Below are 144,179 nucleotides of genomic sequence, written 5' to 3' on the forward strand. Positions count from 1 at the left end.
AACTCAATACTATCACTCACACACTATCACTAAAAACTCACTAAACACCCAACCCATATTAACAGACCAATTTCCCTAAATTAAAACCCGCTGTGTTTCTGACAAAGTACTATACGACAGTTTAGTTACTGAGCTCAAACTACCGTTCCCCACCTTACTTTACTGCCACAACTCTGTCAATATCCAAACAATTTTGTTAAAATTAAACCCGTTAAATTTAAAGCGTATTTTAATAATTCCAAAAAATTAACGAACTCTACCTCATGTCCGCGTCTTAGTTCCTTATCACAATTTATTATCCCAACAATGTTCTTAAATTGTAGCTATTTCAGATATAGTAAATAAGGTCAATGCAGTTAACGAGTTTCAGCTTTTGTCCTCGGTCCTAGTTCACCCCTGTAAATTCACTGCTATCAGTCCAAATTCCCTGAGATTTAAAACTCCAATACATTTTTGAACCTTGTAAAATAAGTCAGACATTAAACGAGCTCCAGTTCCACCTTAGTTCATCAAACTTAATTATTTCAGATCAAGGCCCTCTCCAGTCTATCATCAAAAGTAAACATATCCTGTCCTTCAATACTCTCTTTTTTCACCCTACTATGTAAATAATTTTCTTATTCTTACTACCCTCTTCATTACACCTTACCTTTCCTACCTTTGCCTTAGCTTTCTTCCTCTAAGATTTTCTTCTCCTCACCTCTCTTCTGCCTTCTCCTTCAGTCATCATTACGGGAGACATCTCCCGTCACGCAGGGTGCAGTCGCACCTCCACAGATCTCCAGTATCATCTATTGATACTGGTAATGGCTCAGAAAGCCCTCCACTTACGGGCTATTCATGCCTGTGCCACCTTTTGGGGGGCTTAATCTTCATCAATCACTCATCACAATCGACTTGAGAATGGTCCAGGACGGACCGAAACGTCTTCGTCATTTCACTTTCTAGTGTGGTCTGGTCAGCTTAAATAATCACAAAAAAGCTAATATTCACATGGTCGCACCCTACCTTCAATACCTTTTGTTTACTCAACTAAGCAATAATCACCCTGTTAAATTACACCTTACCTTTTCCCACCCTTACCTTCTCATCCCCTCCCTTATCTCCCCCAACCCCCCCTTCATCTCGCCCTCACCCCCTATTCCCCCTTTATCTCGCCCATTATCCATGTTATCCAAACCTTCAATAATCGTACTGTATTTGTATATTCTATCCATGTTCTTAAAATAGCCTCCCAAATACTCATTCCTTATTTTTCACCTGTTTCTCCATTTTGTCTAAGTTTTTTTTGTCATATTATCTATGTTCACTGTTTTCTTTGTCATGTTCTGCTCATGTTCTCTGTACAACTTTTACATTCAATATTTATGTTGTCTGTAAGTTTATATTCCCAACGTGTTCATCAGCTTTTCCTACATGTTTTCCATGTTTTTTGTAATGTTCTCAATGTTCTTAGCACATTCTTCATTGGGTCATTGTTCATTCATTGTATATCATATGTTCCTTATGTTTTCATGGTCACTGTAAGTTCATATTCTCCGTATGTACATTACCTTCTCTTACATTTTTTTCTGTGTTCTCTGTCATATTCTATATGTTATTTATCATATTCCCCGCATGTTCACTGTGTTCATCAGCTTTTCTTATGTTTTTTGCGTTCTTTGTCATTCTCATAAAGGTCTTCACAAGCTCATCACCATCTTTTACTTGTTCCTCGTATGTTCACTGTTTTCACTTATGTTCTTTGTTTCTTTTAAACCAATTGTTTATTCCGTTCAGGAACTAGTTCTATTCTCAAATATTTTCAACAGCATTACAGTTCCTCCAACAAATATAGTCAGTCACCCAGTTTTATTTGCAAATCTACGTAAATGTAATTCTCTTTATCAACTTAATATTTCTTACCGACAATGTTCTTAAACAAATCTGCACTTTTATTCAGTATCAAATTTACCAAGGCATTCATTTCTTAAAGTTCCCTATCTAATGTCATTCGACAATCAACTAAAAATTATTCACTTTCTAAGCTAATCTTATTTGCCATTCAACAGAAAATAACGATGTTCATCATGTTTTCTTAACGTTCCTTAACTAAAATCATTCGCCAATCAACTAAAACTAATAAGAATTAACCTCGTTCGATCCTGTTCTTAATTAAAATAGCATTTTTCACTTTGTTATAAATAGTCAAAATATAACTTCTTTCATCACTTTCGTCACTAAACACTCAGAGACACCAAAGTTACTTTTCAAGACATTACTTGAATCGATAATTGCAAATACCATTCTTCATAATCTTGAAAAACATAAATTAATAAATGATTCACAATAAAGATTTACAAATAGCCGTTCATATATAACAAATTTGATATAATTTTATTCCAGCATAATTGAGACAGTTGATAAGTGATAGGTTTGTGATGTTGTATAACTTGACTTCAGCAAAGCTTTATACATGGCCACATGAAAGACTGATTAAAAAGATAGGGGTTCATGTTATTGGGGCTGCTATTTTAAGTTGGATTAGGGCATGGCTATACCAAAGGAAACAAAGAATACGTATAATTAAGGTTAAGTTAGAGTGGGAAAATGTTATAAGTGGTGTGCCTCAAAGCTCTGCCATAGGGCATCTGTTATTCATTATTTATATAAATGATATAAATGATTTAGATTCAGGTTTGAACAGCAATATTTGCAAATTTGCCGATGATACAAAAATCGGGAGGGAACTAAACGGGGGGAAAAAATCTCACTATCACTTAAGGACTATCTAAATAGGGTTGTGAAATGGTGAGAAGATTGGCAGATGTAGTTTAATGCTGACAAGATACGAGCGATTGTTTAGATTGCGAAGTCTCAAACTCAAGTCTAAATCTCAAAACGGTGTTGAGATTGCAAAGTCAGATTCCGAAAGGGATCTGGTGGGTATGATTACTAATAATTTAAAACGAAAAAATAAATGCATTAATGTTCTTAAGACAAATATGACACTGAATTAGTAATCAAAACATTAGTAATAAAACACCTAGTGTTATTCTTCAGTTATATCTTGCACTGGTTAAGCACCATTTTGATAATGCACAAATCGACTTGAGAATGGTCCAGGACGGACCGAAAGGTCGTCGTCCCTTCACTTTCTAGTGTGTGGTCTGGCCAACCTACTTCAGCCACATTATTGTGACTCATCGCCTGCATATTGATTATGGAGTTCAGTTTGGTTCGCCGTACTATGGAATGGATATAAATTCCTTAAAAGCGTCCAGCGTAGGAAGACGAAGTTAATCCCACAAATTAGAAACGTCTCATATTAAGAAAGATTTACATTACGTTCCTAAATTACATTCTCATGAAATCACTGTTACATTCTCACCCATAATTCGCGAAGAATTATGGGTGACATGTTAGAGGTGTTCAAGTGGATGAATAAGCACAAGAAAGGGGATATTAATTGGCTATTAAAAATATCAACCCAAGACAGAACACGAAACAATGGGTTTAAATTGGACAAGATTTAGGAGAGAATACTGGGTAAATACTTGGTTCGGTAACAGGGATGTTGATTTGTGGAACCAACTACCGCGTAACGTAGTGGAGGTGGGGTTCCTTGATTGTTTCAAGCGTGAGCTGGACATGGAGCGGGACTGGGAATTTATAAATAGGAGCTGCCTCGTAAGTTTTACTTTATTCACATGTCTAAAGGAATCGGGTGTTTTCCAGCAGGAATTTATTTGTTTTTAATTTATTTATAAAACAGTTGATTTATTGAATTAATTCTAATTTATTAGTATTCAAATTGGACTAAATTTAAATGTTATCCGGCTATATGTTTACCTGTACACAACTTTGGGTGGTTATGTACGTAGCCAAATAATCAAATAAATCATAATTATAATAACTACTGAATAATTGTGTTTTAGTACTATTGCATCAATGGGTGCAAGTTTATATTGGCCTCAGCTGATTTGGTAGCGTGAGAGCTGGTCCTCCATCATCAGACTTAGGTCAGCCACATGTGGCCCATGCTGGACCTGTATTAATAGCGGTCCAGTTGTCTCGTGTTCGAGCAAGAGTCTGTACAGTCTTTTGTAGGTGTTAAGTTGGCAAGGTCGCTGTGGCAGAAGCATTGTTGGGCAGTTAAAATATCAAATCTTTGAAGTGTCGCGGACCTTCAAGTGTCGAGGTCGAGGAGATTTGTGTTTACTTTCTCTTCGAGCTCCTCTCTCTCGTACGAACCCTGGGGCCAGATTCACGAAGCTGTTACGCAGGTACTAACGAATGTGTACATCTTTCCTAAATCTTTGACGGTTTTGTTTACAATTATTAAACAGTTAATAAGCTCCGAAACACCAGGAGCCTATTTCTAACAAAAACAACAGTGGATTGGGAAGTTTTCATGCTTGTTTAATGTTTATTAAATGTGAAAGATTGAGATTGGACAAGATTAGATTTAGGAGAGACTAATAATACCGTCAAAGATTGAAGATGTAGACGTTCGAAAGTACTTGCGTAACTGCTTCGTGAATCTGGCCCCTAGACGTGTCCAGAGCCCTTGTCTAAATTTCATCATTATTGCCTTATTGCCAGCATTATTGTTATATTAGGTCTAGTTTTTGAATCAATTCTAATACCTAGACTGGTGGTTTTAATGATAATAATAATTAAGCCTGTTGAGGCTTAATGAAAGTTTTTGATGTCAAAGATTTGCCGCTTTCTCTGAACGGTCACGAAACCAATTTTCTTGAAGTGAAATAAGATTCGGAAATTAAACAGAACAGGGAATCGACTTGAGAATGGTCCAGGACGGACCGAAACGTCGTCGTCCCTTCAACTTCTAGTGTGTGGTCAGAACAACAGAACAGGGAATAATGAAGTAGAAGATTTTCTATAATTGACGATTGCTTCCTGAAGCAACGCGTGAAAATATTATTTCAGTGTTAACTAACAGAATGACACAGAAATAGGGAGTGATGTAAAATATACAAAGGAAATCCGCACAATGTTGGTTTAACTAGTTGGTGAATGGAATATGTTGGCATAAAATAACACTTTTTATTATTTTTAAACAAAATAATACATTGGGTAGACAAGTATGCTGTATTCCATGTGGTTAAACCGGCTTAGAAAACTCGGGGTAATTTGGAAATTCAACTCAATGTGTTTGAAGTTATCAATGGAGATCACACAATGACAATAATAAAGCAAAATCAGGTTAATAAATTTATTGTTTTGTACATAAATTGGAAGATAAAAGTACAACATTTAAGGAAGTCAAGAAGGCTGAAGGGTGGAATAAAAGTCCATTATCAAGAAGAGAAGATGCCCAGAGGTCAATGCTGGGGACCAATTCACCGGAAAAATTCAGTGATAGCCGAGCTTTGGGTCTGCTTACTACGACGACATGAGAAGCTCTGGGAGTACGAGGTGCGACATTGTGTTGAACTCTAGGTATTCTGGCTGCGACATGTAGAGCTCTGGGTCTTCTGGCAGCGACATGTAGAGCTCTGTGTCTTCTGGCAGCGACATGTAGAGCTCTGGGTCTTCTGGCAGCGACATATAGAGCTCTGGGTCTTCTGGCAGCGACATGTAGAGCTCTGGGTCTTCTGGCAGCGACATAGTGCTCTGGGTCTTCTGGCAGCGACATAGAGCTCTGGGTCTTCTGGCAGCAACATGTAGAGCTCTGGGTTTTCTGGCAGCAACATGTAGAGCTCTGGGTTTTCTGGCAGCAACATGTAGAGCTCTGGGTCTTCTGGCAGCAACATGTAGAGCTCTGGGTCTTCTGGCAGCAACATGTAGAGCTCTGGGTCTTCTGGCAGCAACATGTAGAGCTCTGGGTCTTCTAGCAGCGACATGTAGAGCTCTGGGTCTAATGGCAGCAACATGTAGAGCTCTGGGTCTTCTAGCAGCGACATGTAGAGCTCTGGGTCTTCTGGCAGCGACATGTAGAGCTCTGGGTGTTCTAGCAGCGACATGTAGAGCTCTGGGTCTTCTGGCAGCGAAATATAGAGCTCTGGGTCTTCTGGCAGTAACATGTAAAGCTCTCCGTCTTCTGACAGTGACATATAGAGCTCTGGGAGTACTAGGTCGTATATCATGTAGAAATCCAGGTCTGCTGGCTGCGCTATGAGTAGCTTTGGGTCTGCTGGCGGCGAGATGTCGAGCTCTGGGTCTGTTGGCTGCGATAACTCAGGACAATTGTTTGAGGACAATTCAACCTCTTTAAGTCTCATGCATGCTGTTCTCAGCATACAAATGACATACATAGCCAGGTAGACAACTACCAAGACTAGGAGTTCGAGACCCATCCTCCTCGCAGCTGCCCGGCTATCATAGTTTCAATAGCTGTCATCCAAGCATATATGCCCTCTGTGCACCTGGTGTTTGGGTGAGGTGGAACCCATTGAGGAATAAATTGAAGGCATGAGAACATAGGAGTACTGGGGGGTGTTCCAACACAGGCCTTACACCCCAGAACCCCTAAGATGCTTTAGATGTCAGAGATTTGGGCATCACAAAGATGGCTGCCAACGCCCAGTGAGGTGCGGAGTCTGCAGCCAGTCCCATGATACAAAAACATGTATTGATAAATTCAAGGCAAACCACCCTGTTCAGGCAAAATGCCCAAATTGTTCCAAGGCAAACCACCCTGTTCAGGCAAAATGCCCAAATTGTTCCAAGGCACATCATGCCTGGAACTTGAAATGCCCTGAAAGGCTCAAAAGGCTTCAAACTAACCCCACCACGCCAACAGCGGAGCCGAAACCCCCACCAAAACGAATACCAGCTCCCATGCCCACTAAAACCGCGTGGGGTCTACCCATTCAGGAAGAGGGGGCACACGGCCCTTCACCATCGGCCATGGTGAAGGGTGAGAAGACAGTACAGGACAAAAAGAAAGATGGAGGACACAAGACTCATGTTCAAAGCAGTCGGCCTCCCATTTCATCCAGCAAGCACACTGGGGCCAATAGGAGTAGCAATTCCAGTGCCAAAGTTACCACCGAGAAGGGTCTAAAAGCCACTAGGCCCTCAACCTGCACAACATTAAATAGTGCTCCCACTGAACTGAACGCTCTCTGGCCAATGCTCAAAACTTTGGTCACTGAGTTAATCGAAAGTCTGCTGTCTTCACATGGAATCAAGCAAACCACAGAGACTCGGAAGACAATTGAGCACAAGCTCAAAAAATTCGAAGATGTAATATCCATACCGTCAAGACAGCAGGGCAAGAGGCACCCCCATAAAAAGCAGATAGAGTCCAGGTCGTCGGAAAGCGACATTGATGAGGCAATTTCAGGACCACTAAGAACCTATACCCCAATTGCAACTTCCATGGCGTGTTCATCAGACTCCATGGATACCACGGAATTATCAGCACATTCCAAGAACCTAGAATTCTAAAGATCCTGCAATGGAATGCGCAAGGACTGCGCACTAAATTGCAACACTTGAAATGCATAGCAGCAACCAAAGGCATAGACATCCTGATACTACAGGAGAGCTTGCTTCGAGCCGGATTAGAACCTAAAATCTCAGGCTATCGAGGCTTCTTCCTTCCATGGATCAATGGGCAATCCAGGGGATGTGCAATCTATGTAAAAAGTGACCTGATCTCCAAATCCATAACCAGCCCACCCAATTGTGGAGCAGGGACAGAGGTAATGGGAGTCACCATTGAGCTAAGACACGACAAACTTGAAGTGTTCAATGTGTACAGGTCTCCACAAGCCGAAATGGATCTCTCTGTGTTATTTGGACACGCGACAACAACAAACACAATCATTTGTGGAGATTTTAATGCCCATCATCGATTGGCACTGGGCTCGAACAAAACAAATGAAGCCGGCATACACATTACACATCTACTGGACCAGCTTCCAGAAATACAAATCCTAAACAAGAATGAACCTACCCACATCCAAGGAGGCAGATTAGACCTAACCTTCGTTTCAGCCTCCCTAAGAGATGCAGCAACATGGTCAGTTGAGCCCACACTCACAAGCGACCACTATGGGGTCCAAATTGATCTTCAGTTAGACCTACCCATCCCACCTCCGCCTCCATCTGAAGCCTGGAACTTTGCTTTAGCAAACTGGGACCGATTTCAAAACCTCATTTCAGAGTGGCAAAGAAACTATGATCTTCCCGAAGACATTAATCAGGCAGAACAAGAATTTGTCAAAGCGATTCAAAGTGCAGCCAACCACTCAATCCCACTGAAAAAACAGTCCACCGGACACCATAAAGATCATTGGTACTATTGCGAACGCGTCAAAGAACTCAACCATAGACTCAATAGAACAAGAAAGCTATACAAAAAGCAGCCAAGTGACCGCAACAGGATCTTACTTTGTGAGGTCAAGGAACATGTACATCGAGAGACCAGACAAATAAAAGAACAAAAGTGGCTAGAATGGTGTTCACACCTGAATGAACACACCTCTCTCGGGGAGATGTGGCAGCAAATTCACCGGGCCAAAGGGAATAAAACACCTAAAGCTCCACACCCCAAAGATCCTCAACAGGAAGCCGAAGTACTGGCAACCAGGTTTGCAGAGAGAGCAGCCAGCAATCAACTTCCACCAGATGTATTAGCAGTACAGACCGGACTAGAGGAAGAAAGGTGGCACAGAATCCTTACAGCATGTGAAGAAGTCTCTGACACTAATGCCCCCTTCACACTGGATGAGCTCAATCGGGCTAAGAAAAACTCCACGGATACATCCCCTGGAGCCGACAAAATAACCTATAAAATGATTAGAAACCTCGGCCCAGAGGGAGACGCTGCATACCTAAGGTTAATTAATTTAGCCAGGACTTCTCAAACTAGACCTTCTGCTTGGAATAGAGCAGACATAGTGCCGATCCCAAAACCCAAAGATCCAGCTAATCCCAGGCCCATCTCTCTCCAAAGCTGTGCAGCCAAGACGGCTGACAGAATGGCACTCAACAGACTGGAGTGGAAAATGCCTAAACTGCACCATGATATGTATGCCTATAGAAGAGGGGTTGGCACAGTGGAATGTATTACAACTCTGTTAGCCCACTTGAATGACAGACCAGGAATGCTGATATTCCTGGACCTCGAAAAAGCCTTTGAACTGGCTAGCGCCCCAGCTATTCTCTGCTGCCTCATTGACAAAGAGGTCAGAGGCAACCTGCTCTCCTGGACCAAAAACTGTCTCATAAACAGAGAAGCAAGAGTAAAACTTCATGGCACAGTCTCTGAGTACAAAAGACATGAAAATGGTACACCGCAAGGAGGTATTCTTAGCCCTCTTTTCTTCAACTGTTTAATGGAAAGAATAATGAGGTTGAAACTCCCACATCACTGCAGGCTGCTAAACTACGCGGACGACTTTGTCATCATCATAAAAGGAAGGGATGCGGCGCGCCTTGCACCCAAATGCTTAGACTGCATCAGTAAAGAGGCAAAACAGATTGGGATCAAACTCAACCCCTCAAAGTCAAAGGCCATGCCCATAAAAATAGCGAAGCCCAACATCCAACTCACAGTACAGGGTCAACCAATAGAATGGGTCGACACCTATCAGTATCTAGGAATCATCCTGGACACACACATGAATTTTAATGCTGAGGTCACATACTTGAGAGAGCGAACTGCGGCCCGGACGGCAATCCTCAGGTCGCTAACCTCCCTTTCTGGAGGAGCCAATCTGCAAGTCCTTCGCACATACTATGTACAGGCAGTCAGATCAGTGATCGATTATGCCGCACCTGCACTCACAAACCTATCACACCAACAGTGGAAAAAGCTTGAAGTTGCCCAAAACAATGCTATGAGAGCTGCACTGGGAGCCCCCATGTGGACCAGGCTTGAAACTCTTAGACTGGAGACGGGTTTGCCCTCTCTACAAGAAAGAATATCACAAAGGACAGCTACAATTATCAGTAAGATAATTATTTCTTCTGATCCAATCCCAGTACGGCAGGCCTTGGTGGTTGGACTAGGCCAAAACAATGGAAACTCTTGGGTTGCAAGAGCAGGAAAAGTCCTAAACAGACTACATTTAAAAAACATGATTCTTGATAGAGAGGGTGATCATCCACACCCAAATTACACTCCTTCCGCGCCGTGGGAAGAGCCTACTTTCAAAATAGTAATAGAAAGTCTCCCAATGAAAAAGGCTGCCTATGATCCGACAATCCTAAGGCGCATAATAGAAGAGCAAATGTATAGCATAGCAGTAGCAGGAGCCACCCACATCTTCACAGACGGATCGGTGGACACAGAAAATGAGAGTGCTGGCGCTGCTCTTTGCACGACCAGCGTTCAGGCATATTGGAGACTGGGAGGACTAGTATCATCAACCCAAACTGAGCTGTTCGCCATACAACAGGCATTCGCATATGTGATTGCACAAAACACTCAAAATGCAATCATACACACAGACTCAAAAGCTGCACTTCAAATACTAGGACAAAAACAGTGGAAAGATAATGTGGAAATAATTACCATCATTTTGTATCAAGGAGCAGTCGCTAAAGGCAAAGGCCTCAACATAACTTTAAACTGGATCCCATCCCATATTGGAATCCCATTAAATGAAAAAGCTGATGAAATTGCTAAATTGGCAACTCGTCATCCAGTGATACATAAAACAATTCAACCCAGCCTAGAGAGCATAAAAAACATCATCACCAAAAAACTCTCACATCTCAACAAAGCCTACCTACACCAGAGAATATCTGAAGGTTCGCCATCTGCAACATGGTATCTTCAGGCAACCAAATTAGAAAGGTTAAATATCCCAAAAGGAATTCACAGGGAAATAGCAGTTAGGCTATATAGACTACGTCTAGGTTACAGATGCAACTGGGAGATTGGTGAACCCCGACAGAGAGAGTGCATCTTCTGCCAAACTGTCACAGAAAAGCCATTACTTCACTATCTTCTGGAATGTGAAGCAACCAATGACCTTAGAAGAGCTTTAAGAGTTCCTGAATCATGCAGTGGCCACCCTGAAGCCATCAACACAGCCACTCTCCTGGTCAACAAAGGTGTCCAGCAGCTGGACACCCTCATAAAGACTGTGAAGCAGTATCCTCCCCCACGATAACAGCTTGATGGTTAAATGCAACCTCAGAACACTGGAAAAAAAAAGAAAAAGAAAAAAATTAATAATTACGGGGGACATCTCCCGTCACGCAGGATGCAGTCGCACCTCCACAAATCTCTAGTATCAGCTCTTGATACTGGTAATGGCTCAAAAGGGCCACCACTTACGGGCTATTCATGCCCGTGCCACCTTTTGGGTGGCTTAATCTTAATCAATCAATCAATCAACATAGGAGTAAAGGAAACTGCAATAGACGTAATAGCACATACGTGGCAGCTCTTATTTCCATAACTCCTATTTATCTCCATAACCACCATTCATTTTTGAATGAATGAATTGAGTTTTATAACCACCATTCAACCACCATTTTTATAACCAACTCATTCATATATATGTCAATTGACGTTTGAAACAATTGAGCGACCCCACCTCCGCCAAGTTACACGGTAATTGGTTCCGCAAATCTACAACCCTGTTACCGAAACAGTATTTACCCATGTATTTTCTAAATCTAAATTTGCCAATTTATTCCCATTGTTTCGTGTTCTGTCTTAAGTTGATACTTTTTTAATACTCTATTATTATCCGCTTTGTTATACCCATTCATCCACTTGTACACTTCTATCATGTCAACCCTAATTCTTCGCCTTTCTATTGAATGTAATTTATTAAGCTTTGTCAAGCTTTATTCTTATGATAGGTTTCTAATTTGGGAGATTAATTTTGTAATCCTACGATGGACATGTTCCAGTGAAATTTTCCATTCTATAATACAACGACCAAAACTGAAATGCATAATCTAAATGGGGTCTAACCAGAGCAAGATATAGCGGAAGAATAACACCAGGCGTCTTATTAGTAATGCTTCCATTAATAAATCTAAGTGTCCTATTTGACGCTGACCTATTAGACCTATTAGACATTAGATACTATTAGAATAGGAGAGTGTCCTATTGTTTGCCAGGATGCTTAAAAAATGCAAAGAGGAGCTTTGCGAGCCACTGTCTACCATATTTAATAAATCATTAGAGTCTGTTACCTAGTAAATCATTACTTGATTGTTGTAATATTATCATAGCAATATGAAAGTTGTATTAAGAACATAAGAACAAAGGTAACTGCAGAAGGCCTATTGGCCCATACGAGGCAGCTCCTATCTATAACCACCCAATCCCTCTCATATACATGTCCAACCTGCGCTTGAAACAATCGAGAGACCCCACCTCCACCACGTTACGTGGAAATTGGTTCCACAAATCAACAACCATGTTACCGAACCAGTATTTACTCAAGTCTTTCCTAAACCTAAACTTATCCAATTTATACCCATTGTTTCGTGTTCTGTCTTGAGTTTATACTTTTAATACCCTATTAATATCCCCTTTGTTATGTCCATTCATCCACTTATAAACTTCTATCATGTCACCACTAACTCTTCGTCTTTCCAGTGAATGCAATTTAAGCTTTATTAATCTTACTTCATATGAAAGACTTCTAATTTGGGGAATTAACTTTGTCATCCTACGCTGGACACGTTCAAGTGAATTTATATCCATTCTATAGTACGGCGACCAAAACAGAACTGCATAATCTAAATGGGGCCTAACCAGAGCAAGATATAGCTGAAGAACCACACCAGGTGTCTTGTTACTAACGCTTCGATTGATAAATCCCAGTGTCCTATTCGCCTTATTACGAACATTCATGCATTGATCCTTTTGTTTTAAATTCCTACTAATCATAACTCCCAGATCCCTTTCGCAATCCGACTTCGCAATCTCAACACCATCTAGCTCGTATCTATGATTGCGTATGATCATAGCTCGTTAATCATTCTTCCAAGAAAGGGAGTGGGAAATGAATGGATGTCGAGGGCATTTGGTGTTAATTGCCGGCTGGAAAGATATTGCAAATCAAATGCAATATTGAACGCTTCTATGGAAGAAATGAAATGTATGCACGTAATGGGGTGCATCTATCGGGGTTGTTGCTGTTGCGAACTCGTTGGAACCAGTGGTTAGAGGTGTTTGTTCGGGTTTAAACTGTTAGTATATAGTGGTATGGGAATTGATTTGGAGGAAGGACGTAATAAAATTATGTGTTCGTGGGACAAAAGAATTGGCAAAATGATCAGGGAAAGAAAAGGGCCTCAAAATAACAATTCACTTAGGATATATTACACTAACAGTAGAAGTCTAAGAAATAAAATTAATGAATTAAATGCTCTTGTCTGCACAGAAAAAATAGATATTATTGCACTTACCGAAACGTGGATGAATGTAGAAAATAGAGAACTATTAGCTGAACATCAGATAAATGGATTTAAACTATTTCACACAGATAGATATATTAGACGAGGAGGGGGAGTAGCCATATATGTTAGGGACAATTTGAAATGTAGTCTCAAACAGGGAATCAAAACTGAGCCACACACAGAAACTATTTGGATACAATTAAACGAAAAAGCAAATAATATTATAATAGGAGTTATATATAGGCCACCAAATTTAGACAGAATGGAAGCAAAGCATCTATGGGATGAAATATCTAGAGCATCTAGATCTAACAGTATTTATGTCATGGGTGACTTTAATTTTAGTGGAATAAACTGGGTGAACAAAACAGGGAATAGTGAAGCAGAAGATTTTCTAGAATTAATTGACGATTGCTTTCTTACGCAACACATTAAGGAACCAACGCGGAAAAATAATATTTTAGATTTAGTGTTAACTAACAGGGAAACACAAATTAATGACATCGAAATAGGGAGTGAGCTAGGGAACAGTGATCACAAAGTAATCAGATTTAGCATAGAATGGAATAGACCTGTAGGAGAAAATTCTGTTAAAGTGCCAGATTTTCGAAAAGCTGATTTTATTAGCCTAAGAAATTTTTTGGGTCAAATAGATTGGAAAGTCTTGGGTATGGGCCGGTCTTAGAGCGAGACATGAACCCAGCGATAGGTGACGTAAATGGGGATTTCGATGTGGATTCAATATATAACTTATTTAAGAATATTCTAAACAAAGCACAGGAACGTAGTATACCATACAAATTGAATAGATCGAATACTAATGACCCAAAGTGGATAACAAAGAATTTGAAGAACCTTATAGGTAAAAAGAGAGCTTGGTACAAAAGGATTAAAAATGGGGAAGTCAGGTTAGAACAGGAATTCGTACAACTGGTTAGAAATGTTAAAAAAGAGATAAGGAAAGCAAAAAGAAACTATGAAGTTCGCATAGCAGGGCAAGCAAAGATAAATCCTAAAGGGTTTGTTCAGTTATATCGTACTAAAACTAGGGAAAGGATAGGTCCATTAAAAACTGAGACAGGTCAAATAACAGATAGTGATGAAGAGATGAGTAGTATTTTTAATAAATATTTTGTATCTGTATTTACTAAAGAGGAACTTAACAATATGCCTTCAGCCGAACAAGTCTATGTGGGTGGGGACGAGGACAGGTTGACGAGTTTTGCAGTTACCAGGGAGGATGTTCTTAAACAAATAGTAAAACTCAAACCAAACAAATCCCCAGGGCCCAATGAAGTGTTTGCCAGGGTGCTTAAAGAATGCAAAGAGGAGCTTTGTGACCCACTGTCAACCATATTTAATAAATCAATAGAGTCAGGCAGAGTGCCAGAGTTTTGGTAAGTTGCTAATGTGATACCAGTTTTTAAGTAAGGAGATAGATCACTTGCATCTAACTATCGGCCAATTAGCCTAACGTCTATTGTGGGAAAGTTACTCGAATCTATAATAGCAAATAAAATTCGTCTTCATCTTGAAAAACATAAATTAATAATTGAGTCGCAACGTGGTTTTATAAATGGCCGTTCATGTTTAACAAATTTGTTATCTTTTTATTCTAGCATAGTTGAGGCAGTTGATAGTGGTAAGGAGTGTGATGTTGTGTACCTTGACTTTAACAAAGCTTTTGATACAGTGACACATGAAAGACTGATTAAAATGATAGAGTCTCATGGTATTGGGGGGTGCTATATTTAGCTGGATTAGGGCATGGCTATACCAAAGGAAACAGAGTTAGTATAAATGGAGTCAAGTCAGAGTGGGAAAATGTTGTAAGTGGAGTGCCTCAAGGCTCTGTCCTGGGACCTCTGTTGTTTATAATATGCTGCTGCATTGTTGGAACACATGCAGCAGCGTAAATTATATTTATATAAAAGAAATAACCAATATGGCAGATTGACTTTGATTCTGTTTCCAAGCAGTAAAAGGATGAGGCAACATAATAGCAGGTGTCGTTTATTTTCCGTCTGAATTTGCATAATACCTGGATTCGTGTACCTGGTAACATTTCATAACACAAGACTTGCCATCAGGTTCCTCTGTTGTATACACAGTTGTAATTGGGTAGCTGACGGACGAGGTATTATTATTAAGATTGTATGTTTGGTTTCTTATAAAATTGATTCGAACTACTTAATCTTATTGCTCGTTCATAAAGCTTCGTATTGCTCTATAGCAACTTTTGACCTGACCATAGCATGTTTATTCCGGCACAATAATCGGGTATAACATTGTTGACCAAACTAAAATATTAAACCAAAATAATAATAAAAAACCAAACCAAAATATTAAAGATGTCAAACAGTGAGCTTTTCGTCATAATGGCAAGTATATTTAGTATTTCATAAGTTACTCCATCCTCCCCAGGGGCGGTAGATTTCCCAACTTTAATCGCCGTTATTAGTTCTTCTCTGGTAATACCTGTGCAAGTGACATCACCACTGTTACGTGCTGTAAGAATAAAATTCTTTCTTAGATCTTTCCAAGAATCTAATGACTCTCTCGTTACCGCGGGTAATGAACTAAGTTTGGCAGCTTCCGCCCACTTATTTACGAGACCATTTGCAATTTCTTGAGGTCAGTATGTGCAACAAAATTATGCTTTTTACCCCATATTTTATTTACTTCTTGCCAGATTTCCTTCAAGTTTCTGTTACTTCCAACTTTCTCTGCATGCTCCTGCCCATACTTGCTCCTAAGTTCCTTTCTCTTCTCCCCACACAACCTAGCAACTGCCAGTAAAGGATTCTTCCCTTCCTCAGTCTTACCATTCCTATTCCAATTCCTGTGAGCTCTCCTCATTGTTAATGTCCACCCTTTAAGCTTCTTGTCCTGTGTATAATTTTCTTTTCTGGGGGGATGCTTTTTAATACTAGAGGTTTTCCGGTTCAATTTGCATTAAATACATCTACCTCTTTAATTAAATTTGCATAAAATGCTTCTGCCGAAACTGACTGATAAGTATTGTATCAAGACTTAATATGACCAACAAGACTCCTTAATTCTCCCTCATTAAACTTTAACCTTTTCCTCTGAAGGCAGGCATGCTTTTTATCTAGTTTAAGCTGTATTCGAAATGCAAAATGATCACTTAGCATTTCATCCACAGTAAGACAATTCCCCCTCTATGCCCTCAGCATTTATCAAACAACCATAATCTAATCTCCCTCCCCTCAGATAAGTAGGAGAGGGCTCGCCCAGCAGTTGAACATCTTCATGTTCCTGCAAAAACTGGTACCATCTGCAACCATTCTTATTTGCTTTACTCCTTGATCCTAAAGCTGGATGTCTGGCATTAAAATCCCCTATCACAAGTGTGTCTTCAGAGAAGAAGGAATCTGGCAAGTATCTTAAATCAAGGGAGGTATCAGAGATGTATAAATTAATGAAATTTAACTCTCAGTCTTGTAATAAGACCGAGAGTTAAATTCATAAACCGCAAGCTAATACTTTCAATACCTCTATATCTCTGAGAGATTCCAGTTATCTCGGCAGGTATGGTACTTTTTACATAACATGAGACTTCCCTAGTTCCTCCATCAGCATATAAGTGAAAACCTCTATAGCCATTTAGCTTCAGAATGCTACCATCCCTATCCCAAGTTTCCTGGAGTGCTACTATGTCAATATTCTTTCTAAGATTATAATAGTGTACATCCACCGCTCTAGTTTTTAATCCATTAACGTTCCAAGATAATATTTTCAATCTACTTTCATCCATGATTAATAATAAAACTACCTTTGCCCTGTCCGTCACATTCCATGAGATACGAGAGTATCTTAGAAACTTCCTTCCAACACCGTAATATTTTTTCTTTCTCCTCACTTTCACAACCACTACTGACATCGAAGGTAATATTATTCATATATATTTTCTTTGTTATTTCTGTATACCGTTTTACTTTAACCTTTGTTTCAACATTTGTCACAACAGGAGGGTGAACACCGCTAACACTACTAGAAAGTATATTCTCCTGACAATCTTCTATCATCGTTACGTCATGCACATCATTACTTTCTTCTACGCACGTTTCACGTCCTGTTTTACTTTCAATTACACGTCCTGTTTCACCACCATCTTCACCCCCGTCTACCCTCCATAGCCCATTTTTCCAATGCCTCAATCCTCTAGTCTAGTTTTTTTTTTTTATATTCCAAAATTTGATGACCAACCTCAGAGTTGACCATATTGTCCTGAACCTTGTCCTCAAAAGGTTTCAGTTTTCCATCTGCATTACCTGCTTCCCCTAGGCTCTCCTTAATTATCTCCGTTCCTTTCTCCCACACATTGTTCAAAGGGGCTGTCGTTGACTTCCAGCTCTTTCCTCCATGCTCCTGTTGCACGATCGTTCCTTCCTTCGAGGATACATCTATCCTGCTTGTAGGACCCGTCCTAGTCTCTCTCAGATGAGGCTTCATGGGACATTGATAAGAACTAGCACTGTGGCTGCCTCGACAGTGGCAACAAAATGGGACGACTTTTTCACTTTTTTTAAAATTGACTCTACACTCTCGCGAGTCCTGTTTCTTACCACAATACCGACACCTGGGGTTAAACTGGCATTTCCATGCCATATGTCCCCAACGTGAACACTTCATGCATAGTATGGGCTCCTCAATGTATTTTGCAACTTTCCTGTAGCCTAGTCCTTGCACAAAAATTCTTTCCGGCGCCTCACCCTTTACCAAGGCAACAAACTGACTTTGTCACCACGAACACTGTGCCTCTTTGCCCATACAACATTATCATTGTTCAGAAGAAGACAGTCAGGATCCATATAAGTTGGAAACTTAAAAACAATGATCTTTGTGTACAACATACCTTCTTCCAGAGTAACCATCACAACATTCTCAAAACCAACCGTCGTGAAGAATTCCACGGCCTTTTCCATCCCAACTGTATGTAGGGTCGGTGAAGACCCTCCTTGAAGAGTGGTTCATAATCCAATCACTCCTTAGCCAGACGTACCGTCCACTCCAGCTTTTGGTGGAAGTTCAGTTGGCAAAGAGCCTAAAGCCTAAATCTGTACTCCCTTGAGCGCAGGCGGGAGAGATATATAATAATTTACACGTGGAAAATATTAGAGACCAGAAGACATGGCAAGATGTGCAGAATACCCCTGTTGAAGAGCAGAGGTGCAACAGGTACTCTGAGAGAGAACTCTATCAACATCAGAGGCCCGAGACTGTTCAACATGCTTCCGCTACACATAAGGGGCATAACTGGCCGACCCCTCACAGTGTTCAAGAGAGAACTGGGTTAACACCTCCAAAGGATACCTGATCAACCAGGCTGTGACTCATACGTCAGGCTGCAAGCAGCCGCGTCCAACAGCCTGGTTGGTCAGTCCAGCAACCAGGAGGCCTGATCGACGACCGTGCCACGGGGATGCTAAGCCCCGGAAGCACCTCAAGGTAAGGTAGGCATGTTGTAGGCAACAACAGCTTCTTTTTTATATTAAATTGCTTTTCTTGCGTCCTGCTGAGAAGGGTTTAATTTTTCAGTCTCTTTGTTATTTCATCTTCACTCTCACTGTCTCTCTGTGAATATTTCGCCGTTTATTTCTGCTCATTACTACTTCAAACGGCCTGTTGTTATCTTGTCTGCCCTCCTCACTATCACTTGGCCATACCGCTTCAGCCATTTCCTTTAAAGGAAATTTCCTTTAAAGGAAAGTGCCTCTTTAACAATGCCTCTTTCAAAGGCGCTGTCAACAATCGAGAACAAATTCATAATATCCAGCTGTAGCACCACGTGCAACAACGAAGAGTGTGGGGGCAATACTCCACCTTCCACCAAGCAGCGGACGCCAAGAGCGCCAACACTGCGACCGCGGTCCGGTCACAACTGAAGTCTACTTTACTGTCACCATAATAACAGGTCAGCTCTTCCCCTCCCTACCCCCTCTTCCCGTTTCCGACCTTACCTCGCACCTTCATCGTTCTTTCATATTTTCTTACAGCTATTTATGATTCTTTTCAGGCATCGCAATGTTAGTTCGCACGAAAACATATCAAACAAATCATTATCTATCTGTATCTGCTTAACACAGATACAGACCAATCTAGACATCTCAATATGTCCCCCAGGTCTTCAACACTTAAGCCGTTAAGTTGCCTCAGGCTACCTGCCCCGAGGCCTTCAATACCTCCTCGCCGTCCTTTAGTCATTGCCAGCGTTCACCGCCATAATAATTTATATATTCAATATGCATTAATAAAACGTATTTATTGTTTATTTTTATATTTATTCATCTTATTTTAGTTTACACAAGTATATTACAGTATTTTAATTGCAGTACTCGCCAAACAATATCGCTAATAATAAAAACAGCCAAAATGCTCGCTCAGGGGGCACACTAACCTTTAATGTGCTCGTTCAGAGGCCCCTCAGACCCATTAAGTCGAATATAAATTTCCCTGAAATATAAACCAATGAATTTCAAATATACAATGATTTAGCACCCAAACTCAATACTATCACTCACTACTCACACACACACACTATCACTAAAAACTCACTAAACACCCAACCCATATTAACAGACCAATTTCCCTAAATTTAAACCCGCTGTGTTTCTGACAAAGTACTATACGACAGTTTAGTTACTGAGCTCAAACTACCGTTCCCCACCTTACTTTACTGCCACAACTCTGTCAATATCCAAAAGATTTTGTTAAAATTAAACCCGTTAAATTTAAAGCGTATTTTAATAATTCCAAAAAATTAACAAACTTTACCTCATGTCCGCGTCTTAGTTCCTTATCACAATTTATTATCCCATCAATGTTCTTAAATTGTAGCTATTTCAGATATAGTAAATAAGGTCAATGCGGTTAACGAGTTTCAGCTTTTGTCCTCGGTCCTAGTTCACTCCTGTAAATTCACTGCTATCAGTCCAAATTCCCTGAGATTTAAAACTCCAATACATTTTTGAACCTTGTAAAATAAGTCAGACATTAAACGAGCTCCAGTTCCACCTTAGTTCATCAAACTTAATTATTTCAGATCAAGGCCCTCTCCAGTCTATCATCAAAAGTAAACATATCCTGTCCTTCAATACTCTCTTTCTTCACCCTGCTATGTAAATAATTTTCTTATTCTTACTACCCTCTTCATTACACCTTACCTTTCCTACCTTTGCCTTAGCTTTCTTCCTCTAAGATTTTCTTCTCCTCACCTCTCTTCTGCCTTCTCCTTCAGTCATCATTACGGGAGACATCTCCCGTCACGCAGGGTGCAGTCGCACCTCCACAGATCTCCAGTATCATCTATTGATACTGGTAATGGCTCAGAAAGCCCTCCACTTACGGGCTATTCATGCCCGTGCCACTTTTTGGGAGGCTTAATCTTCATCAATCACTCATCACAATCGACTTGAGAATGGTCCAGGACGGACCGAAACGTCGTCGTCATTTCACTTTCTAGTGTGTGGTCTGGTCAGCTTAAATAATCACAAAAAAGCTAATATTCACATGGTCGCACCCTACCTTCAATACCTTTTGTTTACTCAACTAAGCAGTAATCACCCTGTTAAATTACACCTTACCTTTTCCCACCCTTACCTTCTCATCCCCTCCCTTATCTCCCCCAACCCCCCCTACATCTCGCCCTCACCCCCTATTCCCCCTTTATCTCGCCCATTATCCATGTTATCCAAACCTTCAATAATCGTACTGTATTTGTATATTCTATCCATGTTCTTAATATAGCCTCCCAAATACTCATTCCTTATTTTTCACCTGTTTCTCCATTTTGTCTAATTTTTTTTTGTCATATTATCTATGTTCACTGTTTTCTTTGTCATGTTCTGCTCATGTTCTCTGTACAACTTTTACATTCAATATTTATGTTGTCTGTAAGTTTATGTTCCCAACGTGTTCATCAGCTTTTCCTACATGTTTTCCATGTTTTTTGTAATGTTCTCAATGTTCTTAGCACATTCTTCATTGGGTCATTGTATACCATATGTTCCTTATGTTTTCATGGTCACTGTAAGTTCATATTCTCCGTATGTACATTACCTTCTCTTACATTTTTTCTGTGTTCTCTGTCATATTCTCCATGTTATTTATCATATTCCCCGCATGTTCACTGTGTTCATCAGCTTTTCTTATGTTTTTTGCGTTCTGTGTCATTCTCATAAAGGTCTTCACAAGCTCATCACCATCTTTTACTTGTTCCTCGTATGTTCACTGTTTTCACTTTTTATGTTCTTTGTTTCTTTTAAACCAATTGTTTATTCCGTTCAGGAACTAGTTCTATTCTCAAATATTATCAACAACATTACAGTTCCTCCAACAAATATAGTCAGTCACCCAGTTTTATTTGCAAAACTACGTAATTGTAATTCTCTTTATCAACTTAATATTTCTTACCGACAATGTTCTTAAACAAATCTGCACTTTTATTCAGTATCAAATTTACCAAGGCATTCATTTCTTAAAGTTCCCTATCTAATGTCATTCGACAATCAACTAAAAATTATTCACTTTCTAAGCTAATCTTATTTGCCATTCAACAGAAAATAACGATGTTCATCATGTTTTCTTAACGTTCCTTAACTAAAATCATTCGCCAATCAACTAAAACTAATAAGAATTAATCTCGTTCGATCCTGTTCTTAATTAAAATAGCATTTTTCACTTTGTAATAAATAGTCAAAATATAACTTCTTTCATCACTTTCGTCACTAAACACTCAGAGACACCAAAGTTACTTTTCAAGACATTACTTGAATCGATAATTGCAAATACCATTCTTCATAATCTTGAAAAACATAAATTAATAAATGATTCACAATAAAGATTTACAAATAGACGTTCATATATAACAAATTTGATATCATTTTATTCCAGCATAATTGAGACAGTTCATAAGTGATAGGTTTGTGATGTTGTATAACTTGACTTCAGCAAAGCTTTATTCAGGCCCACATGAAAGACTGATTAAAAAGATAGGGGTTCATGTTATTGGGGCTGCTATTTTAAGTTGGATTAGGGCATGGCTATACCAAAGGAAACAAAGAATACGTATAATTAAGGTTAAGTTAGAGTGGGAAAATGTTGTAAGTGGAGTGCCTCAAAGCTCTGCCATGGGGCATCTGTTATTCATTATTTATATAAATGATTTAGATTCAGGTTTGAACAGCAATATTTGCAAATTTGCCGATGATACAAAAATCGGGAGGGAACTAAACGGGGGGAAAAAATCTCACTATCACTTAAGGACTATCTAAATAGGGTTGTGAAATGGTGAGAAGATTGGCAGATGTAGTTTAATACAAGATACGAGCGATTGTTTAGATTGCGAAGTCTCAAACTCAAGTCTAAATTTCAAAACGGTGTTGAGATTGCGAAGTCAGATTCCGAAAGGGATCTGGTGGGTATGATTACTAATAATTTAAAACGAAAAAATAAATGCATTAATGTTCTTAAGACAAATATGACACTGATTTATTAATCAAAACATTAGTAATAAAACACCTAGTGTTATTCTTCATTTATATCTTGCACTGGTTAAGCCCCATTTTGATTATGCACAAATCGACTTGAGAATGGTCCAGGACGGACCGAAAGGTCGTCGTCCCTTCACTTTCTAGTGTGTGGTCTGGCCAACCTACTTCAGCCGCATTATTGTGACTCATCGCCTGCATATTAATTATGGAGTTCAGTTTGGTTCGCCGTTCGTTCGAATGGATATAAATTCCTAAAAAGCGTCCAGCGTAGGATGACGAAGTTAATCCCACAAATTAGAAACGTCTCATATTAAGAAAGATTTACATTACGTTCCTAAATTACATTCTCATGAAATCACTTACATTCTCACCCATAATTCGCGAAGAATTATGGGTGACATGTTAGAGGTGTTCAAGTGGATGAATAAGCACAAGAAAGGGGATATTAATTGGCTATTAAAAATATCAACCCAAGACAGAACACGAAACAATGGGTTTAAATTGGACAAGATTTAGGAGAGAATACTGGATAAATACTTGGTTCGGTAACAGGGATGTTGATTTGTGGAACCAACTACCGCGTAACGTAGTGGAGGTGGGGTTCCTTGATTGTTTCAAGCGTGAGCTGGACATGGATCGGGACTGGGAATTTATAAATAGGAGCTGCCTCGTAAGTTTTACTTTATTCACATGTCTAAAGGAATCGGGTGTTTTCCAGCAGGAATTTATTTGTTTTTAATTTATTTATAAAACAGTTGATTTATTGAATTAATTCTAATTTATTAGTATTCAAATTGGACTAAATTTAAATGTTATCCGGCTATATGTTTACCTGTACACAACTTTGGGTGGTTATGTACGTAGCCAAATAATCAAATAAATCATAATTATAATAACTACTGAATAATTGTGTTTTAGTACTATTGCATCAATGGGTGCAAGTTTATATTGGCCTCAGCTGATTTGGTAGCGTGAGAGCTGGTCCTCTATCATCAGACTTAGGTCAGCCACACGTGGCCCATGCTGGACCTGTATTAATAGCGGTCCAGTTGTCTCGTGTTCGAGCAAGAGTCTGTACAGTCTCTTGTAGGTGTTAAGTTGGCAAGGTCGCTGTAGCAGAAGCATTGTTGGGCAGTTAAAATATCAAATCTTTGAAGTGTCGCGGACCTTCAAGTGTCGAGGTCGAGGAGATTTTTGTTTACTTACTCTTCGAGCTCCTCTCTCTCGTACGAACCCTGGGGCCAGATTCACGAAGCTGTTACGCAGGTACTAACGAATGTGTACATCTTTCCTAAATCTTTGACGGTTTTGTTTACAATTATTAAACAGTTAATAAGCTCCGAAACACCAGGAGCCTATTTGGATTGGGAACATCCAGGAACAGTGGATTGGGAAGTTTTCATGCTTGTTCAATGTTTAATAAATGTGAAAGATTGAGATTGGACAAGATTAGATTTAGGAGAGACTAATAATACCGTCAAAGATTGAAGATGTAGACGTTCGAAAGTACTTGCGTAACTGCTTCGTGAATCTGGCCCCTAGACGTATCCAGAGCCCTTGTCTAAATTTCATCATTATTGCCTTATTGCCAGCATTATTGTTATATTAGGTCCAGTTTTTGAATCAATTCTAATACCTAGACTGGTGGTTTTAATGATAATAATAATTAAGCCTGTTGAGGCTTAATGAAAGTTTTTGATGTCAAAGATTTGCCGCTTTCTCTGAACGGTCACGAAACCCATTTTCTTGAAGTGAAATAAGATTCGGAAATTAAACAGAACAGCAATCGTCAATTATAGAAAATCTTCTACTTCATTATTCCCTGTTCTGTTGACCAGACCACACACTAGAAGTTGAAGGGACGACGACGTTTCGGTCCGTCCTGGACCATTCTCAAGTCGATTCCCTGTTCGACTTGAGTCGACTTTTCACGCGTTGCTTCCTGAAGCAACGCGTGAAAATATTATTTCAGTGTTAACTAACAGAATGACACAGAAATAGGGAGTGATGTAAAATATACAAAGGAAATCCGCACAATGTTGGTTTAACTAGTTGGTGAATGGAACATGTTGACATAAAATAACACTTTATTATTTTTAAACAAAATAATACATTGGGTAGACAAGTATGCTGTATTCCATGTGGTTAAACCGGCTTAGAAAACTCAGGGAAATTTGGAAATTCAACTCAATGTGTTTGAAGTTATCAATGGAGATCACACAATGACAATAATAAAGCAAAATCAGGTTAATAAATTTATTGTTTTGTACATAAATTGGAAGATAAAAGTACAACATTTAAGGAAGTCAAGAAGGCTGAAGGGTGGAATAAAAGTCCATTATCAAGAAGAGAAGATGCCCAGAGGTCAATGCTGGGGACCAATTCACCGGAAAAATCCAGTGATAGCAAAGCTTTAGGTCTGCTTACTACGACGACATCAGAAGCTCTGGGAGTACGAGGTGCGACATTGTGTTGAACTCTAGGTATTCTGGCTGCGACATGTAGAGCTCTGGGTCTTCTGGCAGCGACATAGAGCTCTGGGTCTTCTGGCAGCGACATAGAGCTCTGGGTCTTCTGGCAGCAACATGTAGAGCTCTGGGTCTTCTGGCAGCGACATGTAGAGCTCTGGGTCTTCTGGCAGCAACATGTAGAGCTCTGGGTCTTCTGGCAGCAACATGTAGAGCTCTGGGTCTTCTGGCAGCAACATGTAGAGCTCTGGGTCTTCTGGCAGCAACATGTAGAGCTCTGGGTCTTCTGGCAGCAACATGTAGAGCTCTGGGTCTTCTAGCAGCAACATGTAGAGCTCTGGGTCTTCTAGCAGCGACATGTAGAGCTCTGGGTCTAATGGCAGCAACATGTAGAGCTCTGGGTCTTCTAGCAGCGACATGTAGAGCCCTGGGTCTTCTAGCAGCGACATGTAGAGCTCTGGGTCTTCTGGCAGCGACATGTAGAGCTCTGGGTCTTCTGGCAGCGAAATATAGAGCTCTGGGTCTTCTGGCAGTAACATGTAAAGCTCTCCGTCTTCTGACAGTGACATATAGAGTTCTGGGAGTACTAGGTCGTATATCTTGTAGAAATCTAGGTCTGCTGGCTGCGCTATGAGTAGCTTTGGGTCTGCTGGCGGCGAGATGTCGAGCTCTGGGTCTGTTGGCTGCGATAACTCAGGTGTGGGAACCGACCTGTGAGATTTATATTTATTTAATTTATATGAATTTATATTTACGTTAATTTATATACTTCGATAGCAATTTGTATAATGATAAGTGGACTGTATTTCTGCAATAATCTCTTAATCTCACAAATCGATCCTCTACACATTAGGGGGGGTTTATATTACACATATGCAGCCAATCAAATTACAGTAATAGCTACATACATTGATGAGGTTCCTTCTCTTATAGTACAGCAGGTTAGTCCACCAGGTATAACTAGAGTGTAGACACCAAATTATCCTCTTTGAGGTAGCTTCTATCACCCAGTAACTGGTGCACATAATCTTGCATCCTCGTCTTGACCTGTCAAAAGTGCGCTAGCTGTGAAGCCAGAATCCTATATATGACAAGCTATATCAGAGAAAACACTATACAGTACATGGAACATTAAAGACCTGGCTTAATTACCTTTAGTATGAGGCGATTTCGCGTTCTAACCGGCTAACCCTATATCCTGACATTAATGGCCATAAATGAATGATAAACGGGTTTCGGATAGACACTTGACTTGTATTTGTAGACAGCGTGTTGACAATGGTACACCTTTGGGTTCCATAACACTACGTCCAAGTAAATTTAACAGGAGCCGAATTTGCTCCCGTGTGAGCCTCTGGTCTCAATAACAACAATGGCTGCCCTCCTTCCTCCACTCTGACGCCTGGCTTACATTGTCCAGATTTCAGAACGTGATAGAAGGGTCACATTTACTCTACTTTAATATTGATAATTAAGTTAATTTATATAAGATGTTTTTATGATGGTAAAGTCCAAAGACTAATGTATTTAAGAATAATTCCCAGCAGAATAGCTGGTGAATTATAATAGTATGTGGTGATGATATCCCGTTTTCTATAGACGGTAATTCCACTACAAGTTACGTTTTCTATGGGTAACTTGTTGGTAATACAGCTATTATCTGTATGATATATTAAATGGTGTCGGATTTTCCGACATAATTCCCCAGGGGCTGCTCACGGGTCGAAGTCCTAATTAGAACAGACGAACACCGATACTCCTCCATCGAATTATTAGATTAATTTGATGTTAGTAGTTAGTAATCACACATTTGTGCGTCTGTTCGTACAGGACGGATGTCCCGTACTAGAGTTGCAGGGGTTAGAAGTCTAATGCGATTTCATTTCCCTGTCAACTCTTGAAAGGCTAATATTCAAGCCTTATTATTTAACCCAGAAGACTGGATGTGATCAAGTACTACAGTCAAGTATGATTCAGGGACTGCAGTGAGATCAGTGACATTAGATATAACTTGAAGTTTCTTCAGGTAACTGGTCACTGATATATAAACACTGAGGCCCATGGAATACATCTTGATTAAATAATAAATGTATCAAATCAGTCATCAGATTTATTAGGGTTTAATTTAGTTAATTGATTCAGAAGATTGAATAGCTCATCATTAAAGTAAAGTATAGTTCTGAGACTGCAGTGGGTTCAGTGACATTGGTCGCAGTGACTTGTAGCTGTCTTAGGCTACTGTTCACTGATTTGCCACTGAGGCCTCATGAACTCATCTCCAGCTTTAAATGATGATACTAACATCAACCTCTGTTACTATAGTCAGCTGTAATCTCCTTAGTATAATGCTACTGGAGAAATATAATCAGCTGACAAATTTAGATTTCTACTGGTATTGTTTATCTGCAGGCATAGGTCTCCTCAGGCTTGATACTGGGCCTGAGAGTAATTTACCTCCTGCAGAGTTTAACATGGTTATACCCTGATATTTAGTAGGGCTACCGATGAATCGATGACAATAGTCTGTCCCAACAAGGAGACCGAAGTCAGTGAGGTGATCAGACTTAATATTATCTGCCAATTTTATTCCTCTATTTCTCAGGAATTTGGCTGTTGCTCTCAGACCTTGAACTTGTAGGTCTACTGGTATTTTGTCCACCACAATGGCTTGTACTCTACAGACGTACCTGCCTAAACGTACTGATGGTTGTACCACCTGGTAGACTTGAGGTCCTGCATCTGTTACAAACCCTGAGATGTTGAATGACATCTGGGCTACAGGCCTTAATTGTAGTTCATCTGCCAACTTTTTAGTGATATATGTTCTCTGGGATCCTTGGTCAAACAACCCACGGGTATGGACCTTGGCCCTCTTATTCAGGATGGTAATTTGGGCAGTAGGCAAAGTCGTATTACCTTTAGACTTTGCCGATTGGACACTCTTTGTTTGTTGCACCTTGCAGTACTGTACTGTGGTGGGAATGCTATCTTCCACCTTGGGGTTTGGAGACGTTGTTTTGGTGTCTCTGCACAATGCTGCATGGTGCTGACCTTTGTTACACCTATTACAGGTGTGTAATTGGGTATCACAGTCGTTGATGTTATGTTTCCTGAGGCACCTCGTGCAATGTTGCAAATCTTTGAGTCGCTCAACACGGGCGTCACTATCAGGATAATTAGAGCAGTGGTACATTGAATGTTTCTCTTTGCAGAACAAACATGTTCCATAGTTTCCAGTACCCTTTGGTGTGACGTTCTTGGGTGACACAGTAACTATAGGCTTGGAGGGTCCCACTACATATACGCCCACACTGCCACTGTTCCACTTTGGTGTTGAATTATATTGTCTAGATTGATTTGGAGTACCTTTGGTACTCTGTGGTTTACTATTATTGGTTTCTGAGGGTTTACTTGGTGGTTTTAATTTGTCATGTGTTCGTAATTGATGAACTACTGACTTTAAACCTTCAGATATTTCATTCATGGATAAGATGCTTTTATTGTAATGAGCACTTATTTGTCTCAATATGTCCCTAGGTATTTTCTCCTGGACAATTATTTTCAAGACCCACTCAGCCCCGTTTGTATCTGCTGTCAGGCTGAGGGCATTGATCAATGATTCTACCTCCAGCTTGAAGACTTGGAGTGAATCAGCTGAAGCCTCCGGTGGGGGTAAATGCAACAGCTCATGAACTAAATGTGATGTTCTTACTTCTGGATCAGCATAATTATCCTTGAGGAGTTTTACTGCCAGATCATAGCCGTCATTAGTTAATCTCAGATGGGATACTACTGTTTTAGCCTCACCTGATAATTGGCCTTGCAAATAAGAGAATTTACTACTCTTTGGTAAAGATTGTTTTGAGTCTACAAGGTCAACGAATTTGTTCCAAAATTCGTCCCAATCTTCCTCATCTTTTCCTGAGAAAGTGGGTAAATTAATTGGAGGGAGTCGAGCTTCTGCTTGACTCGTATTAGATGCAACTGTTGTTGTTGTTGCTGTTGCCTTGTTCTGGGCAATTAATTTGACATAAGGCTGTAACGTGGCCTGAGTGTGATCTTCATAATTCGCAAGATCAACCATAATGTCGTCTATTTCTGTTTCTGATAAATTAGTGTTGGCAAGTTCAGCCACATATGTTGCTATTTGACATTTGATTTGCTCAAATTTACCTGCAGCTGCTTGATAATAGCTTTCCAGGTCAGCATAATCAACTGTTGATTGTTGTGACAAATCTTCACATTTCTTGATCTGTCTTGTTAAGTGGCCTTTAAGACCTGCAAGGGTTCTTTTCATTCTCCCTGCATTATCCATACTGGCTAGTTGGTGAAGCCTTGTGGGACTTGTACTTGGGCTGCTCATAATACTGAACAAACACTAATGGTAGCCTAGGGTAAATTCTGAACTCACTAGGCAATAATCCTACCTCTACTAGAGGTTAGCACTTAAAATTAATACACATTATATATATACAATCATCCACACTAATAATTTGAGTGATAAACCAGTGTCATTGGAAGTACCTTTAGGTTAGCTCTTCTATATCACCCTAGGATGGAATTGACACTAATTAATCACTCAAAGGTGTAATGATCATAAGTAAATTATTATATACACAACTCAACTCGAGTTGTTAAAAATTACACCCAAAATAGGGTCTGCACCATTCATTAATGGTGTTAGGTTATTCAATATAGTACAACTGACTATTGTAATAATGGGACTAGGATGAGCAATAATAGTTCAACTAGTCATATCCTACCCTGTTGTGGGTTGGCAATTAGTAAATATTATACTGTGATCACTAGTGCAGTATATATTAAATGATTCTCTATTTTGGAGAAATAATATACACAATTATTGACAATAGCCTCTTAATTAGCCTCTATGAAACTTCTAATATTATCTAGAAGTATTAAATATTATTAGTGACCTCGCGAAATAAACTCCACAAAATTCGTAGATAATCTCTCGCGAAATGTAACACCACGAAATCCGTGAACAATCTCGCGAAGACACAGTCACTAATTTGGCTGGATTCTATATTAGCGCTGTCATTTCACGAAATAACACGCCACCAAATATCTGTGGGTGTGCATGAAACCGCTGACGAAGCTGAACTGGGCTGAGGGAGGCTCCTGTGCTCCCTCGAGGCTACGCTGCCGTCTTGACTGCTGGCTTTGTTTAAATAACACTGCACTAGTATATTTAATGAATCCACTGGTTAACTGGTTCATCCGGTACTAAGATGACCAAATGTGGGTTCATAGGACCGAATAATCCGGTTCGAAGGACCAAATAATGTGGGAACCGACCTGTGAGATTTATATTTATTTAATTTATATGAATTTATATTTACGTTAATTTATATACTTCGATAGCAATTTGTATAATGATAAGTGGACTGTATTTCTGCAATAATCTCTTAATCTCACAAATCGATCCTCTACACATTAGGGGGGGTTTATATTACACATATGCAGCCAATCAAATTACAGTAATAGCTACATACATTGATGAGGTTCCTTCTCTTATAGTACAGCAGGTTAGTCCACCAGGTATAACTAGAGTGTAGACACCAAATTATCCTCTTTGAGGTAGCTTCTATCACCCAGTAACTGGTGCACATAATCTTGCATCCTCGTCTTGACCTGTCAAAAGTGCGCTAGCTGTGAAGCCAGAATCCTATATATGACAAGCTATATCAGAGAAAACACTATACAGTACATGGAACATTAAAGACCTGGCTTAATTACCTTTAGTATGAGGCGATTTCGCGTTCTAACCGGCTAACCCTATATCCTGACATTAATGGCCATAAATGAATGATAAACGGGTTTCGGATAGACACTTAACTTGTATTTGTAGACAGCGTGTTGACAATGGTACACCTTTGGGTTCCATAACACTACGTCCAAGTAAATTTAACAGGAGCCGAATTTGCTCCCGTGTGAGCCTCTGGTCTCAATAACAACAATGGCTGCCCTCCTTCCTCCACTCTGACGCCTGGCTTACATTGTCCAGATTTCAGAACGTGATAGAAGGGTCACATTTACTCTACTTTAATATTGATAATTAAGTTAATTTATATAAGATGTTTTTATGATGGTAAAGTCCAAAGACTAATGTATTTAAGAATAATTCCCAGCAGAATAGCTGGTGAATTATAATAGTATGTGGTGATGATATCCCGTTTTCTATAGACGGTAATTCCACTACAAGTTACGTTTTCTATGGGTAACTTGTTGGTAATACAGCTATTATCTGTATGATATATTAAATGGTGTCGGATTTTCCGACATCAGGACAATTGTTTGAGGACAATTCAGCCTCTTTAAGTCTCATGCATGCTGTTCTCAGCATACAAACGACATACATGGCCAGGTAGACAACTACCAAGACTAGGAGTTCGAGACCCATCCTCCTCGTAGCTGCCCGGCTATCATAGTTTCAATAGCTGTCATCCCAGCATATATACCCTCTGTGCACCTGGTGTTTGGGTGAGGTGGAACCCATTGAGGAATAAATTGAAGGCATGAGAACATAGGAGTAAAGGAAACTGCAATAGACGTAATAGCACATACGTGGCAGCTCCTATTTCCATAACTCCTATTTATCTCCATAACCACCATTCATTTTTTAATGAATGAATTGAGTTTTATAACCACCATTCAACCACCATATTTATAAGCAACTCATTTATATATATGTCAATTGACGTTTGAAACAATTGAGCGACCCCACCTCCGCCAAGTTACGCGGTAATTGGTTCCACAAATCTACAACCCTGTTACCGAAACAGTATTTACCCATGTATTTTCTAAATCTAAACTTATCCAATTTATTCCCATTGTTTCGTGTTCTGTCTTAAGTTGATACTTTTTTAATACTCTATTATTATCCGCTTTGTTATACCCATTCATCCACTTGTACACTTCTATCATGTCAACCCTAATTCTTCGCCTTTCTATTGAATGTAATTTATTAGGCTTTGTCAAGCTTTATTCTTATGATAGGTTTCTAATTTGGGAGATTAATTTTTTAATCCTACGGACATGTTCCAGTGAAATTTTCCATTCTATAGTACGACGACCAAAACTGAAATGCATAATCTAAATGGGGTCTAACCAGAGCAAGATATAGCGGAAGAATAACACCAGGCGTCTTATTAGTAATGCTTCCATTAATAAATCTAAGTGTCCTATTAGACGCTGACTTATTAGACATTAGATACTAAGAACATAAGAACATAAGAACAAAGGTAACTGCAGAAGGCCTATTGGCCCATACGAGGCAGCTCCTATTCTATAACCACCCAATCCCACTCATATACTTGTCCAACCCGTGCTTGAAACAATCGAGGGACCCCACCTCCACAATGTTACGCGGCAATTGGTTCCACAAATCAACAACCCTGTTACTGAACCAGTATTTACCCAAGTCTTTCCTAAATCTAAACTTATCCAATTTATATCCATTGTTTCGTGTTCTGTCCTGTGTTGATACTTTTAATACCCTATTAATATCCCCCCGGTTATGTCCATTCATCCACTTGTAAACCTCTATCATGTCACCCCTAACTCTTCGCCTTTCCAGTGAATGCAACTTAAGCTTTGTTAATCTTTCTTCATATGAAAGATTTCTAATTTGGGGAATTAACTTAGTCATCCTACGCTGGACACGTTCAAGTGAATTTATATCCATTCTATAATATGGCGACCAAAACTGAACTGCATAATCTAAATGGGGCCTAACTAGAGCAAGATATAGCTTGAGAACCACACCAGGTGTCTTGTTACTAACGCTGCGATTAATAAATCCAAGTGTCCGATTTGCCTTATTACGAACATTTATGCATTGATCCTTTTGTTTTAAATTCTTACTAATCATAACTCCCAGATCCCTTTCGCAATCCGACTTCGCAATCACAACACCATCTAGCTCGTATCTTGTAACTCTATCATCATTACCTAACATAAGAACATAAGAACAAAGGTAACTGCAGAAGGCCTATTGGCCCATACGAGGCAGCTCCTATTCTATAACCACCCAATCCCACTCATATACTTGTCCAACCCGTGCTTGAAACAATCGAGGGACCCCACCTCCACAATGTTACGCGGCAATTGGTTCCACAAATCAACAACCCTGTTACTGAACCAGTATTTACCCAAGTCTTTCCTAAATATATTGTTATATTATCATAGCAATATGGAAGTTGTAGTGAAGGACCTGGTGACTCTAGTGCGAGCCCTGAGGACAGAGTTGGACTCTCTGCGGGAGGAGGTGCGTCAGCTTAAAAAACAACGAGAAGTAACGAAGGAGGAGACCAGCAGTAAAGGGACCTCGTCTTGGAGAGTTGCGAAAGACAGGGGCCTTAAGAAGACTTTGATAAAGCCGCCTTCAAACGCCATAGCAACTTCAAATTCATTTGACGTTTTGGAGGACGAGTGCTGTGGAGAGACTGTGGATCGCGCAAAAGGGAAAGCAACGAAGAGAAAGGAAGCGCAGGCCCCTCAGAAAGTAAAGGAAGTACCTAAGCAAACATTAGTTGTGGGAGATTCCCAGATAAGGTATTTGGATAGAACGTTTTGTGCTAGAGATAGGGGGAACAGGTTAAGGGTTTGCTATCCCGGAGCTGGCATTGGTGATATTATAAACAACATGAATGATATTATGGCTGGTAATGGGAACAATCCCATTATTTGCATTAGCGTGGGAGGAAATGATGTTGGTCGAGTCAGGAGTGAGGAACTGATTCAGAGGTATAAAACAGCCATAGAGTTAGTTAGGAGCAAGGGAGGAATCCCGGTCATATGTGGCATTCTTCCAAGTAAGGGAGTGGGAAATGAATGGATATCGAGGGCACTTGGTGTCAATTGCCGGCTGGAAAGATATTGCAAACCAAATGCAATATCTTTCATAGACAACTGGGAACACTTCTATGGAAGAAATGAAATGTATGCTCGTGATGGGGTGCATCTATCGAGAGCTGGGGTTGTTGCTGTTGCGAACTCGCTAGAAGAAGTGGTTAGAGGTGTTTGTTTGGGTTTAAACTGTTAGTAGATAGAGGTATGGGAATTGATTTGGAGGAAGGAGGTAATAAAAGTATGTGTTTGTGGGAGAAAGGAATTGGCAAAACGATCAGGGAAAGAGAAGGTCCGCAAAATAACAATTCACTTAGGGTATATTACACTAACAGTAGAAGTCTAAGAAATAAAATTAACGAATTAAATGCTCTTGTCTGCACAGAAAAAATAGATATTATTGCACTTACCGAAACGTGGATGAATGTAGAAAATAGAGAACTATTAGCTGAATATCAAATATATGGATTTAAACTATTTCACACAGATAGATATATTAGACGAGGAGGTGGAGTAGCCATATATGTTAGGGACAATTTGAAATGTAGTCTCAAAGAGGGAATCAAAACAGAGCCACACACAGAAACTATTTGGATTGAATTAAACGAAAAAGCTAATAATATTATAATAGGAGTAATATATAGGCCACCAAATTTAGACAGAATGGAAGCAAAGCATCTATGGGATGAAATATCTAGAGCATCTAGATCTAACAGTATTTATGTCATGGGTGACTTTAATTTTAGCGGAATAAACTGGTTGAACAAAACAGGGAATAGTGAAGCAGAAGATTTTCTAGAATTAATTGACGATTGCTTTCTTACGCAACACATTAAGGAACCAACACGGGAAAATAATATTTTAGATATAGGAGCTGCCTCGAATGGGCCAATAGGCCTTCTGCAGTTACCTTTGTTCTTATGTAACGTAGTGGAGGTGGGGTTCCTTGATTGTTTCAAGCGTGAGCTGGATCGGGACTGGGAATTTATAAATAGGAGCTGCCTCGTAAGTTTTACTTTATTCACATGTCTAAAGGAATCGGGTGTTTTCCAGCAGGAATTTATTTGTTTTTAATTTATTTATAAAACAGTTGATTTATTGAATTAATTCTAATTTATTAGTATTCAAATTGGACTAAATTTAAATGTTATCCGGCTATATGTTTACCTGTACACAACTTTGGGTGGGTTATGTACGTTGCCAAATAATCAAATAAATCATAATTATAATAACTACTGAATAATTGTGTTTTAGTACTATTGTATCAATGGGTGCAAGTTTATATTGGCCTCAGCTGATTTGGTAGCGTGAGAGCTGGTCCTCCATCATCAGACTTAGGTCAGCCACATGTGGCCCATGCTGGACCTGTATTAATAGCGGTCCAGTTGTCTCGTGTTCGAGCAAGAGTCTGTACAGTCTCTTGTAGGTGTTAAGTTGGCAAGGTCGCTGTGGCAGAAGCATTGTTGGACAGTTAAAATATCAAATCTTTGAAGTGTCGCGGACCTTCAAGTGTCGAGGTCGAGGAGATTTTTGTTTACTTTCTCTTCGAGCTCCTCTCTCTCGTACGAACCCTGGGGCCAGATTCACGAAGCTGTTACGCAGGTACTAACGAATGTGTACATCTTTCCTAAATCTTTGACGGTTTTGTTTACAATTATTAAACAGTTAATAAGCTCCGAAACACCAGGAGCCTATTTGGATTGGGAACATCCAGGAACAGTGGATTGGGAAGTTTTCATGCTTGTTTAATGTTTAATAAATGTGAAAGATTGAGATTGGACAAGATTAGATTTAGGAGAGACTAATAATACCGTCAAAGATTGAAGATGTAGACGTTCGAAAGTACTTGCGTAACTGCTTCGTGAATCTGGCCCCTAGATGTGTCCAGAGCCCTTGTCTAAATTTCATCATTATTGCCTTATTGCCAGCATTATTGTTATATTAGGTCCAGTTTTTGAATCAATTCTAATACCTAGACTGGTGGTTTTAATGATAATAATAATTAAGCCTGTTGAGGCTTAATGAAAGTTTTTGATGTCAAATATTTGCCGCTTTCTCTGAACGGTCACGAAACCCACTTTCTTGAAGTGAAATAAGATTCGGAAATTAAACAGAACAGGGAATCGACTTGAGAATGGTCCAGGACGGACCGAAACGTCGTCGTCCCTTCTACTTCTAGTGTGTGGTCTGGTCAACAGAACAGGGAATAATGAAGTAGAAGATTTTCTATAATTGACGATTGCTTCCTGAAGCAACGCGTGAAAATATTATTTCAGTGTTAACTAACAGAATGACACAGAAATAGGGAGTGATGTAAAGTATACAAAGGAAATCCGCACAATGTTGGTTTAACTAGTTGGTGAATGGAACATGTTGACATAAAATAACACTTTTTATTATTTTTAAACAAAATAATACATTGGGTAGACAAGTATGCTGTATTCCATGTGGTTAAACCGGCTTAGAAAACTCGGGGTAATTTGGAAATTCAACTCAATGTGTTTGAAGTTATCAATGGAGATCACACAATGACAATAATAAAGCAAAATCAGGTTAATAAATTTATTGTTTTGTACATAAATTGGAAGATAAAAGTACAACATTTAAGGAAGTCAAGAAGGCTGAAGGGTGGAATAAAAGTCCATTATCAAGAAGAGAAGATGCCCAGAGGTCAATGCTGGGGACCAATTCACCGGAAAAATCCAGTGATAGCCAAGCTTTAGGTCTGCTTACTACGACGACATCAGAAGCTCTGGGAGTACGAGGTGCGACATTGTGTTGAACTCTAGGTATTCTGGCTGCGACATGTAGAGCTCTGGGTCTTCTGGCAGCGACATATAGAGCTCTGGGTCTTCTGGCAGCGACGTATAGAGCTAGTTAGTTTAGTTCATTTATTATGCACCCCATACCCATCTTGTGGGCGGTAGCGGAAAGGGTTACAGAGGCACATAATGGGCTCAGGGACTGAACCCCACAATTCATTTAGCTAAGCAAGTTACAATCTTGATGAGCTAGTTACATATAGAGCTCTGGGTCTTCTGGCAGCAACATGTAGAGCTCTGGGTCTTCTGGCAGCGACATAGAGCTCTGGGTCTTCTGGCAGCGACATAGAGCTCTGGGTCTTCTGGCAGCAACATGTAGAGCTCTGGGTTTTCTGGCAGCAACATGTAGAGCTCTGGGTCTTCTGGCAGCAACATGTAGAGCTCTGGGTCTTCTGGCAGCAACATGTTTCGCTCTGGGTCTTCTGGCAGCAACATGTAGAGCTCTGGGTCTTCTGGCAGCAACATGTAGAGCTCTGGGTCTTCTAGCAGCGACATGTAGAGCTCTGGGTCTAATGGCAGCAACATGTAGAGCTCTGGGTCTTCTAGCAGCGACATGTAGAGCTCTGGGTCTTCTAGCAGCGACATGTAGAGCTCTGGGTCTAATGGCAGCAACATGTAGAGCTCTGGGTCTTCTGGCAGCGAAATATAGAACTCTGGGTCTTCTGGCAGTAACATGTAAAGCTCTCCGTCTTCTGACAGTGACATATAGAGTTCTGGGAGTACTAGGTCGTATATCGTGTAGAAATCTAGGTCTGCTGGCTGCGCTATGAGTAGCTTTGGGTCTGCTGGCGGCGAGATGTCGAGCTCTGGGTCTGTTGGCTGCGATAACTCAGGACAATTGTTTGAGGACAATTCAGCCTCTTTACGTCTCATGCATGCTGTTCTCAGCATACAAATGACATACATGGCCAGGTAGACAACTACCAAGACTAGGAGTTCGAGACCCATCCTCCTCGTAGCTGCCCGGCTATCATAGTTTCAATAGCTGTCATCCCAGCATATATACCCTCGGTGCACCTGGTGTTTGGGTGAGGTGAAACCCATTGAGGAATAAATTGAAGGCATGAGAACATAGGAGTAAAGGAAACTGTAATAGACGTAATAGCCCATACGTGGCAGCTCCTATTTCCATAACTCCTATTTATCTCCATAACCACCATTCATTTTTTAATGAATGAATTGAGTTTTATAACCACCATTTAACCACTATATTTATAAGCAACTCATTCATATATATGTCAATTGACGTTTGAAACAATTGAGCGACCCCACCTCCGCCAAGTTACGCGGTAATTGGTTCCACAAATCTACAACCCTGTTACCGAAACAGTATTTACCCATGTATTTTCTAAATCTAAACTTATCCAATTTATTCCCATTGTTTCGTGTTCTGTCTTAAGTTGATATTTTTTAATACCCTATTATTATCCGCTTTGTTATACCCATTCATCCACTTGTACACTTCTATCATGTCAACCCTAATTCTTCGCCTTTCTATTGAATGTAATTTATTAGGCTTTGTCAAGCTTTATTCTTATGATAGGTTTCTAATTTGGGAGATTAATTTTTTAATCCTACGGACATGTTCCAGTGAAATTTTCCATTCTATAGTACGACGACCAAAACTGAAATGCATAATCTAAATGGGGTCTAACCAGAGCAAGATATAGCGGAAGAATAACACCAGGCGTCTTATTAGTAATGCTTCCATTAATAAATCTAAGTGTCTTATTAGACGCTGACTTATTAGACATTAGATACTATTAGAATAGGACAGTGTCCTATTGTTTGCCAGGATGCTTAAAAAATGCAAAGAGGAGCTTTGCGAGCCACTGTCTACCATATTTAATAAATCATTAGAATCTGTTACCAAGTAAATCATTACTTGATTGTAGTAATATTATCATAGCAATATGAAAGTTGTATTAAGAACATAAGAACTAAGGTAACTGCAGAAGGCCTATTGGCCCATACGAGGCAGCTCCTATCTATAACCACCCAATCCCTCTCATATACATGTCCAACCTGCGCTTGAAACAATCGAGAGACCCCACCTCCACCACGTTACGTGGTAATTGCTTCCACAGATCAACAACCATGTTACCGAACCAGTATTTACCCAAGTCTTTCCTAAACCTAAACTTATCCAATTTATACCCATTGTTTCGTGTTCTGTCTTGAGTTGATACTTTCAATACCCTATTAATATCCCCTTTGTTATGTCCATTCATCCACTTATAAACTTCTATCATGTCAACACTAACTCTTCGTCTTTCCAGTGAATGCAATTAAAGCTTTATTAATCTTACTTCATATGAAAGACTTCTAATTTGGGGAATTAACTTTGTCATCCTACGCTGGACACGTTCAAGTGAATTTATATCCATTCTATAGTACGGCGACCAAAACTGAACTGCATAATCTAAATGGGGCCTAACCAGAGCAAGATATAGCTGAAGAACCACACCAGGTGTCTTGTTACTAACGCTTCGATTAATAAATCCCAGTGTCCTATTCGCCTTATTACGAACATTCATGCATTGATCCTTTTGTTTTAAATTCTTACTAATCATAACTCCCAGATCCCTTTCGCAATCCGACTTCGCAATCTCAACACCATCTAGCTCGTATCTATGATTGCGTATGATCATAGCTCGTTAATCATTCTTCCAAGAAAGGGAGTGGGAAATGAATGGATGTCGAGGGCACTGGGTATCAATTGCCGGCTGGAAAGTTATTGCAAATCAAATGCAATATCTTTCATAGACAACTGGGAACGCTTCTATGGAAGAAATGAAATGTATGCCCGTGATGGGGTGCATCTGTCGAGGGCAGGGGTTGTTGCTGTTGCGAACTCGTTGGAACCAGTGGTTAGAGGTGTTTGTTTGGGTTTAAACTGTTAGTATATAGTGGTATGGGAATTGATTTGGAGGAAGGAGGTAATAAAAGGTGGTGTTCGTGGGACAAAAGAATTGGCAAAATGATCAGGGAAAAAAGGGCCTCAAAATAAGAATTCACTTAGGATATATTACACTAACAGTAGAAGTCTAAGAAATATAATTAATGAATTAAATGCTCTTGTCTGCACAGAAAAAATAGATATTATTGCACTTACCGAAACGTGGATGAATGTAGAAAATAGAGAACTATTAGCTGAATATCAGATAAATGGATTTAAACTATTTCACACAGATAGATATATTAGACGAGGAGGGGGAGTAGCCATATATGTTAGGGACAATTTGAAATGTAGTCTCAAAGAGGGAATCAAAACTGAGCCACACACAGAAACTATTTGGATAGAATTAAACGAAAAAGCAAATAATATTATAATAGGAGTTATATATAGGCCACCAAATTTAGACAGAATGGAAGCAAAGCATCTATGGGATGAAATATCTAGAGCATCTAGATCTAACAGTATTGATGTCATGGGTGACTTTAATTTTAGTGGAATAAACTGGGTGAACAAAACAGGGAATAGTGAAGCAGAAGATTTTCTAGAATTAATTGACGATTGCTTTCTTACGCAACACATTAAGGAACCAACGCGGGAAAATAATATTTTAGATTTAGTGTTAACTAACAGGGAAACACAAATTAATGACATCGAAATAGGGAGTGAGCTAGGGAACAGTGATCACAAAGTAATCAGATTTAGTATAGAATGGAATAGACCTGTAGGAGAAAATTCTGTTAAAGTGCCAGATTTTCGAAAAGCTGATTTTAATAGCCTAAGAAATTTTTTGGGTCAAATAGATTGGAAAGTCTTGGGTATGGGCCGGTCTTAGAGCGAGACATGAACCCAGCGATAGGTGACGTAAATGGGGATTTCGATGTGGATTCAATATATAACTTATTTAAGAATATTCTAAACAAAGCACAGGAACGTAGTATACCATACAAATTGAATAGATCGAATACTAATGACCCAAAGTGGATAACAAAGAATTTTAAGAACCTTATAGGTAAAAAGAGAGCTTGGTACAAAAGGATTAAAAATGGGGAAGTCAGGTTTGAACAGGAATTCGTACAACTGGTTAGAAATGTTAAAAAAGAGATAAGGAAAGCAAAAAGAAACTATGAAGTTCGCATAGCAGGGCAAGCAAAGATAAATCCTAAAGGGTTTGTTCAGTTATATCGTACTAAGACTAGGGAAAGGATAGGTCCATTAAAAACTGAGACAGGTCAAATAACAGATAGTGATGAAGAGATGAGTAGTATTTTTAATAAATATTTTGTATCTGTATTTACTAAAGAGGAACTTAACAATATGCCTTCAGCCGAACAAGTCTATGTGGGTGGGGACGAGGACAGGTTGACGAGTTTTGCAGTTACCAGGGAGGATGTTCTTAAACAAATACTAAAACTCAAACCAAACATATACCCAGGGCCCAATGAAGTGTTTGCCAGGGTGCTTAAAGAATGCAAAGAGGAGCTTTGTGACCCACTGTCAACCATATTTAATAAATCAATAGAGTCAGGCAGAGTGCCAGAGTTTTGGAAAGTTGCTAATGTGATACCAGTTTTTAAGAAAGAAGATAGGTCACTTGCATCTAACTATCGACCAATTAGCCTAACGTCTATTGTGGGAAAGTTACTCGAATCTATAATAGCAAATAAAATTCGTCTTCATCTTGAAAAACATAAATTAATAATTGAGTCGCAACGTGGTTTTATAAATGGCCGTTCATGTTTAACAAATTTGTTATCTTTTTATTCTAGCATAGTTGAGGCAGTTGATAGTGGTAAGGAGTGTGATGTTGTGTACCTTGACTTTAACAAAGCTTTTGATACAGTGACACATGAAAGACTGATTAAAATGATAGTCTCATGGTATTGGGGGGTGCTATATTTAGCTGGATTAGGGCATGGCTATACCAAAGGAAACAGAGTTAGTATAAATGGAGTCAAGTCAGAGTGGGAAAATGTTGTAAGTGGAGTGCCTCAAGGCTCTGTCCTGGAACCTCTGTTGTTTATAATATGCTGCTGCATTGTTGGAACACATGCAGCAGCGTAAATTATATTTATATAAAAGAAATAACCAATATGGCAGATTGACTTTGATTCTGTTTCCAAGCAGTAAAAGGATGAGGCAACATAATAGCAGGTGTCGTTTATTTTTCGTCTGAATTTGCATAATACCTGGATTCGTGTACCTGGTAACATTTCATAACACAAGACTTGCCATCAGGTTCCTCTGTTGTATACACAGTTGGGTAGCTGACGGACGAGGTATTATTATTAAGATTGTATGTTTGGTTTCTTATAAAATTGATTCGAACTACTTAATCTTATTGCTCGTTCATAAAGCTTCGTATTGCTCTATAGCAACTTTTGACCTGACCTTAGCATGTTTATTCCGGCACAATAATCGGGTATAACATTGTTGACCAAACTAAAATATTAAACCAAAATAATAATAAAAAACGAAACCAAAATATTAAAGATGTCAAACAGTGAGCTTTTCGTCATAATGGCAAGTATATTAAGTATTTCATAAGTTACTCCATCCTCCCCAGGGGCGGTAGATTTCCCAACTTTAATCGCCGTTATTAGTTCTTCTCTGGTAATACCTGTGCAAGTGACATCACCACTATTACGTGCTGTAAGTATAAAATTCTTTCTTAGATCTTTCCAAGAATCTAATGACTCTCTCGTTACAGCGGGTAATGAACTAAGTTTGGCAGCTTCCGCCCACTTATTTACGAGACCATTTGCAATTTCTTGAGGGGTCAGGATGTGCAACAAAATTATGCTTTTTACCCCATATTTTATTTACTTCTTGCCAGATTTCCTTCAAGTTTCTGTTACTTCCAACTTTCTCTGCAAGCTCCTGCCCATACTTGCTCCTAATTTCCTTTCTCTTCTCCCCACACAACCTAGCAACTGCCAGTAAAGGATTCTTCTCTTCCTCAGTCTTACCATTCCTATTCCAATTCCTGTGAGCTCTCCTCATTGTTAATGTCCACCCTTTAAGCTTCTTGTCCTGTGTATAATTTTCTTTTCTGGGGGGATGCTTTTTAATACTAGAGGTTTTCCGGTTCAATTTGCATTAAATACATCTACCTCTTTAATTAAATTTGCATAAAATGCTTCTGCCGAAACTGACTGATAAGTATTGTATCAAGACTTAATATGACCAACAAGACTCCTTAATTCTCCCTCATTAAACTTTAACCTTTTCCTCTGAAGGCAGGCATGCTTTTTATCTAGTTTAAGCTGTATTCGAAATGCAAAATGATCACTTAGCATTTCATCCACAGTAAGACAATTCCCCCTCTATGCCCTCAGCATTTATCAAACAACCATAATCTAATCTCCCTCCCCTCAGATAAGTAGGAGAGGGCTCGCCCAGCAGTTGAACATCTTCATGTTCCTGCAAAAACTGGTACCATCTGCAACCATTCTTATTTGCTTTACTCCTTGATCCTAAAGCTGGATGTCTGGCATTAAAATCCCATATCACAAGTGTGTCTTCAGAAAAGAAGGAATCTGGCAAGTATCTTAAATCAAGGGAGGTATCAGAGATGTATAGATTAATGAAATTTAACTCTCAGTCTTGTAATAAGACCGAGAGTTAAATTGATAAACCGCAAGCTAATACTTTCAATACCTCTATATCTCTGAGAGATTCCAGTTATCTCGGCAGGTATGGTACTTTTTACATAACATGAGACCCCTAGTTCCTCCATCAGCATATAAGTGAAAACCTCTATAGCCATTTAGCTTCAGAATGCTACCATCCCTATCCCAAGTTTCCTGGAGTGCTACTATGTCAATATTCTTTCTAAGATTATAATAGTGTACATCCACCGCTCTAGTTTTTAATCCATTAACGTTCCAAGATAATATTCTCAATCTACTTTCATCCATGATTAATAATAAAACTAACTTTGCCCTGTCCGTCACATTCCATGAGATACGAGAGTATCTTAGAAACTTCCAACACCGTAATATTTATTCTTTCTCCTCACTTTCACAACTACTACTAACATCGAAGGTAATATTATTCATATATATTTTCTTTGTTACTTCTGTATACCGTTTTACTTTAACCTTTGTTTCAACATTTGTCACAACAGGAGGGTGAACACCGTCATGCACATCATTACTTTCTTCTACGCACGTTTCACTTTCCATTTCACGTCCTGTTTTACTTTCAATTACACGTCCTGTTTCACCACCATCTTCACCCCCGTCTACCCTCCATAGCCCATTTTTCCAATGCCTCAATCCTCTAGTCTAGTTTTTTTTTTTTTTTTGATATTCCAAAATTTGATGACCAACCTCAGAGTTGACCATATTGTCCTGAACCTTGTCCTCAAAAGGTTTCAGTTTTCCATCTGCATTACCTGCTTCCCCTAGGCTCTCCTTAATTATCTCCGTTCCTTTCTCCCACACATTTTTCAAAGGGGCTGTCGTTGACTTCCAGCTCTTTCCTCCATGCTCCTGTTGCACGATCGTTCCTTCCTTCGAGGATACATCTATCCTGCTTGTAGGACCCGTCCTAGTCTCTCTCAGATGAGGCTTCATGGGACATAGATAAGAACTAGCACTGTGGCTGCCTCGACAGTTGCAACAAAATGGGACGACTTTTTCACTTTTTTTAAAATTGACTCTACACTCTCGCGAGTCCTGTTTCTTACCACAATACCGACACCTGGGGTCAAACTGGCATTTCCATGCCATATGTCCCCAACGTGAACACTTCATGCATAGTATGGGCTCCTCAATGTATTTTGCAACTTTCCTGTAGCCTAGTCCTTGCACAAAAATTCTTTCCGGCGCCTCACCCTTTACCAAGGCAACAACCTGGCTTTGTCACCACGAACACTGTGCCTCTTTGCCCATACAACATTATCATTGTTCAGAAGAAGACAGTCAGGATCCATATAAGTTGGAAACTTAAAAACTATGATCTTTGTGTACAACATACCTTCTTCCGGAGTAACCATCACAACATTCTCAAAACCAACCGTCGTGAAGAATTCCACGGCCTTTTCTGTCCAAACTGTATGTAGGGTCGGTGAAGACCCTCCTTGAAGAGTGGTTCATATTCCAATCACTCCTTAGCCAGACGTACCGTCCACTCCAGCTTTTGGTGGAAGTTCAGTTGGCAAAGAGCCTAAAGCCTAAATCTGTACTCCCTTGAGCGCAGGCGGGAGAGATACATAATAATTTACACGTGGAAAATATTAGAGGAACTGGTCCCAAACCTGCACACAGAAATAACATCACATGAGACCAGAAGACATGGCAGGATGTGCAGAATACCCCTGTTGAAGAGCAGAGGTGCAACAGGTACTCTGAGAGAGAACTCTATCAACATCAGAGGCCCGAGACTGTTCAACATGCTTCCGCTACACATAAGGGGCATAACTGGCCGACCCCTCACAGTGTTCAAGAGAGAACTGGGTAAACACCTCCAAAGGATACCTGATCAACCAGGCTGTGACTCATACGTCAGGCTGCAAGCAGCCGCGTCCAACAGCCTGGTTGGTCAGTCCAGCAACCAGGAGGCCTGATCGACGACCGTGCCACGGGGATGCTAAGCCTCGGAAGCACCTCATGGTAAGGTAGGCATGTTGTAGGCAACAACAGCTTCTTCCTTATATTAAATTGCTTTTCTTGCGTCCTGCTGAGAAGGGTTTAATTTTTCAGTCTCTTTGTTATTTCATCTTCACTCTCACTGTCTCTCTGTGAATATTTCTGCTCATTACTACTTCAAACGGCCTGTTGTTATCTTGTCTGCCCTCTTCACTATCACTTAGCTATACCGCTTCAGCCTTTTCCTTTAAAGGAAAGTGCCTCTTTAACAATGCCTCTTTCAAAGGCGCTGTCAACAATCGAGAACAAATTCATAATATCCAGCTGTAGCACCACGTGCAACAACGAAGAGTGTGGGGGCAATACTCCACCTTCCACCAAGCAGTGGACGCCAAGAGCGCCAACACTGCGACCGCACACGACCGCGGTCCGGTCACAACTGAAGTCTACTTTACTGTCACAATAATAACAGGTCAGCTCTTCCCCTCCCTACCCCCTCTTCCCGTTTCCGACCTTACCTCGCTCCTTCATCGTTCTTTCATATTTTCTTACAGCTATTTATGATTCTTTTCAGGCATCGCAATGTTAGTTCGCACGAAAACATATCAAACAAATCATTAGATCTGCTTAACACAGATACAGACCAATCTAGACATCTCAATATGTCCCCCAGGTCTTCAACACTTAAGCCGTTAAGTTGCCTCAGGCTACCTGCCCCGAGGCCTTCAATACCTCCTCGCCGTCCTTTAGTCATTGCTAGCGTTCCCCGCCATAATAATTTATATATTCAATATGCATTAATAAAACGTATTTATTGTTTATTTTTATATTTATTCATCTTATTTTAGTTTACACAAGTATATTGCAGTATTTTAATTGCAGTACTCGCCAAACAATATCGCTAATAATAAAAACAGCCAAAATGCTCGCTCAGGGGGCACACTAACCTTTAATGTGCTCGTTCAGAGGCCACTCAGACCCATTAAGTCGAATATAAATTTCCCTGAAATATAAACCAATGAATTTCAAATATACAATGATTTAGCACCCAAACTCAATACTATCACTCACACACTATCACTAAAAACTCACTAAACACCCAACCCATATTAACAGACCAATTTCCCTAAATTTAAACCCGCTGTGTTTCTGACAAAGTACTATACGACAGTTTAGTTACTGAGCTCAAACTACCGTTCCCCACCTTACTTTACTGCCACAACTCTGTCAATATCCAAACAATTTTGTTAAAATTAATCCCGTTAAATTTAAAGCGTATTTTAATAATTCCAAAAAATTAACGAACTCTACCTCATGTCCGCGTCTTAGTTCCTTATCACAATTTATTATCCCATCAATGTTCTTAAATTGTAGCTATTTCAGATATAGTAAATAAGGTCAATGCAGTTAACGAGTTTCAGCTTTTGTCCTCGGTCCTAGTTCACTCCTAAAAATTCACTGCTATCAGTCCAAATTCCCTGAGATTTAAAACTCCAATACATTTTTGAACCTTGTAAAATAAGTCAGACATTAAACGAGCTCCAGTTCCACCTTAGTTCATCAAACTTAATTATTTCAGATCAAGGCCCTCTCCAGTCTATCATCAAAAGTAAACATATCCTGTCCTTCAATACTCTCTTTTTTCACCCTGCTATGTAAATAATTTTCTTATTCTTACTACCCTCTTCATTACACCTTACCTTTCCTACCTTTGCCTTAGCTTTCTTCCTCTAAGATTTTCTTCTCCTCACCTCTCTTCTGCCTTCTCCTTCAGTCATCATTACGGGAGACATCTCCCGTCACGCAGGGTGCAGTCGCACCTCCACAGATCTCCAGTATCATCTATTGATACTGGTAATGGCTCAGAAAGCCCTCCACTTACGGGCTATTCATGCCCGTGCCACTTTTTGGGGGGCTTAATCTTCATCAATCACTCATCACAATCGACTTGAGAATGGTCCAGGACGGACCGAAACGTCGTCGTCATTTCACTTTCTAGTGTGTGGTCTGGTCAGGTTAAATAATCACAAAAAAGCTAATATTCACATGGTCGCACCGTACCTTCAATACCTTTTGTTTACTCAACTAAGCAGTAATCACCCTGTTAAATTACACCTTACCTTTTCCCACCCTTACCTTCTCATCCCCTCCCTTATCTCCCCCAACCCCCCCTTCATCTCGCCCTCACCCCTTATTCCCCCTTTATCTCGCCCATTATCCATGTTATCCAAACCTTCAATAATCGTACTGTATTTGTATATTCTATCCAGTTCCTCCAACAAATATAGTCAGTCACCCAGTTTTATTTGCAAAACTACGTAAATGTAATTCTCTTTATCAACTTAATATTTCTTACCGACAATGTTCTTAAACAAATCTGCACTTTTATTCATTATCAAATTTACCAAGGCATTCATTTCTTAAAGTTCCCTATCTAATGTCATTCGACAATCAACTAAAAATTATTCACTTTCTAAACTAATCTTATTTGCCATTCAACAGAAAATAACGATGTTCATCATGTTTTCTTAACGTTCCTTAACTAAAATAATTCGCCAATCAACTAAAACTAATAAGAATTAACCTCGTTCGATCCTGTTCTTAATTAAAATAGCATTTTTCACTTTGTTATAAATAGTCAAAATATAACTTCTTTCATCACTTTCGTCACTAAACACTCAGAGACACCAAAGTTACTTTTCAAGACATTACTTGAATCGATAATTGCAATTACCATTCTTCATAATCTTGAAAAACATAAATTAATATATGATTCACAATAAAGATTTACAAATAGCCGTTCATATATAACAAATTTGATATCATTTTATTCCAGCATAATTGAGACAGTTGATAAGTGATAGGTTTGTGATGTTGTATAACTTGACTTCAGCAAAGCTTTATTCAGGGCCACATGAAAGACTGATTAAAAAGATAGGTGTTCATGTTATTGGGGCTGCTATTTTAAGTTGGATTAGGGCATGGCTATACCAAAGGAAACAAAGAATACGTATAATTAAGGTTAAGTTAGAGTGGGAAAATGTTGTAAGTGGAGTGCCTCAAAGCTCTGCCATGGGGCATCTGTTATTCATTATTTATATAAATGATTTAGATTCAGGTTTGAACAGCAATATTTGCAAATTTGCCGATGATACAAAAATCGGGAGGGAACTAAACGGGGGGAAAAAATCTCACTATCACTTAAGGACTATCTAAATAGGGTTGTGAAATGGTGAGAAGATTGGCAGATATAGTTTAATGCTGACAAGATACGAGCGATTGTTTAGATTGCGAAGTCTCAAACTCAAGTCTAAATCTCAAAACGGTGTTGAGATTGCGAAGTCAGATTCCGAGAGGGATCTGGTGGGTATGATTACTAATAATTTAAAACGAAAAAATAAATGCATTAATGTTCTTAAGACAAATATGACACTGATTTATTAATCAAAACATTAGTAATAAAACACCTAGTGTTATTCTTCAGTTATATCTTGCACTGGTTAAGCCCCATATTGATTATGCACAAATCGACTTGAGAATGGTCCAGGACGGACCGAAAGGTCGTCGTCCCTTCACTTTCTAGTGTGAGGTCTGGCCAACCTACTTCAGCCGCATTATTGTGACTCATCGCCTGCATATTGATTATGGAGTTCAGTTTGGTTCGCCGTTCGTTCGAATGGATATAAATTCCTAAAAAGCGTCCAGCGTAGGATGACGAAGTTAATCCCACAAATTAGAAACGTCTCATATTAAGAAAGATTTACATTACGTTCCTAAATTACATTCTCATGAAATCACTTACATTCTCACCCATAACTCGCGAAGAATTATGGGTGACATGTTAGAGGTGTTCAAGTGGATGAATAAGCACAAGAAAGGGGATATTAATTGGCTATTAAAAATATCAACCCAAGACAGGACACGAAACAATGGGTTTAAATTGGACAAGATTTAGGAGAGAATACTGGGTAAATACTTGGTTCGGTAACAGGGATGTTGATTTGTGGAACCAACTACCGCGTAACGTAGTGAAGGTGGGGTTCCTTGATTGTTTCAAGCGTGAGCTGGACATGGATCGGGACTGGGAACTTATAAATAGGAGCTGCCTCGTAAGTTTTACTTTATTCACATGTCTAAAGGAATCGGGTGTTTTCCAGCAGGAATTTATTTGTTTTTAATTTATTTATAAAACAGTTGATTTATTGAATTCTAATTTATTAGTATTCAAATTGGACTAAATTTAAATGTTATCCGGCTTATATGTGTTATCCGGCTATGTGTTTACCTGTACACAACTTTGGGTGGTTATGTACGTAGCCAAATAATCAAATAAATCATAATTATAATAACTACTGAATAATTGTGTTTTAGTACTATTGCATCAATGGGTGCAAGTTTATATTGGCCTCGGCTGATTTGGTAGCGTGAGAGCTGGTCCTCCATCATCAGACTTAGGTCAGCCACATGTGGCCCATGCTGGACCTGTATTAATAGCGGTCCAGTTGTCTCGTGTTCGAGCAAGAGTCTGTACAGTCTCTTGTAGGTGTTAAGTTGGCAAGGTCGCTGTGGCAGAAGCATTGTTGGACAGTTAAAATATCAAATCTTTGAAGTGTCGCGGACCTTCAAGTGTCGAGGTCGAGGAGATTTTTGTTTACTTTCTCTTCGAGCTCCTCTCTCTCGTACGAACCCTGGGGCCAGATTCACGAAGCTGTTACGCAGGTACTAACGAATGTGTACATCTTTCCTAAATCTTTGACGGTTTTGTTTACAATTATTAAACAGTTAATAAGCTCCGAAACACCAGGAGCCTATTTCTAACAAAAACAACAGTGGATTGGGAAGTTTTCATGCTTGTTTAATGTTTAATAAATGTGAAAGATTGAGATTGGACAAGATTAGATTTAGGAGAGACTAATAATACCGTCAAAGATTGAAGATGTAGACGTTCGAAAGTACTTGCGTAACTGCTTCGTGAATCTGGCCCCTAGATGTGTCCAGAGCCCTTGTCTAAATTTCATCATTATTGCCTTATTGCCAGCATTATTGTTATATTAGGTCCAGTTTTTTAATCAATTCTAATACCTAGACTGGTGGTTTTAATGATAATAATAATTAAGCCTGTTGAGGCTTAATGAAAGTTTTTGATGTCAAAGATTTGCCGCTTTCTCTGAACGGTCAAGAAACCCATTTTCTTGAAGTGAAATAAGATTCGGAAATTAAACAGGGAATCGACTTGAGAATGGTCCAGGACGGACCGAAACGTCGTCGTCCCTTCAACTTCTAGTGTGTGGTCAGAACAACAGAACAGGGAATAATGAAGTAGAAGATTTTCTATAATTGACGATTGCTTCTTGAAGCAACGCGTGAAAATATTATTTCAGTGTTAACTAACAAAATGACACAGAAATAGGGAGTGATGTAAAATATACAAAGGAAATCCACACAATGTTGGTTTAACTAGTTGGTGAATGGAACATGTTGACATAAAATAATACTTTTTATTATTTGTAAACAAAATAATATATTGGGTAGACAAGTATGCTGTATTCCATGTGGTTAAACCGGCTTAGAAAACTCGGGGTAATTTGGAAATTCAACTCAATGTGTTTGAAGTTATCAATGGAGATCACACAATGACAATAATAAAGTAAAATCAGGTTAATAAATTTATTGTTTTGTACATAAATTGGAAGATAAAAGTACAACATTTAAGGCTGCAGCTGTCGTGAAGTCGTCCCCCCGGAAGAACACTGTGGTGTGTTAGCCTGCCAGTGGAGTGGCAGTAAAAGGATTTTACCCGGGACCGACTGTTGGAGACGATCATCCACTGGGGTACTGAAGACAGGAGAGTGATTTGTGGTGTCACACGAGGCTCCTGTCTAGGGCGTTCCCCTTTTATCGTTCGTGGAGTGGCCGTACCAGCCTTGTTGGCTCAGAACCTGCCAGCAGACCAGCTGGACGTGTGGTTGACGGCCTCCACGGCGGTGCCCCCAGTGGACATGTGTTTTGGCTGACCTGTGGCCAGGGTAGGCCTAACTTCTTTGGAGAATTCGTTGTGAGGCCACGAAGAAAGCACCGAGAGTTATGGCACCAGCGTCTTCAGCAGAAGACATCGATTGTGGATTAATCCCCTTGTAAAGTGTTAATACCCCTGTAAAGTGTTAATACCCCTCCCCCTTGTGCACTCTTTTATTTTATATATTTAATCGGTGATGGTGTTAATTATAATATTAAGTTCTTAACTTTCTTTCCCTACTCCCTTTTAAGTTACTTGCGTCACGGATCTCATCCCTTGATAGCCACTACTGGCTTGGGAACGGATATATATCTTCCTCTAACAACATCAGAGTTTAGAACCCCGTTTCGTCCCGAGAGGGCCGTAACAGATGCCCAGAGGTCAATGCTGGGGACCAATTCACCGGAAAAATCCAGTGATAGCCAAGCTTTAGGTCTGCTTACTACGACGACATCAGAAGCTCTGGGAGTACGAGGTGCGACATTGTGTTGAACTCTAGGTATTCTGGCTGCGACATGTAGAGCTCTGGGTCTTCTGGCAGCGACATATAGAGCTCTGGGTCTTCTGGCAGCGACATATAGAGCTCTGGGTCTTCTAGCAGCGACGTATAGAGCTCTGGGTCTTCTGGCAGCAGCATGTAGAGCTCTGGGTCTTCTGGCAGCGACATAGAGCTCTGGGTCTTCTGGCAGCGACATAGAGCTCTGGGTCTTCTGGCAGCAACATGTAGAGCTCTGGGTTTTCTGGCAGCAACATGTAGAGCTCTGGATTTTCTGGCAGCAACATGTAGAGCTCTGGGTCTTCTAGCAGCGACATGTAGAGCTCTGGGTCTAATGGCAGCAACATGTAGAGCTCGGGGTCTTCTAGCAGCGACATGTAGAGCTCTGGGTCTTCTGGCAGCGAAATATAGAGCTCTGGGTCTTCTGGCAGTAACATGTAAAGCTCTCCGTCTTCTGACAGTGACATATAGAGTTCTGGGAGTACTAGGTCGTATATCATGTAGAAATCTAGGTCTGCTGGCTGCGCTATGAGTAGCTTTGGGTCTGCTGGCGGCGAGATGTCGAGCTCTGGGTCTGTTGGCTGCGATAACTCAGGACAATTGTTTGAGGACAATTCAGCCTCTTTAAGTCTCATGCATGCTGTTCTCAGCATACAAATGACATACATAGCCAGGTAGACAACTACCAAGACTAGGAGTTCGAGACCCATCCTCCTCGTAGCTGCCCGGCTATCATAGTTTCAATAGCTGTCATCCCAGCATATATACCCTCGGTGCACCTGGTGTTGGGTGAGGTGGAACCCATTGAGGAATAAATTGAAGGCATGAGAACATAGGAGTAAAGGAAACTGCAATAGACGTAATAGCACATACGTGCAGCTCCTATTTCCATAACTCCTATTTATCTCCATAACCACCATTCATTTTTGAATGAATGAATTGAGTTTTATAACCACCATTCAACCACCATATTTATAACCACTCATTCATATATATGTCAATTGACGTTTGAAACAATTGAGCGACCCCACCTCCGCCAAATTACGCCGGTAATTTGTTCCACAAATCTACAACCCTGTTACCGAAACAGTATTTACCCATGTATTTTCTAAATCTATACTTGCCAATTTATTCCATTGTTTCGTGTTCTGTCTTAAGTGGATACTTTTTTAATACCCTATTATTATCCGCTTTGTTATACCCATTCATCCACTTGTACACTTCTATCATGTCACCCTAATTCTTCGCCTTTCTATTGAATGTAATTTATTAAGCTTTGTCAAGCTTTATTCTTATGATAGGTTTCTAGTTTGGGAGATTAATTTTGTAATCCTACGGACATGTTCCAGTGAAATTTTCCATTCTATAGTACGACGACCAAAACTGAAATGCATAATCTAAATGGGGTCTAACCAGAGCAAGATATAGCGGAAGAATAACACCAGGCGTCTTATTAGTAATGCTTTCCATTAATAAATCTAAGTGTCCTATTAGACGCTGACCTATTAGACCTATTAGACATTAGATACTATTAGAATAGGACAGTGTCCTATTATTTGCCAGGATGCTTAAAAAATGCAAAGAGGAGCTTTGCGAGCCACTGTCTACCATATTTAATAAATCATTAGTCTGTTACCAAGTAAATCATTACTTGATTGTTGTAATATTATCATAGCAATATGAAAGTTATATTAAGAACATAAGAACAAAGGTAACTGCAGAAGGCCTATTGGCCCATACGAGGCAGCTCCTATCTATAACCACCCAATCCCTCTCATATGCATGTCCAACCTGCGCTTGAAACAATCGAGAGACCCCACCTCCACCACGTTTACGGTGGTAATTGGTTCCACAAATCAACAACCATGTTACCGAACCAGTATTTACTCAAGTCTTTCCTAAACCTAAACTTATCCAATTTATACCCATTGTTTCGTAGTTCTGTCTTGAGTTTATACCTTTTAATACCCTATTAATATCCCCTTTGTTATGTCCATTCATCCACTTATAAACTTCTATCATGTCACCACTAACTCTTCGTCTTTCCAGTGAATGCAATTTAAGCTTTATTAATCTTACTTCATATGAAAGACTTCTAATTTGGGGAATTAACTTTGTCATCCTACGCTGGACACGTTCAAGTGAATTTATATCCATTCTATAGACCAAAACAGAACTGCATAATCTAAATGGGGCCTAACCAGAGCAAGATATAGCTGAAGAACCACACCAGGTGTCTTGTTACTAACGCTTCGATTGATAAATCCCAGTGTCCTATTCGCCTTATTACGAACATTCATGCGTTGATCCTTTTGTTTTAAATCCTACTAATCATAACTCCCAGATCCCTTTCGCAATCCGACTTCGCAATCTCAACACCATCTAGCTCGTATCTATGATTGCGTATGATCATAGCTCGTTAATCATTCTTCCAAGAAAGGGAGTGGGAAATGAATGGATGTTCGAGGGCAACTTGGTGTCAATTGCCGGCTGGAAAGATATTGCAAATTCAAATGCAATATTGAACGCTTCTATGGAAGAAATGAAATGTATGCACGTGATGGGGTGCATCTATCAGGGTTGTTGCTGTTGCGAACTCGTTGGAACCAGTGGTTAGAGGTGTTTGTTTGGGTTTTAAACTGTTAGTATATAGTGGTATGGGAATTGATTTGGAGGAAGGAGGTAATAAAAGGTATGTGTTCGTGGGACAAAGAATTGGCAAAATGATCAGGGAAAGAAAGGGCCTCAAAATAAGCAATTCACTTAGGATATATTACACTAACAGTAGAAGTCTAAGAAATATAATTAATGAATTAAATGCATCTTGTCTGCACAGAAAAAATAGATATTATTGCACTTACCGAAACGTGGATGAATGTAGAAAATAGAGAACTATTAGCTGAATATCAGATAAATGGATTTAAACTATTTCACACAGATAGATATATTAGACGAGGAGGGGGAGTAGCCATATATGTTAGGGACAATTTGAAATGTAGTCTCAAAGAGGGAATCAAAACTGAGCCACACACAGAAACTATTTGGATAGAATTAAACGAAAAAGCAAATAATATTATAATAGGAGTTATATATAGGCCACCAAATTTAGACAGAATGGAAGCAAAGCATCTATGGGATGAAATATCTAGAGCATCTAGATCTAACAGTATTGATGTCATGGGTGACTTTAATTTTAGTGGAATAAACTGGGTGAACAAAACAGGGAATAGTGAAGCAGAAGATTTTCTAGAATTAATTGACGATTGCTTTCTTACGCAACACATTAAGGAACCAACGCGGGAAAATAATATTTTAGATTTAGTGTTAACTAACAGGGAAACACAAATTAATGACATCGAAATAGGGAGTGAGCTAGGGAACAGTGATCACAAAGTAATCAGATTTAGTATAGAATGGAATAGACCTGTAGGAGAAAATTCTGTTAAAGTGCCAGATTTTCGAAAAGCTGATTTTAATAGCCTAAGAAATTTTTTGGGTCAAATAGATTGGAAAGTCTTGGGTATGGGCCGGTCTTAGAGCGAGACATGAACCCAGCGATAGGTGACGTAAATGGGGATTTCGATGTGGATTCAATATATAACTTATTTAAGAATATTCTAAACAAAGCACAGGAACGTAGTATACCATACAAATTGAATAGATCGAATACTAATGACCCAAAGTGGATAACAAAGAATTTTAAGAACCTTATAGGTAAAAAGAGAGCTTGGTACAAAAGGATTAAAAATGGGGAAGTCAGGTTTGAACAGGAATTCGTACAACTGGTTAGAAATGTTAAAAAAGAGATAAGGAAAGCAAAAAGAAACTATGAAGTTCGCATAGCAGGGCAAGCAAAGATAAATCCTAAAGGGTTTGTTCAGTTATATCGTACTAAGACTAGGGAAAGGATAGGTCCATTAAAAACTGAGACAGGTCAAATAACAGATAGTGATGAAGAGATGAGTAGTATTTTTAATAAATATTTTGTATCTGTATTTACTAAAGAGGAACTTAACAATATGCCTTCAGCCGAACAAGTCTATGTGGGTGGGGACGAGGACAGGTTGACGAGTTTTGCAGTTACCAGGGAGGATGTTCTTAAACAAATACTAAAACTCAAACCAAACATATACCCAGGGCCCAATGAAGTGTTTGCCAGGGTGCTTAAAGAATGCAAAGAGGAGCTTTGTGACCCACTGTCAACCATATTTAATAAATCAATAGAGTCAGGCAGAGTGCCAGAGTTTTGGAAAGTTGCTAATGTGATACCAGTTTTTAAGAAAGAAGATAGGTCACTTGCATCTAACTATCGACCAATTAGCCTAACGTCTATTGTGGGAAAGTTACTCGAATCTATAATAGCAAATAAAATTCGTCTTCATCTTGAAAAACATAAATTAATAATTGAGTCGCAACGTGGTTTTATAAATGGCCGTTCATGTTTAACAAATTTGTTATCTTTTTATTCTAGCATAGTTGAGGCAGTTGATAGTGGTAAGGAGTGTGATGTTGTGTACCTTGACTTTAACAAAGCTTTTGATACAGTGACACATGAAAGACTGATTAAAATGATAGTCTCATGGTATTGGGGGGTGCTATATTTAGCTGGATTAGGGCATGGCTATACCAAAGGAAACAGAGTTAGTATAAATGGAGTCAAGTCAGAGTGGGAAAATGTTGTAAGTGGAGTGCCTCAAGGCTCTGTCCTGGAACCTCTGTTGTTTATAATATGCTGCTGCATTGTTGGAACACATGCAGCAGCGTAAATTATATTTATATAAAAGAAATAACCAATATGGCAGATTGACTTTGATTCTGTTTCCAAGCAGTAAAAGGATGAGGCAACATAATAGCAGGTGTCGTTTATTTTTCGTCTGAATTTGCATAATACCTGGATTCGTGTACCTGGTAACATTTCATAACACAAGACTTGCCATCAGGTTCCTCTGTTGTATACACAGTTGGGTAGCTGACGGACGAGGTATTATTATTAAGATTGTATGTTTGGTTTCTTATAAAATTGATTCGAACTACTTAATCTTATTGCTCGTTCATAAAGCTTCGTATTGCTCTATAGCAACTTTTGACCTGACCTTAGCATGTTTATTCCGGCACAATAATCGGGTATAACATTGTTGACCAACTAAAATATTAAACCAAAATAATAATAAAAAACGAAACCAAAATATTAAAGATGTCAAACAGTGAGCTTTTCGTCATAATGGCAAGTATATTAAGTATTTCATAAGTTACTCCATCCTCCCCAGGGGCGGTAGATTTCCCAACTTTAATCGCCGTTATTAGTTCTTCTCTGGTAATACCTGTGCAAGTGACATCACCACTATTACGTGCTGTAAGTATAAAATTCTTTCTTAGATCTTTCCAAGAATCTAATGACTCTCTCGTTACAGCGGGTAATGAACTAAGTTTGGCAGCTTCCGCCCACTTATTTACGAGACCATTTGCAATTTCTTGAGGGGTCAGGATGTGCAACAAAATTATGCTTTTTACCCCATATTTTATTTACTTCTTGCCAGATTTCCTTCAAGTTTCTGTTACTTCCAACTTTCTCTGCAAGCTCCTGCCCATACTTGCTCCTAATTTCCTTTCTCTTCTCCCCACACAACCTAGCAACTGCCAGTAAAGGATTCTTCTCTTCCTCAGTCTTACCATTCCTATTCCAATTCCTGTGAGCTCTCCTCATTGTTAATGTCCACCCTTTAAGCTTCTTGTCCTGTGTATAATTTTCTTTTCTGGGGGGATGCTTTTTAATACTAGAGGTTTTCCGGTTCAATTTGCATTAAATACATCTACCTCTTTAATTAAATTTGCATAAAATGCTTCTGCCGAAACTGACTGATAAGTATTGTATCAAGACTTAATATGACCAACAAGACTCCTTAATTCTCCCTCATTAAACTTTAACCTTTTCCTCTGAAGGCAGGCATGCTTTTTATCTAGTTTAAGCTGTATTCGAAATGCAAAATGATCACTTAGCATTTCATCCACAGTAAGACAATTCCCCCTCTATGCCCTCAGCATTTATCAAACAACCATAATCTAATCTCCCTCCCCTCAGATAAGTAGGAGAGGGCTCGCCCAGCAGTTGAACATCTTCATGTTCCTGCAAAAACTGGTACCATCTGCAACCATTCTTATTTGCTTTACTCCTTGATCCTAAAGCTGGATGTCTGGCATTAAAATCCCATATCACAAGTGTGTCTTCAGAAAAGAAGGAATCTGGCAAGTATCTTAAATCAAGGGAGGTATCAGAGATGTATAGATTAATGAAATTTAACTCTCAGTCTTGTAATAAGACCGAGAGTTAAATTGATAAACCGCAAGCTAATACTTTCAATACCTCTATATCTCTGAGAGATTCCAGTTATCTCGGCAGGTATGGTACTTTTTACATAACATGAGACCCCTAGTTCCTCCATCAGCATATAAGTGAAAACCTCTATAGCCATTTAGCTTCAGAATGCTACCATCCCTATCCCAAGTTTCCTGGAGTGCTACTATGTCAATATTCTTTCTAAGATTATAATAGTGTACATCCACCGCTCTAGTTTTTAATCCATTAACGTTCCAAGATAATATTCTCAATCTACTTTCATCCATGATTAATAATAAAACTAACTTTGCCCTGTCCGTCACATTCCATGAGATACGAGAGTATCTTAGAAACTTCCAACACCGTAATATTTATTCTTTCTCCTCACTTTCACAACTACTACTAACATCGAAGGTAATATTATTCATATATATTTTCTTTGTTACTTCTGTATACCGTTTTACTTTAACCTTTGTTTCAACATTTGTCACAACAGGAGGGTGAACACCGTCATGCACATCATTACTTTCTTCTACGCACGTTTCACTTTCCATTTCACGTCCTGTTTTACTTTCAATTACACGTCCTGTTTCACCACCATCTTCACCCCCGTCTACCCTCCATAGCCCATTTTTCCAATGCCTCAATCCTCTAGTCTAGTTTTTTTTTTTTTTTTTGATATTCCAAAATTTGATGACCAACCTCAGAGTTGACCATATTGTCCTGAACCTTGTCCTCAAAAGGTTTCAGTTTTCCATCTGCATTACCTGCTTCCCCTAGGCTCTCCTTAATTATCTCCGTTCCTTTCTCCCACACATTTTTCAAAGGGGCTGTCGTTGACTTCCAGCTCTTTCCTCCATGCTCCTGTTGCACGATCGTTCCTTCCTTCGAGGATACATCTATCCTGCTTGTAGGACCCGTCCTAGTCTCTCTCAGATGAGGCTTCATGGGACATAGATAAGAACTAGCACTGTGGCTGCCTCGACAGTTGCAACAAAATGGGACGACTTTTTCACTTTTTTTAAAATTGACTCTACACTCTCGCGAGTCCTGTTTCTTACCACAATACCGACACCTGGGGTCAAACTGGCATTTCCATGCCATATGTCCCCAACGTGAACACTTCATGCATAGTATGGGCTCCTCAATGTATTTTGCAACTTTCCTGTAGCCTAGTCCTTGCACAAAAATTCTTTCCGGCGCCTCACCCTTTACCAAGGCAACAACCTGGCTTTGTCACCACGAACACTGTGCCTCTTTGCCCATACAACATTATCATTGTTCAGAAGAAGACAGTCAGGATCCATATAAGTTGGAAACTTAAAAACTATGATCTTTGTGTACAACATACCTTCTTCCGGAGTAACCATCACAACATTCTCAAAACCAACCGTCGTGAAGAATTCCACGGCCTTTTCTGTCCAAACTGTATGTAGGGTCGGTGAAGACCCTCCTTGAAGAGTGGTTCATATTCCAATCACTCCTTAGCCAGACGTACCGTCCACTCCAGCTTTTGGTGGAAGTTCAGTTGGCAAAGAGCCTAAAGCCTAAATCTGTACTCCCTTGAGCGCAGGCGGGAGAGATACATAATAATTTACACGTGGAAAATATTAGAGGAACTGGTCCCAAACCTGCACACAGAAATAACATCACATGAGACCAGAAGACATGGCAGGATGTGCAGAATACCCCTGTTGAAGAGCAGAGGTGCAACAGGTACTCTGAGAGAGAACTCTATCAACATCAGAGGCCCGAGACTGTTCAACATGCTTCCGCTACACATAAGGGGCATAACTGGCCGACCCCTCACAGTGTTCAAGAGAGAACTGGGTAAACACCTCCAAAGGATACCTGATCAACCAGGCTGTGACTCATACGTCAGGCTGCAAGCAGCCGCGTCCAACAGCCTGGTTGGTCAGTCCAGCAACCAGGAGGCCTGATCGACGACCGTGCCACGGGGATGCTAAGCCTCGGAAGCACCTCATGGTAAGGTAGGCATGTTGTAGGCAACAACAGCTTCTTCCTTATATTAAATTGCTTTTCTTGCGTCCTGCTGAGAAGGGTTTAATTTTTCAGTCTCTTTGTTATTTCATCTTCACTCTCACTGTCTCTCTGTGAATATTTCTGCTCATTACTACTTCAAACGGCCTGTTGTTATCTTGTCTGCCCTCTTCACTATCACTTAGCTATACCGCTTCAGCCTTTTCCTTTAAAGGAAAGTGCCTCTTTAACAATGCCTCTTTCAAAGGCGCTGTCAACAATCGAGAACAAATTCATAATATCCAGCTGTAGCACCACGTGCAACAACGAAGAGTGTGGGGGCAATACTCCACCTTCCACCAAGCAGTGGACGCCAAGAGCGCCAACACTGCGACCGCACACGACCGCGGTCCGGTCACAACTGAAGTCTACTTTACTGTCACAATAATAACAGGTCAGCTCTTCCCCTCCCTACCCCCTCTTCCCGTTTCCGACCTTACCTCGCTCCTTCATCGTTCTTTCATATTTTCTTACAGCTATTTATGATTCTTTTCAGGCATCGCAATGTTAGTTCGCACGAAAACATATCAAACAAATCATTAGATCTGCTTAACACAGATACAGACCAATCTAGACATCTCAATATGTCCCCCAGGTCTTCAACACTTAAGCCGTTAAGTTGCCTCAGGCTACCTGCCCCGAGGCCTTCAATACCTCCTCGCCGTCCTTTAGTCATTGCTAGCGTTCCCCGCCATAATAATTTATATATTCAATATGCATTAATAAAACGTATTTATTGTTTATTTTTATATTTATTCATCTTATTTTAGTTTACACAAGTATATTGCAGTATTTTAATTGCAGTACTCGCCAAACAATATCGCTAATAATAAAAACAGCCAAAATGCTCGCTCAGGGGGCACACTAACCTTTAATGTGCTCGTTCAGAGGCCACTCAGACCCATTAAGTCGAATATAAATTTCCCTGAAATATAAACCAATGAATTTCAAATATACAATGATTTAGCACCCAAACTCAATACTATCACTCACACACTATCACTAAAAACTCACTAAACACCCAACCCATATTAACAGACCAATTTCCCTAAATTTAAACCCGCTGTGTTTCTGACAAAGTACTATACGACAGTTTAGTTACTGAGCTCAAACTACCGTTCCCCACCTTACTTTACTGCCACAACTCTGTCAATATCCAAACAATTTTGTTAAAATTAATCCCGTTAAATTTAAAGCGTATTTTAATAATTCCAAAAAATTAACGAACTCTACCTCATGTCCGCGTCTTAGTTCCTTATCACAATTTATTATCCCATCAATGTTCTTAAATTGTAGCTATTTCAGATATAGTAAATAAGGTCAATGCAGTTAACGAGTTTCAGCTTTTGTCCTCGGTCCTAGTTCACTCCTAAAAATTCACTGCTATCAGTCCAAATTCCCTGAGATTTAAAACTCCAATACATTTTTGAACCTTGTAAAATAAGTCAGACATTAAACGAGCTCCAGTTCCACCTTAGTTCATCAAACTTAATTATTTCAGATCAAGGCCCTCTCCAGTCTATCATCAAAAGTAAACATATCCTGTCCTTCAATACTCTCTTTTTTCACCCTGCTATGTAAATAATTTTCTTATTCTTACTACCCTCTTCATTACACCTTACCTTTCCTACCTTTGCCTTAGCTTTCTTCCTCTAAGATTTTCTTCTCCTCACCTCTCTTCTGCCTTCTCCTTCAGTCATCATTACGGGAGACATCTCCCGTCACGCAGGGTGCAGTCGCACCTCCACAGATCTCCAGTATCATCTATTGATACTGGTAATGGCTCAGAAAGCCCTCCACTTACGGGCTATTCATGCCCGTGCCACTTTTTGGGGGGCTTAATCTTCATCAATCACTCATCACAATCGACTTGAGAATGGTCCAGGACGGACCGAAACGTCGTCGTCATTTCACTTTCTAGTGTGTGGTCTGGTCAGGTTAAATAATCACAAAAAAGCTAATATTCACATGGTCGCACCGTACCTTCAATACCTTTTGTTTACTCAACTAAGCAGTAATCACCCTGTTAAATTACACCTTACCTTTTCCCACCCTTACCTTCTCATCCCCTCCCTTATCTCCCCCAACCCCCCCTTCATCTCGCCCTCACCCCTTATTCCCCCTTTATCTCGCCCATTATCCATGTTATCCAAACCTTCAATAATCGTACTGTATTTGTATATTCTATCCAGTTCCTCCAACAAATATAGTCAGTCACCCAGTTTTATTTGCAAAACTACGTAAATGTAATTCTCTTTATCAACTTAATATTTCTTACCGACAATGTTCTTAAACAAATCTGCACTTTTATTCATTATCAAATTTACCAAGGCATTCATTTCTTAAAGTTCCCTATCTAATGTCATTCGACAATCAACTAAAAATTATTCACTTTCTAAACTAATCTTATTTGCCATTCAACAGAAAATAACGATGTTCATCATGTTTTCTTAACGTTCCTTAACTAAAATAATTCGCCAATCAACTAAAACTAATAAGAATTAACCTCGTTCGATCCTGTTCTTAATTAAAATAGCATTTTTCACTTTGTTATAAATAGTCAAAATATAACTTCTTTCATCACTTTCGTCACTAAACACTCAGAGACACCAAAGTTACTTTTCAAGACATTACTTGAATCGATAATTGCAATTACCATTCTTCATAATCTTGAAAAACATAAATTAATATATGATTCACAATAAAGATTTACAAATAGCCGTTCATATATAACAAATTTGATATCATTTTATTCCAGCATAATTGAGACAGTTGATAAGTGATAGGTTTGTGATGTTGTATAACTTGACTTCAGCAAAGCTTTATTCAGGGCCACATGAAAGACTGATTAAAAAGATAGGTGTTCATGTTATTGGGGCTGCTATTTTAAGTTGGATTAGGGCATGGCTATACCAAAGGAAACAAAGAATACGTATAATTAAGGTTAAGTTAGAGTGGGAAAATGTTGTAAGTGGAGTGCCTCAAAGCTCTGCCATGGGGCATCTGTTATTCATTATTTATATAAATGATTTAGATTCAGGTTTGAACAGCAATATTTGCAAATTTGCCGATGATACAAAAATCGGGAGGGAACTAAACGGGGGGAAAAAATCTCACTATCACTTAAGGACTATCTAAATAGGGTTGTGAAATGGTGAGAAGATTGGCAGATATAGTTTAATGCTGACAAGATACGAGCGATTGTTTAGATTGCGAAGTCTCAAACTCAAGTCTAAATCTCAAAACGGTGTTGAGATTGCGAAGTCAGATTCCGAGAGGGATCTGGTGGGTATGATTACTAATAATTTAAAACGAAAAAATAAATGCATTAATGTTCTTAAGACAAATATGACACTGATTTATTAATCAAAACATTAGTAATAAAACACCTAGTGTTATTCTTCAGTTATATCTTGCACTGGTTAAGCCCCATATTGATTATGCACAAATCGACTTGAGAATGGTCCAGGACGGACCGAAAGGTCGTCGTCCCTTCACTTTCTAGTGTGAGGTCTGGCCAACCTACTTCAGCCGCATTATTGTGACTCATCGCCTGCATATTGATTATGGAGTTCAGTTTGGTTCGCCGTTCGTTCGAATGGATATAAATTCCTAAAAAGCGTCCAGCGTAGGATGACGAAGTTAATCCCACAAATTAGAAACGTCTCATATTAAGAAAGATTTACATTACGTTCCTAAATTACATTCTCATGAAATCACTTACATTCTCACCCATAACTCGCGAAGAATTATGGGTGACATGTTAGAGGTGTTCAAGTGGATGAATAAGCACAAGAAAGGGGATATTAATTGGCTATTAAAAATATCAACCCAAGACAGGACACGAAACAATGGGTTTAAATTGGACAAGATTTAGGAGAGAATACTGGGTAAATACTTGGTTCGGTAACAGGGATGTTGATTTGTGGAACCAACTACCGCGTAACGTAGTGAAGGTGGGGTTCCTTGATTGTTTCAAGCGTGAGCTGGACATGGATCGGGACTGGGAACTTATAAATAGGAGCTGCCTCGTAAGTTTTACTTTATTCACATGTCTAAAGGAATCGGGTGTTTTCCAGCAGGAATTTATTTGTTTTTAATTTATTTATAAAACAGTTGATTTATTGAATTCTAATTTATTAGTATTCAAATTGGACTAAATTTAAATGTTATCCGGCTTATATGTGTTATCCGGCTATGTGTTTACCTGTACACAACTTTGGGTGGTTATGTACGTAGCCAAATAATCAAATAAATCATAATTATAATAACTACTGAATAATTGTGTTTTAGTACTATTGCATCAATGGGTGCAAGTTTATATTGGCCTCGGCTGATTTGGTAGCGTGAGAGCTGGTCCTCCATCATCAGACTTAGGTCAGCCACATGTGGCCCATGCTGGACCTGTATTAATAGCGGTCCAGTTGTCTCGTGTTCGAGCAAGAGTCTGTACAGTCTCTTGTAGGTGTTAAGTTGGCAAGGTCGCTGTGGCAGAAGCATTGTTGGACAGTTAAAATATCAAATCTTTGAAGTGTCGCGGACCTTCAAGTGTCGAGGTCGAGGAGATTTTTGTTTACTTTCTCTTCGAGCTCCTCTCTCTCGTACGAACCCTGGGGCCAGATTCACGAAGCTGTTACGCAGGTACTAACGAATGTGTACATCTTTCCTAAATCTTTGACGGTTTTGTTTACAATTATTAAACAGTTAATAAGCTCCGAAACACCAGGAGCCTATTTCTAACAAAAACAACAGTGGATTGGGAAGTTTTCATGCTTGTTTAATGTTTAATAAATGTGAAAGATTGAGATTGGACAAGATTAGATTTAGGAGAGACTAATAATACCGTCAAAGATTGAAGATGTAGACGTTCGAAAGTACTTGCGTAACTGCTTCGTGAATCTGGCCCCTAGATGTGTCCAGAGCCCTTGTCTAAATTTCATCATTATTGCCTTATTGCCAGCATTATTGTTATATTAGGTCCAGTTTTTTAATCAATTCTAATACCTAGACTGGTGGTTTTAATGATAATAATAATTAAGCCTGTTGAGGCTTAATGAAAGTTTTTGATGTCAAAGATTTGCCGCTTTCTCTGAACGGTCAAGAAACCCATTTTCTTGAAGTGAAATAAGATTCGGAAATTAAACAGGGAATCGACTTGAGAATGGTCCAGGACGGACCGAAACGTCGTCGTCCCTTCAACTTCTAGTGTGTGGTCAGAACAACAGAACAGGGAATAATGAAGTAGAAGATTTTCTATAATTGACGATTGCTTCTTGAAGCAACGCGTGAAAATATTATTTCAGTGTTAACTAACAAAATGACACAGAAATAGGGAGTGATGTAAAATATACAAAGGAAATCCACACAATGTTGGTTTAACTAGTTGGTGAATGGAACATGTTGACATAAAATAATACTTTTTATTATTTGTAAACAAAATAATATATTGGGTAGACAAGTATGCTGTATTCCATGTGGTTAAACCGGCTTAGAAAACTCGGGGTAATTTGGAAATTCAACTCAATGTGTTTGAAGTTATCAATGGAGATCACACAATGACAATAATAAAGTAAAATCAGGTTAATAAATTTATTGTTTTGTACATAAATTGGAAGATAAAAGTACAACATTTAAGGCTGCAGCTGTCGTGAAGTCGTCCCCCCGGAAGAACACTGTGGTGTGTTAGCCTGCCAGTGGAGTGGCAGTAAAAGGATTTTACCCGGGACCGACTGTTGGAGACGATCATCCACTGGGGTACTGAAGACAGGAGAGTGATTTGTGGTGTCACACGAGGCTCCTGTCTAGGGCGTTCCCCTTTTATCGTTCGTGGAGTGGCCGTACCAGCCTTGTTGGCTCAGAACCTGCCAGCAGACCAGCTGGACGTGTGGTTGACGGCCTCCACGGCGGTGCCCCCAGTGGACATGTGTTTTGGCTGACCTGTGGCCAGGGTAGGCCTAACTTCTTTGGAGAATTCGTTGTGAGGCCACGAAGAAAGCACCGAGAGTTATGGCACCAGCGTCTTCAGCAGAAGACATCGATTGTGGATTAATCCCCTTGTAAAGTGTTAATACCCCTGTAAAGTGTTAATACCCCTCCCCCTTGTGCACTCTTTTATTTTATATATTTAATCGGTGATGGTGTTAATTATAATATTAAGTTCTTAACTTTCTTTCCCTACTCCCTTTTAAGTTACTTGCGTCACGGATCTCATCCCTTGATAGCCACTACTGGCTTGGGAACGGATATATATCTTCCTCTAACAACATCAGAGTTTAGAACCCCGTTTCGTCCCGAGAGGGCCGTAACAGATGCCCAGAGGTCAATGCTGGGGACCAATTCACCGGAAAAATCCAGTGATAGCCAAGCTTTAGGTCTGCTTACTACGACGACATCAGAAGCTCTGGGAGTACGAGGTGCGACATTGTGTTGAACTCTAGGTATTCTGGCTGCGACATGTAGAGCTCTGGGTCTTCTGGCAGCGACATATAGAGCTCTGGGTCTTCTGGCAGCGACATATAGAGCTCTGGGTCTTCTAGCAGCGACGTATAGAGCTCTGGGTCTTCTGGCAGCAGCATGTAGAGCTCTGGGTCTTCTGGCAGCGACATAGAGCTCTGGGTCTTCTGGCAGCGACATAGAGCTCTGGGTCTTCTGGCAGCAACATGTAGAGCTCTGGGTTTTCTGGCAGCAACATGTAGAGCTCTGGATTTTCTGGCAGCAACATGTAGAGCTCTGGGTCTTCTAGCAGCGACATGTAGAGCTCTGGGTCTAATGGCAGCAACATGTAGAGCTCGGGGTCTTCTAGCAGCGACATGTAGAGCTCTGGGTCTTCTGGCAGCGAAATATAGAGCTCTGGGTCTTCTGGCAGTAACATGTAAAGCTCTCCGTCTTCTGACAGTGACATATAGAGTTCTGGGAGTACTAGGTCGTATATCATGTAGAAATCTAGGTCTGCTGGCTGCGCTATGAGTAGCTTTGGGTCTGCTGGCGGCGAGATGTCGAGCTCTGGGTCTGTTGGCTGCGATAACTCAGGACAATTGTTTGAGGACAATTCAGCCTCTTTAAGTCTCATGCATGCTGTTCTCAGCATACAAATGACATACATAGCCAGGTAGACAACTACCAAGACTAGGAGTTCGAGACCCATCCTCCTCGTAGCTGCCCGGCTATCATAGTTTCAATAGCTGTCATCCCAGCATATATACCCTCGGTGCACCTGGTGTTTGGGTGAGGTGGAACCCATTGAGGAATAAATTGAAGGCATGAGAACATAGGAGTAAAGGAAACTGCAATAGACGTAATAGCACATACGTGGCAGCTCCTATTTCCATAACTCCTATTTATCTCCATAACCACCATTCATTTTTGAATGAATGAATTGAGTTTTATAACCACCATTCAACCACCATATTTATAACCAACTCATTCATATATATGTCAATTGACGTTTGAAACAATTGAGCGACCCCACCTCCGCCAAATTACGCGGTAATTTGTTCCACAAATCTACAACCCTGTTACCGAAACAGTATTTACCCATGTATTTTCTAAATCTATACTTGCCAATTTATTCCCATTGTTTCGTGTTCTGTCTTAAGTGGATACTTTTTTAATACCCTATTATTATCCGCTTTGTTATACCCATTCATCCACTTGTACACTTCTATCATGTCAACCCTAATTCTTCGCCTTTCTATTGAATGTAATTTATTAAGCTTTGTCAAGCTTTATTCTTATGATAGGTTTCTAGTTTGGGAGATTAATTTTGTAATCCTACGGACATGTTCCAGTGAAATTTTCCATTCTATAGTACGACGACCAAAACTGAAATGCATAATCTAAATGGGGTCTAACCAGAGCAAGATATAGCGGAAGAATAACACCAGGCGTCTTATTAGTAATGCTTCCATTAATAAATCTAAGTGTCCTATTAGACGCTGACCTATTAGACCTATTAGACATTAGATACTATTAGAATAGGACAGTGTCCTATTATTTGCCAGGATGCTTAAAAAATGCAAAGAGGAGCTTTGCGAGCCACTGTCTACCATATTTAATAAATCATTAGTCTGTTACCAAGTAAATCATTACTTGATTGTTGTAATATTATCATAGCAATATGAAAGTTATATTAAGAACATAAGAACAAAGGTAACTGCAGAAGGCCTATTGGCCCATACGAGGCAGCTCCTATCTATAACCACCCAATCCCTCTCATATGCATGTCCAACCTGCGCTTGAAACAATCGAGAGACCCCACCTCCACCACGTTACGTGGTAATTGGTTCCACAAATCAACAACCATGTTACCGAACCAGTATTTACTCAAGTCTTTCCTAAACCTAAACTTATCCAATTTATACCCATTGTTTCGTGTTCTGTCTTGAGTTTATACTTTTAATACCCTATTAATATCCCCTTTGTTATGTCCATTCATCCACTTATAAACTTCTATCATGTCACCACTAACTCTTCGTCTTTCCAGTGAATGCAATTTAAGCTTTATTAATCTTACTTCATATGAAAGACTTCTAATTTGGGGAATTAACTTTGTCATCCTACGCTGGACACGTTCAAGTGAATTTATATCCATTCTATAGACCAAAACAGAACTGCATAATCTAAATGGGGCCTAACCAGAGCAAGATATAGCTGAAGAACCACACCAGGTGTCTTGTTACTAACGCTTCGATTGATAAATCCCAGTGTCCTATTCGCCTTATTACGAACATTCATGCGTTGATCCTTTTGTTTTAAATTCCTACTAATCATAACTCCCAGATCCCTTTCGAAATCCGACTTCGCAATCTCAACACCATCTAGCTCGTATCTATGATTGCGTATGATCATAGCTCGTTAATCATTCTTCCAAGAAAGGGAGTGGGAAATGAATGGATGTCGAGGGCACTTGGTGTCAATTGCCGGCTGGAAAGATATTGCAAATCAAATGCAATATTGAACGCTTCTATGGAAGAAATGAAATGTATGCACGTGATGGGGTGCATCTATCGGGGTTGTTGCTGTTGCGAACTCGTTGGAACCAATGGTTAGAGGTGTTTGTTTGGGTTTAAACTGTTAGTATATAGTGGTATGGGAATTGATTTGGAGGAAGGAGGTAATAAAATTATGTGTTCGTGGGACAAAAGAATTGGCAAAATGATCAGGGAAAGAAAAGGGCCTCAAAATAACAATTCACTTAGGATATATTACACTAACAGTAGAAGTCTAAGAAATAAAATTAATGAATTAAATGCACTTGTCTGCACAGAAAAAATAGATATTATTGCACTTACCGAAACGTGGATGAATGTAGAAAATAGAGAACTATTAGCTGAATATCAGATAAATGGATTTAAACTATTTCACACAGATAGATATATTAGACGAGGAGGGGGAGTAGCCATATATGTTAGGGACAATTTGAAATGTAGTCTCAAAGAGGGAATCAAAACTGAGCCACACACAGAAACTATTTGGATAGAATTAAACGAAAAAGCAAATAATATTATAATAGGAGTTATATATATGGCACCAAATTTAGACAGAATGGAAGCAAAGCATCTATGGGATGAAATATCTAGAGCATCTAGATCTAACAGTATTTATGTCATGGGTGACTTTAATTTTAGTGGAATAAACTGGGTGAACAAAACAGGGAATAGTGAAGCAGAAGATTTTCTAGAATTAATTGACGATTGCTTTCTTACGCCACACATTAAGGAACTAACGCGGGAAAATAATATTTTAGATTTAGTGTTAACTAACAGGGAAACACAAATTAATGACATCGAAATAGGGAGTGAGCTAGGGAACAGTGATCACAAAGTAATCAGATTTAGCAAAGAATGGAATAGACCTGTAGGAGAAAATTCTGTTAAAGTGCCAGATTTTCGAAAAGCTGATTTTAATAGCCTAAGAAATTTTTTGGGTCAAATAGATTGGAAAGTCTTGGGTATGGGCCGGTCTTAGAGCGAGACATGAACCCAGCGATAGGTGACGTAAATGGGGATTTCGATGTGGATTCAATATATAACTTATTTAAGAATATTCTAAACAAAGCACAGGAACGTAGTATACCATACAAATTGAATAGATCGAATACTAATGACCCAAAGTGGATAACAAAGAATTTGAAGAACCTTATAGGTAAAAAGAGAGCTTGGTACAAAAGGATTAAAAATGGGGAAGTCAGGTTAGAACAGGAATTCGTACAACTGGTTAGAAATGTTAAAAAAGAGATAAGGAAAGCAAAAAGAAACTATGAAGTTCGCATAGCAGGGCAAGCAAAGATAAATCCTAAAGGGTTTGTTCAGTTATATCGTACTAAGACTAGGGAAAGGATAGGTCCATTAAAAACTGAGACAGGTCAAATAACAGATAGTGATGAAAAGATGAGTAGTATTTTTAATAAATATTTTACCATCTGTATTTACTAAAGAGGAACTTAACAATATGCCTTCAGCCGAACAAGTCTATGTGGGTGGGGACGAGGATAGGTTGACGAGTTTTGCAGTTACCAGGGAGGATGTTCTTAAACAAATAGTAAAACTCAAACCAAACAAATCCCCAGGGCCCAATGAAGTGTTTGCCAGGGTGCTTAAAGAATGCAAAGAGGAGCTTTGTGACCCACTGTCAACCATATTTAATAAATCAATAGAGTCAGGCAGAGTGCCAGAGTTTTGGAAAGTTGCTAATGTGATACCAGTTTTTAAGTAAGGAGATAGATCACTTGCATCTAACTATCGACCAATTAGCCTAACGTCTATTGTGGGAAAGTTACTCGAATCTATAATAGCAAATAAAATTCGTCTTCATATTGAAAAACATAAATTAATAATTGAGTCGCAACGTGGCTTTATAAATGGCCGTTCATGTTTAACAAATTTGTTATCTTTTTATTCTAGCATAGTTGAGGCAGTTGATAGTGGTAAGGAGTGTGATGTTGTGTACCTTGACTTTAACAAAGCTTTTGATACAATGACACATGAAAGACTGATTAAAATGATAGAGTCTCATGGTATTGGGGGGTGCTATATTTAGCTGGATTAGGGCATGGCTATACCAAAGGAAACAGAGTTAGTATAAATGGAATCAAGTCAGAGTAGGAAAATGTTGTAAGTGGAGTGCCTCAAGGCTCTGTCCTGGGACCTCTGTTGTTTATAATATGCTGCTGCATTGTTGGAACACATGCAGCAGCGTAAATTATATTTATATAAAAGAAATAACCAATATGGCAGATTGACTTTGATTCTGTTTCCAAGCAGTAAAAGGATGAGGCAACATAATAGCAGGTGTCGTTTATTTTCCGTCTGAATTTGCATAATACCTGGATTCGTGTACCTGGTAACATTTCATAACACAAGACTTGCCATCAGGTTCCTCTGTTGTATACACAGTTGGGTAGCTGACGGACGAGGTATTATTATTAAGATTGTATGTTTGGTTTCTTATAAAATTGATTCGAACTACTTAATCTTACTGCTCGTTCATAAAGCTTCGTATTCCTCTATAGCAACTTTTGACCTGACCATAGCATGTTTATTCCGGCACAATAATCGGGTATAAAATTGTTGACCAAACTAAAATATTAAACCAAAATAATAATAAAAAACCAAACCAAAATATTAAAGATGTCTAACAGTGAGCTTTTCGTCATAATGGCAAGTATATTAAGTATTTCATAAGTTACTCCATCCTCCCCAGGGGCGGTTGATTTCCCAACTTTAATCGCCGTTATTAGTTCTTCTCTGGTAATACCTGTGCAAGTGACATCACCACTGTTACGTGCTGTAAGTATAAAATTCTTTCTTAGATCTTAACAAGAATCTAATGACTCTCTCGTTACAGCGGGTAATGAACTAAGTTTGGCAGCTTCCGCCCACTTATTTACGAGACCATTTGCAATTTCTTGAGGGTCAGGATGTGCAACAAAATTATGCTTTTTACCCCATATTTTATTTACTTCTTACCAGATTTCCTTCAAGTTTCTGTTACTTCCAACTTTCTCTGCAAGCTTCTGCCCATACTTGCTCCTAATTTCCTTTCTCTTCTCCCCACACAACCTAGCAACTGCCAGTAAAGGATTCTTCCCTTCCTCAGTCTTACCATTCCTATTCCAATTCCTGTGAGCTCTCCTCATTGTTAATGTCCACCCTTTAAGCTTCTTGTCCTGTGTATAATTTTCTTTTCTGGGGGGATGCTTTTTAATACTAGAGGTTTTCCGGTTCAGTTTGCATTAAATACATCTACCTCTTTAATTAAATTTGCATAAAATGCTTCTGCCGAAACTGACTGATAAGTATTGTATCAAGACTTAATATGACCAACAAGACTCCTTAATTCTCCCTCATTAAACTTTAACCTTTTCCTCTGAAGGCAGGCATGCTTTTTATCTAGTTTAAGCTGTATTCGAAATGCAAAATGATCACTTAGCATTTCATCCACAGTAAGACAATTCCCCCTCTATGCCCTCAGCATTTATCAAACAACCATAATCTAATCTCCCTCCCCTCAGATAAGTAGGAGAGGGCTCGCCCAGCAGTTAAACATCTGCATGTTCCTGCAAAAACTGGTACCATCTGCAACCAATCTTATTTGCTTTACTCCTTGATCCTAAAGCTGGATTTCTGGCATTAAAATCCCCTATCACAAGTGTGTCTTCAGAAAAGAAGGAATCTGGCAAGTACCTTAAATTAAGGGAGGTATCAGAGATGTATAGATTAATGAAATTTAACTCTCAGTCTTGTAATAAGACCGAGAGTTAAATTGATAAACCGCAAGCTAATACTTTCAATACCTCTATATCTCTGAGAGATTCCAGTTATCTCGGCAGGTATGGTACTTTTTACATAACATGAGACTCCCCTAGTTCCTCCATCAGCATATAAGTGAAAACCTCTATAGCCATTTAGCTTCAGAATGCTACCATCCCTATCCCAAGTTTCCTGGAGTGCTACTATGTCAATATTCTTTCTAAGATTATAATAGTGTACATCCACCGCTCTAGTTTTTAATCCATTAACGTTCCAAGATAATATTCTCAATCTACTTTCATCCATGATTAATAATAAAACTAACTTTGCCCTGTCCGTCACATTCCATGAGATACGAGAGTATCTTAGAAACTTCCTTCCAACACCGTAATAATTTTCTTTCTCCTCACTTTCACAACTACTACTAACATCGAAGGTAGTATTATTCATATATATTTTCTTTGTTATTTCTGTATACCGTTTTACTTTAACCTTTGTTTCAACATTTGTCACAACAGGAGGGTGAACACCGCTAACACTACTAGAAAGTATATTCTCCTGACAATCTTCTATCATCGTTACGTCATGCACATCATTACTTTCTTCTACGCACGTTTCACTTTCCATTTCACGTCCTGTTTTACTTTCAATTACACGTCCTGTTTCACCACCATCTTCACCCCCGTCTACCCTCCATAGCCCATTTTTCCAATGCCTCAATCCTCTAGTCTATTTTTTTTTTTTTTGATATTCCAAAATTTGATGACCAACCTCAGAGTTGACCATATTGTCCTGAACCTTGTCCTCAAAAGGTTTCAGTTTTCCATCTGCATTACCTGCTTCCCCTAGGCTCGCCTTAATTATCTCCGTTCCTTTCTCCCACACATTGTTCATAGGGGCTGTCGTTGGCTTCCAGCTCTTTCCTCCATGCTCCTGTTGCACGATCGTTCCTTCCTTCGAGGATACATCTATCCTGCTTGTAGGACCCGTCCTAGTCTCTCTCAGATGAGGCTTCATGGGACATAGATAAGAACTAGCACTGTGGCTGCCTCGACAGTTGCAACAAAATGGGACGACTTTTTCACTTTTTTTAAAATTGACTCTACACTCTCGCGAGTCCTGTTTCTTACCACAATACCGACACCTGGGGTCAAACTGGCATTTCCATGCCATATGTCCCCAACGTGAGCACTTCATGCATAGTATGGGCTCCTCAATGTATTTTGCAACTTTCCTGTAGCCTAGTCCTTGCACAAAAATTCTTTCCGGCGCCTCACCCTTTACCAAGGCAACAAACTGACTTTGTCACCACGAACACTGTGCCTCTTTGCCCATACAACATTATCATTGTTCAGAAGAAGACAGTCAGGATCCATATAAGTTGGAAACTTAAAAACTATGATCTTTGTGTACAACATACCTTCTTCCGGAGTAACCATCACAACATTCTCAAAACCAACCGTAGTGAAGAATTCCACGGCCTTTTCTGTCCCAACTGTATGTAGGGTCGGTGAAGACCCTCCTTGAAGAGTAGTTCATATTCCAATCACTCCTTAGCCAGACGTACCGTCCACTCCAGCTTTTGGTGGAAGTTCAGTTGGCAAAGAGCCTAAAGCCTATATCTGTACTCCCTTGAGCGCAGGCGGGAGAGATACATAATAATTTACACGTGGAAAATATTAGAGGAACTGGTCCCAAACCTGCACACAGAAATAACATCACATGAGACCAGAAGACATGGCAGGATGTGCAGAATACCCCTGTTGAAGAGCAGAGGTGCAACAGGTACTCTGAGAGAGAACTCTATCAACATCAGAGGCCCGAGACTGTTCAACATGCTTCCGCTACACATAAGGGGCATAACTGGCCGACTCCTCACAGTGTTCAAGAGAGAACTGGGTAAGCACCTCCAAAGGATACCTGATCAACCAGGCTGTGACTCATACGTCAGGCTGCAAGCAGCCGCGTCCAACAGCCTGGTTGGTCAGACCAGCAACCAGGAGGCCTGATCGACGACCGGGCCACGGGGATGCTAAGCCCCGGAAGCACCTCATGGTAAGGTAGGCATGTTGTAGGCAACAACAGCTTCTTCCTTATATTAAATTACTTTTCTTGCGTCCTGCTGAGAAGGGTTTAATTTTTCAATCTCTTTGTTATTTCATCTTCACTCTCACTGTCTCTCTGTGAATATTTCGCCGTTTATTTCTGCTCATTACTACTTCAAACGGCCTGTTGTTATCTTGTCTGCCCTCCTCACTATCACTTAGCCATACCGCTTCAGCTTTTCCTTTAAAGGAAATTTCCTTTAAAGGAAAGTGCCTTTTTAACAATGCCCCTTTCAAAGGCACTGTCAACAATCGAGAACAAATTCACAATATCCAGCTGTAGCACCACGTGCAAAAACGAAGAGTGTGGGGGCAATACTCCACCTTCCACCAAGCAGCGGACGCCAAGAGCGCCAACACTGCGACCGCACACGACCGCGGTCCGGTCACAACTGAAGTCTACCTTATTGTCACCATAATATCAGGTCAGCCCTTCCCCTCCCTACCCCCTCTTCCCGTTTCCGACCTTACCTCGGTCCTTCATCGTTCTTTCATATTTTCTTACAGCTATTTATGATTCTTTTCAGGCATCGTAATGTTAGTTCGCACGAAAACATATCAAACAAATCATCAGATCTGCTTAACACAGATACAGACCAATCTAGACATCTCAATATGTCCCCCAGGTCTTCAACACTTAAGCCGTTAAGTTGCCTCAGGCTACCTGCCCCGAGGCCTTCAATACCTCCTCGCCGTCCTTTAGTCATTGCCAGCGTTCACCGCCATAATAATTTATATATTCAATATGCATTAATAAAACGTATTTATTGTTTATTTTTATATTTATTCATCTTATTTTAGTTTACACAAGTATATTACAGCATTTTAATTGCAGTACTCGCCAAACAATATCGCTAATAATAAAAACAGCCAAAATGCTCGCTCAGGGGCACACTAACCTTTAATGTGCTCGATCAGAGGCCCCTCAGACCCATTAAGTCGAATATAAATTTCCCTGAAATATAAACCAATGAATTTCAAATATACAATGATTTAGCACCCAAACTCAATACTATCACTCACTACTCACACACACACACTATCACTAAAAGCTCACTAAACACCCAACCCATATTAACAGACCAATTTCCCTAAAATTTAAACCCGCTGTGTTTCTGACAAAGTACTATACGACAGTTTAGTTACTGAGCTCAAACTACCGTTCCCCACCTTACTTTACTGCCACAACTCTGTCAATATCCAAAAGATTTTGTTAAAATTAAACCCGTTAAATTTAAAGCGTATTTTAATAATTCCAAAAAATTAACGAACTCTACCTCATGTCCGCGTCTTAGTTCCTTATCACAATTTATTATCCCATCAATGTTCTTAAATTGTTGCTATTTCAGATATAGTAAATAAGGTCAATACAGTTAACGAGTTTCAGCTTTTGTCCTCGGTCCTAGTTCACTCCTGTAAATTCACTGCTATCAGTCCAAATTCCCTGAGATTTAAAACTCCAATACATTTTTGAACCTTGTAAAATAAGTCAGACATTAAACGAGCTCCAGTTCCACCTTAGTTCATCAAACTTAAGATCAAGGCCCTCTCCAGTCTATCATCAAAAGTAAACATATCCTGTCCTTCAATACTCTCTTTCTTCACCCTGCTATGTAAATAATTTTCTTATTCTTACTACCCTCTTCATTACACCTTACCTTTCCTACCTTTGCCTTAGCTTTCTTCCTCTAAGATTTTCTTCTCCTCACCTCTCTTCTGCCTTCTCCTTCAGTCATCATTACGGGAGACATCTCCCGTCACGCAGGGTGCAGTCGCACCTCCACAGATCTCCAGTATCATCTATTGATACTGGTAATGGCTCAGAAAGCCCTCCACTTACGGGCTATTCATGCCCGTGCCACCTTTTGGGGGGCTTAATCTTCATCAATCACTCATCACAATCGACTTGAGAATGGTCCAGGACGGACCGAAACGTCGTCGTCATTTCACTTTCTAGTGTGTGGTCTGGTCAGCTTAAATAATCACACAAAAGCTAATATTCACATGGTCGCACCCTACCTTCAATACCTTTTGTTTACTCAACTAAGCAATAATCACCCTGTTAAATTACACCTTACCTTTTCCCACCCTTACCTTCTCATCCCCTCCCTTATCTCCCCCAACCCCCCTTCATCTCGCCCTCACCCCCTACTCCCCCTTTATCTCGCCCATTATCCATGTTATCCAAACCTTCAATAATCGTACTGTATTTGTATATTCTATCCATGTTCTTAAAATAGCCTCCCAAATACTCATTCCTTATTTTTCACCTGTTTCTCCATTTTGTCTAAGTTTTTTTTTGTCATTATCTATGTTCACTGTTTTCTTTGTCATGTTCTGCTCATGTTCTCTGTACAACTTTTACATTCAATATTTATGTTGTCTGTAAGTTTATATTCCCAACGTGTTCATCAGCTTTTCCTACATGTTTTCCATGATTTTTGTAATGTTCTCAATGTTCTTAGCACATTCTTCATTGGGTCATTGTTCATTCATTGTATACCATATGTTCCTTATGTTTTCATGGTCACTGTAAGTTCATATTCTCCGTATGTACATTACCTTCTCTTACATTTTTTCTGTGTTCTCTGTCATATTCTCCATGTTATTCATCATATTCCCCGCATGTTCACTGTGTTCATCAGCTTTTCTTGTTTTTTGCGTTCTTTGTCATTCTCATAAAGGTCTTCACAAGCTCATCACCATCTTTTACTTTTTCCTCTTATGTTCACTGTATTCATTCCCTTACATATTTTTCACTTTTCATGTTCTTTGTTTCTTTTAAACCAATTGTTTATTCCGTTCAGGAACTAGTTCTATTCTCAAATATTATCAACAGCATTACAGTTCCTCCAACATATATAGTCAGTCACCCAGTTTTATTTGCAAAACTACGTAAATGTAATTCTCTTTATCAACTTAATATTTCTTACCGACAATGTTCTTAAACAAATCTGCACTTTTATTCAGTATCAAATTTACCAAGGCATTCATTTCCTAAAGTTCCCTATCTAATGTCATTCGACAATCAACTAAAAATTATTCACTTTCTAAGCTAATCTTATTTGCCATTCAACAGAAAATAACGATGTTCATCATGTTTTCTTAACGTTCCTTAACTAAAATCATTCGCCAATCAACTAAAACTAATAAGAATTAACCTCGTTCGATCCTGTTCTTAATTAAAATAGCATTTTTCACTTTGTTATAAATAGTCAAAATATAACTTCTTTCATCACTTTCGTCACTAAACACTCAGAGACACCAAAGTTACTTTTCAAGACATTACTTGAATCGATAATTGCAAATACCATTCTTCAAAATCTTGAAAAACATAAATTAATAAATGATTCACAATAAAGATTTACAAATAGCCGTTCATATATAACAAATTTGATATCATTTTATTCCAGCATAATTGAGACAGTTGATAAGTGATAGGTTTGTGATGTTGTATAACTTGACTTTAGCAAAGCTTTATACATGGCCACATGAAAGACTGATTAAAAAGATAGGGGTTCATGTTATTGGGGCTGCTATTTTAAGTTGGATTAGGGCATGGCTATACCAAAGGAAACAAAGAATACGTATAATTAAGGTTAAGTTAGAGTGGGAAAATGTTGTAAGTGGAGTGCCTCAAAGCTCTGCCATGGGGCATCTGTTATTCATTATTTATATAAATGATTTAGATTCAGGTTTGAACAACAATATTTGCAAATTTGCCGATGATACAAAAATCGGGAGGGAACTAAACGGGGGGAAAAAATCTCACTATAACTTAAGGACTATCTAAATAGGGTTGTGAAATGGTGAGAAGATTGGCAGATGTAGTTTAATGCTGACACGATACGAGCGATTGTTTAGATTGCGAAGTCTCAAACTCAAGTCTAAATCTCAAAACGGTGTTGAGATTGCGAAGTCAGATTCCGAGAGGGATCTGGTGGGTATGATTACTAATAATTTAAAACGAAAAAATAAATGCATTAATGTTCTTAAGACAAATATGACACTGATTTATTAATCAAAACATTAGTAATAAAACACCTAGTGTTATTCTTCAGTTATATCTTGCACTGGTTAAGCCCCATTTTGATTATGCACAAATCGACTTGAGAATGGTCCAGGACGGACCGAAAGGTCGTCGTCCCTTCACTTTCTAGTGTGTGGTCTGGCCAACCTACTTCAGCCACATTATTGTGACTCATCGCCTGCATATTGATTATGGAGTTCAGTTTGGTTCGCCGTACTATAGAATGGATATAAATTCCTAAAAAGCGTCCAGCGTAGGATGACGAAGTTAATCCCACAAATTAGAAACGTCTCATATTAAGAAAGATTTACATTACGTTCCTAAATTACATTCTCATGAAATCACTTACATTCTCACCCATAATTCGCGAAGAATTATGGGTGACATGTTAGAGGTGTTCAAGTGGATGAATAAGCACAAGAAAGGGTATATTAATTGGCTATTAAAAATATCAACCCAAGACAGAACACGAAACAATGGGTTTAAATTGGACAAGATTTAGGAGAGAATACTGGGTAAATACTTGGTTCGGTAACAGGGATGTTGATTTGTGGAACCAACTACCGCGTAACGTAGTGGAGGTGGGGTTCCTAGATTGTTTCAAGCGTGAGCTGGACATGGATCGGGACTGGGAATTTATAAATAGGAGCTGCCTCGTAAGTTTTACTTTATTCACATGTCTAAAGGAATCGGGTGTTTTCCAGCAGGAATTTATTTGTTTTAAATTTATTTATAAAACAGTTGATTTATTGAATTAATTCTAATTTATTAGTATTCAAATTGGACTAAATTTAAATGTTATCCGGCTATATGTTTACCTGTACAAAACTTTGGGTGGTTATGTACGTAGCCAAATAATCAAATAAATCATAATTATAATAACTACTGAATACTATTGCATCAATGGGTGCAAGTTTATATTGGCCTCGGCTGATTTGGTAGCGTGAGAGCTGGTCCTCCATCATCAGACTTAGGTCAGCCACATGTGGCCCATGCTGGACCTGTATTAATAGCGGTCCAGTTGTCTCGTGTTCGAGCAAGAGTCTGTACAGTCAGCCACATGTGGCCCATGCTGGACCTGTATTAATAGCGGTCCAGTTGTCTCGTGTTCCAGCAAGAGTCTGTACAGTCTCTTGTAGGTGTTAAGTTGGCAAGGTCGCTGTGGCAGAAGCATTGTTGGACAGTTAAAATATCAAATCTTTGAAGTGTCGCGGACCTTCAAGTGTCGAGGTCGAGGAGATTTTTGTTTACTTTCTCTTCGAGCTCCTCTCTCTCGTACGAACCCTGGGGCCAGATTCACGAAGCTGTTAAGCAGGTACTAACGAATGTGTACATCTTTCCTAAATCTTTGACGGTTTTGTTTACAATTATTAAACAGTTAATAAGCTCCGAAACACCAGGAGCCTATTTCTAACAAAAACAACAGTGGATTGGGAAGTTCTCATGCTTGTTTAATGTTTAATAAATGTGAAAGATTGAGATTGGACAAGATTAGATTTAGGAGAGACTAATAATACCGTCAAAGATTGAAGATGTAGACGTTCGAAAGTACTTGCGTAACTGCTTCGTGAATCTGGCCCCTAGACGTATCCAGAGCCCTTGTCTAAATTTCATCATTATTGCCTTATTGCCAGCATTATTGTTATATTAGGTCCAGTTTTTGAATCAATTCTAATACCTAGACTGGTGGTTTTAATGATAATAATAATTAAGCCTGTTGAGGCTTAATGAAAGTTTTTGATGTCAAAGATTTGCCGCTTTCTCTGAACGGTCACAAAACCCATTTTCTTGAAGTGAAATAAGATTCGGAAATTAAACAGGGAATCGACTTGAGAATGGTCCAGGACGGACCGAAACGTCGTCGTCCCTTCAACTTCTAGTGTGTGGTCAGAACAACAGAACAGGGAATAATGAAGTAGAAGATTTTCTACAATTCACGATTGCTTCCTGAAGCAACGCGTGAAAATATTATTTCAGTGTTAACTAACAGAATGACACAGAAATAGGGAGTGATGTAAAATATACAAAGGAAATCGGCACAATGTTGGTTTAACTAGTTGGTGAATGGAACATGTTGACATAAAATAATACTTTTTATTATTTTTAAACAAAATAATACATTGGGTAGACAAGTATGCTATATTCCTCGTGGTTAAACCGGCTTAGAAAACTCGGGGTAATTTGGAAATTCAACTCAATGTGTTTGAAGTTATCAATGGAGATCACACAATGACAATAATAAAGCAAAATCAGGTTAATAAATTTATTGTTTTGTACATAAATTGGAAGATAAAAGTACAACATTTAAGGAAGTCAAGAAGGCTGAAGGGTGGAATAAAAGTCCATTATCAAGAAGAGAAGATGCGCAGAGGTCAATGCTGGGGACCAATTCACCGGAAAAATCCAGTGATAGCCAAGCTTTGGGTCTGCTTACTACGACGACATCAGAAGCTCTGGGAGGACGAGGTGCGACATTGTGTTGAACTCTGGGTATTCTGGCCGCGACATGTAGAGCTCTGGGTCTTCTGGCAGCAACATGTAGAGCTCTGGGTCTTCTGGCAGCAACATGTAGAGCTCTGGGTCTTCTGGCAGCGACATAGAGCTCTGGGTCTTCTGGCAGCGACATAGAGCCCTGGGTCTTCTGGCAGCAACATGTAGAGCTCTGGGTCTTCTGGCAGCAACATGTAGAGCTGTGGGTCTTCTGGCAGCAACATATAGAGCTCTGGCTCTTCTGGCAGCAACATGTAGAGCTCTGGGTCTTCTGGCAGCAACATATAGAGCTCTGGGTCTTCTGGCAGCAACATGTAGAGCTCTGGGTCTTCTGGCAGCGACATGTAGAGCTCTGGGTCTTCTGGCAGCAACATGTAGAGCTCTGGGTCTTCTGGCAGCAACATGTAGAGCTCTGGGTCTTCTGGCAGCAACATGTAGAGCTCTGGGTCTTCTAGCAGCGACATGTAGAGCTCTGGGTCTAATGGCAGCAACATGTAGAGCTCTGGGTCTTCTGGCAGTAACATGTAAAGCTCTTCGTCTTCTGACAGTGGCATATAGAGCTCTGGGAGTACTAGGTCGTATATCATGTAGAAATCCAGGTCTGCTGGCTGCGCTATGAGTAGCTTTAGGTCTGCTGGCTGCGATAACTCAGGACAATTGTTTGAGGACAATTCAGCCTCTTTAAGTCTCATGCATGCTGTTCTCAGCATACAAATGACATACATAGCCAGGTAGACAACTACCAAGACTAGGAGTTCGAGACCCATCCTCCTCGTAGCTGCCCGGCTATCATAGTTTCAATAGCTGTCATCCCAGCATATATACCCTCTGTGCACCTGGTGCTTGGGTGAGGTGGAACCCATTGAGGAATAAATTGAAGGCATGAGAACATAGGAGTAAAGGAAACTGCAGTAGACGTAATAGCACATACGTGGCAGCTCCTATTTCCATAACTCCTATTTATCTCCATAACCACCATTCATTTTTGAAAGAATGAATTGAGTTTTATAACCACCATATTTACAAGCAACTCATTCATATATATGTCAATTGACGTTTGAAACAATTGAGCGACCCCACCTCCGCCAAGTTACGCGGTAATTGGTTCCACAAATCTACAACCCTGTTACCGAAACAGTATTTACCCATGTATTTTCTAAATCTAAACTTATCCAATTTATTCCCATTGTTTCGTGTTCTGTCTTAAGTTGATACTTTTTTAATACCCTATTATTATCCGCTTTGTTATACCCATTCATCCACTTGTACACTTCTATCATGTCAACCCTAATTCTTCGCCTTTCTATTGAATGTAATTTATTAGGCTTTGTCAAGCTTTATTCTTATGATAGGTTTCTAATTTGGGAGATTAATTTTTTAATCCTACGGACATGTTCCAGTGAAATTTTCCATTCTATAGTACGACGACCAAAACTGAAATGCATAATCTAAATGGGGCTAACCAGAGCAAGATATAGCGGAAGAATAACACCAGGCGTCTTATTAGTAATGCTTCCATTAATAAATCTAAGAGTCCTATTAGACGCTGACTTATTAGACATTAGATACTATTAGAATAGGACAATGTCCTATTGTTTGCCAGGATGCTTAAAAAATGCAAAGAGGAGCTTTGCGAGCCACTGTCTACCATATTTAATAAATCATTAGAATCTGTTACCAAGTAAATCATTACTTGATTGTAGTAATATTATCATAGCAATATGAAAGTTGTATTAAGAACATAAGAACTAAGGTAACTGCAGAAGGCCTATTGGCCCATACGAGGCAGCTCCTATCTATAACCACCCAATCCCTCTCATATACATGTCCAACCTGCGCTTGAAACAATCGAGAGACCCCACCTCCACCACGTTACGTGGTAATTGCTTCCACAGATCAACAACCATGTTACCGAACCAGTATTTACCCAAGTCTTTCCTAAACATAAACTTATCCAATTTATACCCATTGTTTCGTGTTCTGTCTTGAGTTGATACTTTCAATACCCTATTAATATCCCCTTTGTTATGTCCATTCATCCACTTATAAACTTCTATCATGTCACCACTAACTCTTCGTCTTAACAGTGAATGCAATTAAAGCTTTATTAATCTTACTTCATATGAAAGACTTCTAATTTGGGGAATTAACTTTGTCATCCTACGCTGGACACGTTCAAGTGAATTTATATCCATTCTATAGTACGGCGACCAAAACTGAACTGCATAATCTAAATGGGGCCTAACCAGAGCAAGATATAGCTGAAGAACCACACCAGGTGTCTTGTTACTAACGCTTCGATTAATAAATCCCAGTGTCCTATTCGCCTTATTACGAACATTCATGCATTGATCCTTTGTTTTAAATTCTTACTAATCATAACTCCCAGATCCCTTTCGCAATCCGACTTCGCAATCTCAACACCATCTAGCTCGTATCTATGATTGCGTATTATCATAGCTCGTTAATCATTCTTCCAAGAAAGAGAGTGGGAAATGAATGGATGTCGAGGGCACTTGGTGTCAATTGCCGGCTGGAATGATATTGCAAATCAAGTGCAATATCTTTCATAGACAACTGGGAACGCTTCTATGGAAGAAATGAAATGTATGCTCGTGATGGGGTGCATCTATCGAGGGCAGTGGTTGTTGCTGTTGCGAACTCGTTGGAACCAGTGGTTAGAGGTGTTTGGGTTTAAACTGTTAGTATATAGTGGTATGGGAATTGATTTGGAGGAAGGAGGTAATAAAAGTATGTGTTCGTGGGACAAAAGAATTGGCAAAATGATCAGGGAAAGAAAAGGGCCTCAAAATAACAATTCACTTAGGATATATTACACTAACAGTAGAAGTCTAAGAAATAAAATTAATGAATTAAATGCTCTTGCCTGCACAGAAAAAATAGATATTATTGCACTTACCGAAACGTGGATGAATGTAGAAAATAGAGAACTATTAGCTGAATATCAGATAAATGGATTTAAACTATTTCACACAGATATTATTGCACTTACCGAAACGTGGATGAATGTAGAAAATAGAGAACTATTAGCTGAATATCAAATATATGGATTTAAACTATTTCACTCCGATAGATATATTAGACGAGGAGGTGGAGTAGCCATATATGTTAGGGACAATTTGAAATGTAGTCTCAAAGAGGGAATCAAAACAGAGCCACACACAGAAACTATTTGGATAGAATTAAACGAAAAAGCAAATAATATTATAATAGGAGTAATATATAGGCCACCAAATTTAGACAGAATGGAAGCAAAGCACCTATGGGATGAAATATCTAGAGCATCTAGATCTAACAGTATTTATGTCATGGGTGACTTTAATTTTAGCGGAATAAACTGGTTGAACAAAACAGGGAATAGTGAAGCAGAAGATTTTCTAGAATTAATTGACGATTGCTTTCTTACGCAACACATTAAGGAACCAACACGGGAAAATAATATTTTAGATTTAGTGTTAACTAACAGGGAAACGCAAATTAATGACATCGAAATAGGGAGTGAGCTAGGGAGCAGTGATCACAAAGAAATCTGATTTAGCATAGAATGGAATAGACCAGTAGGAGAAAATTCTGTTAAAGTGCCAGATTTTCGAAAAGCTGATTTTAATAGCCTAAGAAATTGTTTGGGTCAAATTGATTGGAAAGTCTTGGGTATGGGGTGTGGGCCGGTCTTGGAGCGAGACATGAACCCAGCGATAGGTGACTTAAATGGGGATTTCGATGTGGATTCAATATATAACTTATTTAAGAATATTCTAAACAAAGCACAGGAACGTAGTATACCATACAAATTGAATAGATCGAATACTAATGACCCAAAGTGGATAACAAAGAATTTGAAGAACCTTATAGGTAAAAAGAGAGCTTGGTACAAAAGGATTAAAAATGGGGAGGTCACTTTAGAACCGGAATTCGTACAACTGGTTAGAAATGTTAAAAAAGAGATAAGGAAAGCAAAAAGAAACTATGAAGTTCGCATAGCAGGGCAAGCAAAGACAAATCCTAAAGGTTTTTTTTCAGTTATATCGTACTAAGACTAGGGAAAGGATAGGTCCATTAAAGACTGAGACAGGTCAAATAACAGATAGTGATGAAGAGATGAGTAGTATTTTTAATAAATATTTTGTATCTGTATTTACTAAAGAGGAACTTAACAATATGCCTTCAGCCGAACAAGTCTATGTGGGTGGGGACGAGGACAGGTTGACGAGTTTAGCAGTTACCAGGGAGGATGTTCTTAAACAAATAGTAAAACTCAAACCAAACAAATCCCCAGGGCCGGATGAAGTGTTTGCCAGGGTGCTTAAAGAATGCAAAGAGGAGCTTTGTGACCCACTGTCAACCATATTTAATAAATCAATAGAGTCAGGCAGAGTGCCAGAGTTTTGGAAAGTTGCTAATGTGATACCAGTTTTTAAGAAAGGAGATAGATCACTTGCGTCTAACTATCGACCAATTAGCCTAACGTCTATTGTGGGAAAGTTACTCGAATCCATAATAGCAAATAAAATTCGTCTTCATCTTGAAAAACATAAATTAATAATTGAGTCGCAACATGGTTTTATAAATGGCCGTTCATGTTTAACAAATTTGTTATCTTTTTATTCTAGCATTGTTGAGGCAGTTGATAGTGGTAAGGATTGCGATGTTTTATACCTTGACTTTAGCAAAGCTTCTGATACAGTGCCACATGAAAGACTGATTAAAAAGATAGAGTCTCATGGTATTGGGGGTGCTATATTAAGCTGGATTAGGGCATGGCTATACCAAAGGAAACAGAGAGTTAGTATAAATGGAATCAAGTCAGAGTGGGAAAATGTTGTAAGTGGAGTGCCTCAAGGCTCTGTCCTGGGACCTCTGTTGTTTATAATATGCTGCTGCATTGTTGGAACACATGCAGCAGCGTAAATTATATTTATATAAAAGAAATAACCAATATGGCAGATTGACTTTGATTCTGTTTCCAAGCAGTAAAAGGATGAGGCAACATAATAGCAGGTGTCGTTTATTTTCCGTCTGAATTTGCATAATACCTGGATTCGTGTACCTGGTAACATTTCATAACACAAGACTTGCCATCAGGTTCCTCTGTTGTATACACAGTTGGGTAGCTGACGGACGAGGTATTATTATTAAGATTGTATGTTTGGTTTCTTATAAAATTGATTCGAACTACTTAATCTTATTGCTCGTTCATAAAGCTTCGTATTGCTCTATAGCAACTTTTGACCTGACCATAGCATGTTTATTCCGGCACAATAATCGGGTATAAAATTGTTGACCAAACTAAAATATTAAACCAAAATAATAATAAATTAAAACAAACCAAAATATTAAAGATGTCTAACAGTGAGCTTTTCGTCATAATGGCAAGTATATTAAGTATTTCATAAGTTACTCCATCCTCCCCAGGGGCGGTAGATTTCCCAACTTTAATCGCCGTTATTAGTTCTTCTCTGGTAATACCTGTGCAAGTGACATCACCACTGTTACGTGCTGTAAGTATAAAATCCTTTCTTAGATCTTTCCAAGAATCTAATGACTCTCTCGTTACAGCGGGTAATGAACTAAGTTTGGCAGCTTCCGCCCACTTATTTACGAGACCATTTGCTATTTCTTGAGGGGTCAGGATGTGCAACAAAATTATGCTTTTTACCCAATATTTTATTTACTTCTTACCAGATTTCCTTCAAGTTTCTGTTACTTCCAACTTTCTCTGCAAGCTCCTGCCCATACTTGCTCCTAATTTCCTTTCTCTTCTCCCCACACAACCTAGCAACTGCCAGTAAAGGATTCTTCCCTTCCTCAGGCTTACCATTCCTATTACAATTCCTGTGAGCTCTCCTCATTGTTAATGTCCACCCTTTAAGCTTCTTGTCCTGTGTATAATTTTCTTTTCTGGGGGGATACTTTTTAATACTAGAGGTTTTCCGGTTCAATTTGCATTAAATACATCTACCTCTTTAATTAAATTTGCATAAAATGCTTCTGCCGAAACTGACTGATAAGTATTGTATCAAGACTTAATATGACCAACAAGACTCCTTAATTCTCCCTCATTAAACTTTAACCTTTTCCTCTGAAGGCAGGCATGCTTTTTATCTAGTTTAAGCTGTATTCGAAATGCAAAATGATCACTTAGCATTTCATCCACAGTAAGACAATTCCCCCTCTATGCCCTCAGCATTTATCAAACAACCATAATCTATTCTCCCTCCCCTTAGATAAGTAGGAAAGGGCTCGCCCAGCAGTTGAACATCTTCATGTTCCTGCAAAAACTGGTACCATCTGCAACCATTCTTATTTGCTTTACTCCTTGATCCTAAAGCTGGATGTCTGGCATTAAAATCCCCTATCACAAGAGTGTCTTCAGAAAAGACGGAATCTGGCAAGTATCTTAAATCAAGGGAGGTATCAGAGATGTATAGATTAATGAAATTTAACTCTCAGTCTTGTAATAAGACCGAGAGTTAAATTGATAAACCGCAAGCTAATACTTTCAATACCTCTATATCTCTGAGAGATTCCAGTTATCTCGGCAGGTATGGTACTTTTTACATAACATGAGACTCCCCTAGTTCCTCCATCAGCATATAAGTGAAAACCTCTATAGCCATTTAGCTTCAGAATGCTACCATCCCTATCCCAAGTTTCCTGGAGTGCTACTATGTCAATATTCTTTCTAAGATTATAATAGTGTACATCCACCGCTCTAGTTTTTAATCCATTAACGTTCCAAGATAATATTCTCAATCTACTTTCATCCATGATTAATAATAAAACTACCTTTGCCCTGTCCGTCACATTCCATGAGATACGAGAGTATCTTAGAAACTTCCTTCCAACACCGTAATATTTTTTCTTTCTCCTCACTTTCACAACTACTACTAACATCGAAGGTAATATTATTCATATATATTTTCTTTGTTATTTCTGTATACCGTTTTACTTTAACCTTTGTTTCAACATTTGTCACAACAGGAGGGTGAACACCGCTAACACTACTAGAAAGTATATTCTCCTGACAATCTTCTATCATAGTTTCGTCATGCACATCATTACTTTCTTCTACGCACGTTTCACTTTCCATTTCACGTCCTGTTTTACTTTCAATTACACGTCCTGTTTCACCACCATCTTCACCCCCGTCTACCCTCCATAGCCCATTTTTCCAATGCCTCAATCCTCTAGTCTAGTTTTTTTTTTTTTTTTGATATTCCAAAATTTGATGACCAACCTCAGAGTTGACCATATTGTCCTGAACCTTGTCCTCAAAAGGTTTCAGTTTTCCATCTGCATTACCTGCTTCCCCTAGGCTCTCCTTAATTATCTCCGTTCCTTTCTCCCACACATTGTTCAAAGGGGCTGTCGTTGACTTCCAGCTGTTTCCTCCATGCTCCTGTTGCACGATCGTTCCTTCCTTCGAGGATACATCTATCCTGCTTGTAGGACCCGTCCTAGTCTCTCTCAGATGAGGCTTCATGGGACATAGATAAGAACTAGCACTGTGGCTGCCTCTACAGTTGCAACAAAATGGGACGACTTTTTCACTTTTTTTAAAATTGACTCTACACTCTCGCGAGTCCTGTTTCTTACCACAATACCGACACCTGGGGTCAAACTGGCATTTCCATGTCATATGTCCCCAACGTGAGCACTTCATGCATAGTATGGGCTCCTCAATGTATTTTGCAACTTTCCTGTAGCCTAGTCCTTGCACAAAAATTCTTTCCGGCGCCTCACCCTTTACCAAGGCATCAACCTGGCTTTGTCACCACGAACACTGTGCCTCTTTGCCCATACAACATTATCATTGTTCAGAAGAAGACAATCAGGATCCATATAAGTTGGAAACTTAAAAACTATGATCTTTGTGTACAACATACCTTCTTCCGGAGTAACCATCACAACATTCTCAAAACCAACCGTCGTGAAGAATTCCACGGCCTTTTCTGTCCCAACTGTATGTAGGGTCGGAGAAGACCCTCCTTGAAGAGTGGTTCATATTCCAATCACTCCTTAGCCTGACGTACCGTCCACTCCAGCTTTTGGTGGAAGTTCAGTTGGCAAAGAGCCTAAAGCCTAAATCTGTACTCCCTTGAGCGCAGGCGGGAGAGATACATAATAATTTACACGTGGAAAATATTAGAGGAACTGGTCCCAAACCTGCACACAGAAATAACATCACATGAGACCAGAAGACATGGCAGGATGTGCAGAATACCCCTGTTGAAGAGCAGAGGTGCAACAGGTACTCTGAGAGAGAACTCTATCAACATCAGAGGCCCGAGACTGTTCAACATGCTTCCGCTACACATAAGGGGCATAACTGGCCGACCCCTCACAGTGTTCAAGAGAGAACTGGGTAAGCACCTCCAAAGGATACCTGATCAACCAGGCTGTGACTCATACGTCAGGCTGCAAGCAGCCGCGTCCAACAGCCTGGTTGGTCAGTCCAGCAACCAGGAGGCCTGATCGACGACCGTGCCACGGGGATGCTAAGCCCCGGAAGCACCTCAAGGTAAGGTAGGCATGTTGTAGGGAACAACAGCTTCTTCCTTATATTAAATTGCTTTTCTTGCGTCCTGCTGAGAAGGGTTTAATTTTTCAGTCTCTTTGTTATTTCATCTTCACTCTCACTGTCTCTCTGTGAATATTTCGCCGTTTATTTCTGCTCATTACTACTTCAAACGGCCTGTTGTTATCTTGTCTGCCCTCTTCACTATCACTTAGCCATACCGCTTCAGCCATTTCCTTTAAAGGAAATTTCCTTTAAAGGAAAGTGCCTCTTTAACAATGCCTCTTTCAAAGGCACTGTCAACAATCGAGAACAAATTCACAATATCCAGCTGTAGCACCACGTGCAACAACGAAGAGTGTGGGGGCAATACTCCACCTTCCACCAAGCAGCGGACGCCAAGAGCGCCAACACTGCGACCGCACACGACCGCGGTCCGGTCACAACTGAAGTCTACTTTACTGTCACCATAATAACAGGTCAGCTCTTCCCCTCCCTACCCCCTCTTCCCGTTTCCGACCTTACCTCGCTCCTTCATCGTTCTTTCATATTTTCTTACAGCTATTTATGATTCTTTTCAGGCATCGCAATGTTAGTTCGCACGAAAACATATCAAACAAATCATTATCTATCTGTATCTGCTTAACACAGATACAGACCAATCTAGACATCTCAATATGTCCCCCAGGTCTTCAACACTTAAGCCGTTAAGTTGCCTCAGGCTACCTGCCCCGAGGCCTTCAATACCTCCTCGCCGTCCTTTAGTCATTGCTAGCGTTCACCGCCATAATTTATATATTCAATATGCATTAATAAAACGTATTTATTGTTTATTTTTATATTTATTCATCTTATTTTAGTTTACACAAGTATATTACAGTATTTTAATTGCAGTACTCGCCAAACAATATCGCTAATAATAAAAACAGCCAAAATGCTCGCTCAGGGGGCACACTAACCTTTAATGTGCTCGTTCAGAGGCCACTCAGACCCATTAAGTCGAATTTAAATTTCCCTGAAATATAAACCAATGAATTTCAAATATACAATGATTTAGCACCCAAACTCAATACTATCACTCACACACTATCACTAAAAACTCACTAAACACCCAACCCATATTAACAGACCAATTTCCCTAAATTTAAACCCGCTGTGTTTCTGACAAAGTACTATACGACAGTTTAGTTACTGAGCTCAAACTACCGTTCCCCACCTTACTTTACTGCCACATCTCTGTCAATATCCAAACAATTTTGTTAAAATTAAACCCGTTAAATTTAAAGCGTATTTTAATAATTCCAAAAAATTAACGAACTCTACCTCATGTCCGCGTCTTAGTTCCTTATCACAATTTATTATCCCAACAATGTTCTTAAATTGTAGCTATTTCAGATATAGTAAATAAGGTCAATGCAGTTAACGAGTTTCAGCTTTTGTCCTCGGTCCTAGTTCACCCCTGTAAATTCACTGCTATCAGTCCAAATTCCCTGAGATTTAAAACTCCAATACATTTTTGAACCTTGTAAAATAAGTCAGACATTAAACGAGCTCCAGTTCCACCTTAGTTCATCAAACTTAATTATTTCAGATCAAGGCCCTCTCCAGTCTATCATCAAAAGTAAACATATCCTGTCCTTCAATACTCTCTTTTTTCACCCTGCTATGTAAATAATTTTCTTATTCTTACTACCCTCTTCATTACACCTTACCTTTCCTACCTTTGCCTTAGCTTTCTTCCTCTAAGATTTTCTTCTCCTCACCTCTCTTCTGCCTTCTCCTTCAGTCATCATTACGGGAGACATCTCCCGTCACGCAGGGTGCAGTCGCACCTCCACAGATCTCCAGTATCATCTATTGATACTGGTAATGGCTCAGAAAGCCCTCCACTTACGGGCTATTCATGCCTGTGCCACCTTTTGGGGGGCTTAATCTTCATCAATCACTCATCACAATCGACTTGAGAATGGTCCAGGACGGACCGAAACGTCGTCGTCATTTCACTTTCTAGTGTGGTCTGGTCAGCTTAAATAATCACAAAAAAAGCTAATATTCACATGGTCGCACCCTACCTTCAATACCTTTTGTTTACTCAACTAAGCAATAATCACCCTGTTAAATTACACCTTACCTTTTCCCACCCTTACCTTCTCATCCCCTCCCTTATCTCCCCCAACCCCCCCTTCATCTCGCCCTCACCCCCTATTCCCCCTTTATCTCGCCCATTATCCATGTTATCCAAACCTTCAATAATCGTACTATATTTGTATATTCTATCCATGTTCTTAAAATAGCCTCCCAAATACTCATTCCTTATTTTTCACCTGTTTCTCCATTTTGTCTAAGTTTTTTTTGTCATATTATCTATGTTCACTGTTTTCTTTGTCATGTTCTGCTCATGTTCTCTGTACAACTTTTACATTCAATATTTATGTTGTCTGTAAGTTTATATTCCCAACGTGTTCATCAGCTTTTCCTACATGTTTTCCATGTTTTTTGTAATGTTCTCAATGTTCTTAGCACATTCTTCATTGGGTCATTGTTCATTCATTGTATATCATATGTTCCTTATGTTTTCATGGTCACTGTAAGTTCATATTCTCCGTATGTACATTACCTTCTCTTACATTTTTTCTGTGTTCTCTGTCATATTCTATATGTTATTTATCATATTCCCCGCATGTTCACTGTGTTCATCAGCTTTTCTTATGTTTTTTGCGTTCTTTGTCATTCTCATAAAGGTCTTCACAAGCTCATCACCATCTTTTACTTGTTCCTCGTATCTTCACTGTTTTCACTTATGTTCTTTGTTTCTTTTAAACCAATTGTTTATTCCGTTCAGGAACTAGTTCTATTCTCAAATATTTTCAACAGCATTACAGTTCCTCCAACAAATATAGTCAGTCACCCAGTTTTATTTGCAAATCTACGTAAATGTAATTCTCTTTATCAACTTAATATTTCTTACCGACAATGTTCTTAAACAAATCTGCACTTTTATTCAGTATCAAATTTACCAAGGCATTCATTTCTTAAAGTTCCCTATCTAATGTCATTCGACAATCAACTAAAAATTATTCACTTTCTAAGCTAATCTTATTTGCCATTCAACAGAAAATAACGATGTTCATCATGTTTTCTTAACGTTCCTTAACTAAAATCATTCGCCAATCAACTAAAACTAATAAGAATTAACCTCGTTCGATCCTGTTCTTAATTAAAATAGCATTTTTCACTTTGTTATAAATAGTCAAAATATAACTTCTTTCATCACTTTCGTCACTAAACACTCAGAGACACCAAAGTTACTTTTCAAGACATTACTTGAATCGATAATTGCAAATACCATTCTTCATAATCTTGAAAAACATAAATTAATAAACGATTCACAATAAAGATTTACAAATAGCCGTTCATATATAACAAATTTGATATAATTTTATTCCAGCATAATTGAGACAGTTGATAAGTGATAGGTTTGTGATGTTGTATAACTTGACTTCAGCAAAGCTTTATACAGGGCCACATGAAAGACTGATTAAAAAGATAGGGGTTCATGTTATTGGGGCTGCTATTTTAAGTTGGATTAGGGCATGGCTATACCAAAGGAAACAAAGAATACGTATAATTAAGGTTAAGTTAGAGTGGGAAAATGTTGTAAGTGGAGTGCCTCAAAGCTCTGCCATGGGGCATCTGTTATTCATTATTTATATAAATGATATAAATGATTTAGATTCAGGTTTGAACAGCAATATTTGCAAATTTGCCGATGATACAAAAATCGGGAGGGAACTAAACGGGGGGAAAAAATCTCACTATCACTTAAGGACTATCTAAATAGGGTTGTGAAATGGTGAGAAGATTGGCAGATGTAGTTTAATGCTGACAAGATACGAGCGATTGTTTAGATTGCGAAGTCTCAAACTCAAGTCTAAATCTCAAAACGGTGTTGAGATTGCAAAGTCAGATTCCGAAAGGGATCTGGTGGGTATGATTACTAATAATTTAAAACGAAAAAATAAATGCATTAATGTTCTTAAGACAAATATGACACTGAATTAGTAATCAAAACATTAGTAATAAAACACCTAGTGTTATTCTTCAGTTATATCTTGCACTGGTTAAGCACCATTTTGATAATGCACAAATCGACTTGAGAATGGTCCAGGACGGACCGAAAGGTCGTCGTCCCTTCACTTTCTAGTGTGTGGTCTAGCCAACCTACTTCAGCCACATTATTGTGACTCATCGCCTCCATATTGATTATGGAGTTCAGTTTGGTTCGCCGTACTATAGAATGGATATAAATTCCTTAAAAGCGTCCAGCGTAGGAAGACGAAGTTAATCCCACAAATTAGAAACGTCTCATATTAAGAAAGATTTACATTACGTTCCTAAATTACATTCTCATGAAATCACTTACATTCTCACCCATAATTCGCGAAGAATTATGGGTGACATGTTAGAGGTGTTCAAGTGGATGAATAAGCACAAGAAAGGGGATATTAATTGGCTATTAAAAATATCAACCCAAGACAGAACACGAAACAATGGGTTTAAATTGGACAAGATTTAGGAGAGAATACTGGGTAAATACTTGGTTCGGTAACAGGGATGTTGATTTGTGGAACCAACTACCGCGTAACGTAGTGGAGGTGGGGTTCCTTGATTGTTTCAAGCGTGAGCTGGACATGGATCGGGACTGGGAATTTATAAATAGGAGCTGCCTCGTAAGTTTTACTTTATTCACATGTCTAAAGGAATCGGGTGTTTTCCAGCAGGAATTTATTTGTTTTTAATTTATTTATAAAACAGTTGATTTATTGAATTAATTCTAATTTATTAGTATTCAAATTGGACTAAATTTAAATGTTATCCGGCTATATGTTTAGCTGTACACAACTTTTGGTGGTTATGTACGTAGCCAAATAATCAAATAAATCATAATTATAATAACTACTGAATAATTGTGTTTTAGTACTATTGCATCAATGGGTGCAAGTTTATATTGGCCTCAGCTGATTTGGTAGCGTGAGAGCTGGTCCTCCATCATCAGACTTAGGTCAGCCACATGTGGCCCATGCTGGACCTGTATTAATAGCGGTCCAGTTGTCTCGTGTTCCAGCAAGAGTCTGTACAGTCTCTTGTAGGTGTTAAGTTGGCAAGGTCGCTGTGGCAGAAGCATTGTTGGGCAGTTAAAATATCAAATCTTTGAAGTGTCGCGGACCTTCAAGTGTCGAGGTCGAGGAGATTTTTGTTTACTTTCTCTTGGAGCTCCTCTCTCTCGTACGAACCCTGGGGCCAGATTCACGAAGCTGTTACGCAGGTACTAACGAATGTGTACATCTTTCCTAAATCTTTGACGGTTTTGTTTACAATTATTAAACAGTTAATAAGCTCCGAAACACCAGGAGCCTATTTCTAACAAAAACAACAGTGGATTGGGAAGTTTTCATGCTTGTTTAATGTTTATTAAATGTGAAAGATTGAGATTGGACAAGATTAGATTTAGGAGAGACTAATAATACCGTCAAAGATTGAAGATGTAGACGTTCGAAAGTCCTTGCGTAACTGCTTCGTGAATCTGGCCCCTAGACGTGTCCAGAGCCCTTGTCTAAATTTCATCATTATTGCCTTATTGCCAGCATTATTGTTATATTAGGTCCAGTTTTTGAATCAATTCTAATACCTAGACTGGTGGTTTTAATGATAATAATAATTAAGCCTGTTGAGGCTTAATGAAAGTTTTTGATGTCAAAGATTTGCCGCTTTCTCTGAACGATCACGAAACCCATTTTCTTGAAGTGAAATAAGATTCGGAAATTAAACAGAACAGGGAATCGACTTGAGAATGGTCCAGGACGGACCGAAACGTCGTCGTCCCTTCAACTTTTAGTGTGTGGTCAGAACAACAGAACAGGGAATAATGAAGTAGAAGATTTTCTATAATTGACGATTGCTTCCTGAAGCAACGCGTGAAAATATTATTTCAGTGTTAACTAACAGAATGACACAGAAATAGGGAGTGATGTAAAATATACAAAGGAAATCCGCACAATGTTGGTTTAACTAGTTGGTGAATGGAACATGTTGACATAAAATAATACTTTTTATTATTTGTAAACAAAATAATATATTGGGTAGACAAGTATGCTGTATTCCATGTGGTTAAACCGGCTTAGAAAACTCGGGGTAATTTGGAAATTCAACTCAATGTGTTTGAAGTTATCAATGGAGATCACACAATGACAATAATAAAGCAAAATCAGGTTAATAAATTTATTGTTTTGTACATAAATTGGAAGATAAAAGTACAACATTTAAGGAAGTCAAGAAGGCTGAAGGGTGGAATAAAAGTCCATTATCAAGAAGAGAAGATGCCCAGAGGTCAATGCTGGGGACCAATTCACCGGAAAAATTCAGTGATAGCCAAGCTTTGGGTCTGCTTACTACGACGACATGAGAAGCTCTGGGAGTACGAGGTGCGACATTGTGTTGAACTCTAGGTATTCTGGCTGCGACATGTAGAGCTCTGGGTCTTCTGGCAGCGACATGTAGAGCTCTGTGTCTTCTGGCAGCGACATGTAGAGCTCTGGGTCTTCTGGCAGCGACATGTAGAGCTCTGGGTCTTCTGGCAGCGACATATAGAGCTCTGGGTCTTCTGGCAGCGACATATAGAGCTCTGGCAGCGACATATAGAGCTCTGGGTCTTCTGGCAGCAACATGTAGAGCTCTGGGTCTTCTGGCAGCAACATGTAGAGCTCTGGGTCTTCTGGCAGCAACATGTAGAGCTCTGGGTCTTCTGGCAGCAACATGTAGAGCTCTGGGTCTTCTGGCAGCAACATGTAGAGCTCTGGGTTTTCTGGCAGCAACATGTAGAGCTCTGGGTTTTCTGGCAGCAACATGTAGAGCTCTGGGTCTTCTGGCAGCAACATGTAGAGCTCTGGGTCTTCTGGCAGCAACATGTAGAGCTCTGGGTCTTCTGGCAGCAACATGTAGAGCTCTGGGTCTTCTAGCAGCGACATGTAGAGCTCTGGGTCTAATGGCAGCAACATGTAGAGCTCTGGGTCTTCTAGCAGCGACATGTAGAGCTCTGGGTCTTCTGGCAGCGACATGTAGAGCTCTGGGTGTTCTAGCAGCGACATGTAGAGCTCTGGGTCTTCTGGCAGCGAAATATAGAGCTCTGGGTCTTCTGGCAGTAACATGTAAAGCTCTCCGTCTTCTGACAGTGACATATAGAGCTCTGGGAGTACTAGGTCGTATATCATGTAGAAATCCAGGTCTGCTGGCTGCGCTATGAGTAGCTTTGGGTCTGCTGGCGGCGAGATGTCGAGCTCTGGGTCTGTTGGCTGCGATAACTCAGGACAATTGTTTGAGGACAATTCAACCTCTTTAAGTCTCATGCATGCTGTTCTCAGCATACAAATGACATACATAGCCAGGTAGACAACTACCAAGACTAGGAGTTCGAGACCCATCCTCCTCGCAGCTGCCCGGCTATCATAGTTTCAATAGCTGTCATCCAAGCATATATGCCCTCTGTGCACCTGGTGTTTGGGTGAGGTGGAACCCATTGAGGAATAAATTGAAGGCATGAGAACATAGGAGTACTGGGGGGTGTTCCAACACAGGCCTTACACCCCAGAACCCCTAAGATGCTTTAGATGTCAGAGATTTGGGCATCACAAAGATGGCTGCCAACGCCCAGTGAGGTGCGGAGTCTGCAGCCAGTCCCATGATACAAAAACATGTATTGATAAATTCAAGGCAAACCACCCTGTTCAGGCAAAATGCCCAAATTGTTCCAAGGCACATCATGCCTGGAACTTGAAATGCCCTGAAAGGCTCAAAAGGCTTCAAACTAACCCCACCACGCCAACAGCGGAGCCGAAACCTCCACCAAAACGAATACCAGCTCCCATGCCCACTAAAACCGCGTGGGGTCTACCCATTCAGGAAGAGGGGGCACACGGCCCTTCACCATCGGCCATGGTGAAGGGTGAGAAGACAGTACAGGACAAAAAGAAAGATGGAGGACACAAGACTCATGTTCAAAGCAGTCGGCCTCCCATTTCATCCAGCAAGCACACTGGGGCCAATAGGAGTAGCAATTCCAGTGCCAAAGTTACCACCGAGAAGGGTCTAAAAGCCACTAGGCCCTCAACCTGCACAACATTAAATAGTGCTCCCACTGAACTGAACGCTCTCTGGCCAATGCTCAAAACTTTGGTCACTGAGTTAATCGAAAGTCTGCTGTCTTCACATGGAATCAAGCAAACCACAGAGACTCGGAAGACAATTGAGCACAAGCTCAAAAAAATCGAAGATGTAATATCCATACCGTCAAGACAGCAGGGCAAGAGGCACCCCCATAAAAAGCAGATAGAGTCCAGGTCGTCGGAAAGCGACATTGATGAGGCAATTTCAGGACCACTAAGAACCTATACCCCAATTGCAACTTCCATGGCGTGTTCATCAGACTCCATGGATACCACGGAATTATCAGCACATTCCAAGAACCTAGAATTCTAAAGATCCTGCAATGGAATGCGCAAGGACTGCGCACTAAATTGCAACACTTGAAATGCATAGCAGCAACCAAAGGCATAGACATCCTGATACTACAGGAGAGCTTGCTTCGAGCCGGATTAGAACCTAAAATCTCAGGCTATCGAGGCTTCTTCCTTCCATGGATCAATGGGCAATCCAGGGGATGTGCAATCTATGTAAAAAGTGACCTGATCTCCAAATCCATAACCAGCCCACCCAATTGTGGAGCAGGGACAGAGGTAATGGGAGTCACCATTGAGCTAAGACACGACAAACTTGAAGTGTTCAATGTGTACAGGTCTCCACAAGCCGAAATGGATCTCTCTGTGTTATTTGGACACGCGACAACAACAAACACAATCATTTGTGGAGATTTTAATGCCCATCATCGATTGGCACTGGGCTCGAACAAAACAAATGAAGCCGGCATACACATTACACATCTACTGGACCAGCTTCCAGAAATACAAATCCTAAACAAGAATGAACCTACCCACATCCAAGGAGGCAGATTAGACCTAACCTTCGTTTCAGCCTCCCTAAGAGATGCAGCAACATGGTCAGTTGAGCCCACACTCACAAGCGACCACTATGGGGTCCAAATTGATCTTCAGTTAGACCTACCCACCCCACCTCCGCCTCCATCTGAAGCCTGGAACTTTGCTTTAGCAAACTGGGACCGATTTCAAAACCTCATTTCAGAGTGGCAAAGAAACTATGATCTTCCCGAAGACATTAATCAGGCAGAACAAGAATTTGTCAAAGCGATTCAAAGTGCAGCCAACCACTCAATCCCACTGAAAAAACAGTCCACCGGACACCATAAAGATCATTGGTACTATTGCGAACGCGTCAAAGAACTCAACCATAGACTCAATAGAACAAGAAAGCTATACAAAAAGCAGCCAAGTGACCGCAACAGGATCTTACTTTGTGAGGTCAAGGAACATGTACATCGAGAGACCAGACAAATAAAAGAACAAAAGTGGCTAGAATGGTGTTCACACCTGAATGAACACACCTCTCTCGGGGAGATGTGGCAGCAAATTCACCGGGCCAAAGGGAATAAAACACCTAAAGCTCCACACCCCAAAGATCCTCAACAGGAAGCCGAAGTACTGGCAACCAGGTTTGCAGAGAGAGCAGCCAGCAATCAACTTCCACCAGATGTATTAGCAGTACAGACCGGACTAGAGGAAGAAAGGTGGCACAGAATCCTTACAGCATGTGAAGAAGTCTCTGACACTAATGCCCCCTTCACACTGAATGAGCTCAATCGGGCTAAGAAAAACTCCACGGATACATCCCCTGGAGCCGACAAAATAACCTATAAAATGATTAGAAACCTCGGCCCAGAGGGAGACGCTGCATACCTAAGGTTAATTAATTTAGCCAGGACTTCTCAAACTAGACCTTCTGCTTGGAATAGAGCAGACATAGTGCCGATCCCAAAACCCAAAGATCCAGCTAATCCCAGGCCCATCTCTCTCCAAAGCTGTGCAGCCAAGACGGCTGACAGAATGGCACTCAACAGACTGGAGTGGAAAATGCCTAAACTGCACCATGATATGTATGCCTATAGAAGAGGGGTTGGCACAGTGGAATGTATTACAACTCTGTTAGCCCACTTGAATGACAGACCAGGAATGCTGATATTCCTGGACCTCGAAAAAGCCTTTGAACTGGCTAGCGCCCCAGCTATTCTCTGCTGCCTCATTGACAAAGAGGTCAGAGGCAACCTGCTCTCCTGGACCAAAAACTGTCTCATAAACAGAGAAGCAAGAGTAAAACTTCATGGCACAGTCTCTGAGTACAAAAGACATGAAAATGGTACACCGCAAGGAGGTATTCTTAGCCCTCTTTTCTTCAACTGTTTAATGGAAAGAATAATGAGGTTGAAACTCCCACATCACTGCAGGCTGCTAAACTACGCGGACGACTTTGTCATCATCATAAAAGGAAGGGATGCGGCGCGCCTTGCACCCAAATGCTTAGACTGCATCAGTAAAGAGGCAAAACAGATTGGGATCAAACTCAACCCCTCAAAGTCAAAGGCCATGCCCATAAAAATAGCGAAGCCCAACATCCAACTCACAGTACAGGGTCAACCAATAGAATGGGTCGACACCTATCAGTATCTAGGAATCATCCTGGACACACACATGAATTTTAATGCTGAGGTCACATACTTGAGAGAGCGAACTGCGGCCCGGACGGCAATCCTCAGGTCGCTAACCTCCCTTTCTGGAGGAGCCAATCTGCTAGTCCTTCGCACATACTATGTACAGGCAGTCAGATCAGTGATCGATTATGCCGCACCTGCACTCACAAATCTATCACACCAACAGTGGAAAAAGCTTGAAGTTGCCCAAAACAATGCTATGAGAGCTGCACTGGGAGCCCCCATGTGGACCAGGCTTGAAACTCTTAGACTGGAGACGGGTTTGCCCTCTCTACAAGAAAGAATATCACAAAGGACAGCTACAATTATCAGTAAGATAATTATTTCTTCTGATCCAATCCCAGTACGGCAGGCCTTGGTGGTTGGACTAGGCCAAAACAATGGAAACTCTTGGGTTGCAAGAGCAGGAAAAGTCCTAAACAGACTACATTTAAAAAACATGATTCTTGATAGAGAGGGTGATCATCCACACCCAAATTACACTCCTTCCGCGCCGTGGGAAGAGCCTACTTTCAAAATAGTAATAGAAAGTCTCCCAATGAAAAAGGCTGCCTATGATCCGACAATCCTAAGGCGCATAATAGAAGAGCAAATGTATAGCATAGCAGTAGCAGGAGCCACCCACATCTTCACAGACGGATCGGTGGACACAGAAAATGAGAGTGCTGGCGCTGCTCTTTGCACGACCAGCGTTCAGGCATATTGGAGACTGGGAGGACTAGTATCATCAACCCAAACTGAGCTGTTCGCCATACAACAGGCATTCGCATATGTGATTGCACAAAACACTCAAAATGCAATCATACACACAGACTCAAAAGCTGCACTTCAAATACTAGGACAAAAACAGTGGAAAGATAATGTGGAAATAATTACCATCATTTTGTATCAAGGAGCAGTCGCTAAAGGCAAAGGCCTCAACATAACTTTAAACTGGATCCCATCCCATATTGGAATCCCATTAAATGAAAAAGCTGATGAAATTGCTAAATTGGCAACTCGTCATCCAGTGATACATAAAACAATTCAACCCAGCCTAGAGAACATAAAAAACATCATCACCAAAAAACTCTCACATCTCAACAAAGCCTACCTACACCAGAGAATATCTGAAGGTTCGCCATCTGCAACATGGTATCTTCAGGCAACCAAATTAGAAAGGTTAAATATCCCAAAAGGAATCCACAGGGAAATAGCAGTTAGGCTATATAGACTACGTCTAGGTTACAGATGCAACTGGGAGATTGGTGAACCCCGACAGAGAGAGTGCATCTTCTGCCAAACTGTCACAGAAAAGCCATTACTTCACTATCTTCTGGAATGTGAAGCAACCAATGACCTTAGAAGAGCTTTAAGAGTTCCTGAATCATGCAGTGGCCACCCTGAAGCCATCAACACAGCCACTCTCCTGGTCAACAAAGGTGTCCAGCAGCTGGACACCCTCATAAAGACTGTGAAGCAGTATCCTCCCCCACGATAACAGCTTGATGGTTAAATGCAACCTCAGAACACTGGGAAAAAAAAAGAAAAAGAAAAAAATTAATAATTACGGGAGACATCTCCCGTCACGCAGGGTGCAGTCGCACCTCCACAAATCTCCAGTATCAGCTCTTGATACTGGTAATGGCTCAAAAGGGCCACCACTTACGGGCTATTCATGCCCGTGCCACCTTTTAGGTGGCTTAATCTTAATCAATCAATCAATCAACATAGGAGTAAAGGAAACTGCAATAGACGTAATAGCACATACGTGGCAGCTCTTATTTCCATAACTCCTATTTATCTCCATAACCACCATTCATTTTTGAATGAATGAATTGAGTTTTAAAACCACCATTCAACCACCATTTTTATAACCAACTCATTCATATATATGTCAATTGACGTTTGAAACAATTGAGCGACCCCACCTCCGCCAAGTTACGCGGTAATTGGTTCCGCAAATCTACAACCCTGTTACCGAAACAGTATTTACCCATGTATTTTCTAAATCTAAATTTGCCAATTTATTCCCATTGTTTCGTGTTCTGTCTTAAGTTGATACTTTTTTAATACTCTATTATTATCCGCTTTGTTATACCCATTCATCCACTTGTACACTTCTATCATGTCAACCCTAATTCTTCGCCTTTCTATTGAATGTAATTTATTAAGCTTTGTCAAGCTTTATTCTTATGATAGGTTTCTAATTTGGGAGATTAATTTTGTAATCCTACGATGGACATGTTCCAGTGAAATTTTCCATTCTATAGTACGACGACCAAAACTGAAATGCATAATCTAAATGGGGTCTAACCAGAGCAAGATATAGCGGAAGAATAACACCAGGCGTCTTATTAGTAATGCTTCCATTAATAAATCTAAGTGTCCTATTTGACGCTGACCTATTAGACCTATTAGACATTAGATACTATTAGAATAGGAGAGTGTCCTATTGTTTGCCAGGATGCTTAAAAAATGCAAAGAGGAGCTTTGCGAGCCACTGTCTACCATATTTAATAAATCATTAGAGTCTGTTACCTAGTAAATCATTACTTGATTGTTGTAATATTATCATAGCAATATGAAAGTTGTATTAAGAACATAAGAACAAAGGTAACTGCAGAAGGCCTATTGGCCCATACGAGGCAGCTCCTATCTATAACCACCCAATCCCTCTCATATACATGTCCAACCTGCGCTTGAAACAATCGAGAGACCCCACCTCCACCACGTTACGTGGAAATTGGTTCCACAAATCAACAACCATGTTACCGAACCAGTATTTACTCAAGTCTTTCCTAAACCTAAACTTATCCAATTTATACCCATTGTTTCGTGTTCTGTCTTGAGTTTATACTTTTAATACCCTATTAATATCCCCTTTGTTATGTCCATTCATCCACTTGTAAACTTCTATTATGTCACCACTAACTCTTCGTCTTTCCAGTGAATGCAATTTAAGCTTTATTAATCTTACTTCATATGAAAGACTTCTAATTTGGGGAATTAACTTTGTCATCCTACGCTGGACACGTTCAAGTGAATTTATATCCATTCTATAGTACGGCGACCAAAACAGAACTGCATAATCTAAATGGGGCCTAACCAGAGCAAGATATAGCTGAAGAACCACACCAGGTGTCTTGTTACTAACGCTTCGATTGATAAATCCCAGTGTTCTATTCGCCTTATTACGAACATTCATGCATTGATCCTTTTGTTTTAAATTCCTACTAATCATAACTCCCAGATCCCTTTCGCAATCTCAACACCATCTAGCTCGTATCTATGATTGCGTATGATCATAGCTCGTTAATCATTCTTCCAAGAAAGGGAGTGGGAAATGAATGGATGTCGAGGGCATTTGGTGTTAATTGCCGGCTGGAAAGATATTGCAAATCAAATGCAATATTGAACGCTTCTATGGAAGAAATGAAATGTATGCACGTAATGGGGTGCATCTATCGGGGTTGTTGCTGTTGCGAACTCGTTGGAACCAGTGGTTAGAGGTGTTTGTTCGGGTTTAAACTGTTAGTATATAGTGGTATGGGAATTGATTTGGAGGAAGGACGTAATAAAATTATGTGTTCGTGGGACAAAAGAATTGGCAAAATGATCAGGGAAAGAAAAGGGCCTCAAAATAACAATTCACTTAGGATATATTACACTAACAGTAGAAGTCTAAGAAATAAAATTAATGAATTAAATGCTCTTGTCTGCACAGAAAAAATAGATATTATTGCACTTACCGAAACGTGGATGAATGTAGAAAATAGAGAACTATTAGCTGAATATCAGATAAATGGATTTAAACTATTTCACACAGATAGATATATTAGACGAGGAGGGGGAGTAGCCATATATGTTAGGGACAATTTGAAATGTAGTCTCAAACAGGGAATCAAAACTGAGCCACACACAGAAACTATTTGGATAGAATTAAACGAAAAAGCAAATAATATTATAATAGGAGTTATATATAGGCCACCAAATTTAGACAGAATGGAAGCAAAGCATCTATGGGATGAAATATCTAGAGCATCTAGATCTAACAGTATTTATGTCATGGGTGACTTTAATTTTAGTGGAATAAACTGGGTGAACAAAACAGGGAATAGTGAAGCAGAAGATTTTCTAGAATTAATTGACGATTGCTTTCTTACGCAACACATTAAGAAACCAACGCGGGAAAATAATATTTTAGATTTAGTGTTAACTAACAGGGAAACACAAATTAATGACATCGAAATAGGGAGTGAGCTAGGGAACAGTGATCACAAAGTAATCAGATTTAGCATAGAATGGAATAGACCTGTAGGAGAAAATTCTGTTAAAGTGCCAGATTTTCGAAAAGCTGATTTTATTAGCCTAAGAAATTTTTTGGGTCAAATAGATTGGAAAGTCTTGGGTATGGGCCGGTCTTAGAGCGAGACATGAACCCAGCGATAGGTGATGTAAATGGGGATTTCGATGTGGATTCAATATATAACTTATTTAAGAATATTCTAAACAAAGCACAGGAACGTAGTATACCATACAAATTGAATAGATCGAATACTAATGACCCAAAGTGGATAACAAAGAATTTGAAGAACCTTATAGGTAAAAAGAGAGCTTGGTACAAAAGGATTAAAAATGGGGAAGTCAGGTTAGAACAGGAATTCGTACAACTGGTTAGAAATGTTAAAAAAGAGAAGGAAAGCAAAAAGAAACTATGAAGTTCGCATAGCAGGGCAAGCAAAGATAAATCCTAAAGGGTTTGTTCAGTTATATCGTACTAAGACTAGGGAAAGGATAGGTCCATTAAAAACTGAGACAGGTCAAATAACAGATAGTGATGAAGAGATGAGTAGTATTTTTAATAAATATTTTGTATCTGTATTTACTAAAGAGGAACTTAACAATATGCCTTCAGCCGAACAAGTCTATGTGGGTGGGGACGAGGACAGGTTGACGAGTTTTGCAGTTACCAGGGAGGATGTTCTTAAACAAATAGTAAAACTCAAACCAAACAAATCCCCAGGGCCCAATGAAGTGTTTGCCAGGGTGCTTAAAGAATGCAAAGAGGAGCTTTGTGACCCACTGTCAACCATATTTAATAAATCAATAGAGTCAGGCAGAGTGCCAGAGTTTTGGAAAGTTGCTAATGTGATACCAGTTTTTAAGTAAGGAGATAGATCACTTGCATCTAACTATCGGCCAATTAGCCTAACGTCTATTGTGGGAAAGTTAATCGAATCTATAATAGCAAATAAAATTCGTCTTCATCTTTAAAAACATAAATTAATAATTGAGTCGCAACGTGGTTTTATAAATGGCCGTTCATGTTTAACAAATTTGTTATCTTTTTATTCTAGCATAGTTGAGGCAGTTGATAGTGGTAAGGAGTGTGATGTTGTGTACCTTGACTTTAACAAAGCTTTTGATACAGTGACACATGAAAGACTGATTAAAATGATAGTCTCATGGTATTGGGGGGTGCTATATTTAGCTGGATTAGGGCATGGCTATACCAAAGGAAACAGAGTTAGTATAAATGGAGTCAAGTCAGAGTGGGAAAATGTTGTAAGTGGAGTGCCCCAAGGCACTCCACTCCTGGGACCTCTGTTGTTTATAATATGCTGCTGCATTGTTGGAACACATGCAGCAGCGTAAATTATATTTATATAAAAGAAATAACCAATATGGCAGATTGACTTTGATTCTGTTTCCAAGCAGTAAAAGGATGAGGCAACATAATAGCAGGTGTCGTTTATTTTCTGTCTGAATTTGCATAATACCTGGATTCGTGTACCTGGTAACATTTCATAACACAAGACTTGCCATCAGGTTCCTCTGTTGTATACACAGTTGGGTAGCTGACGGACCAGGTATTATTATTAAGATTGTATGTTTGGTTTCTTATAAAATTGATTCGAACTACTTAATCTTATTGCTCGTTCATAAAGCTTCGTATTGCTCTATAGCAACTTTTGACCTGACCATAGCATGTTTATTCCGGCACAATAATCGGGTATAAAATTGTTGACCAAACTAAAATATTAAACCAAAATAATAATAAAAAACCAAACCAAAATATTAAAGATGTCAAACAGTGAGCTTTTCGTCATAATGGCAAGTATATTAAGTATTTCATAAGTTACTCCATCCTCCCCAGGGGCGGTAGATTTCCCAACTTTAATCGCCGTTATTAGTTCTTCTCTGGTAATACCTGTGCAAGTGACATCACCACTGTTACGTGCTGTAAGTATAAAATTCTTTCTTAGATCTTTCCAAGAATCTAATGACTCTCTCGTTACAGCGGGTAATGAACTAAGTTTGGCAGCTTCCGCCCACTTATTTACGAGACCATTTGCAATTTCTTGAGGGGTCAAGATGTGCAACAAAATTATGCTTTTTACCCCATATTTTACTTACTTCTTGCCAGATTTCCATCAAGTTTCTGTTACTTCCAACTTTCTCTGCAAGCTCCTGCCCATACTTGCTCCTAATTTCCTTTCTCTTCTCCCCACACAACCTAGCAACTGCCAGTAAAGGATTCTTCCCTTCCTCAGTCTTACCATTCCTATTCCAATTCCTGTGAGCTCTCCTCATTGTTAATGTCCACCCTTTAAGCTTCTTATCCTGTGTATAATTTTCTTTTCTGGGGGGATGCTTTTTAATACTAGAGGTTTTCCGGTTCAATTTGCATTAAATACATCTACCTCTTTAATTAAATTTGCATAAAATGCTTCTGCCGAAACTGACTGATAAGTATTGTATCAAGACTTAATATGACCAACAAGACTCCTTAATTCTCCCTTATTAAACTTTAACCTTTTCCTCTGAAGGCAGGCATGCTTTTTATCTAGTTTAAGCTGTATTCGAAATGCAAAATGATCACTTAGCATTTTATCCACAGTAAGACAATTCCCCCTCTATGCCCTCAGCATTTATCAAACAACCATAATCTAATCTCCCTCCCCTCAGATAAGTAGGAGAGAGCTCGCCCAGCAGTTGAACATCTTCATGTTCCTGCAAAAACTGGTACCATCTGCAACCAATCTTATTTGCTTTACTCCTTGATCCTAAAGCTGGATTTCTGGCATTAAAATCCTCTATCACAAGTGTGTCTTCAGAAGAGAAGGAATCTGGCAAGTATCTTAAATCAAGGGAGGTATCAGAGATGTATAGATTAATGAAATTTAACTCTCGGTCTTGTAATAAGACCGAGAGTTAAATTGATAAACCGCAAGCTAATACTTTCAATACCTCTATATCTCTGAGAGATTCGTTATCTCGGCAGGTATGGTACTTTTTTACATAACATGAGTCTCCCCTAGTTCCTCCATCAGCATATAAGTGAAAACCTCTATAGCCATTTAGCTTCAGAATGCTACCATCCCTATCCCAAGTTTCCTGGAGTGCTACTATGTCAATATTCTTTCTAAGATTATAATAGTGTACATCCACCGCTCTAGTTTTTAATCCATTAACGTTCCAATATAATATTCTCAATCTACTTTCATCCATGATTAATAATAAAACTACCTTTGCCCTGTCCGTCACATTCCATGAGATACGAGAGTATCTTAGAAACTTCCTTCCAACACCGTAATATTTTTTCTTTCTCCTCACTTTCACAACTACTACTAACATCGAAGGTAATATTATTCATATATATTTTCTTTGTTATTTCTGTATACCGTTTTACTTTAACCTTTGTTTCAACATTTGTCACAACAGGAGGGTGAACACCGCTAACACTATTAGAAAGTATATTCTCCTGATCATCTTCTATCATCGTTACGTCATGCACATCATTACTTTCTTCTACGCACGTTTCACTTTCCATTTCACGTCCTGTTTTACTTTCAATTACACGTCCTGTTTCACCACCATCTTCACCCCCGTCTACCCTCCATAGCCCATTTTTCCAATACCTCAATCCTCTAGTCTAGTTTTTTTTTTTTTTTTGATATTCCAAAATTTGATTACCAACCTGAGTTGACCATATTGTCCTGAACCTTGTCCTCAAAAGGTTTCAGTTTTCCATCTGCATTACCTGCTTCCCCTAGGCTCTCCTTAATTATCTCCGTTCCTTTCTCCCACACATTGTTCAAAGGGGCTGTCGTTGACTTCCAGCTGTTTCCTCCATGCTCCTGTTGCACGATCGTTCCTTCCTTCGAGGATACATCTATCCTGCTTGTAGGACCCGTCCTAGTCTCTCTCAGATGAGGCTTCATGGGACATAGATAAGAACTAGCACTGTGGCTGCCTCGACAGTTGCAACAAAATGGGACGACTTTTTCACTTTTTTTAAAATTGACTCTACACTCTCGCGAGTCCTGTTTCTTACCACAATACCGACACCTGGGGTCAAACTGGCATTTCCATGCCATATGTCCCCAACCTGAACACTTCATGCATAGTATGGGCTCCTCAATGTATTTTGCAACTTTCCTGTAGCCTAGTCCTTGCACAAAAATTCTTTCCGGCGCCTCACCCTTTACCAAGGCAACAACCTGACTTTGTCACCACGAACACTGTTCCTCTTTGCCCATACAACATTATCATTGTTCAGAAGAAGACAGTCAGGATCCATATAAGTTGGAAACTTAAAAATATGATCTTTGTGTACAACATACCTTCTTCCGGAGTAACCATCACAACATTCTCAAAACCAACCGTCGTGAAGAATTCCACGGCCTTTTCTGTCCCAACTGTATGTAGGGTCGGTGAAGACCCTCCTTGAAGAGTGGTTCATATTCCAATCACTCCTTAGCCAGACGTACCGTCCACTCCAGCTTTTGGTGGAAGTTCAGTTGGCAAAGAGCCTAAAGCCTAAATCTGTAATCCCTTCAGCGCAGGCGGGAGAGATACATAATAATTTACACGTGGAAAATATTAGAGGAACTGGTCCCAAACCTGCACACAGAAATAACATCACATGAGACCAGAAGACATGGCAGGATGTGCAGAATACCCCTGTTGAAGAGCAGAGGTGCAACAGGTACTCTGAGAGAGAACTCTATCAACATCAGAGGCCTGAGACTGTTCAACATGCTTCCGCTACACATAAGGGGCATAACTGGCCGACCCCTCACAGTGTTCAAGAGAGAACTGGATAAGCACCTCCAAAGGATACCTGATCAACCAGGCTGTGACTCATACGTCAGGCTGCAAGCAGCCGCGTCCAACAGCCTGGTTGGTCAGTCCAGCAACCAGGAGGCCTGATCGACGACCGGGCCACGGGGATGCTAAGCCCCGGAAGCACCTCAAGGTTAGGTAGGCATGTTGTAGGCAACAACAGCTTCTTCCTTATATTAAATTGCTTTTCTTGCGTCCTGCTGAGAAGGGTTTAATTTTTCAGTCTCTTTGTTATTTCATCTTCACTCTCACTGTCTCTCTGTGAATATTTCGCCGTTTATTTCTGCTCATTACTACTTCAAACGGCCTGTTGTTATCTTGTCTGCCCTCCTCACTATCACTTAGCCATACCGCTTCAGCTTTTCCTTTAAAGGAAAGTGCCTCTTTAACAATGCCCCTTTCAAAGGCACTGTCAACAATCGAGAACAAATTCACAATATCCAGCTGTAGCACCACGTGCAAAAACGAAGAGTGTGGGGGCAATACTCCACCTTCCACCAAGCAGCGGACGCCAAGAGCGCCAACACTGCGACCGCACACGACCGCGGTCCGGTCACAACTGAAGTCTACTTTACTGTCACCATAATATCAGGTCAGCTCTTCCCCTCCCTACCCCCTCTTCCCGTTTCCGACCTTACCTCGCTCCTTCATCGTTCTTTCATATTTTCTTACAGCCATTTATGATTCTTTTCAGGCATCGTAATGTTAGTTCGCACGAAAACATATAAAACAAATCATTAGATCTGCTTAACACAGATACAGACCAATCTAGACATCTTATATGTCCCCCAGGTCTTCAACACTTAAGCCGTTAAGTTGCCTCAGGCTACCTGCCCCGAGGCCTTCAATACCTCCTCGCCGCCCTTTAGTCATTGCCAGCGTTCACCGCCATAATAATTTATATATTCAATATGCATTAATAAAACGTATTTATTGTTTATTTTTATATTTATTCATCTTATTTTAGTTTACACAAGTATATTACAGCATTTTAATTGCAGTACTCGCCAAACAATATCGCTAATAATAAAAACAGCCAAAATGCTCGCTCAGGGGCACACTAACCTTTAATGTGCTCGTTCAGAGGCCCCTCAGACCCATTAAGACGAGTATAAATTTCCCTGAAATATAAACCAATGAATTTCAAATAAACAATGATTTAGCACCCAAACTCAATACGATCACCCACTACTCACACACACTATCACTAAAAGCTCACTAAACACCCAACCCATATTAACAGACCAATTTCCCTAAATTTAAACCCGCTGTGTTTCTGACAAAGTACTATACGACAGTTTAGTTACTGAGCTCAAACTACCGTTCCCCACCTTACTTTACTGCCACAACTCTGTCAATATCCAAACAATTTTGTTAAAATTAAACCCGTTAAATGTAAAGCGTATTTTAATAATTCCAAAAAATTAACGAACTCTACCTCATGTCCGCGTCTTAGTTCCTTATCACAATTTATTATCCCATCAATGTTCTTAAATTGTAGCTATTTCAGATATAGTAAATAAGGTCAATGCAGCTAACGAGTTTCAGCTTTTGTCCTCGGTCCTAGTTCACTCCTGTAAATTCACTGCTATCAGTCCAAATTCCCTGAGATTTAAAACTCCAATACATTTTTGAACCTTGTAAAATAAGTCAGACATTAAACGAGCTCCAGTTCCACCTTAGTTCATCAAACTTAATTATTTCAGATCAAGGCCTTCTCCAGTCTATCATCAAAAGTAAACATATCCTGTCCTTCAATACTCTCTTTTTTCACCCTGCTATGTAAATAATTTTCTTATTCTTACTACCCTCTTCATTACACCTTACCTTTCCTACCTTTGCCTTAGCTTTCTTCTTCTAAGATTTTCTTCTCCTCACCTCTCTTCTGCCTTCTCCTTCAGTCATCATTACGGGAGACATCTCCCGTCACGCAGGGTGCAGTCGCACCTCCACAGATCTCCAGTATCATCTATTGATACTGGTAATGGCTCAGAAAGCCCTCCACTTACGGGCTATTCATGCCCGTGCCACCTTTTGGGGAGCTTAATCTTCATCAATCACTCATCACAATCGACTTGAGAATGGTCCAGGACGGACCGAAACGTCGTCGTCATTTCACTTTCTAGTGTGTAATCTGGTCAGCTTAAATAATCACAAAAAAGCTAATAATCACATGGTCGCACCCTACCTTCAATACCTTTTGTTTACTCAACTAAGCAATAATCACCCTGTTAAATTACACCTTACCTTTTCCCACCCTTACCTTCTCATCCCCTCCCTTATCTCCCCCAACCCCCCCTTCATCTCGCCCTCACCCCCTACTCCCCCTTTATCTCGCCCATTATCCATGTTATCCAAACCTTCAATAATCGTACTGTATTTGTATATTCTATCCATGTTCTTAAAATAGCCTCCCAAATACTCATTCCTTATTTTTCACCTGTTTCTCCATTTTGTCTAAGTTTTTTTTTTGTCATATTATCTATGTTCACTGTTTTCTTTGTCATGTTCTGCTCATGTTCTCTGTACAACTTTTACATTCAATATTTATGTTGTCTGTAAGTTTATATTCCCAACGTGTTCATCAGCTTTTCCTACATGTTTTCCATGTTTTTTGTAATGTTCTCAATGTTCTTAGCACATTCTTCATTGTTCATTCATTGTATACCATATGTTCCTTATGTTTTCATGGTCACTGTAAGTTCATATTCTCCGTATGTTCATTACTTTCTTTTATATTTTTTCTGCGTTCTCTGTCATATTCTCCATGTTATTTATCATATTCCCCGCATGTTCACTGTGTTCATCAGCTTTTCTTATGTTTTTTGCGTTCTTTGTCATTCTCATTCTTCACAAGCTCATCACCATCTTATACTTGTTCCTCGTATGTTCACTATATTCATTCCCTTACATATTTTACACTTTTCATGTTCTTTGTTTCTTTTAAACCAATTGTTTATTCCGTTCAGGAACTAGTTCTATTCTCAAATATTATCAACAACATTACAGTTCCTCCAACAAATATAGTCAGTCACCCAGTTTTATTTGCAAAACTACGTTAATGTAATTCTCTGTATCAACTTAATATTTCTTTCCGACAATGTTCTTAAACAAATCCGCACTTTATTCAGTATCAAATTTACCAAGGCCTTCATTTCTTAAAGTTCCCTATCTAATGTCATTCGACAATCAACTAAAAATTATTCACTTTCTAAGCTAATCTTATTCGCCATTCAACAGAAAATAACGATGTTCATCATGTTTTCTTAACGTTCCTTAACTAAAATCATTCGCCAATCAACTAAAACTAATAAGAATTAACCTCGTTCGATCCTGTTCTTAATTAAAATAACATTTTTCACTTTGTTATAAATAGTCAAAATATAACTTCTTTCATCACTTTCGTCACTAAACACTCAGAGACACCAAAGTTACTTTTCAAGACATTACTTGAATCGATAATTGCAAATACCATTCTTCATAATCTTGAAAAACATAAATTAATAAATTATTCACAATAAAGATTTACAAATATCATATATAACAAATTTGTTATATATGAATAACGTTCATATATAACAAATTTGATATCATTTTATTCCAGCATAATTGAGACAGTTGATAAGTGATAGGTTTGTGATGTTGTATAACTTGACTTCAGCAAAGCTTTATACAGGGCCACATGAAAGACTGATTAAAAAGATAGGGGTTCATGTTATTGGGGCTGCTATTTTAAGTTGGATTAGGGCATGGCTATACCAAAGGAAACAAAGAATACGTATAAATAAGGTTAAGTTAGAGTGGGAAAATGTTGTAAGTGGAGTGCCTCAAAGCTCTGCCATGGGGCATCTGTTATTCATTATTTATATAAATGATTTAGATTTGAACAGCAATATTTGCAAATTTGCCGATGATACAAAAATCGGGAGGGAACTAAACAGGAGGAAAAAGTCTCACTATCACTTAAGGACTATCTAAATAGGGTTGTGAAATGGTGAGAAGATTGGCAGATGTAGTTTAATGCTGACAAGATACGAGCGATTGTTTAGATTGCGAAGTCTCAAACTCAAGTCTAACTCTCAAAACGGTGTTGAGATTGCGAAGTCAGATTCCGAGAGGGATCTGGTGGGTATGATTACTAATAATTTAAAACGAAAAAATAAATGCATAAATGTTCTTAAGACAAATTTGACACTGATTTATTAATCAAAACATTAGTAATAAAACACCTAGTGTTATTCTTCAGTTATATCTTACACTGGTTAGGCCCCATTTTGATTATGCACAATTCGACTTGAGAATGGTCCAGGACGGACCGAAAGGTCGTCGTCCCTCCACATTCTAGTGTGTGGTCTGGCCAACCTACTTCAGCCACATTATTGTGACTCATCGCCTGCATATTGATTATGCAGTTCAGTTTGGTTCGCCGTACTATAGAATGGATATAAATTCCTAGAAAGCGTCCAGCGTAGGATGACGAAGTTAATCCCACAGATTAGAAACGTCTCATATTAAGAAAGATTTACATTACGTTCCTAAATTACATTCTCATGAAATCACTGTTATATTCTCACCCATAATTCGCGAAGAATTATGGGTGACATGTTAGAGGTGTTCAAGTGGATGAATAAGCACAAGAAAGGGGATATTAATTGGCTATTAAAAATATCAACCCAAGACAGAACACGAAACAATGGGTTTAAATTGGACAAGATTTAGGAGAGAATACTGGGTAAATACTTGGTTCGGTAACAGGGATGTTGATTTGTGGAACCAACTACCGCGTAACGTAGTGGAGGTGGGGTTCCTTGATTGTTTCAAGCGTGAGTTAGACATGTATACGAACGGGACTGGGAATTTATAAATAGGAGCTGCCTCGTAAGTTTTACTTTATTCACATGTCTAAAGGGAATGGGTGTTTTCCAGCAGGAATTTATTTGTTTTTAATTTATTTATAAAACAGTTGATTTATTGAATTAATTCTAATTTATTAGTATTCAAATTGGACTAAATTTAAATGTTATCCGGCTATATGTTTACCTGTACACAACTTTGGGTGGGTTATGTACGTTGCCAAATAAATCATAATTATAATAACTACTGAATCATAAATCATAATTACTACTGAATAATTGTGTTTTAGTACTATTGCATCAATGGGTGCAAGTTTTCATTGGCCTCAGCTGATTTGGTAGCGTGAGAGCTGGTCCTCTATCATCAGACTTAGGTCAGACACATGTGGCCCATGCTGGACCTGTATTAATAGCGGTCCAGTTGTCTCGTGTTCGAGCAAGAGTCTGTACAGTCAGCCACATGTGGCCCATGCTGGACCTGTATTAATAGCGGTCCAGTTGTCTCGTGTTCGAGCAAGAGTCTGTACAGTCTCTTGTAGGTGTTAAGTTGGCAAGGTCGCTGTGGCAGAAGCATTGTTGGGCAGTTAAAATATCAAATCTTTGAAGTGTCGCGGACCTTCAAGTGTCGAGGTCGAGGAGATTTTTGTTTACTTTCTCTTCGAGCTCCTCTCTCTCGTACGAACCCTGGGGCCAGATTCACGAAGCTGTTACGCAGGTACTAACGAATGTGTACACCTTTCCTAAATCTTTGACGGTTTTGTTTACAATTATTAAACATTTAATAAGCTCCGAAACACCAGGAGCCTATTTCTAACAAAAACAACAGTGGATTGGGAAGTTTTCATGCTTGTTTAATGTTTAATAAATGTGAAAGATTGAGATTGGACAAGAATAGATTTAGGAGAGACTAATAATACCGTCAAAGATTGAAGATGTAGACGTTCGAAAGTACTTTCGTAACTGCTTCGTGAATCTGGCCCCTAGACGTATCCAGAGCCCTTGTCTAAATTTCATCATTATTGCCTTATTGCCAGCATTATTGTTATATTAGGACCAGTTTTTGAATCAATTCTAATACCTAGACTGGTGGTTTTAATGATAATAATAATTAAGCCTGTTGTGGCTTAATGAAAGTTTTTGATGTCAAAAAATTGCCGCTTTCTCTGAACGGTCACGAAACCCATTTTCTTGAAGTGAAATAAGATTCGGAAATTAAATAGGGAATTGACTTGAGAATGGTCCAGGACGGACCGAAACGTCGTCGTCCCTTCAACTTCTAGTGTGTGGTCAGAACAACAGAACAGGGAATAATGAAGTAGAAGATTTTCTATAATTCACGATTGCTTCCTGAAGCAACGCGTGAAAATATTATTTCAGTGTTATCTAACAGAATGACACAGAAATAGGGAGTGTTGTAAAATATACAAAGGAAATCGGCACAATGTTGGTTTAACTAGTTGGTGAATGAAACATGTTGACATAAAATAATACTTTTTATTATTTTTAAACAAAGTAATATATTGGGTAGACAAGTATGCTGTATTCCATGTGGTTAAACCGGCTTAGAAAACTCGGGGTAATTTGGAAATTCAACTCAATGTGTTTGAAGTTATCAATGGAGATCATACAATGACAATAATAAAGCAAAATCAGGTTAATAAATTTATTGTTTTGTACATAAATTGGAAGATAAAAGTACAACATTTAAGGAAGTCAAGAAGGCTGAAGGGTGGAATAAAAGTCCATTATCAAGAAGAGAAGATGCCCAGAGGTCAATGCCAATGAGGTCAATGCTGGGGACCAATTCACCGGAAAAATCCAGTGATAGCCAAGCTTTGGGTCTGCTTACGACGACGACATCAGAAGCTCTGGGAGGACGAGGTGCGACATTGTGTTGAACTCTGGGTATTCTGGCCGCGACATGTAGAGCTCTGGATCTTCTGGCAGCGACATAGAGCTCTGGGTCTTCTGGCAGCGACATAGAGCTCTGGGTCTTCTGGCAGCAACATGTAGAGCTCTGGGTCTTCTGGCAGCAACATGTAGAGCTCTGGGTCTTCTGGCAGCAACATATAGAGCTCTGGGTCTCCTGGCAGCAACATGTAGAGCTCTGGGTCTTCAGGCAGCAACATATAGAGCTCTGGGTCTTCTGGCAGCGACATGTAGAGCTCTGGGTCTTCTGGCAGCGACATGTAGAGCTCTGGGTCTTCTGACAGCAACATGTAGAGCTCTGGGTCTTCTGGCAGCAACATGTAGAGCTCTGGGTCTTCTAGCAGCGACATGTAGAGCTCTGGGTCTAATGGCAGCAACATGTAGAGAACTGGGTCTTCTGGCAGTAACATGTAAAGCTCTTCGTCTTCTGACAGTGGCATATAGAGCTCTGGGAGTACTAGGTCGTATATCATGTAGAAATCCAGGTCTGCTGGCTGCGCTATGAGTAGCTTTAGGTCTGCTGGCTGCGATAACTCAGGACAATTGTTTGAGGACAATTCAGCCTCTTTAAGTCTCATGCATGCTGTTCTCAGCATACAAATGACATACATGGCCAGGTAGACAACTACCAAGACTAGGAGTTCGAGACCCATCCTCCTCGTAGCTGCCCGGCTATCATAGTTTCAATAGCTGTCATCCCAGCATATATACCCTCTGTGCACCTGGTGTTTGGGTGAGGTGGAACCCATTGAGGAATAAATTGAAGGCATGAGAACATAGGAGTAAAGGAAACTGCAATAGACGTAATAGCACATACGTGGCAGCTCCTGTTTATAACCACCATTCATTTTTGAATGAATGAATTGAGTTTTATAACCACCATTCAACCACCATATTTATAAGCAACTCATTCATATATATGTCAATTGACGTTTGAAACAATTGAGCGACCCCACCTCCGCCAAGTTACGCGGTAATTGATTCCACAAATCTACAACCCTGTTACCGAAACAGTATTTACCCATGTATTTTCTAAATCTAAACTTATCCAATTTATTCCCATTGTTTCGTGTTCTGTCTTAAGTTGATATTTTTTAATACCCTATTATTACATAAGAACATAAGAACAAAGGTAACTGCAGAAGGCCTATTGGCCCATACGAGGCAGCTCCTATTCTATAACCACCCAATCCCACTCATATACTTGTCCAACCCGTGCTTGAAACAATCGAGGGACCCCACCTCCACAATGTTACGCGGCAATTGGTTCCACAAATCAACAACCCTGTTACTGAACCAGTATTTACCCAAGTCTTTCCTAAATCTAAACTTATCCAATTTATATCCATTGTTTCGTGTTCTGTCCTGTGTTGATACTTTTAATACCCTATTAATATCCCCCCGGTTATGTCCATTCATCCACTTGTAAACCTCTATCATGTCACCCCTAACTCTTCGCCTTTCCAGTGAATGCAACTTAAGCTTTGTTAATCTTTCTTCATATGAAAGATTTCTAATTTGGGGAATTAACTTAGTCATCCTACGCTGGACACGTTCAAGTGAATTTATATCCATTCTATAATATGGCGACCAAAACTGAACTGCATAATCTAAATGGGGCCTAACTAGAGCAAGATATAGCTTGAGAACCACACCAGGTGTCTTGTTACTAACGCTGCGATTAATAAATCCAAGTGTCCGATTTGCCTTATTACGAACATTTATGCATTGATCCTTTTGTTTTAAATTCTTACTAATCATAACTCCCAGATCCCTTTCGCAATCCGACTTCGCAATCACAACACCATCTAGCTCGTATCTTGTAACTCTATCATCATTACCTAACCTCAGAACTTTACATTTATCAGCATTAAACTGCATCTGCCAATCCTTTGACCATTTCAAAACCCTATCTAGATCAACTTGAAGTGATAGTGAGTCCTCCTCCGAATTAATTTCCCTACCGATTTTCGTATCATCGGCAAATTTGCAAATGTTGCTACTCAAACCTGAATCTAAATCATTTATATATATTATAAACAACAGAGGTCCCAGGACAGAGCCTTGAGGCACTCCACTTACAACACTTTCCCACTCTGACTTGATTCCATTTATACTAACTCTCTGTTTCCTTTGGTATAGCCATGCCCTAATCCAGCTTAATATAGCACCCCCAATACCATGAGACTCTATTTTTTTAATCAGTCTTTCATGTGGCACTGTATCAAAAGCTTTGCTAAAGTCAAGGTATACAACATCGCAATCCTTACCACTATCAACTGCCTCAACAATGCTAGAATAAAAAGATAACAAATTTGTTAAACATGAACGGCCATTTATAAAACCATGTTGCGACTCAATTATTAATTTATGTTTTTCAAGATGAAGACGAAAATTATTATCCGCTTTGTTATACCCATTCATCCACTTGTACACTTCTATCATGTCAACCCTAATTCTTCGCCTTTCTATTGAATGTAATTTATTAAGCTTTGTCAAGCTTTATTCTTATGATAGGTTTCTAATTTGGGAGATTAATTTTTTAATCCTACGGACATGTTCCAGTGAAATTTTCCATTCTATAGTACGACGACCAAAACTGAAATGCATAATCTAAATGCGGTCTAACCAGAGCAAGATATAGCGGAAGAATAAAACCAGGCGTCTTATTAGTAATGCTTCCATTAATAAATCTAAGTGTCCTATTAGACGCTGACTTATTAGACATTAGATACTATTAGAATAGGACAGTGTCCTATTGTTTGCCAGGATGCTTAAAAAATGCAAAGAGGAGCTTTGCGAGCCACTTTCTACCATATTTAATAAATCATTAGAATCTGTTACCAAGTAAATCATTACTTGATTGTAGTAATATTATCATAGCAATATGAAAGTTGTATTAAGAACATAAGAACTAAGGTAACTGCAGAAGGCCTATTAGCCCATACGAGGCAGCTCCTATCTATAACCACCCAATCCCTCTCATATACATGTCCAACCTGCGCTTGAAACAATCGAGAGACCCCACCTCCACCACGTTACGTGGTAATTGCTTCCACAGCTCAACAACCATGTTACCGAACCAGTATTTACCCAAGTCTTTCCTAAACCTAAACTTATCCAATTTATACCCATTGTTTCGTGTTCTGTCTTGAGTTGATACTTTCAATACCCTATTAATATCCCCTTTGTTATGTCCATTCATCCACTTATAAACGTCTATCATGTCACCACTAACTCTTCGTCTTTCCAGTGAATGCAATTAAAGCTTTATTAATCTTACTTCATATGAAAGACTTCTAATTTGGGGAATTAACTTTGTCATCCTACGCTGGACACGTTCAAGTGAATTTATATCCATTCTATAGTACGGCGACCAAAACTGAACTGCATAATATAAATGGGGCCTAACCAGAGCAAGATATAGCTGAAGAACCACACCAGGTGTCTTGTTACTAACGCTTCGATTAATAAAACCCAGTGTCCTATTCGCCTTATTACGAACATTCATGCATTGATCATTTTGTTTTAAATTCTTACTAATCATAACTCCCAGATCCCTTTCGCAATCCGACTTCGCAATCTCAACACCATCTAGCTCGTATCTATGATTGCGTATGATCATAGCTCGTTAATCATTCCTCCAAGAAAGGGAGTGGGAAATGAATGGATGTCGAGGGCACTTGGTGTCAATTGCCGGCTGTAAAGATATTGCAAATCAAATGCAATATCTTTCATAGACAACTGGGAACGCTTCTATGGAAGAAATGAAATGTATGCTCGTGATGGGGTGCATCTATCGAGGGCAGGGGTTGTTGCTGTTGCGAACTCGTTGGAACCAGTGGTTAGAGGTGTTTGTTTGGGTTTAAACTGTTAGTATAGTTAGTAACTTATTTAAGAATATTCTAAACAAAGCACAGGAACGTAGTATACCATACAAATTGAATAGATCGAATACTAATGACCCAAAGTGGATAACAAAGAATTTGAAGAACCTTATAGGTAAAAAGAGAGCTTGGTACAAAAGGATTAAAAATGGGGAGGTCACTTTAAGAACATAAGAACAAAGGTAACTGCAGAAGGCCTATTGGCCCATACGAGGCAGCTCCTATTCTATAACCACCCAATCCCACTCATATACTTGTCCAACCCATGCTTGAAACAATCGAGGGACCCCACCTCCACAATGTTACGCGGCAATTGGTTCCACAAATCAACAACCCTGTTACTGAACCAGTATTTACCCAAGTCTTTCCTAAATCTAAACTTATTCAATTTATATCCATTGTTTCGTGTTCTGTCCTGTGTTGATACTTTTAATACCCTATTAATATCCCCCCGGTTATGTCCATTCATCCACTTGTAAACCTCTATCATGTCACCCCTAACTCTTCGCCTTTCCAGTGAATGCAACTTAAGCTTTGTTAATCTTTCTTCATATGAAAGATTTCTAATTTGGGGAATTAACTTAGTCATCCTACGCTGGACACGTTCAAGTGAATTTATATCCATTCTATAATATGGCGACCAAAACTGAACTGCATAATCTAAATGGGGCCTAACTAGAGCAAGATATAGCTTGAGAACCACACCAGGTGTCTTGTTACTAACGCTGCGATTAATAAATCCAAGTGTCCGATTTGCCTTATTACGAACATTTATGCATTGATCCTTTTGTTTTAAATTCTTACTAATCATAACTCCCAGATCCCTTTCGCAATCCGACTTCGCAATCACAACACCATCTAGCTCGTATCTTGTAACTCTATCATCATTACCTAACCTCAGAACTTTACATTTATCAGCATTAAACTGCATCTGCCAATCCTTTGACCATTTCAAAACCCTATCTAGATCAACTTGAAGTGATAGTGAGTCCTCCTCCGAATTAATTTTCCTACCGATTTTCGTATCATCGGCAAATTTGCAAATGTTGCTACTCAAACCTGAATCTAAATCATTTATATATATTATAAACAACAGAGGTCCCAGGACAGAGCCTTGAGGCACTCCACTTACAACATTTTCCCACTCTGACTTGATTCCATTTATACTAACTCTCTGTTTCCTTTGGTATAGCCATGCCCTAATCCAGCTTAATATAGCACCCCCAATACCATGAGACTCTATTTTTTTAATCAGTCTTTCATGTGGCACTGTATCAAAAGCTTTGCTAAAGTCAAGGTATACAACATCGCAATCCTTACCACTATCAACTGCCTCAACAATGCTAGAATAAAAAGATAACAAATTTGTTAAACATGAACGGCCATTTATAAAACCATGTTGCGACTCAATTATTAATTTATGTTTTTCAAGATGAAGACGAATTTTATTTGCTATTATAGATTCGAGTAACTTTCCCACAATAGACGTTAGGCTAATTGGTCGATAGTTAGACGCAAGTGATCTATCTCCTTTCTTAAAAACTGGTATCACATTAGCAACTTTCCAAAACTCTGGCACTCTGCCTGACTCTATTGATTTATTAAATATGGTTGACAGTGGGTCACAAAGCTCCTCTTTGCATTCTTTAAGCACCCTAGCAAACACTTCATCCGGCCCTGGGGATTTGTTTGGTTTGAGTTTTACTATTTGTTTAAGAACATCCTCCCTGGTAACTGCTAAACTCGTCAACCTGTCCTCGTCCCCACCCACATAGACTTGTTCGGCTGAAGGCATATTGTTAAGTTCCTCTTTAGTAAATACAGATACAAAATATTTATTAAAAATACTTTAGAACTTTAGAATACTTTAGAATACTTTACTTTACTTATAATATTCTAATACTTTACTATTCTAAAAATACTTTACTTATAATATTCTAATACTTTAGAATACTTTAGAATACTTTGTTCTAAAATACTTTAGAACAGGAATTCATACAACTGGTTAGAAATGTTAAAAAAGAGATAAGGAAAGCAAAAAGAAACTATGAAGTTCGCATAGCAGGGCAAGCAAAGACAAATCCTAAAGGGTTTTTTCAGTTATATCGTACTAAGACTAGGGAAAGGATAGGTCCATTAAAAACTGAGACAGGTCAAATAACAGATAGTGATGAAGAGATGAGTAGTATTTTTAATAAATATTTTGTATCTGTATTTACTAAAGAGGAACTTAACAATATGCCTTCAGCCGAACAAGTCTATGTGGGTGGGGACGAGGACAGGTTGACGAGTTTAGCAGTTACCAGGGAGGATGTTCTTAAACAAATAGTAAAACTCAAACCAAACAAATCCCCAGGGCCGGATGAAGTGTTTGCCAGGGTGCTTAAAGAATGCAAAGAGGAGCTTTGTGACCCACTGTCAACCATATTTAATAAATCAATAGAGTCAGGCAGAGTGCCAGAGTTTTGGAAAGTTGCTAATGTGATACCAGTTTTTAAGAAAGGAGATAGATCACTTGCGTCTAACTATCGACCAATTAGCCTAACGTCTATTGTGGGAAAGTTACTCGAATCTATAATAGCAAATAAAATTCGTCTTCATCTTGAAAAACATAAATTAATAATTGAGTCGCAACATGGTTTTATAAATGGCCGTTCATGTTTAACAAATTTGTTATCTTTTTATTCTAGCATTGTTGAGGCAGTTGATAGTGGTAAGGATTGCGATGTTGTATACCTTGACTTTAGCAAAGCTTTTGATACAGTGCCACATGAAAGACTGATTAAAAAGATAGAGTCTCATGGTATTGGGGGTGCTATATTAAGCTGGATTAGGGCATGGCTATACCAAAGGAAACAGAGAGTTAGTATAAATGGAATCAAGTCAGAGTGGGAAAATGTTGTAAGTGGAGTGCCTCAAGGCTCTGTCCTGGGACCTCTGTTGTTTATAATATATATAAATGATTTAGATTCAGGTTTGAGTAGCAACATTTGCAAATTTGCCGATGATACGAAAATCGGTAGGGAAATTAATTCGGAGGAGGACTCACTAGCACTTCAAGTTGATCTAGATAGGGTTTTGAAATGGTCAAAGGATTGGCAGATGCAGTTTAATGCTGATAAATGTAAAGTTCTGAGGTTAGGTAATGATGATAGAGTTACAAGATACGAGCTAGATGGTGTTGTGATTGCGAAGTCGGATTGCGAAAGGGATCTGGGAGTTATGATTAGTAAGAATTTAAAACAAAAGGATCAATGCATAAATGTTCGTAATAAGGCAAATCGGACACTTGGATTAATTAATCGCAGCGTTAGTAACAAGACACCTGGTGTGGTTCTCAAGCTATATCTTGCTCTAGTTAGGCCCCATTTAGATTATGCAGTTCAGTTTTGGTCGCCATATTATAGAATGGATATAAATTCACTTGAACGTGTCCAGCGTAGGATGACTAAGTTAATTCCCCAAATTAGAAATCTTTCATATGAAGAAAGATTAACAAAGCTTAAGTTGCATTCACTGGAAAGGCGAAGAGTTAGGGGTGACATGATAGAGGTTTACAAGTGGATGAATGGACATAACCGGGGGGATATTAATAGGGTATTAAAAGTATCAACACAGGACAGAACACGAAACAATGGGTATAAATTGGATAAGTTTAGATTTAGGAAAGACTTGGGTAAATACTGGTTCAGTAACAGGGTTGTTGATTTGTGGAACCAATTCCCGCGTAACATTGTGGAGGTGGGGTCCCTCGATTGTTTCAAGCACGGGTTGGACAAGTATATGAGTGGGATTGGGTGGTTATAGAATAGGAGCTGCCTCGTATGGGCCAATAGGCCTTCTGCAGTTACCTTTGTTCTTATGTTCTTATGTTCTTATATAGTGGTATGGGAATTGATTTGGAGGAAGGAGGTAATAAAAGTATGTGTTCGTGGGACAAAAGAATTGGCAAAATGATCAGGGAAAGAAAAGGGCCTCAAAATAAGAATTCACTTAGGATATATTACACTAACAGTAGAAGTCTAAGAAATATAATTAATGAATTAAATGCTCTTGTCTGCACAGAAAAAATAGATATTATTGCACTTACCGAAACGTGGATGAATGTAGAAAATAGAGAACTATTAGCTGAATATCAGATAAATGGATTTAAACTATTTCACACAGATAGATATATTAGACGAGGAGGGGGAGTAGCCATATATGTAAGGGACAATTTGAAATGTAGTCTCAAAGAGGGAATCAAAACTGAGCCACACACAGAAACTATTTGGATTGAATTAAACGAAAAAGCAAATAATATTATAATAGGAGTTATGTATAGGCCACCAAATTTAGACAGAATGGAAGCAAAGCATCTATGGGATGAAATATCTAGAGCATCTAGATCTAACAGTATTTATGTCATGGGTGACTTTAATTTTAGTGGAATAAACTGGGTGAACAAAACAGGGAATAGTGAAGCAGAAGATTTTCTAGAATTAATTGACGATTGCTTTCTTACGCAACACATTAAGGAACCAACGCGGGAAAATAATATTTTAGATTTAGTGTTAACTAACAGGGAAACACAAATTAATGACATCGAAATAGGGAGTGAGCTAGGGAACAGTGATCACAAAGTAATCAGATTTAGCATAGAATGGAATAGACCTGTAGGAGAAAATTCTGTTAAAGTGCCAGATTTTCGAAAAGCTGATTTTAATAGCCTAAGAAATTTTTTGGGTCAAATAGATTGGAAAGTCTTGGGTATGGGCCGGTCTTAGAGCGAGACATGAACCCAGCGATAGGTGACGTAAATGGGGATTTCGATGTGGATTCAATATATAACTTATTTAAGAATATTCTAAACAAAGCACAGGAACGAAGTATACCATACAAATTGAATAGATCGAATACTAATGACCCAAAGTGGATAACAAATAATTTGAAGAACCTTATAGGTAAAAAGAGAGCTTGGTACAAAAGGATTAAAAATGGGGAAGTCAGGTTAGAACAGGAATTCGTACAACTGGTTAGAAATGTTAAAAAAGAGATAAGGAAAGCAAAAAGAAACTATGAAGTTCACATAGCAGGGCAAGCAAAGATAAATCCTAAAGGGTTTGTTCAGTTATATCGTACTAAGACTAGGGAAAGGAGAGGTCCATTAAAAACTGAGACAGGTCAAATAACAGATAGTGATGAAGAGATGAGTAGTATTTTTAATAAATATTTTGTATCTGTATTTACTAAAGAGGAACTTAACAATATGCCTTCAGCCGAACAAGTCTATGTGGGTGGGGACGAGGACAGGTTGACGAGTTTTGCAGTTACCAGGGAGGATGTTCTTAAACAAATAGTAAAACTCAAACCAAACAAATCCCCAGGGCCGGATGAAGAGTTTGCCAGGGTGCTTAAAGAATGCAAAGAGGAGCTTTGTGACCCACTGTCAACCATATTTAATAAATCAATAGAGTCAGGCAGAGTGCCAGAGTTTTGGAAAGTTGCTAATGTGATACCAGTTTTTAAGAAAGAAGATAGGTCACTTGCATCTAACTATCGACCAATTAGCCTAACGTCTATTGTGGGAAAGTTAATCGAATCTATAATAGCAAATAAAATTCGTCTTCATCTTTAAAAACATAAATTAATAATTGAGTCGCAACGTGGTTTTATAAATGGCCGTTCATGTTTAACAAATTTGTTATCTTTTTATTCTAGCATAGTTGAGGCAGTTGATAGTGGTAAGGAGTGTGATGTTGTGTACCTTGACTTTAACAAAGCTTTTGATACAGTGACACATGAAAGACTGATTAAAATGATAGAGTCTCATGGTATTGGGGGGTGCTATATTTAGCTGGATTAGGGCATGGCTATACCAAAGGAAACAGAGTTAGTATAAATGGAGTCAAGTCAGATTGGGAAAATGTTGTAAGTGGAGTGCCTCAAGGCTCTGTCCTGGGACCTCTGTTGTTTATAATATGCTGCTGCATTGTTGGAACACATGCAGCAGCGTAAATTATATTTATATAAAAGAAATAACCAATATGGCAGTTTGACTTTGATTCTGTTTCCAAGCAGTAAAAGGATGAGGCAACATAATAGCAGGTATCGTTTATTTTCCGTCTGAATTTGCATAATACCTGGATTCGTGTACCTGGTAACATTTCATAACACAAGACTTGCCATCAGGTTCCTCTGTTGTATACACAGTTGTAATTGGGTAGCTGACGGACGAGGTATTATTATTAAGATTGTATGTTTGGTTTCTTATAAAATTGATTCGAACTACTTAATCTTATTGCTCGTTCATAAAGCTTCGTATTGCTCTATAGCAAGTTTTGACCTGACCTTAGCATGTTTATTCCGGCACAATAATCGGGTATAACATTGTTGACCAAACTAAAATATTAAACCAAAATAATAATAAAAAACCAAACCAAAATATTAAAGATGTCAAACAGTGAGCTTTTCGTCATAATGGCAAGTATATTTAGTATTTCATAAGTTACTCCATCCTCCCCAGGGGCGGTAGATTTCCCAACTTTAATCGCCGTTATTAGTTCTTCTCTGGTAATACCTGTGCAAGTGACATCACCACTGTTACGTGCTGTAAGAATAAAATTCTTTCTTAGATCTTTCCAAGAATCTAATGACTCTCTCGTTACAGCGGGTAATGAACTAAGTTTGGCAGCTTCTGCCCACTTATTTACGAGACCATTTGCAATTTCTTGAGGTCAGTATGTGCAACAAAATTATGCTTTTTACCCCATATTTTATTTACTTCTTGCCAGATTTCCTTCAAGTTTCTGTTACTTCCAACTTTCTCTGCAAGCTCCTGCCCATACTTGCTCCTAAGTTCCTTTCTCTTCTCCCCACACAACCTAGCAACTGCCAGTAAAGGATTCTTCCCTTCCTCAGTCTTACCATTCCTATTCCAATTCCTGTGAGCTCTCCTCATTGTTAATGTCCACCCTTTAAGCTTCTTGTCCTGTGTATAATTTTCTTTTATGGGGGGATGCTTTTTAATACTAGAGGTTTTCCGGTTCAATTTGCATTAAATACATCTACCTCTTTAATTAAATTTGCATAAAATGCTTCTGCCGAAACTGACTGATAAGTATTGTATCAAGACTTAATATGACCAACAAGACTCCTTAATTCTCCCTCATTAAACTTTAACCTTTTCCTCTGAAGGCAGGCATGCTTTTTATCTAGTTTAAGCTGTATTCGAAATGCAAAATGATCACTTAGCATTTCATCCACAGTAAGACAATTCCCCCTCTATGCCCTCAGCATTTATCAAACAACCATAATCTAATTTCCCTCCCCTCAGATAAGTAGGAGAGGGCTCGCCCAGCAGTTGAACATCTTCATGTTCCTGCAAAAACTGGTACCATCTGCAACCATTCTTATTTGCTTTACTCCTTGATCCTAAAGCTGGATGTCTGGCATTAAAATCCCCTATCACAAGTGTGTCTTCAGAAAAGAAGGAATCTGGCAAGTATCTTAAATCAAGGGAGGTATCAGAGATGTATAAATTAATGAAATTTAACTCTCAGTCTTGTAATAAGACCGAGAGTTAAATTCATAAACCGCAAGCTAATACTTTCAATACCTCTATATCTCTGAGAGATTCCAGTTATCTCGGCAGGTATGGTACTTTTTACATAACATGAGACTTCCCTAGTTCCTCCATCAGCATATAAGTGAAAACCTCTATAGCCATTTAGCTTCAGAATGCTACCATCCCTATCCCAAGTTTCCTGGAGTGCTACTATGTCAATATTCTTTCTAAGATTATAATAGTGTACATCCACCGCCCTAGTTTTTAATCCATTAACGTTCCAAGATAATATTTTCAATCTACTTTCATCCATGATTAATAATAAAACTACCTTTGCCCTGTCCGTCACATTCCATGAGATACGAGAGTATCTTAGAAACTTCCTTCCAACACCGTAATATTTTTTCTTTCTCCTCACTTTCACAACCACTACTGACATCGAAGGTAATATTATTCATATATATTTTCTTTGTTATTTCTGTATACCGTTTTACTTTAACCTTTGTTTCAACATTTGTCACAACAGGAGGGTGAACACCGCTAACACTACTAGAAAGTATATTCTCCTGACAATCTTCTATCATCGTTACGTCATGCACATCATTACTTTCTTCTACGCACGTTTCACGTCCTGTTTTACTTTCAATTACACGTCCTGTTTCACCACCATCTTCACCCCCGTCTACCCTCCATAGCCCATTTTTCCAATGCCTCAATCCTCTAGTCTAGTTTTTTTTTTTGATATTCCAAAATTTGATGACCAACCTCAGAGTTGACCATATTGTCCTGAACCTTGTCCTCAAAAGGTTTCAGTTTTCCATCTGCATTACCTGCTTCCCCTAGGCTCTCCTTAATTATCTCCGTTCCTTTCTCCCACACATTGTTCAAAGGGGCTGTCGTTGACTTCCAGCTGTTTCCTCCATGCTCCTGTTGCACGATCGTTCCTTCCTTCGAGGATACATCTATCCTGCTTGTAGGACCCGTCCTAGTCTCTCTCAGATGAGGCTTCATGGGACATAGATAAGAACTAGCACTGTGGCTGCCTCGACAGTGGCAACAAAATGGGACGACTTTTTCACTTTTTTTAAAATTGACTCTACACTCTCGCGAGTCCTGTTTCTTACCACAATACCGACACCTGGGGTTAAACTGGCATTTCCATGCCATATGTCCCCAACGTGAACACTTCATGCATAGTATGGGCTCCTCAATGTATTTTGCAACTTTCCTGTAGACTAGTCCTTGCACAAAAATTCTTTCCGGCGCCTCACCCTTTACCAAGGCAACAACCTGGCTTTGTCACCACGAACACTGTGCCTCTTTGCCCATACAACATTATCATTGTTCAGAAGAAGACAGTCAGGATCCATATAAGTTGGAAACTTAAAAACAATGATCTTTGTGTACAACATACCTTCTTCCAGAGTAACCATCACAACATTCTCAAAACCAACCGTCGTGAAGAATTCCACGGCCTTTTCTATCCCAACTGTATGTAGGGTCGGTGAAGACCCTCCTTGAAGAGTGGTTCATAATCCAATCACTCCTTAGCCAGACGTACCGTCCACTCCAGCTTTTGGTGGAAGTTCAGTTGGCAAAGAGCCTAAAGCCTAAATCTGTACTCCCTTGAGCGCAGGCGGGAGAGATACATAATAATTTACACGTGGAAAATATTAGAGACCAGAAGACATGGCAAGATGTGCAGAATACCCCTGTTGAAGAGCAGAGGTGCAACAGGTACTCTGAGAGAGAACTCTATCAACATCAGAGGCCCGAGACTGTTCAACATGCTTCCGCTTCACATAAGGGGCATAACTGGCCGACCCCTCACAGTGTTCAAGAGAGAACTGGGTTAACACCTCCAAAGGATACCTGATCAACCAGGCTGTGACTCATACGTCAGGCTGCAAGCAGCCGCGTCCAACAGCCTGGTTGGTCAGTCCAGCAACCAGGAGGCCTGATCGACGACCGTGCCACGGGGATGCTAAGCCCCGGAAGCACCTCAAGGTAAGGTAGGCATGTTGTAGGCAACAACAGCTTCTTCCTTATATTAAATTGCTTTTCTTGCGTCCTGCTGAGAAGGGTTTAATTTTTCAGTCTCTTTGTTATTTCATCTTCACTCTCACTGTCTCTCTGTGAATATTTCGCCGTTTATTTCTGCTCATTACTACTTCAAACGGCCTGTTGTTATCTTGTCTGCCCTCCTCACTATCACTTGGCCATACCGCTTCAGCCATTTCCTTTAAAGGAAATTTCCTTTAAAGGAAAGTGCCTCTTTAACAATGCCTCTTTCAAAGGCGCTGTCAACAATCGAGAACAAATTCATAATATCCAGCTGTAGCACCACGTGCAACAACGAAGAGTGTGGGGGCAATACTCCACCTTCCACCAAGCAGCGGACGCCAAGAGCGCCAACACTGCGACCGCACACGACCGCGGTCCGGTCACAACTGAAGTCTACTTTACTGTCACCATAATAACAGGTCAGCTCTTCCCCTCCCTACCCCCTCTTCCCGTTTCCGACCTTACCTCGCACCTTCATCGTTCTTTCATATTTTCTTACAGCTATTTATGATTCTTTTCAGGCATCGCAATGTTAGTTCGCACGAAAACATATCAAACAAATCATTATCTATCTGTATCTGCTTAACACAGATACAGACCAATCTAGACATCTCAATATGTCCCCCAGGTCTTCAACACTTAAGCCGTTAAGTTGCCTCAGGCTACCTGCCCCGAGGCCTTCAATACCTCCTCGCCGTCCTTTAGTCATTGCCAGCGTTCACCGCCATAATAATTTATATATTCAATATGCATTAATAAAACGTATTTATTGTTTATTTTTATATTTATTCATCTTATTTTAGTTTACACAAGTATATTACAGTATTTTAATTGCAGTACTCGCCAAACAATATCGCTAATAATAAAAACAGCCAAAATGCTCGCTCAGGGGGCACACTAACCTTTAATGTGCTCGTTCAGAGGCCACTCAGACCCATTAAGTCGAATATAAATTTCCCTGAAATATAAACCAATGAATTTCAAATATACAATGATTTAGCACCCAAACTCAATACTATCACTCACTACTCACACACACACACTATCACTAAAAACTCACTAAACACCCAACCCATATTAACAGACCAATTTCCCTAAATTTAAACCCGCTGTGTTTCTGACAAAGTACTATACGACAGTTTAGTTACTGAGCTCAAACTACCGTTCCCCACCTTACTTTACTGCCACAACTCTGTCAATATCCAAACAATTTTGTTAAAATTAAACCCGTTAAATGTAAAGCGTATTTTAATAATTCCAAAAAATTAACAAACTCTACCTCATGTCCGCGTCTTAGTTCCTTATCACAATTTATTATCCCATCAATGTTCTTAAATTGTAGCTATTTCAGATATAGTAAATAAGGTCAATGCGGTTAACGAGTTTCAGCTTTTGTCCTCGGTCCTAGTTCACTCCTGTAAATTCACTGCTATCAGTCCAAATTCCCTGAGATTTAAAACTCCAATACATTTTTGAACCTTGTAAAATAAGTCAGACATTAAACGAGCTCCAGTTCCACCTTAGTTCATCAAACTTAATTATTTCAGATCAAGGCCCTCTCCAGTCTATCATCAAAAGTAAACATATCCTGTCCTTCAATACTCTCTTTCTTCACCCTGCTATGTAAATAATTTTCTTATTCTTACTACCCTCTTCATTACACCTTACCTTTCCTACCTTTGCCTTAGCTTTCTTCCTCTAAGATTTTCTTCTCCTCACCTCTCTTCTGCCTTCTCCTTCAGTCATCATTACGGGAGACATCTCCCGTCACGCAGGGTGCAGTCGCACCTCCACAGATCTCCAGTATCATCTATTGATACTGGTAATGGCTCAGAAAGCCTTCCACTTACGGGCTATTCATGCCCGTGCCACTTTTTGGGGGGCTTAATCTTCATCAATCACTCATCACAATCGACTTGAGAATGGTCCAGGACGGACCGAAACGTCGTCGTCATTTCACTTTCTAGTGTGTGGTCTGGTCAGCTTAAATAATCACAAAAAAGCTAATATTCACATGGTCGCACCCTACCTTCAATACCTTTTGTTTACTCAACTAAGCAGTAATCACCCTGTTAAATTACACCTTACCTTTTCCCACCCTTACCTTCTCATCCCCTCCCTTATCTCCCCCAACCCCCCCTACATCTCGCCCTCACCCCCTATTCCCCTTTTATCTCGCCCATTATCCATGTTATCCAAACCTTCAATAATCGTACTGTATTTGTATATTCTATCCATGTTCTTAATATAGCCTCCCAAATACTCATTCCTTATTTTTCACCTGTTTCTCCATTTTGTCTAATTTTTTTTTGTCATATTATCTATGTTCACTGTTTTCTTTGTCATGTTCTGCTCATGTTCTCCGTACAACTTTTACATTCAATATTTATGTTGTCTGTAAGTTTATATTCCCAACGTGTTCATCAGCTTTTCCTACATGTTTTCCATGTTTTTTGTAATGTTCTTAGCACATTCTTCATTGGGTCATTGTATACCATATGTTCCTTATGTTTTCATGGTCACTGTAAGTTCATATTCTCCGTATGTACATTACCTTCTCTTACATTTTTTCTGTGTTCTCTGTCATATTCTCCATGTTATTTATCATATTCCCCGCATGTTCACTGTGTTCATCAGCTTTTCTTATGTTTTTTGCGTTCTTTGTCATTCTCATAAAGGTCTTCACAAGCTCATCACCATCTTTTACTTGTTCCTCGTATGTTCACTGTTTTCACTTTTTATGTTCTTTGTTTCTTTTAAACCAATTGTTTATTCCGTTCAGGAACTAGTTCTATTCTCAAATATTATCAACAACATTACAGTTCCTCCAACAAATATAGTCAGTCACCCAGTTTTATTTGCAAAACTACGTAATTGTAATTCTCTTTATCAACTTAATATTTCTTACCGACAATGTTCTTAAACAAATCTGCACTTTTATTCAGTATCAAATTTACCAAGGCATTCATTTCTTAAAGTTCCCTATCTAATGTCATTCGACAATCAACTAAAAATTATTCACTTTCTAAGCTAATCTTATTTGCCATTCAACAGAAAATAACGATGTTCATCATGTTTTCTTAACGTTCCTTAACTAAAATCATTCGCCAATCAACTAAAACTAATAAGAATTAATCTCGTTCGATCCTGTTCTTAATTAAAATAGCATTTTTCACTTTGTAATAAATAGTCAAAATATAACTTCTTTCATCACTTTCGTCACTAAACACTCAGAGACACCAAAGTTACTTTTCAAGACATTACTTGAATCGATAATTGCAAATACCATTCTTCATAATCTTGAAAAACATAAATTAATAAATGATTCACAATAAAGATTTACAAATAGACGTTCATATATAACAAATTTGATATCATTTTATTCCAGCATAATTGAGACAGTTCATAAGTGATAGGTTTGTGATGTTGTATAACTTGACTTCAGCAAAGCTTTATTCAGGCCCACATGAAAGACTGATTAAAAAGATAGGGGTTCATGTTATTGGGGCTGCTATTTTAAGTTGGATTAGGGCATGGCTATACCAAAGGAAACAAAGAATACGTATAATTAAGGTTAAGTTAGAGTGGGAAAATGTTGTAAGTGGAGTGCCTCAAAGCTCTGCCATGGGGCATCTGTTATTCATTATTTATATAAATGATTTAGATTCAGGTTTGAACAGCAATATTTGCAAATTTGCCGATGATACAAAAATCGGGAGGGAACTAAACGGGGGGAAAAAATCTCACTATCACTTAAGGACTATCTAAATAGGGTTGTGAAATGGTGAGAAGATTGGCAGATGTAGTTTAATGCTGACAAGATACGAGCGATTGTTTAGATTGCGAAGTCTCAAACTCAAGTCTAAATTTCAAAACGGTGTTGAGATTGCGAAGTCAGATTCCGAAAGGGATCTGGTGGGTATGATTACTAATAATTTAAAACGAAAAAATAAATGCATTAATGTTCTTAAGACAAATATGACACTGATTTATTAATCAAAACATTAGTAATAAAACACCTAGTGTTATTCTTCATTTATATCTTGCACTGGTTAAGCCCCATTTTGATTATGCACAAATCGACTTGAGAATGGTCCAGGACGGACCGAAAGGTCGTCGTCCCTTCACTTTCTAGTGTGTGGTCTGGCCAACCTACTTCAGCCGCATTATTGTGACTCATCGCCTGCATATTAATTATGGAGTTCAGTTTGGTTCGCCGTTCGTTCGAATGGATATAAATTCCTAAAAAGCGTCCAGCGTAGGATGACGAAGTTAATCCCACAAATTAGAAACGTCTCATATTAAGAAAGATTTACATTACGTTCCTAAATTACATTCTCATGAAATCACTTACATTCTCACCCATAATTCGCGAAGAATTATGGGTGACATGTTAGAGGTGTTCAAGTGGATGAATAAGCACAAGAAAGGGGATATTAATTGGCTATTAAAAATATCAACCCAAGACAGAACACGAAACAATGGGTTTAAATTGGACAAGATTTAGAAGAGAATACTGGATAAATACTTGGTTCGGTAACAGGGATGTTGATTTGTGGAACCAACTACCGCGTAACGTAGTGGAGGTGGGGTTCCTTGATTGTTTCAAGCGTGAGCTGGACATGGATCGGGACTGGGAATTTATAAATAGGAGCTGCCTCGTAAGTTTTACTTTATTCACATGTCTAAAGGGAATGGGTGTTTTCCAGCAGGAATTTATTTGTTTTTAATTTATTTATAAAACAGTTGATTTATTGAATTAATTCTAATTTATTAGTATTCAAATTGGACTAAATTTAAATGTTATCCGGCTATATGTTTACCTGTACACAACTTTGGGTGGTTATGTACGTAGCCAAATAATCAAATAAATCATAATTATAATAACTACTGAATAATTGTGTTTTATTCACGTTTCGGTCCGCCCTGGACCATTCTCAAGTCGATTCCCTGTTCGACTTGAGTCGACTTGAGAATGGTCCAGGACGGACCGAAACGTCGTCGTCCCTTCAACTTCTAGTTTGTGGTCAGGTCAACAGAACAGGGAATAATGAAGTAGAAGATTTTCTATAATTGACGATTGCTTCCTGAAGCAACGCGTGAAAAAATTATTTCAGTGTTAACTAACAGAATGACACAGAAATAGGGAGTGATGTAAATTATACAAAGGAAATCCGCACAATGTTGGTTTAACTAGTTGGTGAATGGAACATGTTGACATAAAATAACACTTTATTATTTTTAAACAAAATAATACATTGGGTAAACAAGTATGCTGTATTCCATGTGGTTAAACCGGCTTAGAAAACTCAGGGTAATTTGGAAATTCAACTCAATGTGTTTGAAGTTATCAATGGAGATCACACAATGACAATAATAAAGTAAAATCAGGTTAATAAATTTATTGTTTTGTACATAAATTGGAAGATAAAAGTACAACATTTAAGGAAGTCAAGAAGGCTGAAGGGTGGAATAAAAGTCCATTATCAAGAAGAGAAGATGCCCAGAGGTCAATGCTGGGGACCAATTCACCGGAAAAATCCAGTGATAGCAAAGCTTTAGGTCTGCTTACTAGGACGACATCAGAAGCTCTGGGAGTACGAGGTGCGACATTGTGTTGAACTCTAGGTATTCTGGCTGCGACATGTAGAGCTCTGGGTCTTCTGGCAGCGACATAGAGCTCTGGGTCTTCTGGCAGCAACATGTAGAGCTCTGGGTCTTCTGGCAGCGACATGTAGAGCTCTGGGTCTTCTGGCAGCAACATGTAGAGCTCTGGGTCTAATGGCAGCAACATGTAGAGCTCTGGGTCTTCTAGCAGCGACATGTAGAGCTCTGGGTCTTCTAGCAGCGACATGTAGAGCTCTGGGTCTTCTAGCAGCGACATGTAGAGCTCTGGGTCTTCTGGCAGCGAAATATAGAGCTCTGGGTCTTCTGGCAGTAACATGTAAAGCTCTCCGTCTTCTGACAGTGACATATAGAGTTCTGGGAGTACTAGGTCGTATATCATGTAGAAATCTAGGTCTGCTGGCTGCGCTATGAGTAGCTTTGGGTCTGCTGGCGGCGAGATGTCGAGCTCTGGGTCTGTTGGCTGCGATAACTCAGGACATTTGTTTGAGGACAATTCAGCCTCTTTAAGTCTCATGCATGCTGTTCTCAGCATACAAATGACATACATGGCCAGGTAGACAACTACCTAGACTAGGAGTTCGAGACCCATCCTCCTCGTAGCTGCCCGGCTATCATAGTTTCAATAGCTGTCATCCCAGCATATATACCCTCTGTGCACCTGGTGTTTGGGTGAGGTGGAACCCATTGAGGAATAAATTGAAGGCATGAGAACATAGGAGTAAAGGAAACTGCAATAGACGTAATAGCACATACGTGGCAGCTCCTATTTCCATAACTCCTATTTATCTCCATAACCACCATTCATTTTTTAATGAATGAATTGAGTTTTATAACCACCATTCAACCACCATATTTATAAGCAACTCATTCATATATATGTCAATTGACGTTTGAAACAATTGAGCGACCCCACCTCCGCCAAGTTACGCGGTAATTGGTTCCACAAATCTACAACTCTGTTACCGAAACAGTATTTACCCATGTATTTTCTAAATCTAAACTTATCCAATTTATTTCCATTGTTTCGTGTTCTGTCTTAAGTTGATATTTTTTAATACCCTATTATTATCCGCTTTGTTATACCCATTCATCCACTTGTACACTTCTATCATGTCAACCCTAATTCTTCGCCTTTCTATTGAATGTAATTTATTAAGCTTTGTCAAGCTTTATTCTTATGATAGGTTTCTAATTTGGGAGATTAATTTTTTAATCCTACGGACATGTTCCAGTGAAATTTTCCATTCTATAGTACGACGACCAAAACTGAAATGCATAATCTAAATGGGGTCTAACCAGAGCAAGATATAGCGGAAGAATAACACCAGGCGTCTTATTAGTAATGCTTCCATTAATAAATCTAAGTGTCCTATTAGACGCTGACTTATTAGACATTAGATACTATTAGAATAGGACAGTGTCCTATTGTTTGCCAGGATGCTTAAAAAATGCAAAGAGGAGCTTTGCGAGCCACTGTTTACCATATTTAATAAATCATTAGAATCTGTTACCAAGTAAATCATTACTTGATTGTAGTAATATTATCATAGCAATATGAAAGTTGTATTAAGAACATAAGAACTAAGGTAACTGCAGAAGGCCTATTGGCCCATACGAGGCAGCTCCTATCTATAACCACCCAATCCCTCTCATATACATGTCCAACCTGCGCTTGAAACAATCGAGAGACCCCACCTCCACCACGTTACGTGGTAATTTCTTCCACAGATCAACAACCGTGTTACCGAACCAGTATTTACCCAAGTCTTTCCTAAACCTAAACTTATCCAATTTATACCCATTGTTTCGTGTTCTGTCTTGAGTTGATACTTTCAATACCCTATTAATATCCCCTTTGTTATGTCCATTCATCCACTTATAAACTTCTATCATGTCACCACTAACTCTTCGTCTCTCCAGTGAATGCAATTAAAGCTTTATTAATCTTACTTCATATGAAAGACTTCTAATTTGGGGAATTAACTTTGTCATCCTACGCTGGACACGTTCAAGTGAATTTATATCCATTCTATAGTACGGCGACCAAAACAGAACTGCATAATCTAAATGGGGCCTAACCAGAGCAAGATATAGCTGAAGAACCACACCAGGTGTCTTGTTACTAACGCTTCGATTAATAAATCCCAGTGTCCTATTCGCCTTATTACGAACATTCATGCATTGATCATTTTGTTTTAAATTCTTACTAATCATAACTCCCAGATCCCTTTCGCAATCCGACTTCGCAATCTCAACACCATCTAGCTCGTATCTATGATTGCGTATGATCATAGCTCGTTAATCATTCTTCCAAGAAAGGGAGTGGGAAATGAATGGATGTCGAGGGCACTTGGTGTCAATTGCCGGCTGAAAAGATATTGCAAATCAAATGCAATATCTTTCATAGACAACTGGGAACGCTTCTATGGAAGAAATGAAATGTATGCTCGTGATGGGGTGCATCTATCGAGGGCAGGGGTTGTTGCTGTTGCGAACTCGTTGGAACCAGTGGTTAGAGGTGTTTGTTTGGGTTTAAACTGTTAGTATATAGTGGTATGAGAATTGATTTGGAGGAAGGAGGTAATAAAAGTATGTGTTCGTGGGACAAAAGAATTGGCAAAATGATCAGGGAAAGAAAAGGGCCTCAAAATAAGAATTCACTTAGGATATATTACACTAACAGTAGAAGTCTAAGAAATATAATTAATGAATTAAATGCTCTTGTCTGCACAGAAAAAATAGATATTATTGCACTTACCGAAACGTGGATGAATGTAGAAAATAGAGAACTATTAGCTGAATATCAGATAAATGGATTTAAACTATTTCACACAGATAGATATATTAGACGAGGAGGGGGAGTAGCCATATATGTTAGGGACAATTTGAAATGTAGTCTCAAAGAGGGAATCAAAACTGAGCCACACACAGAAACTATTTGGATAGAATTAAACGAAAAAGCAAATAATATTATAACAGGAGTTATATATAGGCCACCAAATTTAGACAGAATGGAAGCAAAGCATCTATGGGATGAAATATCTAGAGTATCTAGATCTAACAGTATTTATGTCATGGGTGACTTTAATTTTAGTGGAATAAACTGGGTGCACAAAACAGGGAATAGTGAAGCAGAAGATTTTCTAGAATTAATTGACGATTGCTTTCTCACGCAACACATTAAGGAACCAACGCGGGAAAATAATATTTTAGATTTAGTGTTAACTAGCAGGGAAACACAAATTAATGACATCGAAATAGGGAGTGAGCTAGGGAACAGTGATCACAAAGCAATCAGATTTAGCATAGAATGGAATAGACCTGTAGGAGAAAATTCTGTTAAAGTGCCAGATTTTCGAAAAGCTGATTTTAATAGCCTAAGAAATTTTTTGGGTCAAATAGATTGGAAAGTCTTGGGTATGGGCCGGTCTTAGAGCGAGACATGAACCCAGCGATAGGTGACGTAAATGGGGATTTCGATATGGATTCAATATATAACTTATTTAAGAAGATTCTAAACAAAGCACAGGAACGTAGTATACCATAAAAATTGAATAGATCGAATACTAATGACCCAAAGTGGATAACAAAGAATTTGAAGAACCTTATAGGTAAAAAGAGAGCTTGGTACAAAAGGATTAAAAATGGGGAAGTCAGGTTAAAACAGGAATTCGTACAACTGGTTAGAAATGTTAAAAAAAAGATAAGGAAAGCAAAAAGAAACTATGAAGTTCGCATAGCAGGGCAAGCAAAGATAAATCCTAAAGGGTTTGTACAGTTATATCGTACTAAGACTAGGGAAAGGATAGGTCCATTAAAAACTGAGACAGGTCAAATAACAGATAGTGATGAAGAGATGAGTAGTATTTTTAATAAATATTTTGTATCTGTATTTACTAAAGAGGAACTTAACAATATGCCTTCAGCCAAACAAGTCTATGTGGGTGGGGACGAGGACAGGTTGACGAGTTTTGCAGTTACCAGGGAGGATGTTCTTAAACAAATAGTAAAACTCAAACCAAACAAATCCCCAGGGCCCAATGAAGTGTTTGCCAGGGTGCTTAAAGAATGCAAAGAGGAGCTTTGTGACCCACTGTCAACCATATTTAATAAATCAATAGAGTCAGGCAGAGTGCCAGAGTTTTGGAAAGTTGCTAATGTGATACCAGTTTTTAAGAAAGAAGATAGGTCACTTGCATCTAACTATCGACCAATTAGCCTAACGTCTATTGTGGGAAAGTTACTCGAATCTATAATAGCAAATAAAATTCGTCTTCATCTTGAAAAACATAAATTAATAATTGAGTCGCAACGTAGTTTTATAAATGGCCGTTCATGTTTAACAAATTTGTTATCTTTTTATTCTAGCATAGTTGAGGCAGTTGATAGTGGTAAGGATTGTGATGTTGTGTACCTTGACTTTAACAAAGCTTTTGATACAGTGACACATGAAAGACTGATTAAAATGATAGAGTCTCATGGTATTGGGGGGTGCTATATTTAGCTGGATTAGGGCATGGCTATACCAAAGGAAACAGAGTTAGTATAAATGGAGTCAAGTCAGAGTGGGAAAATGTTGTAAGTGGAGTGCCTCAAGGCTCTGTCCTGGGACCTCTGTTGTTTATAATATGCTGCTGCATTGTTGGAACACATGCAGCAGCGTAAATTATATTTATATAAAAGAAATAACCAATATGGCAGATTGACTTTGATTCTGTTTCCAAGCAGTAAAAGGATGAGGCAACATAATAGCAGGTGTCGTTTATTTTCCGTCTGAATTTGCATAATACCTGGATTCGTGTACCTGGTAACATTTCATAACACAAGACTTGCCATCAGGTTCCTCTGTTGTATACACAGTTGGGTAGCTGACGGACGAGGTATTATTATTAAGATTGTATGTTTGGTTTCTTATAAAATTGATTCGAACTACTTAATCTTATTGCTCGTTCATAAAGCTTCGTATTGCTCTATAGCAACTTTTGACCTGACCATAGCATGTTTATTCCGGCACAATAATCGGGTATAACATTGTTGACCAAACTAAAATATTAAACCAAAATAATAATAAAAAAACAAACCAAAATGGGGGTTTATGTATATGTTTATTATTAAGTATATGTTTTATTAAGTTTTAAGTATATGTTTACGTATACGTTTAAGTATGTTTTTATTAAGGCCTGTCGGCCGTCTATCACTCCATCATAGGAGGACGTAATGTATGGGGGTTTGATAGGGCTGGTAAGAGCCCGACTTTGGTTAGAAGACACATAAAATGCTTTTTTTCTCTCTCTCCCCTTTTTCCTCCTCTGCCGCACACGTACATTTACGTTTACAGTAGAGTGAAGGGGGGCAGGAAAATGGGAAAATATTAAAGATGTCAAACAGTGAGCTTTTCGTCATAATGGCAAGTATATTAAGTATTTCATAAGTTACTCCATCCTCCCCAGGGGCGTTAGATTTCCCAACTTTAATCGCCGTTATTAGTTCTTCTCTGGTAATACCTGTGCAAGTGACATCACCACTGTTATTTACGAGACCATTTGCAATTTCTTGAGGGGTCAGGATGTGCAACAAAATTATGCTTTTTACCCCATATTTTATTTACTTCTTGCCAGATTTCCTTCAAGTTTCTGTTACCTCCAACTTTCTCTACAAGCTCCTGCCCATACTTGCTCCTAATTTCCTTTCTCTTCTCCCCACACAACCTAGCAACTGCCAGTAAAGGATTCTTCCCTTCCTCAGTCTTACCATTCCTATTCCAATTCCTGTGAGCTCTCCTCATTGTTAATGTCCACCCTTTAAGCTTCTTGTCCTGTGTATAATTTTCTTTTCTGGGGGGATGCTTTTTAATACTAGAGGTTTTCCGGTTCAATTTGCATTAAATACATCTACCTCTTTAATTAAATTTGCATAAAATGCTTCTGCCGAAACTGACTGATAAGTATTGTATCAAGACTTAATATGACCAACAAGACTCCTTAATTCTCCCTCATTAAACTTTAACCTTTTCCTCTGAAGGCAGGCATGCTTTTTATCTAGTTTAAGCTGTATTAGAAATGCAAAATGATCACTTAGCATTTCATCCACAGTAAGACAATTCCCCCTCTATGCCCTCAGCATTTATCAAACAACCATAATCTAATCTCTCTCCCCTCAGATAAGTAGGAGAGGGCTCGCCCAGTAGTTGAACATCTTCATGTTCCTGCAAAAACTGGTACCATCTGCAACCATTCTTATTTGCTTTACTCCTTGATCCTAAAGCTGGATGTCTGGCATTAAAATCCCCTATCACAAGTGTGTCTTCAGAAAAGAAGGAATCTGGCAAGTATCTTAAATCAAGGGAGGTATCAGAGATGTATAGATTAATGAAATTTAACTCTGTCTTGTAATAAAACCGAGAGTTAAATTGATAAACCGCAAGCTAATACTTTCAATACCTCTATATCTCTGAGAGATTCCAGTTATCTCGGCAGGTATGGTACTTTTTACATAACATGAGACTCCCCTAGTTCCTCCATCAGCATATATGTGAAAACCTCTATAGCCATTTAGCTTCAGAATGCTACCATCCCTATCCCAAGTTTCCTGGAGTGCTACTATGTCAATATTCTTTCTAAGATTATAATAGTGTACATCCACCGCTCTAGTTTTTAATCCATTAACGTTCCAAGATAATATTCTCAATCTACTTTCATCCATGATTAATAATAAAACTACCTTTGCCCTGTCCGTCACATTCCATGAGATACGAGAGTATCTTAGAAACTTCCTTCCAACACCGTAATATGTTTTCTTTCTCCTCACTTTCACAACTACTACTAACATCGAAGGTAATATTATTCATATATATTTTCTTTGTTATTTCTGTATACCGTTTTACTTTAACCTTTGTTTCAACATTTGTCACAACAGGAGGGTGAACACCGCTAACACTACTAGAAAGTATATTCTCCTGACAATCTTCTATCATCGTTACGTCATGCACATCATTACTTTCTTCTACGCACGTTTCACTTTCCATTTCACGTCCTGTTTTACTTTCAATTACACGTCCTGTTTCACCACCATCTTCACCCCCGTCTACCCTCCATAGCCCATTTTTCCAATGCCTCAATCCTCTAGTCTTAGTTTTTTTTTTTTTTTTGATATTCCAAAATTTGATGACCAACCTCAGAGTTGACCATATTGTCCTGAACCTTGTCCTCAAAAGGTTTCAGTTTTCCATCTGCATTACCTGCTTCCCCTAGGCTCGCCTTAATTATCTCCGTTCCTTTCTCCCACACATTGTTCAAAGGGGCTGTCGTTGACTTCCAGCTGTTTCCTCCATGCTCCTGTTGCACGATCGTTCCTTCCTTCGAGGATACATCTATCCTGCTTGTAGGACCCGTCCTAGTCTCTCTCAGATGAGGCTTCATGGGACATAGATAAAAACTAGCACTGTGGCTGCCTCGACAGTTGCAACAAAATGGGACGTCTTTTTCACTTTCACTTTTTTAAAATTGACTCTACACTCTCGCGAGTCCTGTTTCTTACCACAATACCGACACCTGGGGTCAAACTGGCATTTCCATGCCATATGTCCCCAACGTGAACACTTCATGCATAGTATGGGGTCCTCAATGTATTTTGCAACTTTCCTGTAGCCTAGTCCTTGCACAAAAATTCTTTCCGGCGCCTCACCCTTTACCAAGGCAACAACCTGGCTTTGTCACCACGAACACTGTGCCTCTTTGCCCATACAACATTATCATTGTTCAGAAGAAGACAGTCAGGATCCATATAAGTTGGAAACTTAAAAACTATGATCTTTGTGTACAACATACCTTCTTCCGGAGTAACCATCACAACATTCTCAAAACCAACCGTCGTGAAGAATTCCACAGACTTTTCTGTCCCAACTGTATGTAGAGACGGTGAAGACCCTCCTTGAAGAGTGGTTCATATTCCAATCACTCCTTAGCCAGACGTACCGTCCACTCCAGCTTTTGGTGGAAGTTCAGTTCGCAAAGAGCCTAAAGCCTAAATGTGTACTCCCTTGAGCGCAGGCGGGAGAGATACATAATAATTTACGT

This window comes from Procambarus clarkii, chromosome 2, assembly GCF_040958095.1.
Source record: "Procambarus clarkii isolate CNS0578487 chromosome 2, FALCON_Pclarkii_2.0, whole genome shotgun sequence".
In the NCBI taxonomy this organism is placed as follows: Eukaryota; Metazoa; Arthropoda; class Malacostraca; order Decapoda; family Cambaridae; genus Procambarus; species Procambarus clarkii.